This window comes from Ruditapes philippinarum, unplaced genomic scaffold, assembly GCF_026571515.1.
Source record: "Ruditapes philippinarum isolate M1 unplaced genomic scaffold, ASM2657151v2 ctg2666_1_1_1_1, whole genome shotgun sequence".
Lineage (NCBI taxonomy): Eukaryota > Metazoa > Mollusca > Bivalvia > Venerida > Veneridae > Ruditapes > Ruditapes philippinarum.
Window position 1 is genome coordinate 1 of NW_026851569.1, and position 106,233 is coordinate 106,233.

Sequence of the window (106,233 nt, forward strand, 5' to 3'; positions counted from 1 at the left end):
TTTTTTTTCTGGTTACCCACTATGGTAAGGTAAAAAATTTTTGGTTGCTTTTAGTATCTAAAACTTTTTTTGTTGCTATTTCAGATCATTTCAAGGGGCAGATAAGTGCTACAAACCTTTTCTTGTATTATAGGTTATTTCTCTGATATTGTCTTTGTCATAATACAAAATTTATGGTATTTCTTTAACACTATTCCCGTCTTTCATTTATTTTTCAAAGAAAATTAAAATATTCGCAAAACTTTCAGTAAAAAAAGATTATATTTAAAAAAAATCTACTCATTACCCATCCTTGAAAATAAATACAATTCACCTAAAGTAAATAAAAAAATACATTCTGACGTTACAGGGGTAATTTCAGTGAACCAGGCATACACGTACACCCAGTTGTCACTGGTAACGCAGTGATATTTTATACCATGTGATGCAAAACATATCGCTGTTATGTCGATCATTTAAAACCAATGCTTATTGTATTCTAAACAACATACCGGTTTCACATATTAAACCTGTGTATCCTGGTTGACAATGACAGAACCAGATGCCGCCGGATACCATACACACACCATCGTTTCTGCACGGAATCGTGTCACATATTGCTGAAATAAAGACAAGCCAATGAAGTTCAATTATCAAAAACCAGCAAAAGAAAACAAAACATGCACATGCAAAAACAAAAGATGCAATTTCGTCTTCAATAAAATTCTACGGCATGTATAACTTTTTCAGAATTATCTTTTTACTTAATGTCAGGTTTTCAAAGTTCATTTACAATCACATTGTAACGTGGAGTTATATTAGTCATAGGTTGGCAACATTGATTTAATTTATGTGTAATCAATGGGAAGTTTTGATAAAAACCCTACTCACGTGTCTCGCAGTGATACCCTGTGTATATAGCAGGACACTCGCACTTGTACCCAATAATTCTAGCTGCGCATGTTCCACCATTATAACAAATGCATCCGTCAAGATCTATTTGCATGAATTTGCATGAAAGACAAGATCGCTTATTATTAGTTCAACGCGTTTTTCGTCACAAAATCAACATCACATACACTTGGTAAAAAGTGAACTGAATCACAACAACAAGCATGACAGATAATTTATAGTTTTAACTAATTTAAAGGCTTTAAAAGCGTTTCTTTTGTTATTCCGATATGTTATTCATATCAAACAATTATATGAATTACAAATCAGAAGAACAGAAGGAAAATAGATAGCTATCGTACAACAAAAATAAATATTTTCTGAAAGGAGCACTTTTGCTGCCTCATGTCAGTACATGACAAAAACAAAGTGCTTTACCCACCTTCGCATGCTGACATTGTGATCGGTCCCTCTAGACTTTGAAGTGAAGTATAGCTGATCGTGTTGAAATAGTACGATGGATTTGTTGCCGCACCTTGTAATTCTTCAACGTTTACACCTGACCCAACACCAGCTGTATAGATGGTTATGCCCATGTTCTTAAGCCTTAGTGCAGCAACAATACTCTCATGTATATTACTTGAACTACCTTGAATATAATGTGTTTTACGTACTGTACAATGTCGTGAAGTGACATTACATATCTACATCGAAAGGATCCAATTAACATGAAAATGAAATGGTAAAATAACGCGTTTGTTTGGGTTTTACGTCATCCAAACACAGTATAAGTCATTTGGCGACATTCCAGCTTTACTGGTGAAGGAAGACCTCATGTGCCCTTCCGTACATCATTTCAGGCACGAACTGGCACCTGAGTAGAACCACCGACGTTCCGTAAGCTAGTTGGATAGTTTCCTCACATGAAAGATTCAAAAGTCTCTGTCGGGATTCGAACCAACAGCGGTTTGGCGCAAGTGGGTTGAATTCAACGACCTTAATCACTCGGCCACGGGCGCCCCAACAACGTGTTTAACAACTCAACATTAAGACACCGCATATTTTACTACAAATAACTTAAAAGGTTTAAATAGGATTTCTCTGTAAAACATATGAATAAATTTTATGTAATAAAATATATATAAAAATTAAGGAGAAACGGCAATCCGTTTTACCATCTGTCATAAGAATAAATATCCCAGTGACATACTTTCTGCGACCTGGACTTGAATTCTGAAACATTTGAGCTGCAGTGTCAAAGGCGGCTGGAATATTCGTATCTCCATCTGGATACCTAAAAACAACAACTACCACAACAACAAAACAAATAAAAACACCGAGGGCACCACAAAGGCGATTATCTATGAATTAATATTTATACATGGTAAAATACACCTGATGAATTTTAATTTTGCGTGAATAATCAAAACTAATGTTTCAATTAGGCTGGAGATTAGTACTGACCAAAGGGGGCATGATTATTGCAAGCTGTCATTTTTGTCCATGTACAAGTTGTTAGTTTCTTTCTACCGAACTTCTAACATCAGGAAACCTGATACCTTTTAGTTCTTTGAATAATTTTATTTAATGAAAATTAATGTGCGTGTATAATACATGAAATAAATAATATAGTTTGATAACTATCAGAAACCGAATTTCTTACATGCACAATATCTCATTTTTAAAGTAACCCTGTTTGATGTTATAAAATCACAAATAAATATTTACCGCGTTAAGTGTCGACAAGAGCTTGCACCATGCAAATTTCAAATAACTTGTAGTAATAATTGATTGTTTTTAGAATGAACTGTCTCAAAAATGAAGTAATACTTAGTAAAACGAATATTCGTTCATAGGTTAGACCTATATCTTTAATTCATGTGAACTTAATATAAATATTTGGAAAAGGTAATCAAATGCAATGCGCTATAAGTGTAAATGTAACCTAACCCGTTAACAAAGAATGCAGCTACTGCTTATTTAGTACAACAACAATATATTTTTGACAGGGTGTTTTCCACAGGTGTTAATTACCGATAATTTAATCATCAACGACACGCGACTGATATGTTTTGGCATGCGTATTCGATCAAGAGATTAAAAGGAACACATATTGACTTTAAGATATTTAAAACAAAGATTTGTTCATAATTACGTTTGTTGAAAATAGTGCTTTTGAAGCCTTTTGAGGCAATACTTTATTAAAATTATGAGCGAAAAAAATGCGTATATAAAATACGAGATTTTTACAATTTAAAAAGGAATTTTAAAATTAACTTAACTTTTTATGTTAAAGTTACAATAAAAGAAATAGATGAGACTATATTATATTTTTTCAGTCTATACAACTACAATATTACATACCATCATATAGATTGTTGATGTTAAATATGATTTTCGAAATACATAAAGTCGAAAACATGAAAGAATCACAACCATTTAATCATTGATCGATTGATTGGTTTTTTGGTTAATTTTTCATAATGTAAATGTATAATTCAATATATTACATTAATTAAGAATACATGTATAAATATTCATCGCCAATTTAACATAAATGTGTTTCACACGGAAACAATAAACTAAATCTTTGCAAATTATACATTGTAGATATGAATAAACACGCAATGTACAAATAGCGCATTATTATTATTATAATTCCTTCACATTTGTCTGGATCCTTATTTAATATAAATCATGTCTCAGCTTTAAAAAATATATACAATTTATATATTTACTGCTATGTAATAAACATTAAATTAATTAAAAACACCGTTAACTTTTTGCTTTTTCCCTTTTTCAAAATGTTGCCGGATCTTAAAATGAAAATAATTAAAATACTTGCCTTAACTTATTTCTCAAAATATCTAACTGGCCTTCTAAAGTACAAAATTGATAAAGGGGTCGAAATGTCTTACCCACTAGGGGTCGAAAAGTCATGTAAAAATGGGTCTAAGAGTCAAGAGGGTCTAGAAGTCATCTTAATATCCTAAGGGGTCGAGAAGTCAAGGGGTCTAGTGTAATTTTCCTCATACAACACTAAATTATTATTTGACCAATGGGACCATAATTGACCAATGGACATGATTCATACCAGTTTTGTAATGGTTAAAAAGGCAACGCTTTATGCTAAATATCAAATCTTTAAACATCATAATTTAACACAATGAAACGTAAATGTGTTTTCCCATATAAGTCTATGTAAATCAAGTAATCACCGGGTGGGGTTAATTTTTAGCGCAGGTAAGCCAAACATGTGTTCTGCAAATTGTCTTACCATAAGCAATATGTCCGCCAAAAAGTTCTTATTTCTTTTTATAGGTTCAAAAGTTAAATAGCGGACACGAAATTTTGTAAATGAGATACGGACGACCTGATCATGAACGGCCTACCATTAGGTCCCGCATCACCTTCTTAATCATAAATCAGTATATAAACATAAAAATGAGTTTAAGGATAGAATTTTGAAACATCAGTAAATATGTTCATACGGCAAAATCATGGAACCTCCGGGTGACGTTTTTATGTCGTTCCTTGACAAGCAGTGTTTGGTCTCCAAGTAGTTTTATCAACTTTATTTATATTCATTTTATTATTAATTCAAACTAAAGTTGTAAACTGTCGATTCATATGGAAAAAATGTGATACATTTTTTTTTCACTCACAACGATTGTATGTTTACATTATAACATTCTTAATTTTAAAAATAATATGACCCACCCTTTTTAAGTAAAAGACAATATTATTCAAACTTGTTTCATATTAACTGTGTTCTTAAAACTGCTCTCTTCAATTCTGCCGCTCCTTGGTATGTATTTAAGTCAAATTCTTTCCAAGAAGCATTGTTGAAAATAATCAGTGCAACTTGTGTGGCCGAAGAACCTATAGGGAAGGCGTCAACAAGCTGTGACACAAAGTTCAGAGAGTAAGTAAACTGTGAGACACCAACACTTCCAGAGCCATCAAGAGCAAATATGATGTCTGCTTGCCTTGCGTCGTGACACTCTAATACAAACAAAACAGAAAACATATATGGTGGCACATACTTCTAAAATAAAGTTTGGTCCGAGATTTCGACTAGAGAATGAAAGGGTTTAATTTGTTACGTCTTACAATCGCTTATATCAATAGAAAAAACTCCGGTCAGCAAGTTTTGTTTCTATCCACTGCTGTTTTATTACTAATTGTTAATCATTATTGTGTACATACGAACCAAAGATGTTAACAAAACAAAGACCGGGTGAATTGAAAATATATAAGATCGAATAACCAGCTCTTTGCACTTTACAAAAATAAAAAGTCGTTTGCTTTCTTGAAAAGTCGAAAACATAAATGTTTATCGAAAACACCATTTTAAAAGAATTTACCTAGATTTGTTACAATTTTAGTAGAGCAAAACAAAACGGTAAAATTGAAAATGTTGCAAGTTAGGTTTGATTTTACCCTTAACTTAAATCCTATAGTGAAATCAGTAGAGAAAAATAATAGCTGTAATCCGAAATAAATCTTATCCCACACACTTTTTGTATGCGCTAAGGTTAACAAAAATCAATTTCATGTCTCTAAAAATCTAAAAAAAAACAAAAAAAAAAAAAAAAAAAAAAAAAAACAACAACAATAAGACAATAAGACAGTTGGGAGCGTTTTTAATGATAATGGAGAAAACAGTGGAACCATAACATATGGAAGCAGTTACCCGACATATGTTAAGAATAATAAAGATAACTGTGTTTTTGATAAATTTACCGTCATAAAATCAAATTAACTTATTCGCAAGTGATTTGTAGAATTTAGTTAAAAAAACTGGAAGAATATAAAAGCAAGGCAAAGAGAAACCCGTATATCGTCAACATATTTAAATAAATTTATACGATATATAGATTAAAAATCCTAACTGAAAAATAAATATCAATCATTAAATTGATCAATACATATCTAAATGTATAATGTAAAGTATTTCACATCGTAAAGAATTATACAGATAGCAAAATAGATACAATATCATTGGATAAGATGGCTTGAATAAGATATACAAATCTTTTTTATTATCGAGCATTAATATCTTATAAATTTATTGAATAAGAATTGATTTGTTAAATCATTAAATAATTATCTACAGTAATTTCTTAGCAGAAGGTTTAACATATCAATAGCCACCATATTGTACATTTATACATGTATAAACATGAATGAAATAAAACATAGTCCTTCTTCTAAAGAATATGACATCAGACGTAAATAATTGAATACTTGTAGCTTTTTATCTTCAGGAAGTTTTAATTGGATTGTGTATGAATCAATAACATTAAGAGTCATCAGAAATTTAAAGAAAAAATAACAATGAAAACTTCTACTTTTATAATAAAAGCATCTATATCATGGAACGATAGTTTTAATACTAATTCATTTACTATGTTAAGGTAAGAGTTGAGTAACATTATTATATCTTGCAAGACATTGGCGTCCTTTCATTGTATTTCATGCATGAGCCGCGTTGAAATGACGTATTTATGACGTTATTTAGAATGAAAATATGTGCCAAGGATGACGTCATTTCGCCGTTATTAAAAAGATATTAAAATGCAGTATTATGTCTTTAATTTTATCGTGAGGTTCTTAAATTCAGTAGAAAATATATAAGTAGTAATTTTGCACTTAATGTCTTGAAGAACGCACTTATTTTAAAAGTCGTTCGTTATCCTGTAAATCTTTGACATGAATATTCATGAAAAATATTTTATAACTAGTTTTCGTAAAAATCGTCAGTAAGTCATATTATTTGTGAGAAATATTGCTAGAAGCATTTTCTGTCCTCCACCGAATAAGACAACTAGTTTAATTAATTCATTTTAAAAATTTAAAATTGATACATCGTTTTGCGAACGTTCTACTTATACAAATATCCTCAAAAGAATCCTTAAGCATATTTACATGAATTAAAAAACAATTTGTCAATACGTGCAAACATATCTACTCACCATTTGCGTTAGTTGTCACGTTAAAACAAAAATACACATTGATAACCAAAAGAAGCCTAATTCTTAAATCCATTTGAATTTTGGTAATTTATAGATTTACATAAATATTTAAGTAAGTTTTATACAAAAATGAAGACTACGCTCATCATCGTTAAATATCGGAAATATCTTTACTTAGTATAGATCTTTACTCGCACTGATTTATAGTCCCAATAATATTATAATAAATTTAAACGATATATAGATTCAAAACCCTAATTGAAAAATAAATATCAATCATTTAATTGATCAATATATATCTAAATGTATAATGTAAAGTATTTCACATCGTGATGAATTATACAGATAGCAAAATAAATACAATATCATTGGATAAGATAGGTTGATTAGATATACAAATCTTTTGAAAAAATTTATTATCGATCATTGAATAAGAATTGATTTTTTTAATGATAAACACTTTAAATGACACATTTCAGAAGAAACAATGTCAGTTATTTCTTAATAGGAAGGTAAATATAATAGGAATCACCTGATTGAGCATATTTCAACAAGTAAACAAGGAAATATATAAAAACATTAAGGTCAGGTAGAACATAGTAAGTAGCCCTTGTAAATTAATATAAATGAAATAAGAGGTAAATCATTAAATAATTATCTACATTTATTTCTTAGCAGGAGGTTTAACATATCAATAGCCACTATTTTGTACATTTATACATGTATAAACATGAATGAAATAAAACATAGTCCTTCTTCTAAAGAATATGACATCAGACGTAAATAATTGAATACTTGTAGCTTTTTATCTTCAGGAAGTTTTAATTGGATTGTGTATGAATTAATAACATTATGAGCCATCAGAAAAAATAACAATGAAAACTTCTATTTTTATAATAAAATAATCGATATCATGGAACGATAGTACATGATCTTATCTTGCAAGATATTGGCGTCCTTTTACTGTATTTCATGTATGAGCCGCGTTGAAATGACGTATATATGACGTTATTTAGAATGAAAATATATGCCAAGGATTACGTCATTTCGCCGTTATGAATGAAGTTGTAATTTAATATGATATTGTTAGGAATAAGCTATAGATGAAATGAATTCAAATAACAGCAACATATGACAGATATTTATATTCTTGAATATAAGACTGGTGTTTCCGTTAGTTTTTACCCATGACGGAACTTTCACTTTTAAAGTAATAACTTTAATTTATTCTAGTGCGATATTATTTTTATTGTAAATGATATTTTTAACAATACCAATTTGCTCAAAATAACCAATATGTACAAGTAGTAAAAACATTTGCCAGTGGTTTCAGCAGGAAGTAAAACGTAACAAGTGCCCCTAGATTGAACTTAAAATATCAAACATTAAACAGAACACAGCTTACTTACAAACTGATATTAATAGAACAGAACAGAAAATTTATGCAAATATGGAAAAAGTGTTAAGTGGAAAGCAACATCTTAATCATAGAATAAATAATTCAAAACTCGAATTGATTTTAGCTTCCCCAGTTTCTGAAAGTTATGTTTAAGCACAGAGTCGGTGGCAAATATTGTTCATCTACCTCTTTTACAGCTTATACCAATCTCATTAACGTCATATCCTTACTGTTCCTCCATTACCCTTTGCTTAGATTAATGGAGAGAAAACGATGCGATTGTAGATATACCCATTTGAATTATAGTTCATGATGATAATGACTTTAATTTATTCTAAAGTAATAACTTTAATTTAGTCTAATGCGATATTATTTTTACTGTAAATGTTATTATTTACTATACAAATTTGTTCAAAACAACCAACATGTACAAGTAGTAAAAGTATTTGCCAGCGATTTCAGCAGGAAGTAAAACGTAACAAGTGCCCCCCCATACTGAACTTATTTAAACTAGTTTAAAATATCAAACATTAAACAGAACAAAGCTTACTTACAAAACTGATATAAATAGAACAGAACAGAAAATTTATTCAAATATGGAAAAAGTGTAAAGCGGAAAGCAACATCTTAATTACAGAATAAATAATTCAAGACTTGAATTGATTTAAGCTTCCCGAGTTTATGAAAGATATGTTAAAGCACAGAGTCGGTGGCAAATATTGTTCATCTACTACTTTTACAGCCTATACCAATCTCATTAACGTCATATCCTTACTGTTTCTCCGTTACCCTTTGCGCTTAGAATAATGGAGAGAAAACGATGATCTGATTTAAATGAGATTGTAGATATACCAATTTTAGAACAACAGTGAATTATAGTTTATTTGTGCACATATGCAATTGCCATATCAAAATATATAATCTTCATTGTTTGAAAGAAAATTTCATATATCATATATAAGCAGATCAAAAAGTAAGTGTCACTTTTGTAATTAATTCATTTTACATATTTAAAATTGATACATCGTTTTGCAATCAACCTTGCCGAACGTTCTACTTATACAAATATCCTCAATAGAATCCTTAAGCATATTTACATGAATTAAAAAATAATTAGTCAATACGTGCAAACAAATTTACTCACCATTTGCGTTAGTTGTCAAATGAAAACAAAAATACACTTTGATGACCAAAAGAAGCCTAATTCTTAAATCCATTTGAATTTTGTTAATTTATAAATTTACAGAAATATTTAAGTAAGTTTTATACAAAAATGAAGACTACGCTCATCGTTGTTAAATGTCGGAAATATCTTTACTTAGTATAGATCTTTACTCGCACTGATTTATAGTCCCAATAATATTTTAACAAATTTATACAATATATAGATAAAAAAAACCCTTACTGAAAAAAAAAATATTAATCATTAAATTGATCAATACATATCTAAATGTATAATGTAAAGTATTTCACATCGTGATGAATTATACAGATAGCAAAATAAATACAATATCATTGGATAAGATGGGTTGATTAGATATACAAATCTTTTGAAAAAAATTATTATCGATCATTGAATAAGAATTGATTTCTTAATGATAAATACTATATATGAAACATTTCAGAAGAAATAGTGTCAGTTATTTCTTAATAGGAAGGTAAATATAATAGGAATCACCTGATTGAGCATATTTCAACAAATAAACAAGGAAATATATAAATACATTAAGGTCAGGTAGAACATAGTAAGTAGCCCTTGTAAATTAATATAAATGAAATAAGAGGTAAATCATTAAATACTTATCTAGAGTTATTTTTAGTAGGAGGTTAAACATATCAATAACCACCATATTGTATATTTATACATGTATATGTGTAAGTTTTAATTAGATTGTGTATGAATTAATAACATACAGAGTCATCAGAAATCTAAAGAAAAAAAGCAATGAAAACTTCTATTTTTATAATAAAATCATTGATATCATGGAACGATAGTACATGATCACAAGTTTTAATACTAATTCACTTACTATGATAAGGTAAGAGTTGTCTACCATTTTCAGTAACATTATTATATCTTGCAAGACATTGGCGTCCTTTTACTGTATTTCATGCATGAGCCGCGTTGAAATGACGTATTTATGACGTGATTTAGTATGAAAATATGTGCCAAGGATGACGTCATTTCACCGTTATGAATGAAGTTGTAATTTAATATGATATTGTTAGGAATTAGTTGTGGATGAAATGAATTCAGATGACAGCAACATATGACAGATATTAATATTCTTGGATGTAAGACTGGTGTTTCCGTTAGTTTTACCCATGATGGAACTTTCATCTAGGGGCTTTCAGATGAGTTGCGTGCAAAACTTAATTAGGCGTCAGATTAGCCTCATCGGGACGGCTATTCCCATGCGAACCGCAACACATGACATATATTGTTAATGCGAAACATTCATTTTACTGACCAAGTGGTTATGAGCAAAAGTTTTAATTTACAAGTATTTTCTTATTAAGTTAGAAGTTTTATGTTATGATCTCAGTACGTGAATTTTTCAAATGTATTTCTATCTATCTAAAGCCAATTGGAAATCAGGCGTCATTTTAAAGAAAATAACACGCGCTTTTATCTCTTGATATCAACTTTATCAAGAAACAGTAATCAAGCTGATATTTCCGGATATGATTTAAAAGATATTAAAATGCAGTATCATGTTCTTGATTTTTTCGTGAGGTTCTTAAATTCAGTACAAAGTACATCAGTAGTAATTTTGCACTTATTGTCTTAAAATACGCACTTATTTTAAAAGTCGTTGGTTATTCTGTAAATTTTTGACATTAATATTCATGAAAAATATTTTATAACTAGTTTTCGTAAAAATAGATGTCAGTTAGTCTTATTAATTGTGAGAAATATTGCTAGAAGCATTTTCTGTCCTCCACCATACATTTTTGATCGAAAAAGACAACTAGTTTTCGCTATGCTTTCGAAAGGGAAAGTTAATTAATATTTTCTTACCCTAAGTTTTTAACCTTAAACATGCACAAAGATAAATAAACATTAAAAGATAGATAGTAAGTACCATTGTTAGTTTCAAAATAAACAAATATGAATCTACACATCTCTTTATCTCTTCACATTTTACTGTAAATGGAAATAAAATATCTTAAACCGTCAGTGGTAATGCAAATGATTTATTTGTATGTGAGGTCACATTATCATGTAGCGTTTAAATGTATGATCATAACCATTGTTCAAGTGTAAAAAGACCTTGATTGTATTGCATTTGAAATTTGCATTTAAAGGTAAACCATTTTCTTATTTCATAAAAGAATCAATGACTTACTTAAGTGTATGTAAATCAATCACTTCTTATTTCTTAATTCTTTAGGCGTGGCTCAAACCTACAGCGGTGAGATGCAGGAAGTTTGCGGTCAACAGCCTTAGCCTTTCGGTCATGGACGCCCTCACCTTCTCTTTGCTGTTGAGCTAAGCTGTAAATGTAGCTTAAAACAGAACTCAGGTTATTTCAGTACTTAGGACATACAACTTTGAATTGCCATAAAAAATCATATATGATGATAATAACATTAGTTTATTCTAAAGTAATAACTTTAAACAATTTTAAAGTAATATAAATTGTGCGATAGAATTTTCGTATTGTAAAATATATTGTTTACTACATGAATTTGCTCAAAACAACCAAAATGTACAAGTAGTAAAACATTTGCCAGCGATTTCAGCAGGAAGTAAAACGTACAAGTGCCCTCATATTAAACTTATTAAAACTAATTTAAAATATCAAACATAAACAGAACCCAGCTTACTTACAAACATATTAATAGAACATAAGAGAACAGAAAATTTATTCAAATCTGGAAAAGTGTGATCCTTCGGAAACATTAATACAACAAATTACATGAAAATTGCCGATTCGGTATGATAGAGTCTGTACATGAGGTATAATGAAAAAATGCAACATTTCTCACGCCCCTACCCTAGCATCGGCTTGAGCGGAACTCAATTTTCAACGAGCGGTACTCAATTTTCAACACTTAAAAGGGTCGGAATCAATGATCCCGAAAACCACAAAAATATAACAACACTGAAGTGAAGTACGGGGTAACTTTTTATAGCTGCCAAAGACTTGTACATGGTACATCATAAATAGAGTAAATGGTTATTCATTAAATATTAATTAACAATACTCTCTTAACGTTCAGGAAGATAAAAAAAAACATAACGAGCTTGATTTATCATTTTTTATGCCATTCTTCCTGGTGCAATCAAATCAGTTACCATCTCTATATGTGTCTTGGTCAGAAAGGTTTAAAAGTGCAGTCTGCAATTCTTATGTAATTTTGTTGTGATTAATGTTTCCGAGCGATCACTTTGTTTCCAAATGGGAATGTGAATTTCCATATCAATCATTATTTCTTTCAAGTCAACCCAAATAAATCTATAAAAAATAATACTAATAATAATACGTAAAAGATCTACCTAAATTCGACTTCAAATAATTTGCTTGAATATAAAAAAAGCAATGTCATTCTTGCATGTACTTGAATCAAACTAGGAAGTACTCGTCAATGTATATTATGACTATCATAAAATCGACACTTAAAATTTGTGATTCTTGTTTAACAAATCAATCAGTCATATATAAAAGTCGTTCTTGAAAATGATCTTCATTTTTGTAAATTGAAATTTCGTACTAAGAAATATGTCCATAACCGTTTGAGTATCAATTATGGAAGTGGTAACTATAAATATGTAAAATTACTGTTGAAGTGATTTAGAAAAAATAGAAACATTATATCTTTTATTTTAATATCTTACAGAAAATTCTTTATTCATTATATCAGAAAATTAATGCTACGATGGTAAACATATTGTTATACATGTATAATTATGTAAAAATAATAAAGAAGATCAACAAAGAAAGGCGACGTTCATTGAACGCAACCCCACACGACCCAGCAAGAAGAATCAAAGGCAAGGAGCCTAGGAGTACTCCAAACATAAACAGGACAGGGCGCAAGGCAGAGCACGGACAAGCCAATCTCTAAAATGATACATAAAAAATAAGAAAATGTCTTTGTTTCCCAGTTGTTTTGATATTTAATTCTTGTTCAATATCCGAAATTTTCGCATTTCTATTATGTAGCTTAAAATCAAGAGCCAGATAGAAATTTGGTTTCATCTGATATTATGCTTCTGTCATTTTGATAATCAGTTTTACAAGGCTGTGTTAATGTGAGCTAATACCTTTATATACTTATATGCATCAAACATAAGTAAATCTACGTTTGTAAAATAAACTTAGGAGTTTACTACTTCACAACAGCAGGTGTCAAGTGCTGTGTGGCAGCTGGAAAAAGTTGTCCCGTACTTAACTTCAGTGTTGTTATATTTGTCTGGTCCTTCGGGATCATTGATACCAGCACTATTAAGTGTTGATAATTGAGTACCGCTCAAGCAGGTGCTAGGGGCGTGAGGGATGTTGCACTTTACATTATCCCTCATGTACAGACTAAATCAAACCGAATCTACAGTTTTGTTGTGATTAATGCTTCCGAGGGATCACCTAGTTTCCGGATTTTTATACATCACAACAGCAGGTGTCAAGTGCTGTGTGGCAGCTGTAAAAAGTTGCCCCGTACTTCACGTCAGTGTTGTTATATTTTTCTGGTCCTTCGGGATCATTGATACCAGCACTATTAAGTGTTGACAATTGAGAACCGCTCAAGCCGGTGCTAGGGGCGTGAGGGATGTTGCAATTTACATTATCCTTCATGTTCAGACTCAATCAAACCGAGTTTGCAGTTCTCTTGTAATTTTGTTGTGATTAATGCTTCCGAGGGATCACTTTGTTTCCGGATTTTTAGGAGATTTCTTTTTAATTAAATACAAAAACAATCAAATTCAACTAAATGCTGGAGTCGTGTAATTATCGCCCGCGTTGATTAGCAGATCCGGCGTTATTAAAACACGGTATGGGGTATTGCCATTAGAAAGACATGTAAGGTCTTTTAGTTACTCGAAAACAAAGTATATACCATTTTATTTCAAAATAAATTCCGCATATAATGGTATAACTTATGTGGAAATTCTTTTATTTTCTAATATATTAAAGTGATTTAAAAGTTATGTATAGCAGCGATTTTTATATGACAACCTTAGTTATGAATAAGCATGATTCTGTTCTATAAATACTTAGGCCGCGAGCGACTTTCAAGGAATAAATTGAATAAAACCACTATAGTTTTAAATGTGCTTTATATAGAGGATATTGAATGAGTGTAGGTTTAATACTAAATTTATTGAACGAGTTGAATAAAATCATATTATGCAACCCTTTGGCGAGCATAATATTGTTTTATTCAACGAGTTCAATAAATTTAGTATTGAATCTACACGAATATAATATTCTATTTATCACATATATAAAATAAGAACGGTAAACTCTTATCAAGAGTCATTTTTCTTTGACGCGCCTATAGTGTAACGCTAACATTAGCGCGCTTTAATTAACTCTTTGTTTATAGTGCAAATGACGTGACGTCAAAGTGTTATTACACTAGTGTAATATCGTCTAGTGTAATATCGTTTTTATTAAATGGCTTTATTACACTACTGCGCCGCGGTTAATGTGATAATGTCCTATGCGGCATTTTTACAGAATTTCACCGGTTGTTTTGTATCATGCCACTTCCATCAAATGTGTCATACTTTCTGTACTGTCTTATACAAAAAATGAAAAATAGGGTCAAAAGAAATTTTTCGTACGTTATCCTTAAAAATAAAAGTCTGTTTCATCTACAGTATTAATACTTTCACTTTCATAATAAATGTTTGTCACTTGCAACTATTTATTGCTGTCATTAACATAATTATCTCCAACAGAGCATGCAAAGCACTAAATATTTAGTTTTATTGCAGACCTGCAAATAATATAAACAAACCTATCCAAATGTGGAAAGAATCACAGTTTTTTGTATGACAATTTCTTGAAAAAAATGTAATGACATACAAACATGGAAGGTAAATGTACAAATATTCAATTCCGAAATAGAATTGTTAAATTCCATTTATGAATTATCATTGTACAATAAAACACGAAGGAATCTTGTCAGTCATTACAATATTTGCCAAAACATAAAATCAATTAAAATTGTACCAGTATCTACAGTATATGTCAGAGATATGCCACAAAACAATTGTAGGTGAAAAGCACAATAAAACACTATACTAAAGCAATCATATCTAAAATGTTCGCTTTAGACATAAACATAAACAAAATGTCACAATAATACATTGCTGAATTATTTTATGTACATAATCATGTATAATACTGCTAATAGAATAACATTTGAAACTTATCTCCGGGGTGAATCATAAGATAGAAGCAACAACAAATTGAATAGCGCTTATGTCAATTATTTAAAAAATAAATCACGAATAAACAAAAGAAACATGAACCTGGAATATTGACTGCGCCGGTATAATTGACAAGGGTAACACCAAAGCAACATCTTAATTACACAATGAATAATTCAAAACTTGAAATGTATTTAGCTTCCCAAGCGAATATAATATATACAATATGTACAAGAGATCGTGACACATACAAATGCTACATACTGTAAATTAGTGCTTTGGAAAAATAGACGCGGAAAACCCAGACATTTGTTAAAGATACATGATTAATAAGATATAATATATTTCTATACACCATCAAGAAAGTCGTTTGAAAGGTCACAAGAGTTGAAAAAGAACTCTGTAGTTAGAGCATCTAATATTTTAATAGTTGAATCATCGTAGACGGAGAAAACCAGCGCGGGGTCACCAACAATATTCTGTAGATTACTTATGTCTGCACCTTCTCCTAAAGCGATGGAATATATTGACCTGCCCTTTTCAACCATCCTGTCCAGTACAGCTCTCATCTCATCAGTGACGTGGTCATGACCATCGGATAAAACAATAACTATTTCTCTACTCCCAGATTCTCTGGTTGTATTGAAAATATGTTTGTCAGTGTAGTTTAATGCTTCAAGCAGCTTTGATTTATCACATGAATTTGATTTCGATAGACAATATCCATCGGACTGTACAAGTTTTTGAATCGAGAATAGGAACACTTGTTTTGTTTCTTCATCATTTAAACCTCTGTATAACTGAGCATCGGCTTCCACACCATATGTTACTAAAGCAATTCTCACGGTGTTATTTTCAGTTTCCATTTGTGATGTCTTGTCAGTAAGATATGTTATTGCATTTAAACCAGTTTGGAAATCATTAGCCGACATTTTGTCGGACATGTCTAATAAGAAAACAATGTCCGATGATGTCTTCCATGAACATTCTGAAATGTATATTTGGAATCAAGTGGTTTATTGATAAAATAAGATAAATGTTTTAAAGAAGTTCAATAAAAAATATATCAGTTATAATCTTTTCCCCAAATATGTTTATTTTACAGTTATCACATGCCTGTGCCGCTTTTGCGACTCCTTAAAAATAGTATTGCACGGCCCTGAATATATTTTGACGTGATGTCATTTGCGTTTTACTAAACATAACGTAAAGACGCGTTCAAAGTTAGCGTTATACTATAGGCGCGTCAATGAAAACTGATTCCTTTTCACTTAACAGTATTTATTTTAGGTATTAGATAATTTGAATACTATATTCATTACTGAATTGTTTGAACTCGTTTAATAAAGAAATATCAAGCTCGCCAAAGACTAACATAATATAATTTTATTCAACTCGTTCAATAAATTCTATATTGAATCTACACCCATTCAATATCCTTTTACATTGCAATTTAATTGTTCTACCTACCGTCACATGTTAGGTGGACCAGTTCTTTTATCACGGTGTACAATGCATCAAAGTTTTGCACAGAATAAACAAACTGACGTCCAGTATTTTCCGTAGATGCTATATTTATCAGTTCTTGATGAGATACTTCTTTGCCTATTCCTGAAGGATATAATAGGAAATGGCACCATTGCTATGAAATACATCTTAACATTGCGTCTAAAATAATTTAATCAGCTAAACAACTGGCAGCTTTTAAATCGTACGTCAGGATGGATAACTTATAAATTGTGGCATAAATACATTTTAAAATCTAAAAAGGTATTGCATGTTTATGGTACATATGATTGTGCTTACATTTACTTGCAATATTTTTACTGTACTTGAAATTGTTAAAAACTAATCATGTTATGTTACGTAAAATTTCGTGATTGTTTTAAGTCATTACGTATGGTATATATGTTTTTCAATTTTTGATCGGATCTTATTTGTATACCGATAGCTATAACGTGGTTTATTGTCGTTTTCAATCTTCGAGCCGCTTCTGCAGTAGCCCTTCTATTGGTGGACATACCATCAGTTAAGACAAAAGCGTAACGTTTTGCGACATGATCAAATGGTCTTTTCCTTGAAGTACTGTCAAAAATTTCTTTTGCCTTTTCAAGACCTTTGTTTGTAAATGTTGCTCCTGGTCTGTATTTAATTTGTCGTATCGCATCTTTTAATGTAATATTATCAGTATATTGTCCTAGTGAAATTTCAGTTACTGCTTCAAAAGAATAGGTGACAACAGCCACTTGTAGATTTCTCTCTCCAATGACAATTCTGTCAATAAACTTATTGATAAATTCTAGTTGTTTTCCAAATTCTTCTTTTGTTTGGCTTGCCGACGAGTCGAGCACAAAGACAAGATCAGCTACTGAAGGCTGACATATCCCTGAAAGAATACGTAAATATTAACTTTCATGAGATCTTTGTTAGATTAAGCAATATCTTTTGTTCATAAACAGTGACAGAAGTAATTATAATTTTGTTAACTCTTAAATCATTTAAATTATTCATTTTAGCAACGTGATGATATAAATTTAACAATCGCATATGCCAATGCGTTGTGAAACAAATTTGTCAAATATTATATAATATGTTATGATAAACTGCACACGATGGCTATTTGCTATACCTGTTTCACATAAAATGCCGTAATATTTAGGTGGACAATCACAGGAGAAAGCGTTTACCCAATCACGACACGTGGCTCCATTCTGGCACGGTGAATCCTGACATTCATCAATATCTTTAAATAAACAAGAAAATGATTCAATTTGAAACGAAATGATCTTCTTTTTATTTTTTTAATCCTCTTTTAATTAACTTGTAAAGTCCAACTTTATTCCCAAATTTGTATTATGCAATGCCAATATATGTATAATGACTTTTAGTCTTTTCTGGTTACCACTATTGGTAAGGCAAAAAATTTGGTTGCTTTTAGTATCTAAAACATTTTGTGTGTGTGTTATTTCAGATCATTTCAAGGGCAGAAAAATGCTACCAACCTTATCTGGTATTACAGGGTTATATCTCTGATATTGTCCTAGGTCATAATACAAAATTTCATGGTATTTCTTAAACATTTCTATTCCCGTCTTTCAGTTTATTTTCAAAGAAAATTAAATATTCGCAAAACTTTCAGAAAAAAGATATTTAAAAAAAATCTACTCATTACCAATCCTTGAAAATAAATACAATACACCTAAGTAAATAAAGAACTACATTCTGACGTTACAGGGGTAATTTCAGTGAACCAGGCATACACGTACACCCAATTGTCACATGTAACGCTGCAGTGACATTTTATACCATGTGATGCAACACATATCGCTGTTATGTCGATCATTTAAAACCAATGCTTATTGTATTTTAAACAACATACCGGTCTCACACACTAAACCTGTGTATCCTGGTTGACAATGACAGGACCAGTTGCCGCCAGATACCATACACACACCACCGTTTCTGCACGAAACTGCGTCACAAATTGCTCAAATAAAGATGTTCAATTGTCAAAAAACAAGCAAAGAAAACAAAACATTCACATGCAAAAACAAAATTCTACGGAATGTATAACTTTTTCAGAATAATCGTTTTACTTAAGGTAAGCTTTTTCAAAGTTCATTCACACTAATATTGTAACGTGGAGTTATATAAGTCGCAGGTTGGCAACATTGATTTAATTTATGTGTTATCAACGGGAAGTTTTGATAAAGACCCTACTCACGTGTCTCGCAATGATACCCTGTGTATATAGCAGGACACTCACACTTGTTCCCAATAATTCTAGCTGTGCATGTTCCACCATTATAACAAAAGCATCCGTCAAGATCTTTTTGCAAGCAAATAAGAAGATCGTTCATTATCAGTTCAACGCGTTTTTCGTCACAAAATCAACATTACATACACTTGATAAAAAGTGAACTGAATCACAACAATTCATAGTTTTAACCAATTTAAATGCTATAAAAGCGTTTCTTTTGTCATTCCGATATGTTATTCATATCAAACAATGATATGAATTATAAATCGGAATAACAAAAGAAAAATAAATAGCTATCGTACAACAAACAATAAATCTTTTCTGAAAGGAGAACTCATGTCAGTTCTTGACAGCAACAAAGCGCTTTGCTCACCTTCACAGGCTGACATTGTGATCGGTCCAGCCAGATTTTGAAGGGAGTCATAGCTGATAGTGTTGAAATAATACGAAGGATTTGATGCCGCACCTTGTAATTCTTCAACGTTAACACCTGACCCAACACCAGCTGTATATATGAATATGCCCATGATCTTTAGCGTTAGTGCAGCAAAAATACTCTCCTGTATATTATCTATTGAACGACCTTTAATATAATGTAGTTTTACATACAACGTCATGAAGTGACATTACATATGTACATAGAAAAGATCCAATAAATATGGAAACGAAATACAAAAAACAAAAAGAAAAAAAAAACAAAAACGCGTTTAAAAACTCAACATTAAGACAGTCGAATTTTATATATGTATATAATAATGCTTCTAAAGCAATTTTCTAACATCGACTATTATGTAAAATATGCACTCAAAATATTTGTTCACATTATATGTAATCATTAAAATATATCTTATTGCAAAAATTGACTCAGACTTTACATTAAATAAATTTCTAATATCCCCCTCTATGAGCATGAAATAAAAATACTGTAATATCTTTACAAATAATGCTTTTTTGAACTTAAAATATTAATAAATCTTCATATGAGCATTATATTTATGATATAAAACCATAATAAAATTGAGTTACAGGATCTTTTAGGATAAATAGAATATGTCTGTAAAACAAATTAATAAATTTTATTTAATTAGAAAAAGATATAAAAATTGGAATAACGGAAATCCGTCTTACCATCTGTCAAAAGAATAAATATCCCAGTGGCACTCTCTCTGCGACCTGGACTTGAAGTCTGAAACATTTGTGCTGCAGTGTAAAAGGCAGCTGGAATATGCGTACCTCCACCCGGATACCTAAAGTAAATTAAAACAGAAGCAGTACTAAGGCGTGGTTACATACGCTCCAATTTTTAATTGTTTGAGTAATCTTATATAAGCTTTCAATAAGGCTAGAGACTCTATTAACTGAAAAATATTTAAATCTTAATTATGATACTATGTAAACACCAAAATGGAGGCATTTTTAATCCGAAGTGCATGATTGATTAAACATTTATTGACGTCTGCCAAATATAGAGGAATAGTATTTATCCACAAAAAATAAGATATGAGTTTCTACCTAAAGCTTAGATACATTTATTTTGCATGTAGCATCAAATTGTAGATTCTACAAAAATTATATTAACCATGACCATCAGGTTAAAATTGACCCTATCCCTAGAGTCACTTGCTTTATGTATAAACTTTTTCTTTTGTTATTCCGATTTGTAATTCATATCATTGTTTGATATGAATAACATATCGCAATGACAAAAGAAACGCTTTTATAGCCTTAAAATTGGGTTTTGTAGTATTTAAATGTGTTTCCCTGGATAACTATAAGTTTATATAAAACAATTACTTCCGGGGTGAACCTATTCACCCAAGGGGAATAATTAATGTCAGTTTTTTTTCAGAAGTTCACACGGTAATGCTACATGCTAAATATCTTAGCTCTTGGCATTGTGGTTTCATAAAGAAACTGTTTTCTCATACAAGAATATATCAATTAAGTAACCACAGGGCTGGGGACCAATATTGACTAAAAAGGACATGATTAAAAGTTTTGTGTAGACCAAAAAGGCAGTACTACATGTCAAATATCTTAACTCGAGGAATTATAGTTTCACTAGAATAAGATTTAGATATATATTTCCAAAATTGACCCAAGGGGCATGAATAATACCCGTTATTTTGCAGTATACAAAGTGATGTTGCGTGCCAAATATCTAAGTTCTGGGTATGGTAGTTTCACACTTTAAGTCTCAAATGTATTTTTCTATAGTTTATATAAATAATATTAGACTAAAATGTGTTTTCTTATACAAGATTATATCCATTTAATGATCATTGGGGCTGGGACAATATTGAACCAAGGAGCATGATTCATATCATTATTGTAAAATAGAAAAAAGAAAATTTTAGTAGCTAAATATCCAAGCTCTACACATAATTGTTTTAAACAATGAATCTTAAAATATATAAAAGTAATACCCAGGCCAATTTTGATTGCAAGAAATCCGAACCTAAGTTCTGCCCATCGTCTCGTTATAAGTAATATTTCTTCCTAAGGGTTTTTAATCTATTTCAATCAGTTCAAAGGATACAGAGCGAATACGTAATATTGAAATTGACGGACGACCTGATCATAAACAGCAGTTGCATTTTGTATAAAAAAAACCATTTAATCTCTTCTTAATGAAAACTCATAATGTTGACATAAAAATAAGTTTTATGTCATAGTTTTGAGACATCACTTATGTGTTCATACGACAAATTCATGGAACCTCCAGGTGACATTTTCATGTCGATCTTTGACAAGCAGTGTTTCCGTCTTCATATAGTATTATCAACTTTATTTATATTCATCGATTTTTTTTCAAATTTAAGTTGCAGTTGATAATTATTATATAGTGTTCATTTTTTACTCACATCGATTAAATGTTTACATTAAAAAATACACTTACTTTTATAAATAATATGACTTTTTTCAAGTACAAAAAGTATTATATAAGTAAAGCGTGTTTCATATTTACTCTGTCCTTAAAATTGCTCTTTTCAATTCTTCCACTCCATGGTATGTATTTAAGTCAAATTCTTTCGAAGCAGAACTGTCGAAAATAATCAGTGCAACTTGTGTGGCCGAAAGACCTATAGGAAAGGCGTCAACAAGCTGTGAAACAAAGTTCAGAGAGTACTTAAACGCTGAGGCACCAACACTTCCAGAACCATCAAGAGCAAATATGATGTCTGCTTGCTTTGCGTCGTGACATTCTAAAACAAACAAAATAGAAGACATATATGGTGGCACATACTTCTAAAATAAAGTTTGGGCCGAGAGGACTAGAGAATGAAATGGTTCAATTTGTTACGTCTTACAACCACTTATATCAATAGAAAAAACTCTATCCACTGTTTTTATATTACAAATTGTTATTCATTATTGTGTTCATACGAACCAAAAATTTTAACAAAACAAAGACCGGGTGAATTGAAAATATATAAGATCGAATAAACAGCTCTTTGCACTTTACAAAAATAAAAAGTCGTTTGCTTTCTTGAAAAGTCGGAAACATAAATGTTTATCGAGAACACCATTTTAAAATAATTTTCCTAGATTGGTTACAATTTTAATAGAGCAAAACAGAACGGTAAAATTGAAAATGTTGCAAGTTAGGTTTGATATTACCCTTAGGATATATTACCTTCACGTTTTTAAATAACTTTTTTAATTTTATCAAAATTTTGCTTAAGCAAGTGCTAGGGTGCGTGAACGGTAATTTGCATTTTACAGTACCGTCCATGAACAGGCTCAATCAAACCGAGCCTGTAACATTTTCAGTTTTGTTGTTCTGGATTCTTAATTTCTCTATTTGTTCAGTTTTTATGGTTTAGGGCACATGCATTGTTTTCGTTGAGGACCATGCGCCTCGTATAGTTCGAACGTGTCTAATTGAAGGTTTTATGATAACCGCCGTATGAACATATTTTCGGATGTTTCGAAATTCTAAACTTTACCATTTTCATAATTAAATATTTAATTTTCCAGGAGCCGGTGCGAGGTGGCGTGGTTTGCAGTTCCGGGACGTTCAAGTGCCTTTTATTAACAGGTTTACTCAAACCAAACCTGTAACATTTAGTTTTAAAGCGTTTAGTTCCACTCTATAAATATAAAAAAAACATTTTTACAAAGCATTAAAGACAAAATGACTCTACTTACCCTGTGCGAAAGTTTTAATCTGAAACGCGTGCACATATATACGAATATCGAAAAATAGAACTTAAATCCCATAGTGAAATCAGTAGAGAAAAATAAACGCTGTAATCCGAAAAAAAATTGTCCAACACTTTTTTATGCTAAAGTAAACAAAAATCAATTTCCTGCCTCTAAATGAGACAAATAAACAAGCAAACAAACAAACGACTGTTTGGAGCGTTTTAATGATAACGGAGAAAACAGTCGAACCATAACAAGAAGTCGTTACCAGTAATATGTAAAGAATAATCAAGATAACTGTGTTTTTTATAAAATTACCGTCATAAAAAACAAATTAACTTATTCGCAAGTGATTTGTAGAATTAAGTTAAAAAAAACTGGGAGAATATAAAAGCAAAGCAAACGGGATACCCGTATATCGGCAACATATTTTAATAAATTTATAGGATATATAGATTCTAAACCATAACTGAAAAATAAATATTAATCTTAAAATTTATCAATACATATCTAAATGTATAATGTAAAGTATTTCACATCATGGTGAATGATACAGATAGCAAAATAAATACAATGTCATTGGATAAGATGGCTTGAATAAGATATACAAATCTTTTGAAAAAATTTATTATCGATCATTGAATAAGAATTGATTGTTTTAATGATAAATACTTTAAATGACACATTTCAGAAGAAACAAAGTCAGTTATTTCTTAATAGGAAGGTAAATATAATAGGAATCACCTGATTGAGCATATTTCAACAAGTAAACAAGGAAATATATAAATACATTAAGGTCAGGTAGAACATAGTAAGTGACCCTTGTAAATTAATATAAATGAACTAAAAGGTAAATCATTAAATAATTATCCTCAGTTATTTCTTAGCAGGAGGTTTAACATATCAATAGCCAACATATTGTACATTTATACATTTATAAACATGAATTTACATTTATCATGAAATAACACATAGTCCTTCGTCTAAAGAGTATGACATCAGACGTAAATAATTGAATACTTGTAGCTTTTTATCTTCAGGAAGTTTTAATTGGATTGTGTATGAATTAATAACATTAAGAGTCATCAGAAAAATAACAATCAAAAATTCTATTTTTATAATAAGATAATCGATATCATGGAACGATAGTACATGATCTTAAGTTTTAATACTAATTCATTTACTATGATAAGGTAAGAGTTGTCTACCATTTTCAATCACATTATTATATCTTGCAAGACATTGGCGTCCTTTATTGTATTTCATGCATGAGCCGCGTTGAAGTGATGTATTTATGACGTTATTTAGAATGAAAATATGTGAAAGGATGATGTCATTTCGCCGTTATGAATGAAGTTGTAATTTAATATGATATTGTTAGGAATTAGTTATGGATGAAATGAATTAAAGTAACAGCAACATATGACAGATATTATATTCTTGAATATAAGACTGGTGTTTCCGTTAGTTTTACCCATGACGGAACTTTCATCTGGGGGCGTGCAAAACTTAGGCGTCAGATTAGCTTCATCGCGCAACATATGACAGATATTGTTAATGCGTAACATTCGTTTCACTGACCAAGCGGTTATGAGCAAAAGTTTTTAATTTACAAGTATTTTCTTATTTAGTTAGAAGTTTTATGTTAGTTTAATCTCAGTACGTAATTTTTTTAAATGTATTTCTATCTATCTAAAGCCAATTGGAAATCAGGCGTCATTTTAAAGAAAATAACACGCGCTTCTATCTCTTGATATGACCTTTAACAAGAAACAGTAATAAAGCTGATATTGCCGGATCTGATTAAAAAGATATTAAAATGCAGTATCATGTTCTTGATTTTTTTCGTGAGGTTCTTAAATTCAGTAGAAAATACATAAGTAGTAATTTTGCACTTAATGTCTTGAAGAACGCACTTATTTTAAAAGTCGTTCGTTATCCTGTAAATCTTTGACATGAATATTCATGAAAAATATTTTATAACTAGTTTTTGTAAAAATAGATGTCAGTAAGTCACATTATTTGTGAGAAATATTGCTAGAAGCATTTTCTGTCCTCCATCATACACTTATGATCGAATAAGAAAACGAACTAAAAACAAGTAGTTTTCGCCATGCTTTCGAGAGGAAAATTAATTAACATTTTCTTTCCCTCTCCGAAAGTTTTTTTTTCTTAAACACGCACAAAGATAAATAAACATTTAAAGCTAAGCATTTAATTCCATTGTTAGATGCAAAATAAACAAATATGAATCTACACCTCTTTTTATTTCTTCACATTTTACTGTAAATGGAAATAAAATATCTTAAACCGTCAGTGGTAATGCAAATGATTATGTGAGATCACATTATCATGTAGCGTTGAAATGTATGAGTATATCAATCGTTCAAGTGTTAAAAGATCTTGATTGTATTGCATTTGAAATTAGCATTTAAAGGTTAATCATTTTTTCTTATTTCAAACAAGAATCAATGACTTACTTAGTAATCAATCACTTTTTATTTCTTAATTATTTGGGCGCGGCTTGAACCTACAGCGGTTAGATGCTGTTGATTTTTCGGTCAACGGCTTTAACCTATGGGTCATGGACACCCCAACCTCCTATTTGCTTTTGAGCTAATCTTTACGTGTAGCTTGAAACAGAACTCAGGTTATTTCAGTACTAAGGACATAAAACTTTAAATTGCCTTAAAAAATCATATATGATGATAATGACTTTAGTTTATTCTAAAGTATTAACTTTAATTTATTGTAGTGCGATATTATTTTTATTGTAAATGATATTATTTACTATACCAATTTGCTCAAAACAACCAACATGTACAAGTAGTAAAAATATTTGCCAGCGATTTCAGCAGGAAGTGAACCGTAACAAGTGCCCCCATACTGAACTTATTTAAACTAATTTAAAATATCAAACATTAAACAGAACACAGCTTACTTACAAAACTGATATAAATATAACAGAACAGAAAATTTATTCAAATATGGAAAAAGTGAAAAGCAGAAAGCAACATCTTAATTACAGAATAAATAATTCAAAACTTGAATTGATTTTAGCTTCCCCAGTTTCTGAAAGATATGTTAAAGCACAGAGTCGGTGGCAAATATTGTTCATCTACTACTTTTACAGCCTATACCAATCTCATTAACGTCATATCATTACTGTTCCTCCATTACCCTTTGCTTAGATAAGAGAAAACGATGATCTGATTTAAATGAGATTGTAGATATACCCATTTGAGAACAACAGTGAATTATAGTTCATTTGTGCACATATGAAATTGTCATATCAAAATGTATAATCTTCAATGTTTGAAAGAAAAAATCATATATCATATATAAGCAGATCAAAAAGTAAGTCCAAGAAAAGTAAGTCACTTTTGTAATTAATTCATTTTACATATTTAAAATTGATACATCGTTTTGCAATCAACCTTGCCGAACGTTCTACTTATACAAATATCCGCAATAGAATCCTTAAGCATAACATGAATTAAAAAAATAATTTGTCAATACGTGCAAACATATCTACTCACCATTTGCGTAAGTTGTCAAATGAAAACAAAAATACACATTGATGACCAAAAGAAGCCTAATTCTTAAATCCATTTGAATTTTGTTAATTTAATAAGTATTTAAGTAACTTTTACACAAAAATGAAGGCCACGTTCATCGTTGTTAAATATCGGAAATAACTTTACTTAGTATAGATCTTTACTCGCACTGATTTATAGTCTAACTATATTTATGATAAAGATTTAAAGCAGAATATTTGTTATTGACAAATGTTATGGGATAAGAATAAAAAGGTATGCAGTCTAAATCATAAATTCACATTTTGTTCACATGCAGTTTATAATAAGAGGTTGTTAAATCTGATAATAACTTTAAATAAATAAATCCGAATGTGATGTAAATATTGATGTTTACACTATTCCCGAGATTTATGATATATACGATATCCTGCTGAAACTTATTATCCACTTTGTCGATTAGAAATTCATAGCTGAACTCGAATATGGCATCAAATCACAAGTTAATGAAAATATGCTCTACAAAATTGTGCCTTGATTGATTGACATTACAACCAATGTAATTAAAGTTAATGAATTCACGTTTAGAAACCGTGATCTGTTTAATGTACTCGTGTGCTCGTCAATTGTAAGTCAATGCTATGGCGGCTGATTTCTGCCATTTCCTGTCTTCGCCCCCCAAAGTCGAAGGCGAAGACAAGGTAATATGCTCACTCATCGTGTTTTCACCTTCGACTTTTTAGGGCGTCGACACGAAGACACGATATATCGGCCAATTATCATATTTTCGCCTTTCGCCTTTTGAGGTGAAGACACGACGACACGACAAATATAGGGCGCCGATACTACACAGAAGAAGATGTCGTGTCTTTGCCTATTAAAAATCGTTATTTCACTTAAAACCCGTCGAAGGCGAAGACACGATAACTTAGCATATTATCGTGTCTTCGTATCTTCGCCTTAAGACACACAATGAAAGAAATCAGCCGCCATACTATTCACTCGGGGTGAGATCTAGCAAAGCAAATAAAGATTCATATTAAGACATCATTATGTAAACAATTTATACCTTATAAAAAGGTTGTCGAGTCATCGGCTCTTAAATAACAACCAGCTTTTTATGAGCGATCTTAAAATTGATCGTACAAAATGCATTATTTTGCACATAAAGAAATTTATCGCCTGATAAATTATGGTTGGATAAGAAGACTTGAATAATATATATTAATTTTTTGAACATAACGCTAAAATCCGCTATTCCTTTCATATCTGTTTACATTAACATTGAAATATAGGGGTGTCGATAATTTCTATATAAAAGCATACGACTTATCGCCCAAAATTTTAACAACCTAAACCGTTACATATTCAGAATTTAAAAGCGTAATAGCGTTGTTGTAGAGTGATTTTCTTCGTAAGTGTAGAGACTCTTGTTTGAATACATGAAAAGGCATATTCAATCTTACATTATTTTTTGTTTTAGATACATTGTAACTATTTGGAATTTCAAACAATAAAATAAGAACCAATATTATATATCATTTTATAGTAAACTATTATGTTAAGTATAATGATGAATATTTTTTGTTTGCTTTACCTTCTACCGAATAATTAAAATGAAACAACCTCATGAAAAAAGTTTATAAAAGAGAAAATGAACAATCACGTGTAAAAAACTATTAAGAAAATTTGGAAAGTAAAAATCATACTAAAAATGTGCTCGATTGCAGATTCAAACACAAAATAGAACAATTTTAACCTTGAAAGCTCTTACCAATTCGCTTCTCGGGTTTATGTGTATATACCAACTTTTATTCCGTTTAATTGCATTAAAAAGCAAAATATACTCATTATATAATTTGCAAAACATTTATATCATAATGGTACCACCAAGTAATAAAAACGTTATCGTGTTCGACTTATATTTGGTTAATCTTTGATACTTTTTCGTAAACAATCTTTAGAAAAGACTATTAACTAATGTATTTTTCATAGGAAGTAAAAAGATATTTAATTCAGTGTAGCTTTAATGAACCTATTTTATTTTAGTTAATTGATCGATGGCATATCTTTACATGAAGTAGTAAACAGTTGATATAAAATGAAATCTGAGATGAGTTATTGTAATACAAGTTCATGTAATTAAAAGAATTGCTATGTTAGGTTAAATGTATATTATATATAACACGAATGATTTCAGTTACTTAAATTATAAATTTCTGTCGTTAGGTTTGTAAAGTACAAATGAATTCTGTATTTCAATATCAGAAAGCGTTCTTTCATTCATTACAAGTATATTGTATTTCAATTAGGAAGTAAATGGATTGATTAAATAAAACTTCAATTTTCATTAATTCTTTGATGTTTACACAACTGATTTAATTTTAATGCAATAATAATATCGGGTCCATGACATGGTAAATAACCATTTCCAAAACTCACTTCCGCTACAGCAATAATTATTCCCCTTGTAACACTTTAAAATTCCTTCTAACCCAACTTTCAGTTCATCGAATAAGTAGTCACACAGATGATAAAATCTCTCAACCGATTAAAAAATATATTTTGCAGCATGCTGTGTACTAGTAATATAAACTGTTTCAATCGTAAAATATCACTAATCGGATCTCATTTCGGTTCTGGATGTGTCTATTTTATCAAAGCCCTCACAGTGAATATTTTCTAAAGGTCTAAAGGGAGGTGAAGGAGAGAGGAGAGTGTGTGTGGTGTGAATCAGGAAAAAAACAGCAACATTGTCTGATGATGTAAGGCTTTAGAAATAACATTTCAAATCACAAATTACTTTTTTATGACCCAGTGTTTCCCATTCGGGACATATTACCATTTTCCTAAATAAGCTTTTTCTCTGTTCAAACTCTGATACCATATTACTCTGCTTATTCATCATATTAATCAACTGTATAAATGCAGTATTAAAGAAGGCTTACCATATTTAAAGTCATTTGGATCACGTTAATTGATTGTAGGATGAAGTGATTAATTTACACACGTACAAGTTTGTAATTATATAAGGATTTGTATGTAATTATAAGTCTTGAATAAAGTAAACATAAATATCCAAAATATATTATTTGATGAAAAAAAAGCCCTTCTGAGTCTGACAACTCGGTGTCATATATTATAAATGAGCAAAATGTAAATAATGTTTATGTATAACCATCAAAGTAGCTTTTGGCATTAAAAAGTCAGGGAAATAACACATTTTTTAATCTCCTTAGCAGGAGACGCCCCTCTCAAAATCATCTATTTGCAGGTAAGCTGTACAAGTTACCCCTCAAGATTTAGAAAGCTCAAGATGCCCTTATATAGTTTCTTTTTCAACAGATGTCTTTGATTTTAACTTTAAAAAGCTGAAAACTCTGTCAATTACATTTCATATTCAAATTTTATGCAGCAGTTCATAATTACATATAACATCAAAATGAAACAATACAATGAAATAATGTTGATACATGCTCTACATACAATGAAAAAGATGCTCTCGACTGGCTAGAGTGTGTCCATAACATTCCATTAATTATGTGCCAAACCAAATTATTCAGTGGTCAGTCAAATGTGAGTAATGACAGGCAAACAGATGTGTTCTTTTTTGAAAACTAAAGATATTTCTCAGCTTTCTTATAAAATTTGGTAAACTGGAACATAACATAATTGAACAAGCTACCTTTGACTAAATAAATGGTCGTATGATTTATGTACAAATGACAGTCGATTGATTGATAAGTTTTGTATTTCAATCGTATATTAATGGCATTACCATTTAAAATTCCATTAGTAACTTTTCATAATATTATTTTAAGACTATATAAATACAAAAAGAATGTTAAAATCGCATGCTATTTGCTTTATATTTTTATTTACATCATTCACTACATAGAAAAAAAGACCCTTTCCCAATGATCAACATAAAATATTGTGGTGCATGTGGCTGATTGGAAGAACATATGCAACTGTTCTTATTCGGCTGTGCAGCAGTAAATTCTTATATGATTTTGAATAAGACGCGTGATTTCCTGTTGAATGACATGATTTGTTTTCCGAGTCGTGCATAAAAAACACAAGTACATAAAAACATTAACGTATACCAGCTTTACACTTCATGACAAATTTTAAATTTCTGACTTTGTTGAAGAATATTTTTATTTACATTTTCTTCAATTGGAAAGACACTGTTGTCTTATGTCCGTATATTGCACTGTCATTAAACATCTCAATTTTTCAATATATCCATTTGTTGACTTTTAGAAGGAAACAAGTTCTTTTCAAAGAAATTTATCTTTTAAAATTTGTATTTTTCTTTTGAGATGATTGAGATGGTGCTATGCGGACATAATTCTAGTTTCAAAAACTTTAATACCCGCTTTTTAATATAGTAGAGCGCGGTCACAGTGCGAGTACTTAATTCTAGTATGGACGTTATGGAAGTTACGTGTCGTAACGCATCCCCTTTAATATCAGCAACTGTGCAGATCCAGGGCTGGGTATCCTACAAAATGTAAACAAACGCCGCCATCTTGGAACGAAAAAAGATATGTTTTCGTTTATTACTCTTTTGTTGGATGTATGTATGTAGTTAATGCTTAATGGGCACAAAATTCAGCTTTCGCTGTCGAGTACGGACCCCGGACATGTCACCAGTCATGCCCTTAAAGAGTTAATTTTGAAGCACAAATTGGTGATAATTTACCTCCATGCAATTTCTACGGAGTATTAGCCACATATATGAATTTTAAGCCAAAGTAGGTCACTGCGCGGAGGCCAATGAGAACCTAAATGTACAGTAACCTGTGACAATATGAAAGGGTAGCCCTGAAAAGGGCTGTTGGTGCCAGCAAAAGGCCTGCCTTACAAGCCGTCTATCTGTACTAGGGGCTCACGCAACCTAGCACACCATCCTCGTCGTCTCAGCCTACTTTGTAGGGCCATTCCCCTCGGCATTAGTCAGGATACCGGCAGCTGGTCCGCAGTTGTTGTCGAAGTAGTGATCCCGTTGTTACAGCCTACGGGGGGGCTTCTATTTAGTTGAGTTGTGTTTGCTACCAGCCAAGCTGTTAATCTTCTGCCGATGCCCTTTGCCTTCTCAGCAACGTGCACGCTCCGAGGGGAAGTGAGAAGTCTTTTGTTGGAAACCAGATATATATAAACAAAAGGACCTTTTCTCCTTATAACTACACTTCAGTACATGGACACGAGGAAACATTTATACAAAAAATAGATTTAAGAGTAATGAATTATGAAATTTATTTATCATTTATGTTGTGGGTGAAGAGAAGAACCAACTATTAAATTAACTTCAGTAAAATTCAATTTTCAAGAAAAATTCAAATTTCAAAGGGAGATAATTCTAAACACCATACCACAAACAATGTGGGTGATAATGAAAAACATATGTACATGTTTTTGAACTTTGAAGTAATCTCAATAAATATATTGAGAAAAATAACACTGTAAGGAAAAATGTTAAGTTCAAAGACGGTTGGTGGTGGGGGAGGGGGAGAGGTTCATTCTATAAAATTAAAATGAATCCTTTACACAATAGAAAATTATTAGTATTTAAATACACATAAACTTTATCTACAAATCTATACACGGACGTGAGGTTAGTTGGACAGCTCACCATATACTTCGAATAGTGCAGATACAAATAAAACCAAAAGTAAAACTATGGTTCATGAAAAATGCACTTCCTCTCACATATTACTGTGTGAAATTTAAATTCAATTCCATCCATACTTATTAAGTCATTTTCCGGACACATTGCTGTCAACATTTGATAGTTCGTAAAACAAATCTATGAACTTGTCGATGCACAACTGAATTATTCCTAAACCATTGAAACTTTTAAAAGTATTTATTATCCTGTTGAAGAACCAGATGGGAATCCGAGCTTTATTTAAATATCAATCTGGCGTTGATGTGTGGCTTCTTTGTATCCTCCTGTTATAAGTGTGGCTTAAATTCTGTGATATCTGATAAATGAATAACCAAGATTCAAATTTGTTAGACAAAATGATTTATTTTGTGAAAGTGAAAAAATAAGATGGATAGTCCTTTCCAATTACAATACGATTTATAACAAGTTATAATAATATTGCAATATTTTAACTTAAAATACATACTTTGGGGTATTTAATTATAGTTTATTGGCATATAAACGGCATATACAAAATACCTTTGGCCATTTACAACATAAAAAGATGGCTATGATATCACAATTTACATAGCGCAAATACATTAATACTTGTAAGTTAACATACTCGTAGGTTTGTATCAAATCCTCCACTTGCTATTTCAAGAAGATTTACAAAAAAAGCTTAAAGCAAAACAAATAGATCTATATTCATTAGTAAACATATCTAATATTCAAACTCAGAATTAAATTGTTTAGTAGTATAACTTGGACTAATTCATTATTGTATCATTCCATACTTATAAGTACTGATCGTTCATTCTTTACTTTAATATTGGCGAAAAAATTATATCAAGGTTTAGTCTATTCCATAAATAACTATATCCAAGGCTATCTAGTTGATGATTTACAGACGATGGACAAGTAGACATAGCATTATGATGTAACAAAATGCATTGTCCAAAAAATAATTGTATGACTACTAGTTTTCCAGGAGTTGTCATTATGTTTTACCCAGTTGTTCAGAGCAAACTTTTTATAAGTAAGGAAAGTGACCAGTCTCTCTCGTCAAGAAAAGCAGCATTGAAAGTCTGAGGACAAGGTCTTGATTGATATTTAGAATATGATAAACAAGATCAACAAGGAAGGGCGGCGTTCAATGAACGCAACCCCCCTTAGAGTCCTTTTAAACTGAATTGCGGCATAATTTAAAAGCCATGACTGATGATTGAATAAAAGCATTTGTCACCTTGGGTTGAATATCTAAAACCAACTATATTAAATTTTAACTAACGTCTAAAATTTTAATTACGGAACAATAACTAAATAACTAAGACAACAATATCTAGTTCCTAATTCTATACATTATCCTCGGACAAACTAATTTTGTTAAACAAGAGAAAGGTTCAAAGATCTCAGATATTTAAAATATAGTATTATAATGAACAATATATGACATAATATGTAAAATATCAAAAGTGTGCACATTATAAAATCAAAACATATTAAAGAGAATAAAGTTAACAAGAAGGCCATGATGATCCTGAGTCGCTCACCAGAAACAACTGTTTTTCAGAGTTGGTAATTATTTTCAAAATAAACTTGCCAAAAGGCAAGTCAAGCTCACTTTTAACTTGCCCCTCTAGTTATATTCTTTCACAACACTGATTGTTTCTTTTCTTCTTCATAATAAACAATATGGCTAAGATGGCCCTAGATCCCAACATTTCATTGTTCACTATATACATTGAACATTTTGTCCTAATATTTTGGAAATGTTTTGTTAAAAATATTAATGTTGCAAGTGTGTTCCTATGACACTTTGTAGAATAAAAGCAGAATCAATGACCAATAGAGCAGGATTAATTTTGATGAGACAATCTTTTATAACTTTTGTGAATGAATACACAAAATATGTATAATATGTAAGGTGTAGATGTTTGAAGTTTACAGTTTTGGACAACAGATTTTTATACATTCTATATGTTAACATAACTGTACCTCAAACAAATGACAAAAGGTCAAACAATGTAAAAATATCAATAGAAGGCAAGCTGATATCAAAATTCATTCGATTCAGTATCAGAAATAACACTCTTTGTCTAAATTACAAGTCTGTATGTCAATAAACAAGAAAGTAGGTCAAATAATATCAAAAATGTCGAAAGTAGGTCAGCTAATATCAAAATTCAATTCAGCACCAGACATTACACCCTAGGTCCCAATTTCATGTCTGTGCTAAAAAAGCAAGAAAGTAGGTCAAATGATATAAAAAAAATATCATAAGTAGGTCAGCTGCTATCAAAATTCAATTCAATAACTGTACTAAAAATGACAATAGGTCAAACAATGTAAAAATATCAATAGAAGGCAAGCTGATATCAAAATTCGATTCAGCATCAGAAAGTCCACCCGGGTCCAAATTTAGAGTCTGTAAATCACAAAAATGGGTCAAGTAGTATAAAAAATATCAGAAGTAGGTCAGCTGATATCAAAACTAAAATTGGCACAAAATACACCCTAGTTAACATTTCCAGTATGTATGTCAAAAAACAAGAAAGTAGGTCAAATGCTGTAAAAATATCAGAAGTTGGTCAAATAATATAAAAATTCCATTTGGCACATGGTTCAAATTGTCCAAATTTCAAACCTGTATGTCAAAAAAAGTAGGTCAAGTGTATCAAAGATATAAAAAGTAGGTCAACTGATATCAAATTTGGATTCAGCATCAGAAAATACCCCCGTGTCCAAATTTAAAGTATGTATGTCAAAAAAAGAAAGTAGTTAGAATGGTGTCAAAAATATCAAAAGTAGGTCAGCTGATTTCAACATAAAAAATTTCACCCTTCGTCCAAATTTCAAGTCTCACTGACTGTATGTCAAAAAACATGAAATAAGGTAAAATGATATAAAAAATATCAAAAGTATATCATATTATATCAAAATTCAATATGGCATCAGAAATTACACCCATGGTCTAAATTTTAAGTATGTACGTCAAAATACAAGAAAGTAGGTCAACTGATATCTATTATATCAGAAGCAGGTCAGTTGATATCAAAACTCAATACGGCATCAGAAATGACACCCCAGGTCCAATTTTAAATTATTTATGTCAAAAAAAACAAGAAAGTAGGTCAAATGTTGTCAATAATATCAAAAGTAGGTCAGCTGATATCAAAATTCAATTCAACATCAGAAATGACACCCTGGTCCAAATTTGAAGTCTGTACATAAATGACAACAAAGTAGGTCAAGTGACATAAAAAATATCAAAAGTAGGCCAGTTGATATAAAAATTCAATTCAGGATCAGAAATTAAACCCCTTGTTCAAATTTCAAGTAGGTGCATCAAAAAACAAGAAACTAGGTCAAGCGATATCATTTATATCAAAAGTAGTCTTTTGATGTCTTTATTCCAAATTTCAAGTCTGTATATCAAAAAACAAGAAGGTAGGTGATATGGTTTCAAAAACATCAATAACAGCTCAACTGATTATAAAATTCAATTATGCACATGAAACATCAGGTTAAACAAGTGTGTCCCAAAATTTCTTGAAATGTGCTTTCTCAAAGTTTGAAACCAATTCAACAAAAATTGAAAAAAATACAACAATTTTAACAAATTCAATAAAATAAATTAAGCACACAAACTCATCCTTGTTGGTTAGGTACAGAAAACAAATGTAATCTTTCTTTAAGCCTAATTATATTTCCTAGGAAAATTACTGTACACTTGCCTACAATTTACTAAACAATTAAACTTTGCCATAGCGCATGTCTAGTGAGGTTTTGGGTCAGGGTCTTATTTAAGCATGTCAAATGAAAAACAATGTGCATATACATGTATTTTAACTGTTCAGATACAAAGCACATAGTGTAATTATTGATTCAATGTTAAGTATTCTTACTTAACAAAAAAATTAAGCATTTATTGTAATACATATCTGTATATTATCTTTTCAATAAAGAATTAAACATTTACGATTTAAAATCATCATTATAACGTTTTAAAAGTTACAGGGTGTTGTTAATCATAATGTCTTTATAATGTGCTGAAGATATTATTCCCAGCTATTGAATCTTTTTTTATATAAAAATTGCATAGCATGTTCACATGTATGAAAGACATTCCAAGATAAGTTGTTTGTCTTTCATTAAAGATATACTTTGCTCATCCTTGAGTTAGTATTTAAATCACAGAAACTTATTGAAATCTATTAAATTCTTACTGAATATGTCAAGTGTGAATAAAAGAATGAATAAACTATGTATGGGAAGCTGGTCAAGTAAAAAGTTGGTCTTAAAAATCTGACACTATATATTTATATTGTGATCACCTATAGTGTATACAATTTTAAACATTAATTACATGCTTTTCGATGGTTTATAGAAATATATCAGTGATTTAAAACTGGTAATTTCACTGTTTGAAACAGTGAAATTACCACTTTGATAATTTCACTTTTTTGAGTTTAAGCCCATTACGTTGTTTCAGTGAAATGCCAGCGTGCACAGTACTGGGTACCAACTTAATGATGTGACGTCGTAAATGACGTCAAGTTGTATTATTATTTGGCGCGCTTTTAATTCAATGTTAGGTTTTATGTCTTTTTAAAACGTTTCTTTGCATATAATAAAAAGAAAATTTGTTTAGTTTAGTGTAAGATCAAAATATATTTCACCTTGTGAACACCAAAAGTTCATATTTCACTCGTGGCTGCGCCACTCGTGAAATATACCTTTTGGTGCTCACTCGGTGAAAAATATTCCGATCTTACACTGAACTAAACAAATATCCTCTATATCTTCTTTGTTTTTAAGTCAAAACATGTTCATTTTATATTTACAATAAAATTGTACAGCAATTATCAATATTTTCATCATATTTGAGAATGCCATGGCCTGTGGCATTTTAGCTTTAGCAGCCCCTCAAAGGGGCCAATCATATAAATATCAGCAAATTTGATAAAAGACTACATAAAATGCTAAAGACAAAGTTTGATGATCATCCATCATTTACTGCAGTACAAGATGATATTTAAAGGTTTTTCTATTTTTAGCTCTAGAGGCACTAAAAAGGGGTCAATCAAATTAATACGAGCAAAGTTGATAAAAGACTACATAAAATGCTACAGACAAGTTTGGTGATCATCCATCATTTACTTCAGTACAAGATGATGTTTAATTTTTTTTTCTATTTTTAGCTCGAGAGACCATAAAAAGGGACCAATCAAATAAATATGAGCAAATTTGATAAAAGACTACCTAAGAATGCTACAGACAAAGTTTTGTGATCATCCATCGATTAGTTATGTAGAAGAAGATGTCTAAAGGTTTTATATTTCTAGCTCTATAGACCCCTAAAACAGGCCAATTGAAATGATATGAGCAAATTAAGGTGTGACTGTCACAAGGATGCTACAGACCCAATTTAAAGTAAATCTGTTCAGCGGTTTAAGAGAAGAAGATGATTGTAAGTCGACGTATGAAGACGGACGACGGACCATCCCCTTTGATACTAATAGCTCACCCTGAACCTTCGGTTCTGGTGAGCTAAAAAGTTAAAACTTTGAATGGAAAAAGGTAAATACAGAAAGCCAACCTAATTTACTTAATGAATTAAGTTCCAAATTTTATATTTCACTCTGGATCACGGCATATAGCATTATCAATTTTACCAGAGCTCAGTGCAGCCAACGCATCATGCATCATTCCTGGGCATGCTGACAAGTAGTTAACCAGTACTAGTTACCTCCATCTTCGCAAGGAACAGATAACTTTGTACATGCCAGAACAGAGGAACAGTGCGAATGAATGCTGTAAAATCATGATCAGTCCAACGCTCTACCTACTGAGCTAACCTGACGGCTAAAAGATTTACATTTGAAAATCAAAAATTCTTTAATCTGTAATAGAATATGACTTCACAAGATATCAATTTTACACATTTGAAAAGGAAATAAATCAAATATTTAGTTTTGGGTCATTTATGACTTGACCTTGAAGGTTAACTTATTGAATTTTTACTAACTTTTGCTTCCGAAGAGTAGCATGGTAATTAACAAATGGATTAACTTCATCCTTCAACATTTGAACAAGGCCTTCAAAAAGGCTGAAATGACCATACTGATCGTTTATGTCAAATTATTGAATTTTGGTTAAATTGTTATGATTTTGTTAAATATATACATACGGATTTGATTTATCATTGGACCAGACAAGATTTGCTATTAAACAAACATTAAATAATGTACAGTAAATTTCACTTTGACCTTCAATTGATGTCAAGTTAATGAAATTCTCCTTTTTATCCCTATAGCTTTGACATTTAGACTATGTGAACTGTTTTAAGATGTACAATTGAACTTTGATATCAAAGCTGACCTAAATAATTGACAAAGTGACCTACTTACTTGCCCTTAGATTTACAGCTATGGAATTTGAACCATGTGCACAATTTTAGATGTAGAACTGAACTTTGATATCACCTGACCTAGATAATTTGACGAAATAATATACTTTTTTGGCCTTTGATGATTTGGACCATGTGCACAGTTTCAGATATTTAACAAGCAATTATCATAGTATTGCAAGCAATCCATAAGTCCCCTACCGGTTAGAACCCCAGCAACATTCTGAAGGGCAGTGAGTATTGGCCATTCACTTATGTTTCTTTTTTAAGTAAATTTGTTGAAAAATTTCTTTAAAAGTGATCACAGGAAACAGTTTTTATGTATTTTTAAACATCCCTGTTATCAAAATATAACATTTTTAAAAGCAAATTTTTTAAAAAGGAGATAACTCTTGAAATAAAGATGCAAGATGTCATACATGATGTGAGTGTAACAAAGAACAATTAGTAATGAAGGTATGAATAATGAATGTTTATTTTGATTTTGAAGTAAATGAAAGTTAAAAGAACGAATAAGAAAAATTAAAAGTTTAAGGAGGAGATAATTCTGGAAAAATGGATGCTAGATTTATAAACCTTGTCATATTATTATGATGTGGGAGTTTGAAGAAAATCCTATCATGATTGGAGAAGTTGGAGTAAAAATTACCAATTTCTCGAAAAAAAGTCTAAGTTCAAAAGGGGCATGATTCTGGAAATAGTCTTGCTAGAGTATTGAACTTTCTCACAAATGTTGAGTGATAATAAGAAACATATATATGAAGTTTGAAGTAGATACATTCAGAAAAAAAGAAGTTATTAAAAAAAACAATATTTTTTTCATGAAAATTTTAAGTTCAAGGGAAGTAATTCTGATAAATTTTGTGCTGCAGTTTAAATCTTTGTCACATATGATGTGGTTGATGACTAGCAACTTATATTTAAAGTTTAAAGATATTACGTTAAGAAATAAAGAACTTATAGTGAAAAAACTTAAAAACTAGAATCAGAAATCTTGAAATTCAGTCTATTTGTTGCCATAGCAACCAGAATTTTCAACATAGGAAGATAAGAAAAGAATGTGCATAATTCCCAGACTGCCATCTACCCATATGTCAAGTTTCATAAAAATATTTTCATAACTTTTTGCGTTATCACTGGATCCATGTTATGTGTAAAATTTGCCATATTATCAGTCTATTTGTTGCCATAGCAACCAGAATTTTCAGCAAAGGAAAAAAAGAAAAAGACGTGCATAATCTTCATACTGCCATCTATCCATATATCAAGTTTCATAAAAATATTTTCAGTCCTTTTTGCGTTATCGCGGGATCCAGGTTATGTGTAAAATTTGCCATATTTTCAGTCTATTTGTTGCCATATCAACCAGAATTTTCAACATAGGAAGAAAAGAAAAAGACGTGCATAATCTCCATACTGCCATCTATCCATATATCAAGTTTCATAAAATATTTTCAGTACTTTTTGCGTTATCGCGAGATCCAGTTTTGAGGACGGACGGACTGACTGACTGACGGACAGACGGACTGACGGACGGACGGACAGACAGACGGACGTAGGGTAAACCTTAAGTCCCCTCCGGTAAACCGGTAGGGGACTAATTAAACTTTGATATCAGCTGACTTAGATTTTTACTAAGTGAACTAATTTCTTATCCTCTGATGTGATGTGACAGCTATGAAAATCAGACCATGACCACAGTTTTAGATGTATGATTGAACTTTGTATCAGATGATCAAGATAGTTTATAGAAGTGACCTACTTTCTTGCCGTTGATTACAGCTATGAAATTAAGAGCATGTGTACAGTTTGATGCAAAATTGATCAATGAACATTATTGAAAAGATTAATACTTTGACAAAACAACAAGTGTGACTTGATATAATGAAATTAAAGAAAAAAAACTTTTTTCGTTTTTATCTTGTTTAAAATTTGTTTCAACCTTTTTTTTGATTTTAGAAAAAGTAAAAATAATCGAGCGTTGCCCCGGCTCAGCAGTGGCTCTTGAATAAGGCCACATTCCTATTTAAAAAAACACACAACAAAACACAAAAAACAGCCAAAATAAATTAAGGCTTCAACCTCTGAAAAAAATTAACAGTTTGGACTGGTTAAGCAGAATGTAAATTATATAAAATTCAAACGCACACATGCGCGCACACAAACACACACATACACACCAAAAAGTACAGTACAAAGGCTATATTGGTTTTAGAAATAAAAAAAACATGTTCTTTCTCTTCTTCTAAAAAGCATTAGATGAAGTCTTTAAAGAACGTCTCATCATAACAGACCTACATTTTCTTAATTAATGCTTTGAGCACTGAAAGTGACCACGAGTGGAAGTCTTTGAAGCCAGGCCTGCATCACCCTTTCTAAGGTGTCACAGTCGTCGTATGGTTGATCCTGTCTGAATGTTTCTTTCTGTATTTTGACATCGTGCGTTCTCTGATCAACTGAAAATTGAAAAAGGTAACCGTAAATGCAAAACATTACAGGAATAACATAAGAAATATTATGAGATTAATATGCAGTTTATGAATAAAGTACAATATCATCCACATGACAGGCAGTAAAATCTATTTATTCTCTTAGTAACTTAGTAAATAATATTATGTATAACATCAATGAGTCTTACTAAATGCAACATTGTATATAGCATACCTATAATAATGTTTTTGAAATAACTGATTGACATCTTTAACCTTATATTTCTGCGTCTTTAGCAAAGACAAGTGGTGATTCAGAAGTGATTTTATTTCACTAAAATATCAAAGGTCTCGTGCAATGTTATCGATTTAAAAGTTTAAATATAACACTATCGATGCATGATGTTTTATGTAAAGCTATTGTATACCGGTGGTAGACTTATAGCAGTTTTTAGGGCTTTTATTTGAACAAACTTGGAAGACACCTATAAGAAGATGTTTCATGATGTACACACTTATAAAGAAAAACAATGATCTGCCCTCCCCTTACCCCGGCAGGGTCAATTTTAACCAAGGGCTTTTAATTGAACAAACTTGGTAGACACCCATAAGAAGATGTTCCATGCTAAACATCTAAGCTGTAGCTCATTGGGTTTTAAAAAAAAATTTTTTTTAGGTTTTTACTATACACATAGTTTAACAAAAACAATGACACCCCTAGGGCGGGGCCAGTTTTGACCCCAGGGCTTTTATTTGAACAAACTTTGTAGACACTTACTAGAACATGTTTCATGCTTAATATCTAATCTCTAGCTATTTGTTTTTTTTTCAAAGATGTTTTTTTAAGTTTTTCCTATACACATATAAGGAAAATCAATGACCCCCGGGGCAGGGCCAATTTTGACCCCAGGGCTTTTATTTGAACAAACTTTGTAGACACTCACTAGAAGATGTTTCATGCTTAATATCTTAACTCTAAATATTTAGGTTTAGTCAAAGAATACTTCTTAAATTTTTGCTATACACATTTATAAGGAAAATCAATGACCCCCAGGGCGGGGCCAATTTTGACCCCAGGACTCTTATTTGAACAAACTTGGTAGACACCCATTAGAACATGTTTCATGCTAATTATCTTAGCTCTAGCTCTTTGAGTTCCTTAAAAGAAGATTTTTTAAGTGTTTACTATATACATATTGGGAAAATCAACGACCCCCTGGGGCGGGGCAAATTTTGACTCCAGGGCTTTTATTTGAACAAACTTGGTAGACACCCATTAGAACATGTTTCATGCTAAATATCTTAGCTCTAGCTCTTTGAGTTTTTTAAGAGAAGATTTTTTAAATTGTTACTTTATACATATAGGGAAAATCAATGACCCCCTGGGGCGGGGCAAATTTTGACCCCAGGGCTTTTATTTGAACAAACTTGGTAGACACTCATTAGAAGATGTTTCATGCTAAATATCTTAGCTCTAGCTCTTTTGGTTCTTTAAAAGAAGATTTTTTGAAGTTTTACTATATGCATATAGAGAAAATCAATGACCCCCTGGGGCGGGGCCAATTTTGACCCCAGGGCTTTTATTTGAACAAACTTGGTAGACACTCACTAGTAGATGTTTCATGCCAAATATCTAAGCTCTAGCTCTTTGGGTTTTTTAAAAGAAGATAATTAAAGTTTTTTCCTTCGGTTGCCATGGCAACCAGAGTTCTGCATGGAATTAAATTCTTTGAGCAATTTTTAAAGGTGACCACCAAAGGAACATTCCTGTGAAGTTTGGATGAAATTGGCTTAGTGGTTTATGAGGAGATGTCATTTAAAGTAAAAGTTTACGGACGGACGGACGCCGGACGAAAAGCGATCACAAAACGTAACCCTGTCACTTTGTGACAGGTGAGCTAAAAATGGGTAGAGTTATTATTCTTGTGCACAGCATTCCTCCTTAATAAGATCTATCCACCTTTGAAGTTTCATGTTGACATCTCAAAGACATTTTGAGTTATGCTCCGCTCAGGTGAAAAATTAAGTATGAGAAATAACAAAGGGCAATAACTCAAAAATTATGAAGTGTAGACTTATCATTCTTGTGCACTGCACACCTCCTGAGTGAGACTATTCACCCGTGAAGTTTCTTGTTGATATCTCAGAGGATTTTTAAGTTATGCTCTGGACAAAAATTAAGTTTGAATAATAATTGAAAAATTATGCAGGGAAGAGTTATCATTTCTGTGCATTTAACTCCTTAATATGATCTATCAACCTATTAAGTTTCAAGTTGATACCTCTAACACTTTTTGAGATAAGCTCCAGACAAAAAGTATGAAAAAATAACAAAGGGCAATAACTCAAACATTATAATGGGTAGAGTTATTATTCTTGAGCACAGCATTCCTCCTCAATAAGATCTATCCACCTATGAGGTTTTATGTTGACATCTCAAAAACTTTTTGAGTTATGCTCCACTCAAGTAAAAAAAAATAAGTATGAAAAATAACAAAGGGCAATAACTCAAAAATAATGAAGGGTAGAGTTATCATTTTTATGCATTGCACACCTCCTGGATAAGAGCTATCCACCCATGAAGTTTCATGTTGATATCTCAAAGGCTTTTTAAGTAATGCTCTGGACAAAAATTAAGTTTGAAAAATATCAAAGGGCAATAACTGAAAAATTATGTAGGGTAGAGTTATCATTCTTGAGCACTGCATTTCTCCTATCCACCCATGAATTTTCAAGTTGATACATCAAATACATTTTGAGATATGCTCCGGACAAAAAATGTCGGACGGAAGGACGGACGGATGGACGGAAGGAGACTATTCCTGCATCCCGCGCCGCCTTTCGGCGGGATAATTAGGCAAGGCAGAGTTACCGGTCTTTTGCTCTGCACATATACCCAATGAGAACTATGTACCTGAAAACTGTGTTGTTAATATCTCTTATATTTCAGAGTTATGTCCCCGACAAAGCTTAAAGTGTAAAAATGAACAAAGGAAGTAACTCCAAAATTAGGTACGACAGAGTAACGGTTTTTTTGCACTGCACTTGTACTCAAGGAGAGCTATCTTCTGTCTTGTTCATACCTCTAGTTTCAGAGTTTTGCCCAGGACAAGAAAATGGGACAGACGGACAACTGAATCTTGATATAGGGCCATTTCTATTGTTATTTTCTTTTGTTTAATAGAGAGGCCATTGGCCCCTTCCATATTACGGAATGAACTCTATTGTTCACTTTTGTTTTGTTTTCAGTCAGATGGCCCTCTTACCCTATTAGGTAGTGCAGACATCCGGACGGACGGACAAAGTGGCGACTATATGCTCTCCCTTCGGGGAGGTAAAAATCATTCAAGCGAAAACTGGAGTAATATGCACAAGTATTGAGCTACAAATCAATCCTCTAAAGTTTCCTTCAAATTGCATTAGTGATGTCAGATACGGAGCTCCTAAAGTGACATTTTTCACACCTTTTCCCCGGAACTTAATTCGTTTTTACAAAATAATAACTCGTAAATTCAAAATATTAATTCGTTATTACGAAATATTTATTCGTTTTTACGAAATATTTGTTCATTTTTACTTAATAATAATTCGTAATTACAAAATATTAATTTATTTTTTCGTTATTTTGTATTTACTTATTATTTTTTCGTAAAAACGAAATAACGAAAAAAAACAACAAATTAATATTTATAATTACGAAATATTAATTCGTAATTACGAAATATTAATTCGATTTTAGGAAATATTTATTTGTTTTTACGAAATAATAATTTGTAATGACGAAATATTAATTTGTTTTTTCGTTATTTCGTATTTACGAATTACTATTTCGTAATTACGAATAAATGTTTCGTAAAAACGAATTAAATGCCTGGAAAAAAGTGTGGAAAATGTCACCATAGGGGCTTCGTATTTAGATGAGTAGTCCGGGCATCTTTAATTACACATTTTTTTATATAAGTTAGAACGCGACATTTTGCGAACTTTCAAGTAACGTTTTGAAAATTGGCATACAAAAAATAGACCACATTTCTGATTAGATTCCGTTAATTTTATTCCAATCATTTTAGCCAATTTTTGTACAAACGACGTCAAAGTGGACCATCAAAGCCCGTTTTTTTAACATGATGTTGTGTTTCCTTGGCGACTGTTAGTGGTACCACATAGGTGGACAAATATCTTAAATGCTATAGCATTCGACTGAAATTATTTATTCCTTTAAGCTGAAAAAAGTATCGTTTTACGCCTAAAAATGTTTGAAAAAGTAAAAGAAAGTTGTCAATTTTGTGTAAAATTTGACAAACAGTTTAGCCTTAATTTTCGGCTTTAAAGACGAATTAAAATTTCCTCAAATAAATGTTTGATTTTTTTTAAAATTTATACTCAGACTAAATGACTAAAAGAATAGGGAGTCACCGTCTCATTTTCTTCTTTACAGGTGATTTTATTTGTCGAAAGGTTTTGTAAATGGAATAAAACAGATTAGACTATCATTTCTTTCCTCTTGTAGCAAGTGGGTAATTTTGAAGTACTTCTTCATGTATCTTTATTCTCTGTCCGTATTTGCAAGAATACAAAATTTTACATTTTGGTAATAACTGCCCTTATAATTTAAAAAATTCGTATTATAGTAAAGTACGGACTTCATACAAAGTTCCTATATGTAACGAGTGTACGGATCACAGTATAAATTAGTCATATTCGTGTTGACTGATATACATTTCCGTACATCTACGTATTTCAAATTTCACTTATATTTTTACCTATATATCTATGATATACGTAATTCCGTACCCATTAATGAATCCATATATTTTCCACAGTGGTTATAATGGCACTGTTTACATGGGGATTTTGACACAGGGGGATCTTTTTAATAACAAACAAAATAACAAACGCCCCGTGATAGCATGACTTTTATCCTAAGGGGTGGGATGTATCGAAAAAAATTAGTCCGGATAACCCCTGTGTACCCTTTTGATATATGGGCAATTACTTGTACATCAAATTGACCTAAGTATTTCATTTCAATAATGGTGTAATTAAGCATTAAGTGACCTTAAGGTATATCAAAACAATGATCCTTTTAATCGTTACCCTTACTAAGTTTTCCATATCATAATCGGCTTTAATCTTAAGTATATGAGACATTCAAAATGAACTGAATTTATGATGATTATCTTACTTATGTTGATAATTCATGTTTCTGGTATTTAAGTTAAGTTTATATTCATCAAATGCTAGCCCTAATTTATTGAAACTGTAGCAATTTTTTATTTCCTTATGTGTATAAAGTGAAGAGAAACTTTACCTCCGAAAGCCTCAAAAAGTCTTTCCTTTACTTCATCAAAGTGTTTAAGATACCCGAGTGGCAGACGTGCATCTGTTTTATCATCTTTTGACGTAAATCTTATTTCTACTACTTCATCTGTGAAAAAAGCTATATTTTCCCCAACACCTTTGCCTTGCCAATGTGGTTTAGGTGCCTTTCGTTGTAAGTGCTTGTTAACGTAATCAAACAAATCAAAGACAGAGATGTATTCTGTTTTCGGCTTCCAATAGTCGACACAATGCTGACAGTCCTTGGAACATTTTCTTTCTTCTGATCTAGCTTTCAGTCCTTGAATAACATACTTTGTAAACCAGCTGCCTTCTTTTTTTAGAACTGCCGCATCTTTATCACTGCATGCATTTATCTGAATAAACATTCTATCTGTAAATTTTACCATTGGAGGAAAACAACGATCGAGGAAAATAATCAGTTGATTAATTCTATTCAATTTGTCTAACTCCTTTTGAAAGTCATCCGCTGATATATACTCTTTCTGCCCAAGATGAAACATGTTCCCTTCAACAGAGCTTTCCCCATGACATGAGAAGTATATCAATAATGTATTGATCTCCTCATCCTTATTGAAGGCAGCAAGATGCTTTTGAATTTGCTTCCATGCTGACATTTTTTCTATATTGTTTTCACTGGGTAAAACCGTCTTCACATTTTGCTGTCTACAATTAAAAAAAATAATATTTTATTACTTTATTTTAAACAAAAAAAATTATTAGATAAAAAGTTAAGTACAAAAAACTTTAAAAGTTACCTTATGCCAATAATGCGTGGTGCCTGTGACGTAACTAATCTCTCCAACTCTAGTATTTCTCTCTTCATTACTGCAGCATTATCCGGACTTTCATCATCACCAGCAACAAGTAATGCTCCCCAATTACAGCCTTAAAACAAGGAAAGAGGTAAATAAAATAATTAATTTAATCTTACATATATTTCTTTTATTCTTTTACTTTTGGATGTGCTTCATAAGCAAGTATTGTCAGGGCAAATGTATCATTGATTTAAGTACATGTACAATTACCAGTAATATGATATGTATGTTGAATTCGAAAATAATAAGAAAATAATAACTACAAATAATTTTTTAGTTCAACTACTTCCGTCGTAATACGTGCAGACATATATCTTTTGATTATTTTAAGTGTATAAATATTTTCAAAGTAGAACTAGAAATGTGCCCATAGGACACGGGTGCCCCCACACTTCACGTTATGTCGATCTTATGACTCTTTGTCATGTGCCACAAGTTGAAAACAAAAAAAATCTTTTACTAAATAAATGGCAAGAACTTTACAAATACTGAATAAATCCACATGCGAACCTCAAGGTGCATAAGTACAAATGCTGACCAACATTCTAATTAACTTTCAGGCCTAGAGGTCAAATACTTTTTGAGCTATGCATGAACAAGTTGAAAATTGCAAATTTATACTAAGTCAAGGGCAATAACTCTAACAAAACTGAAAAAAAATCCACATGCAAAATCTCAGGTGCATAGCTTCACAGTGATGTTGATCAAAATATTCCTATAAAGTTGGTTGATTCTAACTCAAGCACTCAAGGAACAAATAACACAACATAATGAAATGGTTTTTACTAAGTTAAGGGCAATAACTGTATAAATACTGGATAAACCCATTAGCGAAACTAAAGATGCACAACTGCACATGCTGAAAAATATTCCTGTTAAGTTTCATGACGCTACGTTAAATACATTTTGAGCTTTGCACGACACAAATTGGAAATTGAAATTTTCACACTAAGTCAAGGGCAATAACTCTAACAAAACATGTAAATTTACAAGAAAAACGCTAGGTGCACAACTACACATGCTGATCAATATTCGTGTTAAGTTTCATGACTCTAAGTAAAATACATTTTGAGCTACTAACACACAAATTAACAAATTGCAAATTTTCACTCAGTCAAGGGCAATTTCTCTAACAGAACATATAAATTCCCAAGCAAAACCAAGGTGCAAAACTTCACATGCTGATCAACATTCCTGTAAAGTTTCATGACACTATGTCAAATACTTTTGTGCTCTGTGGTGCACATGTTGAAAATTGCAAATTTTTACTAAGTCAGGGACAATTACACTACATACTCTACAAATACTAAATATATCCACACTAAAATGCCCAGGTGCACAACTTCACATGCTGACCAACATTCCTGTAAAGTTTCATGACTTAACGTCAAATACTTTTTGACTTACGTGCGACACAAATTATTGAAAAATGTAATTTTTTACTAAATCAATGGCAATAACTCTACAAAAACTTAATATATCCACTGGAAAATAACAAGGTGCATAATTACACATGCTGATCAACATTCCTGTAAAGTTTCATGACCCTAGGTCGAATACATTTTGAGCTACATGCGACACAAGTTAAAAATTGCAAATTTTTACTTAGTCAAGGACAATAAGTCTAAAAATACTGAATAAATCCACACGAAAATACCAGGTGCACAACTACACATGCTGATGAAAATTCCTTAAAGTTTCATGACTCTAGGTCAAATACTTTTTGAGCTACATGCGACAGAAAATGAAAAGGGAAGGACGGACGGACTAGGGTAAATCTAAATGCCCCGCCCCCTAAAGTGGGGGCACAAAAACCGGGAACCTGGCCCCGTGTTCACATAGACTTAAGGATCAGGATCAATATCAGGATAAAATTTAAAAACTCTCATATTAATATTTTTCATTTTTTATCCTCATAGATTAAATATCTAATATTAATTTGATAAAACTGGAGGTGCAGTAGCAAATTAATGAAAGTTTAGAATAAATTTATTATTATTTTAATAAGATACAGGCATTCTACAGTTGATCCAAATATTGATATTGATCCTAAAATTGATCCTTATTTTGATCCGATATTTTGTTATTTGTTTTGTTACATGTATTTGTTAATTTTATCCCAAAATAGTTTGATTTCTTTGTAAATCAGCAATTTTAGACATTTTTAAATATTAACTATCAATTCTAGCAAACCATAATTAATTATAGAACATAAAACAATGAAAATAAAATCAGGATCACTTGATCCTGATCCTGATCTTTTCTTTGTGAACACGGGGCCTGCTGTAAGGAACACCCATTTCCCTGTCTCAATGGTAACTTTACAGGGATTAAAGCAATCGCTATTCAAACTTAAGAATGTTCAGTAAAGATGATCTTCACCATGAGCAATGTTAAATAACAGTGTATAAATATGCAATTTTGATATGATTAAATTTAAGAAACAATACAATTATACCTATCGCACTTTTCAATTTTGCACCACAATAGCAGGTTATTGGATTGAGAAAAATATTTTTTTCACAAGCCATGCACACTTGTATCCTTTGACGGCAGTTGTCATAATCATTTGTCAAGGATGATTTTTCAGTTGAAACTGCAACAATGTATAATTATGGGGATAAATGAAAAACGTCGTGAAAAAAGAGTTCGAAAAATAAGTAGATTACATGTATATTTAAAATAAAGATGTGCGTTTTTTAGATATAATTTCATTCAAAAATATATATGCATGTAGGTCCGTGCTTTGAACCAAAGAGAACCTCATAACCGATAACGTAAAGCTAGCATACGTTATTCATGCTTTTACATGGTAAAACCGGTAGTTGTAGTTGCTTTCTGAGGCCATGTATTTTGCTCCTCTCAGCGTGGAAAAACTGATATCAAGTGATCAATTTTGAAATGCAGCTCTTTAGAAAAATTAGATATTAAATATGCATAAACAATATGAAAATATCTTAACACGACTGGCTTTTGTGTGACTAAAACCTGATACAGGCTTTGGGTAAATGTAAGCATGATGAAACCTATTTTTTTTAAATATCTCCAAAACATGAATTCAAATCATTCATTTATCACATGAAATTGTAGTCTTAAGATATTACTATCACAAATCAACTATAGAAACAAGTAATACAATTCAACTTAGTTTGTTTAATAACGAATTACCGATTGGATTAATGATACATTGATGACATGTACTTTCCCCTCTATTTTCAAATATATCACAACTGAATTCCGAAAACATGACCTGAAAGGAACATAAACATGACAGTCATGAAACTCTTCTGTTTGCGCATAATATTAGATAAATTACTTTATAGAATACAAATGGTTTTATATCATATATTCAACACAGTATGATATCAAAAAATAAATAGAATCTTTACTACTTATACATGCCCCTTACCCTCGAAAATGTCAATAAACACAACTGTTACAAGACAAAAAAATATAAAAACTAAATCTTAAACTGATATCACAAAGTTCATATTTGTATCTGAAATAGTCCATGTGTAAATACATTACTGGTTGCTATTGCTAAGTGAAAACAATGGTTCAAAAAGATGTGTACTAATAAGGAAAATCAATAACCCCCGGGGAGGGGCTAATTTTGACCCCGGGGATTTTATTTGAAGAAACTTGGTAGACACTTACAAGAAAATGTTTCATGCTAAATATTTAAGCTGTAGCTATTTGGGTTTTTAAAAAGAAGATTTTTACAGTTTTTACTATATGCATGTAAGGAAAATCAATGACACTCCGGTTTGTGCCAATTTTGACCTCCGGGGTTTTATTTGAACAAACATGGTAGACACACACTAAAAGATGATTGTGCTAAATATCTAAGCTCTTTGGGTCTTTTTTAAAGAAGATTTTTTTAAAGTTTTTACTATAAACATATAAGGAAAATTAATGACACACGGGGCGGGACCAATTTTTACCATAGGGCTTTTATTTGAAAAAACTTGGTAGACAATCACAAGAAAATGTTTCATGCTAAATATCTAACACCGTGTATATGCAGTAATGTCGGAATGCGAAAATAAGTGCAATAAGTAACGCAGAATTGTGCAATAAATGGCGGATACCTGACAGGATTTCCAACGCAGTAAAAAAAAAACTGGCCAATATATTTTTTCATTTAACCTAACTGAAAAAATCAGTAGCCACAAACTGCAAAGACATCACTCTTAATCACATATCAAGATTATTTCCATGAAATTGTTTACTTTTCAAGATCATTCGTGAAAATGATGGCTTTACCACCGTTTTGAGCGAGATTTTGGCTTTTTGTCAGCTCTTATAAGTACAACAATGCATATTATACTGTATAATTTCGACTTCCGGTAGGCAAGTGACATAAACCTAACTTATTGTGATATAGAAAAATTGAAATTAATGATAAAACTGTGATTCAAGCCGTTTTTATGAGGTTACGCCGATGAACGTGAATTGTGCTTCACGGTAACGCCAGATTTTTTTTTTCTTATATGGTACAGAATTATTACACAGGTTTTACGCCTTTTTCCGGCGAATATTATCAAGTTTTTTGAGACCTTTAGTCAACGTATTTTCTTCGTAACTTATTAAAAATATATGATAATTAGATCCTGACAAACATTCAACATTTTGATTGCATATTGTAACTTAGTACAATTAGACAATTGTTTCCTGAAATACAATTATTATTTGTGAACATGCTGCCCACGTCTGATCTTGTTAGAAAATAAGAACAATAAACTTAGTTTGCAAATAGATTGAATATAAATATAATAGAAAACAATCAAGAAAAAATAGAAAACAATCAAGCGAAGAAGTGTCTGTATATTTTATGCCTGAAATAATGCACCAGTAAAGCTTGTAAGTCTCCATATGTCCTTTATTGTGTTGGCTTGAAGTGAAACCCATCCAAAACAATTTTTTGGCTGAAGCAATTGCCTGGTGACACTTCTGTGAAAATGTGAAAAAATTATTTAATTTATTTTTTCCCTGATAAAAGGAAGTAATTTGTATTTAAAAGATATTTTACTTAGAAACAATAATGCCCAAAACTTGTAAAAGCATAACCTCATTGTCCTCTGCTAAAGTTAAATAAATTATAACCCTTGGGCTACTCTTAGGGTTTCGTATTATATGTTAACTTGTATGGGAAAAACATATGAATCTACCGTAAGAGTTTATGCTAGGCATTACTATAGACGTTTACAAAACTAGCAGGAGTAATGACCTAAAAGCTCAAATTGTACAAATACATTAAATATCTAATAGCAATCTCTCATACATTGAATAAACTGTTCCAAGTTCACAGCTGAGCAAAACCATTTCATAAATTTACCAGGTAAAAGGTGGCATAGACTAAAGATAGGTTGAATATATTTTGGTTACTTACTCAATGTACATGTATATGGAGAGCTTCTAGAGATGTGTTTGTGGAAGATTTCATCTATCCATGTCATGAAGGTCTTAAAGTGCACTTCTTCATGTCAAATAATTAATAAAGGGTGAGAACAATGAATAATTTAACAAAGCCCATTTTCATAAATACCATCTCATTAGGTATTGAGAAATTGCTACCCTGTTGCTACCCCATTGTTTCCTTGAGTAAGAAAATTTTCAAGCATTGCTTCATACTCACTTCAATAAAGACTTAGGAAGCTTATAGCCCTGTGGTTTCAGGGACAGATTCGAGACTGTGTTTTTTTTACTACGCAAACTAAAATAAATTCTGTATAAAATGAAGTTTCCCCAAAATATATATTTGAAAAGTGTTGATACTCGCTTATTAATGGCGTTAAACCTGTGTAACAGTTCAGTACCATATATGAAAAAAAATCACATTTTCCGGCGTTACCGCAAATCACTATTCACGTACATCGGCGTTACCTCATAAAAACGACTTAAATCCCATTTCATCTTCTATATCACCTGAATTTTAGCAACTGTCACTTGCCTACTTGTAATCGAAATTATACCGTATAATATACATTGTTGTACTTATAAGAGTCGACAAAAAGCCAAAATCTCGCTCAAAACAATAGTCAAGTCATCATTTTCACGAATGATCGTGAAAAGAAAACAATTTCGTGGAAATAATCTTGATAAGGGATAAAAAGTAATGTCTTTGCAGCATTTTTTTTCAGTTCAGTTAAATAAAAAATATATTGGCCAGTTTACTTACCGCTTTGGAAATCCTGTCAGGTATCCGCCATTTATTGTACAATTCTGCGTTACTTATTGCAAGAATTGTGCGTTATTTTCACATTCCGGCGTTACTGGATACACATGGATATACACAGTGTCTAAGCTCTAGCTCTCTTGATTTTTAAAAAGATGACTTTTTTGTTTTTACTATATACATATAATGAAAATCAGTGACCCCCTGGAGCGGGGCCAATTTTGACCCAAGGGCTTTTAATTGTACAAACTTGGTAGACACTTACTAGAAGATGTTTCATGTTTAATATCTGAGCTCTAGCTATTTAGGTTTTTTAAAAGAAGATTTTTTAAGATTTACTGTATACAAATAAGGAAAATCAATGACCCCCTGGGACGGGGCCAATATTGACCCATGGGGTTTTATTTGAACGAACTTGGTAGACACACACTAAAAAGTGTTTCATGCTTAATATATAAGCTCTAGCTCTTTGTATTTTTAAAAAGAAGATTTTTTTTGCTTTTACTGTATACATATAAGGAAAATCAATGACCACCTGGGGCAAGGCCAATTTTGACCATAAGGTTTTAATTTAAATAAACTTGGTTAACACTGACTAGGCGATGTTTCATGCTCTAGCTCTTTCGGTTTAAAAAAAAAGATTTTTTATTTTTTTTTCTTTCGGTTACCATGGCAACCAGGGTTCTGCATGGAATTATATTTTTTGAACATTTTTTTAAAGTTGACTACCAAAGGAACATTCCCGTGAAGTTTGGATGAAATTGGCCAAGCGGTTTATGAGGAGATTTTGTTTATAGTAAAAGTTAACAGACGACGCCGGACGAAAAGCGATCACAAAAGCTTACCATGTTACTTTGTGACAGGTGAGCTAAAACACATAACAAGAGCACCGCTAGGCGGAGCATTATATGCCCGAAAGTGATTTTTTTAAGTAAAGATGAAGCATTTGTAAGACATGGGAGTAAAATAAAGTATTACCTCCTTCAAATAACTATCCTCCTTTGAAGTTTCAATATTGTGGTCCAAATGGAACTTTAAGTTATGCCCCAGAAACTGTTTTCAATTCTAAGGTCATAGTGACCTTGACCTTTGACCTTGTGACCCCAAAATCATTAGGGGTTTTCTACCCAATATGGACAATCATCCTATGAAGTTTAAACACAGTAGGCCAAATGATACTTAAGTTATGTTCCGAAAACTGTTTTCAGTTTTAAGGTAATAGTGACCTTGACCTTGTGACCCCAAAATCAATAGGGGTCTTCTACCCAATATGGACAATCATCCTATGAAGTTTAAACACTGTGGGCCAAATAGAACTTAAGTTATGCTCCGGAAACTGTTTTCAGTTCTAAGGTAATAGTGACCTTGACCTTGTGACCCCAAAATCAATAGGGGTCTTCTACCCAATATGGACAATCATCCTTTGAAGTTTAAACACTGTGGGCAAAATAGAACTTAAGTTATGCTCCGGAAACTGTTTTCAGTTCTAAGGTAATAGTGACCTTGACCTTGTGACCCCAAAATCAATAGGAGTCTTCTACCCAATATGGACAATCATCCTATGAAGTTTGAACACTGTGGCCCAAATGGAACTTAAGTTATGCTCCGGAAACTGTTTTCAATTCTAAGGTCATAGTGACCTTGACCTTTGACCTTGAGACCCCAAATTCAATAGCGGTCTTCTACCCAATATGAACAATCATCCTATGAAGTTTGAACACTGTGGGCCAAATGGAACTTAAGTTATGCTCCGGAAACTGTTTTCAGTTTAAAGGTCATAGTGACCTTGACCTTTGACCTTGTGACCCCAAAATCAATAGGGGTCTTCTATCCAATATGGACAATCATCCTATGAAGTTTCAATATTGTGGGCCAAATGGAACTTAAGTTATGCTCCGGAAACTGTTGTCAGTTTTAAGGTCATAGTGACCTTGACCTTTGACCTTATGACCCCAAAATCAATAGGGGTCTTCTACCCAATATGGACAATCATCCTATGAAGTTTGAATATTGTGGGCCAAATGGAACTTAAGTTATGCTCCGGAAACCAAATTGGTAACGGACGGACGGACAGACGGACGGACGCCAGGGGGTATAACATAATATGTCCGAAATTCTTTCGGGCATATAAAAACAATGGATATTAAAGGCCGTCCTTAAAGGGTATCCAGTTCTTAAAGCTTCATAATCAAATAAATGCTTTTCGGGATTATCTGAATTTGATTGAAATTTGCTACACTTATCTGATAATAAAATTGATAGATATACCCGTAATGTATCAACCACATTTGATTTAAAATCTTCGATTTTCCATGCAACATCTTCCTTCAAGCACTTCTGTGACAATTCTTTTAACTTGTCTCTTGTTTCCTTACATTTCCAAACATTTTTCTGCAATAGAGTAAAAGAAAATTAAACTGTCTTAATATAAATGTTTGTGAGCATGAACTTTCAAACAATTTTAAACCCTCATGGGTCTTTACTTTCCATACCACCTGCTCCAAATCCTCTGCCTTCCCTATCCCGACAGAATAAAATTGAATGTATAATTTAATGCAATCATTCTTATGACTTCAGATTTTACATCAATGGCACCAATGATGCAGTTAATTCTTTCACAACATTGCAGCACATGCTAGCTTTCATTCCTTTTTTAAAACATTTTCAAACCCTGTATATTTATGTAATTTTATTATAAAATCATAAACTCTGAGAAATGCAAATACAGTTAAAGCCAATTTCTAGAAAAATTCTTTTGAAACTTCTGGAAAAGTATTGTTTCAGCGTTCATGTCTATTAATGCAGAACAAAACAATGTTTACTTTTGAATTTATTGGTGAATATTTTTGCATATGACTACGAAGTAACATTTATGCTATTTTATATCAAGAATCGACATACATTTTATTTGCTCATGCATAGTTCTTGGCATATTATAAGTCATAAAATACAATTCTGATAAAGTTGCTGAATGAAAATAAATGTGCAAAAAAAGTAGTCTTATCTATGTTGTCGAAAAAAGAACGTAAAATGAAATATATCAAAATAATTTAAAGGGCATTGAAAATGTAATATCCGGTTGAATTACTTACATCCAGTCTTTTCTCAATCTGATCATTGTCCATTTTCTTTAAGAAATGATTTTTTTCACCTTCTGGTCCCAGGCTAGTCAACATTTCCCGAATAACTTGAAAGAAAAAACAACAAATACAGACGGGTGTAAAAAAATAAAAATAGTATGCAGGTTTCAAAATATATAACATTCAATGCAATTAATTAAAGTTGAGCTTCTCAGCCTATGTTGGGACAATGCATTTGTGTCCGTTTTTGATTTTTTTATAAAACTTTTTAATACATATTGTATCATATGTCAGCGACCTATTCATTGGAAATTTGTATTGGGGGGGGGGGGAAGAGAGATAACTAGAGATTTGGGGGAAAATATGCAGCACACCAGTGTAAAGAAACAAGTAATAGCAGCTTAAACATGAACATATTCAGATTTATAATAAAATTTTCACCAAAAGTATCCGAATTCTACTAAATTGATTAAGTGACAATCATGGATGTTAACTTGCTCATAGACTGTTTTCAACTTTCTGGGGTTAACATATTTTAGCCGCAGGGAAAACTATTGTATTGTTTGACTATGACAAAAAAGACAAAAAACATTGAAACACTCGGGTATCTGATTTCTAGCTAGGGACTTCTTTCCACTAGTTCAAAATTATCATCTTTCTATCACTTATTTTGATAAAAGAAGAAATATTTTTAACCTAGACTTTGGTTATAAAAATTAGAGATAAGACCTTAAAACTAGCGCATTGTACATTTAATTGTCTAATTATTCGGCTGCAAAGCAGCTGAGTCTTATATGATTTTGAAAAAGACGCATGATTTACAGCGGAATGACATAATTTTATTTTACAAATCGTCAATAAAAATACAAGTACATGACTTGTACATAAATTCATTCACGAACATCAGCTTTACACTTCATGGCAAATATTTTATTCCTGGCTTTAATGCTAAACATTTTTATTTACATTTCTTCAAATGGAAAGTCAATGTTTTCTTATCTCCGTATACAAATAATAGACTGTGCAACTGTCTGTAGTTTATCAAGATTTTAATATCGTTGAACCAGGCTAAAATTCAATCATGCGTAAACACGTTGTCTCAGTTGAAAGTGTAACTGTTTCGAATTTGGACAAAACGCATCGGTGTAAGAGCTGTTGCAAAAAAGCACTATCATAAAATATCTCAATTTTTTAATCCATTTGCTGACTTTCAAAAACTAGGAAACGAGTTTATTTTGAAGAAAATTATCTTTAAAGTTTTGTATTTTTCTTTTGAGATGATTTGCATAGTACTTTGCGGACAAAGTTCTGGTTTAAAAACTTAAATAGCCATCTTTTATATCGTAAAGAGAGGTCATATGTGTGCTGTTTTAATTAACGTTCAAGGCATACCCGTCCTGTCACAGTATAAAACGAGTACTTCTAGTACGGACGCAATGAAATTTTCGTGGCAAAACGCTTCCCCTTTACTTTCAAAAACTGCGCGTATCTAAACAGACATTCGTCTAGGTAGGATTCTTAAGGTATATAGTGCACAGCTGACCATTCCTTCCTGGCAGCCATTTTACACATACGTAAACCAGTGTAATGCATTAATATTCAAAGAGAACACAAAATTCGCAACAGCTGTATATGGACTGTCCACATTTGAAATGTGATTTATATTACTTAATTAAGATAGAACATTTTACTCAAAGCAATCAGTAAACTATGGTATAGGATATATAACGATCATGTGTCGATGATGTCATAAGCAGATTGACATCATAGCAATATTCTCACTACAACAATGTTTGTCCAATTTCATTGAAAGTTAAGAACACATTTTAAATTTCGATGCCTATAAATGTTTTACCATGCAAAGATAACTCATTTTATTTTCAATTATTGAAAGAAAGATGAGTTACATGCGTATCAGATGCATTATGTAAACAAAATATAATTGTAAAACTATGCCAATTATGCCGAAATATAACAAATTATGACCAATTGATTAAAAGTAAGTTGCATAAGTTGTGAAACTTACTGACTCCAAAGTTATAATAATCAAAATAGTCTTCATCACATCCAGTCCCTACTTTAGGATGATCATAATGTTTTCTTCCTCCCAAGGTCGACATATCGTCATCCTTTTCTCTGGCCAATCCGAAGTCAGCAAGGCGGGCATTTAGATATTTATCTAGCACAACATTTTTAGACGCAATGTCTTTATGAAGAATTGGACCTCTGCATAATATATAAAAAATACTCGTTAATAAAAATTCTAGAATATAGCTACATATTTGCCTACAGAAAATTTGAATTAATACAACAAGTGGAAAAGTAGACAGAATGGATACACTAATGGGGCATTGAGCCCAAATTAAACCTTAATGAAATACAAAAATGCATTTTAAAAGCCAGTTGACATATACTGATTTGATTCTAAAATATTCAAGAAGTATTTGTGGAAACAAATGAGATGACCCATATTCAAACCTGACCTAGAAATCATCAAAACAACTATCTAGACAAATTTCCAGAATATTTGGATCAAAACTGCAGCCTTTAGACTGTTAACAACCTTTATCTGTTTTTAGCCCCTGTGACCTAGTTTTTTTAATTCGAGATGACCCATCTTATAACTTGACCTAGAAATCATCAAAACAACCTTCCTTACAAACTTCAAGAATATTTGAATGTCAACTGCAACCACTAAAGTGTGAGCAAGATTTTTCCTTTTTTAGCTCCAGTGATCTGGTTTTTGACCAGAGATGACCCATATTCAAACTTGACCTAGAAATCATCCAAACAACCTTCCTGACAAATTTACAGAATATTATATCTAAGCTCTGCGGAGATATTTTAAGTTTTTACTATATACATATAAGGAAAACTAATGACCCCACTGGGCGGGGCCAATTTGATCCTAGGGCTTTTATTTGAAGAACATTGGTAGGCACCCTACAGAAAATGTTTCATGCCAAATATCTAAGCTCTAGCTCTTTACGTTTTTTAAAAGAACATATTTTAAGTTTTTACTATATACATATAAGGAAAATTTATGACCACCCCCGGGCGGGGCCAATTTTGACCCCAGGGCTTTTATTTGAACAAACTTGGTAGACATTCACTAGAAGATGTTTAATGTCAAATATCTAAGCTCTAGCTCTTTGCGTGTATTTTAAGTTTTTACTATGTACATATAAGGAAAATTAATGACCCCCCGGGGCGGGGCCAATTTTGATCCCAGGACTTCCATTTGTTCAAACATGGTAGACACTCACCAGAAAATGTTTCATGCCAAATATCTAAGCTCTAGCTCTTTGGGGTATTTAAAAAACAATTTTTTACGGTTTTTTCTTTTGGTTGCCATGGCAACCAGAGTTCTGCATTGAATATAATTCTTTGAACAATTTTCAAAGGTGACCAACAAAGGAACAATTCTGTGAAGTTTGGATGAAAATGGCTTAGCGGTTTATTAATAGTAAAATTTTACGGACGGACGGACGCCGGACGAAAAGAGGTCATATAAACTCACTAGGTCACTTTCGACAGGTGAGCTAAAATACAACAAAACAAGAGCCACCGCCGGGCGGGGGCAACGCTCGACTTTTTACTTTTTCTAAACGCAAACATAGAAAGGTTTGAACATATATTGATGTTTCCTTTTTATAAATTTAGTTGGTGACAGACTAGTTGTCACATTAGTTTTGTTTATATATTTTGTATATATATGAATAGAAACATTAAGCATATTTCTAAAAATAGCAACAGTACGCAATGTCTAAAAATAGCAACAATGACGCAATTTCTAAAAATAGCAACAATGACGCAATTTCTGAAAATAGAAAAAATGACGCAATTTCTAAAAATAGAAAAAATGACACAATTTCTAAAAATAGAAAAAAATGACGCAATTTCTAAAAATAGAAACAATGACGCAATTTCTAAAAATAGAAGAAAAAAATGACGCAATTTCTAAAAATAGAAACAATGACGCAATTTCTAAAAATAGAAAAAAATGACACAATTACTAAAAATAGCAACAATGACGCAATTTCTAAAAATATAAAAAATGACGCAATTTCTAAAAATAGAAAAAAATGACGCAATTTCTAAAAATAGCAACAATGACACAATTTCTAAAAATAGAAAAAATGACGCAATTTCTAAAAATAGAAACAATGACGCAATTTCTAAAAATAGAACAAAAATGAAGCAATTTCTAAAAATAGAACAAAATGACGCAATTTCTAAAAATAGCAACAATGATGCAATTTCTAAAAATAGAAAGAAATGACGCAAATTCTAAAAATAGAAACAATGATGCAATTTCTAAAAATAGAAAGAAATGACGCAATTTCTAAAAATAGAAACAATGACGCAATTTCTAAAAATAGAAAAAAAATGACGCAATTGCTAAAAATAGAAAAACATGACGCAATTTCTAAAAATAGCAACAATGACGCAATTTCTAAAAATAGAAAGAAATGACGCAAATTCTAAAAATAGAAAAAATGACGCAATTTCTAAAAATAGAAAAAAAATGACGCAATCTCTAAAAATAGAAAAACATGACGCAATTTCTAAAAATAAAAAAATGACGCAATTTCTAAAAATAGAAACAATGACGCAATTTCTAAAAATAGAAAAAATGACGCAATTTTTAAAAATAGAAAAAAATGACGCAATTTCTAAAAATAGAAAAAACTGACGCCATTTCTAAAAATAGAAAAACATGATGCAATTTCTAAAAATAGAAAAAAAATGACGCAATTTCTAAAAATAGAAAAACATGACGCAATTTCTAAAAATAGAAAAAATGACGCAATTTCTAAAAATAGAAGAAAAAAATGACGCAATTTCTAAAAATAGAAACAATGAAGCAATTTCCAAAAATAGAAAAAAATGACGCAATTTCTAAAAATAGCAACAATGACCCAATTTCTAAAAATAGAAAAAATGACGCAAATTCTAAAAATAGAAAAAAAATGACGCAATTTCTAAAAATAGCAACAATGACACAATTTCTAAAAATAGAAAAAATGACGCAATTTCTAAAAATAGAAAAAAATGACGCAATTTCTAAAAATAGAACAAAAATGAAGCAATTTCTAAAAATAGAAAAAATGACGCAATTTCTAAAAATAGCAACAATGACGCAATTTCTAAAAATAGAAAGAAATGACGCAAATTCTAAAAATAGAAACAATGACGCAATTTCTAAAAATAGAAAGAAATGACGCAATTTCTAAAAATAGAAACAATGACGCAATTTCTAAAAATAGAAAAAAAATGACGCAATTTCTAAAAATAGAAAAACATGACGCAATTTCTAAAAATAGCAACAATGACGCAATTTCTAAAAATAGAAAAAAATGACGCAATTTCTAAAAATAGAAAAAATGACGCAATTTCTAAAAATAGAAAAAAATGACGCAATTTCTAAAAATAGAAAAACATGACGCAATTTCTAAAAATAAAAAAATGACGCAATTTCTAAAAATAGAAACAATGACGCAATTTCTAAAAATAGAAAAAATGACGCAATTTCTAAAAATAGAAAAAATGACGCAATTTCTAAAAATAGAAAAAACTGACGCAATTTCTAAAAATAGAAAAACATGATGCAATTTCTAAAAATAGGAAAAAAATGACGCAATTTCTAAAAATAGAAAAACATGACGCAATTTCTAAAAATAGAAAAAATGACGCAATTTCTAAAAATAGAAACAATGACGCAATTTCTAAAAATAGAACAAAAATGACGCAATTTCTAAAAATAGAAAAAAATGACGCAATTTCTAAAAATAGCAACAATGACGCAATTTCTAAAAATAGAAAAAAATGACGCAATTATATACATGTATATATATGTATATATATCTGATATATATATATATATTTGATATATATATATCTATATATGTATATATATATATATATACATGCATATATATATATTTATATATATATATACCTGCATATATGTATATATATACACACACACATTTTTATATATATATATATATATAATACATATACTATACATACACACACACCAATAAATGCACAATCTGAGAAAATTCAGTAATATAACCTTCAAGGTCAAGGTCATTAAAGAGCCCAAGCAAATTTGGGTTTGATAAACAACAAGGTCTGGTCCTTAAGAATGTTCTGTTATAATATGAAGTTTATCCCTTCAAAAATAGCAAAGTTACAGTCAGTTACTGCCAAAACAATGAAAATTTCAATAATTTGACCTTCAAAGGCAATGTCATTAATGAGTGAAGGTCAAGGTCTTTCTGTATATTTTTAACAGTTATCTTTGAAGATTATTTTGTTCAAGTTTGAAGACAATCCATTCAAAAATAACAAAGTTACAGCCAATAATAGCCAAAAAAATGAAAATTTCAATAATTTGACCTTCAAAGTCAAGGTCATTGATGAGTGAATGTCAAGGTCTGACTGGTTATTTTTAAGGGATATCCTTGAAAATTATTATGTTCAAGTTTGAAGACAATCCATTCAAAAATAACAAAGTAACAGCCAATAACAGCATGAACAAGCAAAAATTGGACTTTTAACCTTGAAGGTCAAGGTCATTTATGGATGAAGGTCAAGGTTAGTGTGGTCTACTGAAAGGTCTTGTCCCAAGGGTTGTTGTGGCCAAGTATGAAGACAATACAGCAAGAAATAAAAAAGTTATGATCCAGGTACAAGTTTTCGGACGGCAACGGCAACGGCAACGGAGACGGCAACGGCAACGGCAACGCCGACCTGACTATAACAATACCTCTACTTTTTTTTCAAAAAAAAAAAAGTCGAGCTAAAAACAACATTTTTAGTTATTTTAACCATAATTTGCCGATAGATTTAGGGGCCTAGTATATTTATAATCTTAATTTAGTATTTAAACGGAAGTCAAAATAAATACTATCACATTTTGCTACTTTTATGACAATTCATTTCATATTCATTACAACTTTCTTCAGGTAATAATTGACTAATTCCTTTCCATTTAGTCTATTCCTTCGTAGCCATTTTACGCTTTTTTACCTCACTAACAACACATCACTTCTTCAAGAAGTGTAATAATGTGTATAAAAACTGTGATTTTGCATTAATAGGTCAGGAAAAAGACTGTCATATTTGTCAAAAGGTAATTATTTTTATGGAATACGTAAGCATTTACCTGACGTTTGGAACTTCAGTATGAATATATTCTATCGCTAGTGCAATATGCAGTAAAATCTTCACTCTTGTAGCCTGATTGTTTATGCTGATCTCTTCTGTATTGTTTTTGTTATCTTTCTCTTTTTCACCTCTTTTAATAGCATCATAGAGATCACCGTTTTCACAATAAGGCGTTATAAACCAACATTCTCTGAGGAATGAAAAATAACAAGCAAAGCTTTAAATATGTCATTTTTAGAATATATACTCGGAGGGCCTGTGCAAATTTGTTTGAGAGATCGGTAGTTTGAGCCAACCGAGTTTGAACTATTATTACGTTGAACAAAGGCCTAAAGATTTTCCAGTATACATAGGTCGAATGATAAATACGTCAATAAATTGTTTGTTAGTGCATCTGTTCGTCTAATACGTCATATCAAGAATTATTATCCCAATATTTTCAATTCAGTATTAATAGAACACTGTGTTAATCTATATTCATGCATATTGTAATTGGTTGAGTTCGATTTGGCAATATCAAAATATATTAATATGTTTATTATGGGATGAATTTATTTTAAACAATGAGTAAATAAAATTTAAAAAAACACATCATTTTACAGCAGCATCTTTTTGTAGTCATTTACTAAAATAAACACACACACAAGTATCATTCTATCTATAGATAACACTGTTACAAGTCACGTTACATGAACCACGGTTGTAATTAAAGCCGTCTGGGTAAAAGTCATTCTTTATTGATTTTTGCACATTTCACTTATTTCATGAGTTATTTCTTTCTACTGTTACCATAAATGACAAATAAACAATAACAACAGCTCTTATTTTGTATCAATTTGTCTTGTCACGATCACGAGGTGTAAAAACACATGCCGCCGATTGTCATTTATTGAACATGTCAACCTGCAACTTGTGTTGTATTCTAAGTGTATTTTCACTATATTTCTGCCGGAGGGACCAGAGATCAGGTTCGAGAGTTCAAGTGATCTTTGTTCGAGTGATCAAAGGTAGAACAATATTTATTATACAGGAATTTTGCCGGGACTGAGCGATGAGTTTGACCGAAGGGAGGTATTCGAGCGATCCTCGTTCGAGCGAACGAAGTAAGCTGTAATTTAAGTAGCATTAAAGTTTACATTAAAGTGTAATACTTTGGAAATGTTTTTTGTTGTTGATTGCTTTATACTTAATTTTAAGAACTATTGGCAATTTCACTTTCAATAATAAAGAATGAACTGATGAAAACTTAACAAAAATACAGTAATACTGCAGCTTACTCATTTGACTTTTCAACAACAGCTAACAGCGGCAGTAAAAAAGGGTTCATGAGTCTGGACACAATTTTCTCCTGAAACGAACAGCATTTAATTGGTATTAATATTGTAATGAAAATCAGTAATATTGTATATCAATCATAACAATAGTTAAGTTAAAGAAAAAGAGAAAATACGGAAAAAAATTACAAAAAAACGTATAGGCTTACAGATTTGAACATGGGAAAGCATGGGAAGTTGTTATCGATTTAATAAAATTAAGGCTAGAAGGTGTTGTTACACTAATTAAAACAAAAGCCTGTTGAGTCAGGTGATGATCCCCGAATAGGTTTTGGACACATAACAGTATACAGAGTCATTTAAAGTGTAAAAAAAGGTAAGAGCAAGAACTCCAAAAAAGGGCAAGACAGAGTTATTGTTCTTTTGCACTGCACATCTACCCAATTAGATCGATCTCACTACGAAGTGTCTTGTTCATATATAGTATGCTTTCATAACTATGTCCTGGACAAAGTTGAAAGTGTAAAAATAAACAAAGGTAAATAACTCCAAAATTAAGCAAGGCAGAGTTACTGTTCTTTTGCACTGCACTTCTTTTTAATGAAATCTATCTACCTACAGAGTGTCTTGTTGATACATCTTATAGTTTCAGAGCTAGGTCCCGGACAAAGTTCAAAGTGAAAAAACGAACAAAGGGCAATAATTCCAAAATTAAGCAAAGCAGAGCTTTGGTTCTAATTCGCTGCATTTTTAACAAATGAGATCTATCTACGAATAAAGCTTCATGCTGACATCTCTTATAAATTCAGAGTTATGTTTGTTTTGGGTTTTATTTCACATCGACACAGTATTGGTCATATCGCGACTTTCCAGCTTTACTGGTGGAGGAAGACCTCAAGTGCCCTTCGTCTGCATTATTTTAGGCACGAACGGGCACCTGCGTAGAACCACCGACGTTCCTTAAGCTAGCAGGATAGCTTCCTCACATGAAAGAATCCAAAGTCCCTGTCGGGATTCGAACCCACAGCGGTGAGGGGCAAGTGGTTTGAGGTCAACGACCTTAACCACTCAGCCACGGACGCCCCTAGAGTCATGGTTCTTTTGTATTGCCTTTCTACCCAATGAGTTCTATCTTCCTAAAAAGTTCACGTTGAAATCTCTTTAAGTTTTAGAATTATATACGGACAAAGTTTAAAGTATAAAAATGAACAAACAGCAAAAACTCCAAAATAAGGCAAGACAGAGTTATGGTTCTTGTGCACTGAACATCTACCCATTTAAATCTATCTACCTATAAAGTTTCATGTTCATACCACTTGTACTTTCAGAGTTATGTCCCGGACAAGAAAAGCGAACAGACGGACGGACAAACAAAGAGGCGACTATAAAAAGTACAATTAAACCTTCTTTGCTTGTTATTTGATGACAGACCATGTTTTTCAAATTAGTTTTGATACTGCAATCAATGTATTTTCACAGAAATAGTGAGTTACCCTTCTGATTTGGTTTGCATGTTCCTCTGTTTTTATCTTCTTCACAGCAACAGTAATACCAAATATTTCTTTATTGTCTGTACAAAGAACGTAAGAAATTGTTAAATCCTCATAGAGATTTCATTTAATATATGACTTCATTAGTCAAAAAAAATAAATGAAATACATGACACTGATTTTTACATGCATTTGAATTGTATTTCTTAATGCTTCTATTTGAAATATTTTGAATAAATTAGTGTAATTTTTGACATTGCAGTTTGTTAATATGTTCATCGCCAGTGGTGAGTGTTACAACTCAAATTTCAAGCAAAAATAGGTTACCAATAGTCAAAAATGTATGTTGTGCTTTTAACAACCACTACAAGAGAATGTTGCAACATGTTAAGAATCAAATTCTGTTATAAAACAAGAGGGGCAATATGGCCCTAGATTCAAAATCCTAAGTCACCCCGAGTTAGCTCAGGTGAGCTAAAAAGTTTTAAGTTTCACTTTAAAGAGAATATTTGTTCTGTTTGAGGTTATATGCTGTATTTCACACCAAGAAGTGAAGAAATCCCAATAGTTTTATGAAAGGCACAAACGGCAAGTGAAAACATGAATATTTTCTCACTTCAATGTGTAATATTTAGCATAATCTTGACAAAACAAACACATTTTCTTTTATGCATGATAAATAAAAAGCAGAAAGGTTTGACTGTTTTCTTTAAAGAAAAGCCAACAAACGCACCTAAAGATTATGTACGATATTCAATGGCTGCACGGATGAACATAAAATGTCATCTTTGTGGTGTTACTACAACTATTTTAATGATGTAATGATATAATGATATTTGAAACGACAAAGATGTCGTAAGAAACAAATTTAGTGCAACTTATAATTTTGCTTTCCATTTACAAATTTACGGAATCATACATATTCAAACATACGCAAACATAAAGGTCAGCAAACCTACATCGTGAGTGATATATTTTGAGTGATTTGGATTTTAAGGATTAAACTCAGTGTTTTAACTCGTCAGCATAGAATATACTATGTTACATCCATGGCTGTTTTGGCATATGCTGCTAGTTATAAAGAATCTAAAAAGTTAGTTTACCTAGTATAAAAAAGTAATATTTAACAAGAGCTAAGGGTTGTTGTAATAAAGTATGCAGACAATACATCAAGAACTTAAAAAAGTTATTAACAAGATACAAGTTTGTGGGTGGCAGCGCCAATTTAACTGTAACAATACTCTATTTATTTTGTTAAAAAGTCAAGCTAAAATGAATAAACTATAAATTCTTAATGATTGTTGGTGTTTATATAACAAACTTAAAAGAACAGTGAAAAACAGACGAAAAGCGACAAAATGAAACTGCTGCACGCTCGGTTTGATTAAGCCTGTTCATGGACAGTATTGAACAATTCAAGTTACTTTCCACTCCCTAGCACCGGCTTAGTAAGAAGAACAATAGCACAATTTTGAAATTTTGAAATTAAGAAACATCCGCAGATGCGTTCAAAATTATATGAGGAAGATATAAACGCTGAAATGGCAAACAGGAAATATACTTACTGCTACGGTAAACTGTACCAATTCGACCTTTTCCTATCTCTTTATCTAATGATTTCTCTAACGTTCTTATCTGGTTTCTATCAAGAAGTATCAATCGACCATCAAAAATACAGGAATCCTGTATGTTCCTTTTTGTATCTAAGCAGCAATATGACAAACGTTCATTTAAACATTTCGTTTTAAAGTGTTATGTACTAAGCATGTTTTATTATTATTATTGCACTTAATAGTATTTGATGATTGCATACATAAATCATCTACATTTTAAAAATGAGCTGCAAACATCTGTATTCACTCCATGATAAAATAACATATTTCATAATAATCGGACCTGAAAATTAAAGGTTATTTATGAATCAAGATTGATGTCTATCTCCAGGGACTGTTAAGTTCATTTATAAGCGCAATTAATTCATAAATAACAAAGCTATAGCCACTTTGTATAAGAAAAGGAGAGAAAGAAAAGGAAAGAAATAAAAGTAACTAGAACTGTCGGAGAACAGTAAGGCTCGACTATTCAAAAAAGTTGTCACAAGGGTGTTTTATTGAGTATAATAATGATTACATATGAATACATAAAAATGACCGAAAAGGTGCAAAGGCTTGTTATTTATATTTTTTATCGAGTAAATCACTGCTTTATTATTATTATGAATGCATAAAATTGTCCTAAAAAAAGCACAAACCCTTCAGTAGTTATCGAGATAACAGCTTACAAGCAAAACTTTACCACGAATTTCTAAGTTGAAAAAGGGGAGAACAATTAGCCTAAATGCAAGGTAGAATTATAGATCTTGGTCAGTGACCTACAATTATGACCCTAAATGCATATGTGAAGTTTTAAGTAAATATCTTTAATAGTTATTGAGATATGTAAAACTTGCATGTAAACATTAACCAAGATACTAAGTAGAAAAGGGGAGATAAATCAGCCTAAATACAAGATAGAGTTATGGAACTTGGTCAGTGACATACAATTATGACCCTTCATGCATATGTGAAGTTTAAAATCAAAATATCTGATAGTTATTGAGATGAAGTTTCAAGTTTGTATCTTTAATAGTTTCAGAGATATGCAGAACTTGTATGTTAAACTTAATCAAGAAAAGAAGTTGTTTTTAGTACAAAAGGGAGCAACATTCAGCCAAAATACATGGCAGAGTAATTAATATTGAGATGTGACCTTCAATTTTACCCTAAGTACATGTGTAAAGTTTCAAGTAAATATCTTTGAAGACCTTTAACCTTAAACAAAAATTTTTCAGTTTCAAAGGGGAAAATAATTCTGCAAATATTGCAGGCAGAGTTATGCAACTTTGCATACTGATGTACATTGTTACTATAAAAAAGTATTGTAAGTTCCAATTGAATATCTCAAGCAATAATTGAGATATCTGACTTTACAACAAACTTTAACCAAAATTTCTTGTTAAAAAGGGGCATAATTCTGTAAATATTGTAGGCAGAGTTATCCAACTTGTCAATCTGATGTACATTGTCACTATAAATAAGTTTTGTAAGTTTCAACTGAATATATCAATCAATAATTGAGATGTTTGACTTTACAAACAACTTTAACCAACGCAGACGCCTACGCGGACACGGACGCCGACCCCGGGCAACTACAATAGCTCTCCATATTCTTCGAATAGTTGAGCTAAAAATATCTTCTGGAGCCGATTCGAATAAGAAGGAACTAAATTATGTCAAACAAATTATTAGTGTTATCAAAATAACACGCACATTTTCATTGTGATATGATGGAGGGCCTTCAGTATTGTGCATGGCAACATCGGAATCTGCTTCCAAATATATATTTTTAAATCACGTGCATTCTGAGATATAAAATTTAGGAATATGAAATAATCATACCTTGTGGTGACTGAACCTTGAATGGTTCAGAATAGTTACTGAACTCTCCAGTTCCGGCATTATTGCAGGCTGCTACACGGAACTCATACTCTTTACCCTCTTGCAAACTCGTTGCTGTGAACTCAGTGACTTGGTTGACAGAATAACTTCTTCTGTGTAACAAAATGAACACGATATACATGTATAGTACTGAATTAAATTTAAGGAAATTTGGATATTTAAGACATCCCACCATACACAATTGAATTCTTGTGTAATACATTGTTGTAAAACTTGAGAAAGAACTGTAAGACATCGGGCTCCCCTGCTCTCATTTGTGATTGTTAAACATGAGTTTGAATATTTTATGAATATTTTATGAATTAACAAAAAGAATCATTTCATTCAAATCAAGAGGACGTTGATGGGCCCTTATATCGCTAACCTGAATATAGATGCTCTTACTGACAGGGAACCATTAATATTATTAACTATGAATAAATAAAGTTGCTAAAGAAAATCAATTCGAAGAATAGATAACAATGGTTGCTGTACAAATTGCTATGAACATCAATGGTAGATTATCTGATTGCTTTAGAAAGTGTATGACTGCTGTGGAAATTATTGGATTGGCTGATACCGTACAAAGTCAATATTGCTAAGGAAGTCACCTCAGCTGTCAATACCTGCTATGAAATGTAAATGTTGATATGTAATTTCAATTGTTGCTGTAGAAGTCACTGGTTGCTTTGGAAAATCAGTGATTGCTTTGGAAATTCGATGGTTGCTATAGAAAGTTATTAAGTTATTGGTTGATATTGGTAGACAATGGTTGCTTAGGAAAGTCAATTGATGCCATAGATATCACTTGTTGATAAAGACAGTCAATGAATGCTATGCAAGTAAATGGTTACTATGAAACATGACTGGTTGCTATGGAAGTCATTTGTTGCTTTGAAAGTCACAAATTGTTAAAGAAAATCAATGTTCTGTATGGAAGTCTGTTGCTAAGTAAAGTTTATGATTGCTATGCAAAGTCACATGCTGCTTTGGATGTCACTGGTTGCCTTGGAAATTGGTTGGTTGCTATAGAAAGTTAATGGTTGCTATTGATAGTCAGTGACAATTGGTGCTTTAAAGGTCACTTGTTGCCACGGACAGTTGATGAATGCTTTGGAAGTCAATGGTTATTATAAAACATAAATGGTTGCTATGCAAGCCAATGGTTGCAAAGGACAGCCAATAGTTGCTATGGAAGTCACTAATTGCTAAAGAAAGTCAATGGTCTCTATGGATATTTGTGGTTGCTAAGTAATGTTAATTATTGTGATTGAAGTCACTGGTTGCTATGAAAAGTCAATATTTGCTTTTGAAGTCCCTAGTTGCTATTGAAAGTTGCTTGTTGAAAAGGAAAGTGAAATTTCCTTTTGGGTGTTATTGGTTACTACTGAAAATGAAAGGTTGCTTTGCAAGTAACTGGTAGCTGAGAATGTCAATGGCGGCTATGGACATCATTGGCTGCTAAGGAGAGTCAATGATAGCTAGGGAAAGTCAATTATTGCTGAGGTCACTGGTTCCTAAGAATAACAAGAGCCACCGCTGCCTGACGCTTAAGCTTGGTCATTAATAATAGTGGAGGTCAATTCAGTCTGGTAAATTTAAAAGACTGATTGAAAGGATTGTTGTGTCAACGTATGAAGGCAATCCATTAAGAAAAAAAAATATATGATTCCCCATACATGTATTTGGTTTTAAGAGAATAAATTCAGTTGTTTTGAATATTGATGTTGCACGCAGCACTTTGACCATAAATCTTAAAAGTTAACGAAGGGCAATAAATCAGTCAAAATCAATGTCAGATTTATGGGCCTTGAAAAGTGACACCTGGTTATGATTGCAGGGTCATTAATTGAGTTTCATGTGAAAACCTTCAGTTGTTTTTAATCATACTACAAGGAAAAAAGTTATGCAAAGAATTTTCTATTTTCTCAAAGGGCCACAATTTAGTTAAAATCCATGTCAAAGATACGGTCTTGGAGAGTAACCTCAAACTATGATCTTGATAAAGTTTAATGTAAATACCTATGTCCCCTGAAAATTGAATGTAAAATTAAATCCTTTAGTAGTTTTCATGAATGATGGTGCCACAAGAATTTTAAATTTCAAAAAGGACTTAATTCCGTCAAATCCATCTAGTTTTATTGAGCTTGGATATGGCCCATAAAATTCTGATTCTGAAGTGATCAATTAAGTTTCATATGAATAGCTTCAGTGTAATTAAAGATTGATTTTGAATGCAAAACTTAAACCTTCAACAAGAGCACCACAAAGGCCGGGCAATATACGCCTTAATGTTATTTTGTAATAGAAAATAATCTTTCAAATAGGGTAGAGACCCAATAAAGACCTTCAAAGGTTGGGGCATTTTATACCCTTGGTGCATGATTCAAAAAACTTTTATAGAGGTACACTAGACAATGAACATACCAAATATAGAGGCATAGTATTTATCTACAAAATTGCCTATACCTTAGTCTACACGAGCAATGAATTCCTGGTGTAGGGCCAATTTTAAGCTGAGGGTCATGATTAATATTACTTTTGTAGAAATTAATTCAACATGCCAATTATCTAACCTCTGGGTTGTTTGGTTTCACTTCAATGTGTTAAAATATAAACATGTGACCCTGGGGCGTGCAAATTTGACCCAAGGGGTATGATTTATATCAATTTTGCAGATATTCACAAGGTAATGTTCCATGCTTTATATAATCTCTTGGCATTTCAGTTTCACAAATAAGACTGAAATGTGTTTTCTTAATCAAGACATGCCAAATATAAATATCTTAACTCTATGAATCGTATTTTCGCCAAAATAAGCTGTAAATGTGTTTTCCTACTCAAAATATATTACATAAGTTAATTGAATCATTTTCTTTTAAAAATCGATCTTAACATGTCTTTTTTAAGTTTCAGGGATTTTTATTTCAAACAAGTTGAAGTAATCAAGAAAACTCCCGATCAGTAAAATTGTATTGCATTACATCTGTGTAATATCACTACATTCATTCAAAAATATAAATGATAGAGAAACTATAGCTTTTTATGTAAAACTATTCACTTCAAAGCTGTGTATAAAATCTTGACTTAAACAAATTAATATAGTCTAAAGTCAAAACAACGAAGCAAATTACCATTTATTTAAGATAAAAATATGATAGTCAAAGTAAATGTTAATGTCTTGTATTTTGTGTTACAAATAATCTACTAAAACCTACAGTCAAACTAACCATTTATTTTAAACTAGAACTCACTAAATGTGATTTATACCCCCGCAAGACAGTCAGTGTTTCGGAAATGAGGAAGTTACTATAGTAACAGAATACCTTGCAAAACAATTAGAATAGAGGTATGGTTGTTGGCATTTAAAGATAGTGTTGCATTTCCTTTCAATGTGGTTGACCATTGATGAAGTTTTATTGAATTACTCTGTAATAAGTCCAGATAGAGTTACGCTTCTTGAGCACTGCTCTTCCTCTCATTGTGCTTGACCATTGTATGAAGTTGCATTGAATTCTAAACATTAGTAACCGGACAAGGAAAAGGAACAAAGGGCAATAAATAAAGGGCAATGATTATTATACACTGCACTTCCTCTCATTGCGCTTGACCATTGTATGAAGTTGTATTGATTCCAACTACTAGTTTTCAAGTTATGCACTAAACAAAAAAGTAACAAAGGGCAATAACTGTAATTTGTCCAAATAGAGTTATGTTTATTATGCACGGCACTTCATCTCACTGCCCTTGACCATTGTATGAAAATATGCTCTGGACAAGAAAAAAAGCAATGGAAAAGTAACAAAGGGCAATAACTCTATAGCTACGCTGGACAGAGTTATGGTTCTTGTGCACTGCACTTCCTCTTATTGTGCTTGACCATTGTATGAAGTTGTTTCGAAATTTAAAAAGAACTTTTCAAGTTATGCAACGGACAAGGAAAAGTATCAAAGGACAATAACTCTGTAATTTGTCAAAATGGTGTTATGGTTCAAGTTATGCTCCGGACAAGGAAAAATAACTCAGGGCAACAACTCTGTAATTAGTGAAGCTGTAGTTATGGTTCTTGTGCACTGCACTTCCTTTTAATGTGCTTGACGATTGTATGAAGTTGACTTGAATTCCAACTAGTAGTTTTCAAGTTATGCTCCAGACATTGAAAAGAAACAAAGGGCAATTACTCTGTAATTAGTCAAGATGGAGTTATGATTTTTGTGCATTGCACCTCCTCTCAATGTGCTTGATCATTTTATGAAGTTGTATTGAATTCCAACCATAAGTCTTCAAGTTATGCTCCATACAAAAACCAATGGAAAAGTAACAAAAGGCAATATTTCTGTAATTACTTTAGATAGAGTTATGGTTCTTGTGTACTGCACTCAACCTTATTGTGCTTGACCATTGTATAAAGTTATTTTGAATTCCAACTAGTAGGTATCAAGTTATGCTCCGGACAAGGAAAAGTAACAAAGGGCAATAAATATGTAATTAGTCAAGATGGAGTTTTATGGTTCTTATGCACTGCACTTCCTCTCAATGTGCTTGACCATTGTATGAAGTTATATTGAATTACAACAATTAGTCTTCAAGTTATGGTCCCGACAAAAGAAAGCAATGGAAACGTTACAAAGGGCAATAACTCTGTAATTACTTCGAATAGAGTTATGGTTCTTGTGCACTGCACTTCCCCTTATTGTGCTTGACCATTGTATAAAGTTGTTTTGAATTCCTACCAAAAGTTTTCAAGTTATGCTCCGGACAAGGAAAAATAACCAAGGGCAACAACTCTGTAATTAGTGAAGCTGTAGTTATGGTTCTTGTGCACTGCACTTCCTCCCAATGTGCTTGACCATTGTATGACGTTATACTGAATTCCAACCATAAGTCTTCAAGTTATGCTCCGGACAAGGAAAATGCAACGGACGCCTGGATCGACTGACCAACCACCGAGTGACCCTTATATACCCCCACACACTTCGTTTCAGGGGTATAATAAATTATTTTATTAATCAAGTCAAAGTAAAAGTTAATGTTTTGTATTTTGTGCTCTCACTTAAACCCTCATTCCAACTTACGTTTCCCATACATCATCACCCTTCTCTCCCCTCTCCAGGACATATCTAGTGACTGGGCTACCTCCTTCTCTATTGGGTGGTGTCCAAGATAAAGTTATACTGTCCTCTGTTGTTGTCTTACATTTAGGTACACCAGGTGCTCCAGGCTTGTCTAAAATAAAAAACTCAAATATACACACATGGTAAATTTGATGCCCATAAACATTGTTTTAAAACACTCAAATTTATTAACTTAGTGACACCCGGCGCAAAAAGGGCATGATAAATTCAGTTAATCTTTGGTTGACAAAGTGATGTTATATGCCAAATACAAATGTATTAAGCTCTGGGCATTGTAATTTAACACAACAAGTCTCAGATGTGTTTATCATATACATGTTTAAGTCTATATCAATCATGTGACCCCTGGGGACCAATATTGAACCAAAAGACATAAATTATATCAGTTTGGTAAAGGTCAATTAGACATTGCTACATGCTAAATATCTCATCTCTAGACATTGTAGTTTCATAGTTACAATGAAGCTTAAATGTGTTTTCCTATGTAAGTATATAACAGGGCTGAAGGACAGCTAAATAGAAATTCAGTTTTAATTCAGTAAAAATGAACAAAAAGCGATAACTCCAAAATAAGGGTAAGGAGGGTAATGGTTATTCTGCACTGCACTTCTACTCAGTGAGATATATCTAACTACAAAGTTTCAAGTTGATAACTTTTATAGTTCTCAAGTTATGTCCATGACACATTCAAAGTGTAAAAATGAACGAAGGACAATAACTCCAAAATAAGGGTAGGGAGAATTATGGTTCTTTTTCACTGCACTTCTACTGGGTGGGATTATATACCTACAAAGATTTAAGTTGATACCTTTTATAGTTCTGAAGTTATGTCCCGGACAAAGTTCAAAGTGTAAAAAATAAACAAAGGGTAATAACTCCAAAATAAGGCAAGGGAAAAATATGGTTCTTTTGCACTGCACTTTAACTCAATAAGATCTATCAACTTACAAAGTTTTTTGTTTATACCCCTTGTCATTTTAGGGTAATGTCCCGGAGGACAAAGTTCAAAGTGTAAAAATAAACAAAGGGCAATAATTCCAAAATTATGGATGGCAGAGTTATTGCTCTTTTGCACTGAAATTCTTGTCAATGATATCTATCTACCTACAAAGTTTCTCGTAAATATCTTTGTTTTATAGTTATGTCCCGGAAAATTTCAAAGTGTCAAAAAAACTAAGGGCAATCACTCTAAAAATTAGGCAAGGCAGAGTAACGAACCTTTTGCATTGCACTTTTACTCAATGACATCTAACTACTTTCAAAGTTTCATGTTTATACCCCTTGTCGTTTTAGGGTTATGTCCCGGACAAAGTTCTAAGTGTAAAAAAATACAAAGGGCAATAACTCCAAAAAAGGCAAGGCAGAGTTACGGTTCTTTTGCAATGCACTTTTACTTTTACTATTTCTTAATGAGCATTTTGTGAAAAATGGCTGTTTTCATTGAAAAGTCTCCCGTTACAAGTTCAAATTGCTATAAAAATATAAAAACTGCTTCAATACTAATCAAACTTTGTAAAATTGTTGACTGGACCCTTGCCTTTGTAACAACATGCTCAGGCTTAAATTTGCTGTTACAATGGCAACAAGGGGACATCTCAAAATTGCCAAAAATCACTATTTTGCGTTGATTTTTTCCATCAAAATTGATTTCAAAGTGCTGCAACTTCTCAATAGATTGAGATAGAGTCAAATGCTTTTCGGCGTTGGTTACACGTTACCTTATGATCGATCTGGGGTCATTTTTAGCCTCTCTCAAGTCAAAAATTTTCTTGGCGATGAGGGGGACTACCGCCCCCTTCAAACCTCCCAAAAAGGAAGGGGCACATCTCTCTCTGGCAACCCCCTGATGTATCTTTTAATTGGGGTCCGCGCCGAAAAAGGAATCACTTTTTTATCAACATTTCTCAAACGAAAACATGGGTTGGGGGCCCAAACAGGACATTTATTCACTATTTGAGGCCTAAATGAGGGGAAGGGGGGGGGGGTTCGAAAGTGCGTTGTTTCGCGTATATATGAGGTAAAGGGTTAATACGCCTTGACGTTTTAAAGTTATGTCACAGACAAAGTTCAAAAACTAAACAAATAATGTGCAATAACTTTAAAACATTAGGCAAGGAAGAGTTATGTTTTTTTTAGCACTGCACGTTTACTCAATAAGATCTATCTACCTACAAAGTTTCGTGTTAATACCCCTTGTCGTTTGAAAGTTACGTCCCGGATAATGTTCAAAATGTAAAAAAATTGCAATAACTCCAAAATAAGGAAGCGTTATGGTTCTTTTGCTCTTCACTTTTACCCAATAAGATTTCTACCTACAAAGTTTCGTGTTAATACCCCTTGTCTTTTTAGAATTATGTCCCGGACAAAGTTTAAAAATAAACAAAGGGCAATAATTCGAAACTAAGGAAAGGCAGAGTTATGGTTATTTTGCAATGTATTCCTACTCTATAAGATCTATCTACCTACAAAGTTTCCTGTATATAACCCCTTGACGTTTTAAAGTTATGTCTGGCACAAAGTTCAAAGTGTAAAGTAAACGAAGGGCAATAAATAAAACTTAGGAAAGGCAAAGTTTCGGTTATTTTGCAATGCACTAATATACTCAATAAGATCTATTTACCTACAAAGTTTCTTGTATATACCCCTTGATGTTTTAAAGTTATGTCTTGGACAAAGTCCAAAGTGTTAAAGAAAAAAAGGGCAAGAAGTCCAATATTAGGAAAGGCAGAGTGATGGTTCTTTTGCCCTGCACTTCTACTCAATAAATCTATCTACCTACAAAGTTTCTAGTTAATACCCCTTGTCGTTTGAAAACTATGTCCCGGACAAAGTGTAAAAAAGCAAAGGGCAATAATACCAAAGTTAGGCAATAAAAAGTTGCGCTTCTTTAGCACAGTGCTACTATTTAGTGAGAACTATCTACCTAAAAATTTTGAAGTTTATATCTCTTGTAGTTTTAGTGTTATGTCCCGGACATGAAATCTGCAACGGACTGACAGACCAGCTGCTGACTCCAGTATACCCCCTTTAAATTCGTTTGTCAGGGGTTTGATTATAAAATTTAGCATCAGCCAGAAATCGGTTTGGCCTAACTCCACATGCTCTTTACTGGTTACGTTGATCTATTCTAAATTCAAGAATTACTTATAACCTACCACGAAGAAAAACATAAATGCCAGCTGTGTCTGAATCAATCTCATTTCCCACTTTAATTTGTTTTTTTTCTGTGTCACTACGTTCCGCTTTTGGAATTTCCAATTTAGCCAAATCATCATTATTGAAAACTGTTGTCTGTAATCACAATATCCAAAATTATTATCATTGTTATATTTACTGTTTCGTTTAAAGCAATATTACAATTTTTCAATATAAATTGGTGTGAAAATTTTATCTTTTGCTATACAAAATTCAAGTCTGCCTTACTTCTCTCTTTATGTACTAAAGTTACACTATATTGGCTTTGTAACATTTTCAATTGTGCTGTGTTGGAAGTTCTTTTGGCATTTTGTTTTCTCTATTTTTTGGATTTGTTTAATTGCAAATTCTTTGGATCTAAAACCAAATATGACATTTTGAGAATTTGTCAAACTACATTGTATGTATAACGTAGTTGAGAATGAAAAGAAAATTTCTAAATTCTCAAAACACAAGAACCGTTTGAAACGGGTAGGTTTTGCACACAGAAAAGTATGAAAAAATCAACAAAGGGCAAAAACTCCAAAATAAGGTAAAACAGAATTAAGGTTCTTTACACTGAACTTTCTATTCAATGAGATCTATCTACCTATAAAGTTTTGGGTCATATGGGGGTTGCGTTCATTGAACGCCGCCTTTCCTTGTTGATCTTGTTTTTCATATTTTGTGTTGATATCTCTTATAGTTTCAGATTAATGTCTTTGGTAACATTCAAAGTGTAAAAATGAAAAAGGGCAACAACTCAAAAATTAGGCAAGGCTGTGTTTAGGGTATTTAGCACTGCTCTTCTATGCAATGAGATATCTACCTACAAAGTTCCATGTTGATATCTCTTATAGTTTTAGAATAATGTCCCTAACAGAGTTCATGTATAACAAGAGGGCCATGATGGCCCTGAGATCGCTCACCTGTATATAGGCCGCCGGAGCGGGGCCAGTTTAAACCCCAGGGCTTTTATTTGAACAAACTTGGAAGACACCCATTAGAAGATGTTTAATGATGTTAAGTTTTTACTACACACACATTATGAAAAACAATGACCTTCTCAAACGCCCTCCCCCCCCCCGGAAGGGCCAATTTTAACCCAAGGGCTTTTATTTTAACAAACTTGGTAGACACCCATAAGAAGATGTTTCATGCTAAACATCTAAGCTCTAGCTCATTGGGTTTTTAAAAGAAGATTTTTTAAGTTTTTACTATACACATATAGTAAAAAGCAATGACACCCCTGGGGCGGGCCAGTTTTGACCCCAGGGCTTTTATTTGAACAAACTTTGTAGACACTTACTAGAAAACGTTTCATGCTTTATATCTAAACTGTAGCTATTTGGGTTTTTTCAAAGAGGATTTTTAAGTTTTTGCTATACACATATAAGAAAAAATCAATGACCCCTGGGGGGCCAATTTTGACCCAAGGGCTTTTATTTGAACAAACTTTGTAGACACTCACTAGAAGATCTTTCATGCTTAAGATCTAAAATCTAGCTCTTTGAGTTCTTTAAAAGAAGATTTTTAAGTTTTTACTCTATGCATATAGTAAAATAAATGACCCCTGGGGCGGGGCCAATTTTGACCCCAGGGCTTTTATTTGAACAAACTTGGTAGACACTCACTAGAAGATGTTTCATGCTAAATGTCTTAGCTCTAGCTCTATTGGTTCTTTAAAACAAGATTTTTTAAGTTTTCACGATATGCATATAGGGAATATCAATGACCCCCTGGGAAGGCCAATTTTGACCCCAGGGCTTTTATTTGAACAAACTTGGTAGACACTTACTAGAAGATGTTTCATGCTAAATGTCTTCGCTCTAGCTTTTTGGGTTCTTTAAATAAAGATATTTTAAGTTTTTACTATATGCATATTGGGAAAATCAATGACCCCCTGGGGCTGGGCCAATTTTGACCCTAGGGCTTTAATTTGAACAAACTTGGTAGACACTCACTAGAAGATGTTTCATGCCAAATATCTAAGCTCTAGCTCTTTGGGTTCTTTAAAAGGAGATATCTTAAGTTTTTTTCTTTCGGTTGCCATGGAATTAAATTCCTTGACAATTTTTAAAGGTGACCACCAAAGGAACATTCCTGTGAATTTTGGATGAAATTGGCTTAATGGTTTATGAGGAGATGTCATTTAAAGTAAAAGTTTACGGACGGACGGACGCCGGACGAAAAGCGATCACAAAAGCTCACCCTGTCACTTTGTGAGAGGTGAGCTAAAAATGAACAAAGGGCAATAACTCCAAAATATGGCTAGACAGAGTTATGGTTCTTTAGCATTGCACTTCTACACAATAAATCTATCTACCGACAAAGTCTCATGTTGATATCTCTTATAGTTTTTTAGTAATGTCCCGGACAAAGTTCAAGTATAAAAATGAACAAATGGCAAAAACACCAAAATAATGCAAGGCAGAGTTATGGTTCTTTAACAATGCACTTCAACACAATGAAATCTATCTACCTCAAAAGTTTCATGTTGATATCCCTTATAGATTTAGAGAAATGTCCAGGACATAGTTCAAAGTGTAAAAATGAACAAAGGGAAATATTTCCAAAATTAGGCAAGACAGAATTATGGTTCTCTAAGGCAAGACAGAATTATGGTTCTCTAATAATCTACTGCACATCTACTCAATGAGATCTATATACCTACAAAGTTTCACGTTGATACCTCTTGTTGTTTCAAAGTTATGTCCCGGACAAGAATAGCGGACGGACGTCCGTCCGGACGGACAAAGCGGCGACTATATGCTCACCCATCAGGGAGCATAAAAATCTATAACCTTAACATATAACACTTGAGTATGACCAAATTGATTTGATAAGTTCTATACTGTTTAAACAGACCCTGCTACACAGAACACAGAACAAGAGAGAGTACAAATTGATTACTTAATGCAAAACAAAGACACCTCCTCCATTTCAAATGAATTGAAATGAATTTTACATACTCTTCCAATAGGGTTATGTTCATTCACACCAGTCACTGTAGTTTGCCCTACGTTTATCCTCAATGGTACCTGTACCATCAAATTGAATTCATTGCTGGCAGGCAATCTTGTAGGATCAGTCTTCGGGGCCTCTGTATAGTAGAATACATTGTGGTATGATTGCCAACAATAGTAAAGAATAAATTTTATATACTTTGAATTACATATTGAAATAACCAATTTGATGTTAAAAGTCCTATCTAAATAACCTAGAGAGCCATTCTGACCCTGAAATCACTCACCTTGCTACAATTTGCAACAAGGATAGGATAGTTTTACTTAATGTTGTATGCTCTATTAAGTACTATATAAGGATGCTTAACATGTTCCACTCAAGCACTTTGCCTCAAGTTGAATGTGTTTTACTTTTGTTGAGCACCACATGGTATTTAATATTTAATGTGCGGAATAGATATGCTTTTGATATTTAATTTTCGGAAATAAATTAAGTTATGTTTGTGGACAACAAACAACAGACATTTTGATGTACGATTAAACACGTTGTGCTTAGAAGGGTTATAACTTGAAATTACAAACTGAAAACATAAGCATCATATAGTTATAACATTTCACTTATTTGAACCAATAAAGCTTTTTATAACATGCTTTTAAGTGGTTTATAGAAATATATCAGTGTTATAAAACTGGTAATTTCACTGTTTGAAACAGTGAAATTACCACTTTGATAATTTCACTGTTTTGAATTTAAGCCCCTTACGTTGTTTCAGTGAAATACCAGCGTGCACAGTACTGGGTACCAACTAAATGACGTGACGTCGTAAATGACGTCACGTTGTATTATTATTTGGCGCGCTTTTCATTCAGTATTAGGTCTTTTTAAAACGTTTTTTTTTGCATATAATAAAAAGAAAATTTGTTTAATTTAGTGTAAAATCGAAATATATTTCACCTTGTGAACACCAAAAGTTCATATATACCTTTTGGTGCTAACTCGGTGAAATTTATTCCGATCTTACACTGAACTAAACAAAAATTCCTCTATCTCATGCTGATATTATGAAAGGACCTTGTTCTGATTAGAATTTTTGACTCCATTGTTAAATTAGGGACATAAAGTGATTTCTGCATTTAGCATCAGCCAGTTATCAGTTCGGCCTAACAACATGCATATGCTCTATACTGGTTACGTTGATCTATTCTAAACTCAAGAATTACTTATAACCTACCATAAACAAATACATAAATTTCAGCTGTGGCAAAATCAATCTGATTTTCAACTTTAATCTGGTATTTTCCTGTGTCACTACGTTTGGCTCTTGGAATTTCCAATTGTGCCACACCATCATTATTGGATATTTTTGCCTGTAATTACAATATCTAAAATTATTATCAATGTTATATTTACTGTTTAATTTAAAGGCATTGTTATGAGCGTTGTCCAATATATTCATGCACTAGTGGAATATGTTACATGTATATTGCATTAGAACAATAAAAACTACAAAATGTTTTGCATCAATCATTCTTCTATTGACAGTAAAACAAATTATGACATAAAAGGTAAATGCCACTTTACAAACAACATAAAATAAATACAATCACAGCTGCAACGGCGCAAGGTCAACACATGACGTCCGCGTCACTGTCATAATTTTTCATTGTCATACACCTTTTCACAACTTTTTTAAGTATTCCCAATTACATTACAAAGACCCAAAAAAAGGGCGGTGGTAGGATGCTACCGCTTGAATCCATGATCTTCCCAAAAAATTGAAGCTTTGTATATGGAGACCATTTCCCTGGTGCATAAAATCAACACTAAAACCCGGACCCCTCGGCTGCATTTAACAAATCAGGCGTAGCACCTGGAATTACACAAATACTTAAGCCTTAGATTAAAATTTAAAAAACATTTTGTTAAAATATTTTTTAAATTTCTTATTATTTTCAATTGTGCGAAGTGTATACATGTAATAAAAATTAAATATATGATTTCCCTATTTAAAAGAATCACACTGTCTTATCATTAAGTAATACAATAAGTCTTTATCATATTATATAATATTTCTCAGATAATATACTATATACCTTTAAATTATATTCTGCATTCACCATTGTATGTGGAGGTATGTCTTGTCAGCAAACATGTACATCTGCTTCCCAGCTGATATGAAAACGTGAACCTTTACCCACGGAGGCGTGCCCAGTTTTTACCACATCGCTGACAGGCACTTAGTTTCGGGATTGTAAAGGTACTTTTGTGTTGATAGAGCTGAGGAAAACCCAGCCGTCCAAACATATGTACAAACTTGGTGGACTCTTGAACTCTTTGCTCCTGCTCATAAAATTTCAACACATGTGGTATACACCGCGAATGGACCTAAATAATATATTATTAAATAAATATAATCATAGGAAAGAGTATCAGTTGTTTAGCAAACTAAATTATGAACACTTCTTTATATAAAGTTAAGCCGCAATTTTATAGATTTATTGATTTTAAAAAAATGATAACAAAAACAAGATTGCATTTGTAAACAAGAGCCACTGACTTTTAACCTTGAAGGTCAAGGTAATTTATGGATGAAGGTCAAGGTTAGTGTGGTGGTCTACTGCAAGGTCTTGTCCCAAGGGTTTTTGTGGCCAAGTATGAAGACAATACACCAAGAACTAAAAAAGTAATGATCCAGGTACAAGTTTGCGAACGGCACCGGCAACAGCAACGCCGCCGCGACTATAACAATACCTCTAATTTTTTTTTCAAAAAAAAAAAGTCGAGCTTAAAAAGCCATGCAACAGCATAAATACAACACTAAATAGTAATTTAGGGACACAATTTTTTTGTTTCTATATAGATTGCCATAATGCATAGATCACTTACCTATTTGTTATTATCAGATTAGTTACCTTCAGACAATAAGATTTTTAAGTTTTCACTTTATGACATAGTGACTGAAAATCAATTATCCCCAGGGGCGTGGCCAATTTTGACCCCAGGGCTTTAATTTGAATAATCTTGTTAGAGGTTCACTACACAGTGTTAAATGCAAAATGTCTAACCTCTAGAGAAGATGATTTTGTAAAAAGTTTTTACTATAATATACATGTAAGGAAAACCTATGACCCCCGGGGCGGGACTTGTTTTGACACTACAGGCAAAATTTGAACAACTTTGGTAGATAAACTATAGATGATATCATATACCACATATCAAAGCTCTAAGCCTTGTACCTTCAGACCCCCCCGGATGGGCCAATTTTGACCCCAGGGCTTTAATTTGTACAATTTTGCTAGAGATTCACTACACAATGTTTCATGCAAAATATCTAAACTCCAGCCTTTGTGAATGTAGAGGAGATGATTTTTTAAGTTTTTTACTATATTCATATAAGGAAAACCTATGATACCCGGGGTGGGGCTGATTTTGACACCAGAGGCAAAATTGGAACGGACCAATTTTGAACCCAGGGCTATAATTTAAACAATCTTGTAGAGGTCTACAAGACAATGCCTTATGCAAAATATCTAAGCTCTAGGCCTTTTGGGTCTTTACAAGAAGATTTTTTAAATCTATTCTTATAATTCCTTTTGGTTGCCATGGCAACCAGATTTCTGCATTGAATGAAATTCTTTGGACAATTTTGGAAGTCTTTCACCCAAGGATCTATCCTGCCAAGTTTGGTTGAAATTGGACTAGTGGTTTTTCACAAGGAGATTTTTTAAGTTCACTATATAATCTATAGAACACGCACACGCACACGCACACACACACACACACACACACACAGGTGTATCGCTATATGCCACCGCATCGCAGATGCTGCAGTGGCATTATAACGAGCCACTACTACCAATTTATGAACTCTTAATCTTACGAGTTCAATTAATAAAATGATTTTGCATTTTTTATTCTTAAGATACATTACTTATGTATAAAAACTGTTAACCTAGAAAACTTACCTTTGACATATTCGTTTTTCGTGCAATATGTTGTGAACAAATGATTTGCTGACTCTGGTTATGTCTGATAACTTTCTTACGGTGTAACGGCTGTCCCTGGCAAAAGCAACCTTAATTGACGTCACAAGAGCCCACTTTATGGACGAACGGATGTCTACCTGTTCGATTGTCATCGTTTACCGACTCTCGCCCCTCTACAAAGTGTTTCTGCCATTTGAAAACCAGCCTTCGTGACACTGAATTGGCCCCTTTTGCCCTTATAAGTTCTTTGTAGGTATCTGTTGGTGTTTTACCAATACTTGCACAAAAGTTAATGATTGTCCATAATTCCAGATGTTTAGCAACTGACATTTTCACGTAATGACAGTATTATGGACCACACAGAAATGTTTGTTTACGACAGTTACAATAAGGCAAATGAAATCATATTTGCTAGTGACGTCGGCTATACCTACAAACACTTTTCCCTGAATTTTAACATTTATATGTAGCGTTCAAAGGATACTGTGATGCATCAGAGGAAATAACTAACCTAATTTTTTGTCTGGGGCCGGTATTACATTAGTAAGGTAACTGTATGACAATTCGTTTTCACTACACGCCGGTTACACATTTGTTTCTTTTGTTTTCTTATTTGAGACAGATTTCCCCTTCAAATGATATATAATTAATTGTTTTTTTATCAGTAACTCTCACGACTTTAACTGCAGTGCACAAATTTTTTGGACAACCCTCAATATTAAATAGTGTTCGTAATGTAAGATACAAGTCTGCCTATTTTTATTTTCTCTTTTTGTGTACTAAACTTACGCAAGAAGAGCATGATGGCCCTGAGACGCTCACCAGAAACAACTGCTTTTCAGTGTTGGAAATTATCCATTGTCAATATTTTCTTATATTAAAATTGAGCATACAATATGTTTAAACAATAATTTGAAGAAATGCCATGACCTTGGGCATTTAAGCTTTAGCTTAAACAGGGCCGATCAAATCAGTATGAGCAAACTTGATAAAAGAGTACCTGAGAATGCTAAGAAGTTTGGTGATCATTTATCAATTATTTCAGTAGGAAATAATTCAATGTGACCTAACAGTAGACCTTTCAATCTTAAACGGACTTCGTAATACGGAATAAATTGGGGATTTTCTCAAAACATAAATGATAAAAAGATCAATAAAACTGTAATGCATCGGATTTACATGTATATGCTAGTTATAGTATTTCTATCAACCATCAACTCTTTAAAGATGGATACAATGTAACCATAATTTATATGAAGACCCAATAAAAACAAACAAACAAACAAACGTGGCTTATCCATTGGTCATAATAATTCGTGTGATGTTCCATCTATTGCACCAACTGCGTCCCAGTCACCACGTTTACTAAACAATTGATCTATGGTTGGCCAAGTAATATAATTCACATATGATGTGTAGAATGCATGTATAAATGTGCGAATTTCAACATGTACATACGCAGTGCACACATTGACTATGGTGACAAGTGTTACAATTAACGGTTGGGTAACAACATATCCATATTACAAACAATAAAATTATATTACTGAAGACAGTTTGTGGCGACTGTAATTTCTAAGTTTATGATATGTAATAAATCTATAGATTTTTCTGATGCTTTACAAGTTAGATTATAGATATTGTACATGCGAATTTCTAGTACAGAGTCTAGTGTGGACATTATACGGCAAATAAACATGACAATGCACGGATGATATATTCTGAATCATATTACGGGGATTGAACTAAAGCAGGAAAGTGATACTAGTGTTCATTCTGAAAATCTAAATACAATGCAAATAGTATAGTGTTGCAAAGAAAAGTAGCACAATTGCTGTCTAACATAACACAAATTTTAACGACACACGTATAATAGCAATGGACAGGTTTTCACACTCAATGGTATTATTATTGTAAGAAAATCGGCAACATTTGAGGACCTAGGGTTTAAAGTTGCACGCCTCCAGATGAGCCAAAATATTTCAAGAAAATCAATATTGAGAAAAATGCACTAAACTTTTAAGAAAGGTAAAAAAATTCAAGATCCAAGTCTGAAGGCGTGCTGCTTTAATGTTAGCCGGTATTGCATATGTACTATTATTGTATAATTCTAACGCTTGAGAATTTCGTGTAATTTCACACTGAAGCGTCACTACAGTTTATATATACTTTAGTAACAGAGATATTTATACAAACATACATACGACGATGATGTTGGGGGAGGTATTAAAGTTCCACAGCCCGCAAACGGTCTACGTCAGAAAGATATTGGTTTACAACAATAACGATGAGAGAGAGAGAGAGGGCAATTCAAGACCAAGTTCAGCACCCAGTGTCGGCTGTTTCGAATGTTGTGGCAGGTCAACGTAATCGGCCGGTTCATCGCAGGGGGAATAGGCGCTCCCTCGTAAATCAAATATGAGACAAGCAGGCTTTCTACAGTATACCCCCTCCCTCCCGAACTTTGCGCCAGTAGTGATAGCAGTGATGACATTTACCTATAGCCCTCCTTTTACGACACTCAAGACTTGGTCTTTGGTTGAAAAATTAGCACTACAATAAAGTCTATGAATTCAGAAACTTGTTTGTTTTGTCTTTATATAAATTATTGTAAAATTGTCTCCATCTTTTATATGTTGATATGTTAAAATCGCTGCATCAAAGCTTTAGCGTACTGCTCATTCTATCTTATTTCCGCGCATTTATGTTTTGAGAAAACCCCTAAATTATTACGTTTACGAAGTCCGTTTAAGATAGAAAGGTCTAATAATATTTGCTTTGAATCCCTTCAATTGCAAATTCTGAGGATCAATAAACAAAATTGACATTTAGAGCATTTGTCAAACTACATTGTAAGTATAACGTAGTTCAGAATAAAAGAAATTTAATGAATTCTCAAATTTTATTTGTAACTTAATCATACAACACCTGAGAATGACCAAATTGATTCTATAAGCTTTGAACAGATCTGTATACACAGAAACCAGAACTATAGAGAGTACAAGTTGATTACTTGAAGCAAAACAACTCTTCCATTTCAAATGAATTTAAATGATTTTTACTTACTCCTACAATAGGGTTACCATCTTTCAACCACGTCACAGTTGGTGTAGGTGATCCTGATATACCAATGACCAGTTTCATAGGTTCATCAACCATCACACGGACTTCAATTGTTGGTAGGGGCAATGTTTTGTATGATTCAATCTTCGGGCCGAATGGCTTAGAATACAATGTAATTTAATTGTAAATAATAATAAAGAATTAAACTTTTATATACTTTGAAATAACAATTGAAATAACTATTTAATGTAAAAAAAGTCCAATCTTAATAACTTAGGTAGCCATTGTGACCCTTGAAATCACTCACTTGCTACAATTTCGCAACAATGATAGGATACTTTAACTAAATGTTGTATGCTTCTATTAAGTCTAAATATAAGGATGCGTTAACATGTTCCTGTATTAGAACATACTCAAGCACTATACCTCAAGCTGAATGTGTTTTTTTTACATCGCTGTTGAGCACCAAAAGGTATGTAAACGTGTGGAATTTGCCTATGCTCTTGATGTAAATTTTCAGAAATGAAGATAAAGTTATGGGTTTCTCAAAAACAAACAACAGACATTTTGATGAAAGATAAAAGCCCACCATTGAGAATTTTGTGCTAAGAAAGGTTATAACTTGAAAAATACTAACTGAAAACATAATATAGAGGAGCATTAAATTTATTATTTTACCTAAATACCAAAAAAGCTTTATTCATGCTGATATTATGAAAGGACCTTGTTCTGATTAGAAATTTTGACTCCATTTTTAAATTAGGGACATAAAGTGATTGTTGCATGAAAATAATAACATTTAGCATCAGCCAGTAATCTGTTTGGCCTTACTACATGCACATGCTCTCCACTAATGACGTTCATCTATTCTAAATTCATGAATAACTCCATTGTTAAATTAGGGACATAAAGTGATTGTTGCTTGCAATGAAAACAATAACATTAGCCATCAGCCAGTAATCAGTTTGGCCTAACTACAGCACCTACTCTATAATGGTGCCGTTTATCTATTCTCAATTCATGAATTACTTTTAAACCTACCACAAACAATTAACAGAAATGTCAGCTGTGACTGAAATCAATCTCATTATCCACATTAATTTGGTATTTTCCTGCGTCACTACGTTTGGCACTTTGAATTTCCAATTTGGCCACACCATCATTATTGGATTCTGTCGCTGAAATCACAATATCCAAAATCATTATCAATGTTATATACTGTTTAGTTAAAAAGGCAATATTACAATTTTTTAATATAAATTGGGGTTTTAAAACTTTACTTTATGGCTATAATAAGATTCAATCCTGTCTTACTTTTCTCTATCTTTTTTTGTGTATTAAAAACTTGTACTTTATAGCGACTTGGGGGATCTTTCAATTTGGGCAAGTTCTTAGGATCTTAAAAAAAATTGACATTTTCCCAAGCATTTGTAAAAACTTTTTTGTCCCGAAATAACATATTTTGAAAAAATTAAAATAAAATTTTTCCCTAAAACCCTTTTAATTTTTTGTAACCTAACATAAAAACCCTCTTAAAGAATGAAAAAATTGGGATTAAATAAGCTCAAATACTTTTTAAAACCCAAGACCCTAAAGCACATATGCCCAGAGACTATAAAAAGGAGTAAAAGTTGATTCCCTTGATGAAAAACAGAGACACCCCCTTCCCCATTTAAAAATGAATTTACATAAATTTTTAAAACTTACTCCCTAAATGGGGTTTTCCCAAATTTTTTTCAAAAATTGTCAAAAAAAGTTGGGTGTAGGTGATCCTTTGGTTTATACCCAAGGGGGACCAGTTTCAAAAAGGTCACCCCATCACACGGACTTAATTGTTGGAGGGAAATGTTTTTTTTATGACAATTTTTCCCGGGCCTCTGAAGGGAAAAAAGAACCCAATTTGAAATTTTTTAAAATTGTAAAAAATTTAATAAAAAATTTTAAATTTTATATATTTTAAATTAACAATTAAAATAACATTTTTAATGAAAAAAGTCCAATTTTTAAATAATTTAAAGGTGGCCATTTGTGACCCTTTTAAAATAAAACCCCCCCCTTTGCTACAAGGGGGAACAATAAATAGATAAAAAAACCCAAAATTTTTTTTTAAAAGGGTCTTTAAGAAACTAAAAAATTTAAGGATGCTTAACATTTTCCCGGGGTATTAGAACATACTAAAAGGCACTATCCTCAATTTGGGAATTTTTTTTTTTTTACATCTGTTGAGCACCAAAAGGATGTAAACGTGTGGAATTGCCTATGCTCTTGATAGTAAATTTTAAGAATGAAGATAAAGTTTATGTTTACCTCAAAAACAAACAACAGAACAATTTTGAATGGAAAGATAAAAAGCCCACCATTGAGAATTTTGATGCTAAGAAAATGGTTATAACTTGGAAAATACTAAACTGAAAACATAATATAAGAAGCATTAACATTATTATTTACCTAATACAAACAGCTTTTTTCATGCTGCTTTATGAAAAGGACCTTGTTTCTGATTAGAAAATTTTGACTACCATTTTAATTAGGGACATTAAAGGAATTGTTGCATGAAAATGAATACCAATTTAGCATCCAGCCAGTAATCTTGTTTGGCCTTTACTAAATGCACATGCTCTCCACTAATGACGTTCATAAGCTATTCTAAATTCATGAAATAACTCCATTGTTAAATTAGGGACTTAAAGTGATTGTTGCTTGCATGAAAACAATAACATTTAGCGTCAGCAAGTAATCAGTTTGGCCTAACTACATGCACCTGCTCTATAATGGTGCCGTTGATCTATTCTCAATTCATGAATTACTTTTAACCTACCACAAACAATTACAGAAATGTCAGCTGTGACTGAATCAATCTCATTATCCACTTTAATTTGGTATTTTCCTGCGTCACTACGTTTGGCACTTTGAATTTCCAATTTGGCCACACCATCATTATTGGATTCTGTCGCCTGAAATCACAATATCCAAAATCATTATCAATGTTATATACTGTTTAGTTAAAAGGCAATATTACAATTTTTTAATATAAATTGGGGTTAAAACTTTACTTTATGCTATATAAGATTCAAGCCTGTGTTACTTTTCTCTATCTTTTTTGTGTATTAAACTTGTACTTTATTGGACTTTGGATCTGTTCAATTGCAAGTTCTTAGGATCTTAAAACAAAATTGACATTTTCAGCATTTGTCAAACTATGTTGTAAGTATAACATAGTTGAGAATAAAATGAAATTTTCTGAATTCTCAAATTTTGTTTGTAACCTAAACATACAACTCTTGAGAATGACCAAATTGATTCAATAAGCTCTATACTGTTTAAACAGACCCTGATACACATATGCCAGAACTATAGAGAGTAAAAGTTGATTACTTGATGTAAAACAGAGACACTCTTCCATTTCAAATGAATTTAAATGATTTTTACTTACTCCTACAATAGGGTTACCATCTTTCAACCACGTCACAGTTGGTGTAGGTGATCCTGATATACCAATGACCAGTTTCAATAGGTCATCAACCATCACACGGACTTCATTGTTGGTAGGCAATGTTGTATGATCAATCTTCGGGGCCTCTGAATGGTAGAATACAATGTAATTTAATTGTAAATAATAATAAAGAATAAATTTTATATACTTTGAATAACAATTGAAATAACTACTTTAATGTAAAAAGTCCAATCTTAATAACTTAGGTAGCCATTGTGACCCTGAAATCACTCACCTTGCTACAATTTGCAACAATGATAGGATACTTTAACTAAATGTTGTATGCTCTATTAAGTACTATATAAGGATGCTTAACATGTTCCTGTATTAGAACATACTCAAGCACTATACCTCAAGCTGAATGTGTTTTTTACATCTGTTGAGCACCAAAAGGTATGTAACGTGTGGAATTGCTATGCTCTTGATGTAAATTTTCAGAAATGAAGATAAAGTTATGTTTCTCAAAAACAAACAACAGACATTTTGATGAAAGATAAAAGCCCACCATTGAGAATTTTGTGCTAAGAAAGGTTATAACTTGAAAATACTAACTGAAAACATAATATAGAGAAGCATTAAATTATTATTTTACCTAAATACCAAAAAAGCTTTTTTCATGCTGATATTATGAAAGGACCTTGTTCTGATTAGAAATTTTGACTCCATTTTTAAATTAGGGACATAAAGTGATTGTTGCATGAAAATAATAACATTTAGCATCAGCCAGTAATCTGTTTGGCCTTACTACATGCACATGCTCTCCACTAATGACGTTCATCTATTCTAAATTCATGAATAACTCCATTGTTAAATTAGGGACATAAAGTGATTGTTGCTTGCATGAAAACAATAACATTTAGCGTCAGCAAGTAATCAGTTTGGCCTAACTACATGCACCTGCTCTATAATGGTGCCGTTGATCTATTCTCAATTCATGAATTACTTATAACCTACCACAAACAATTACAGAAATGTCAGCTGTGACTGAATCAATCTCATTATCCCCTTTAATTTGGTATTTTCCTGCGTCACTACGTTTAGCACTTTGAATTTCCAATTTGGCCACACCATCATTATTGGATTCTGTCGCCTGAAATCACAATATCCAAAATCATTATCAATGTTATATACTGTTTAGTTAAAAGGCAATATTACAATTTTTTAATATAAATTGGGGTTAAAACTTTACTTTATGCTATATAAGATTCAAGCCTGTCTTGCTTTTCTCTTTCTTTTTTGTGTATTAAACTTGTACTTTATTGGACTTTGGATCTGTTCAATTGCAAGTTCTTAGGATCTTAAAACAAAATTGACATTTTCAGCATTTGTCAAACTATGTTGTAAGTATAACATAGTTGAGAATAAAATGAAATTTTCTGAATTCTCAAATTTTGTTTGTAACCTAAACATACAACTCTTGAGAATGACCAAATTGATTCAATAAGCTCTATACTGTTTAAACAGACCCTGATACACATATGCCAGAACTATAGAGAGTAAAAGTTGATTACTTGATGTAAAACAGAGACACTTCTTCCATTTCAAATGAATTTACATGATTTTTACTTACTCCTACAATAGGGTTATCGTCTTTCAACCATGTCACAGTTGGTGTAGGTGATCCTGATATACCAATGTCCAGTATCAATCGTTCACCAACCTTCACACGGACTTCATTGTTGGTAGGCAAAGTTGTATGATCAATCTTCGGGGCCTCTGAATGGTAGAATACAATGTAATTTGATTGTAAATAATAATAAAGAATAAATTTTATATACTTTGAATAACAATTGAAATAACTACTTTAATGTAAAAAGTCCAATCTTAATAACTTAGGTAGCCATTGTGACCCTGAAATCACTCACCTTGCTACAATTTGCAACAATGATAGGATACTTTAACTAAATGTTGTATGCTCTATTAAGTACTATATAAGGATGCTTAACATGTTCCTGTATTAGAACATACTCAAGCACTATACCTCAAGTTAAATGTTTTTTTTTTACATCTGTTGAGCACCAAAAGGTATGTAACGTGTGGAATTGCTATGCTCTTGATGTAAATTTTCAGAAATGAAGATAAAGTTATGTTTCTCAAAAACAAACAACAGACATTTTGATGAAAGATAAAAGCCAACCATTGAGAATTTTGTGCTAAGAAAGGTTATAACTTGAAAATACTAACTGAAAACATAATATAGAGAAGCATTAAATTATTATTTTACCTAAATACCAAAAAAGTTTTTTTCATGCTGATATTATGAAGGACCTTGTTCTGATTAGAAATTTTGACTCCATTTTTCAATTAGGGACATTAAGTGATTGTTGCATGAAAATAATAACATTTAGCATCAGACAGTAATCTGTTTGGCCTTACTACATGCACATGCTCTCCACTAATGACGTTCATCTATTCTAAATTCATGAATAACTCCATTGTTAAATTAGGGACATAAAGTGATTGTTGCTTGCATGAAAACAATAACATTTAGCATCAGCAAGTAATCAGTTTGGCCTAACTACATGCACCTGTTCTATAATGGTGCCGTTGATCTATTCTCAATTCATGAATTACTTATAACCTACCACAAACAATTACAGAAATGTCAGCTGTGACTGAATCAATCTCATTATCCACTTTAATTTGGTATTTTCCTGCGTCACTACGTTTGGCACTTTGAATTTCCAATTTGGCCACACCATCATTATTGGATTCTGTCGCCTGAAAATCAACAATATCCAAAATCATTATCAATGTTATATACTGTTTAGTTAAAAGGCAATATTACAATTTTTTAATATAAATTGGGGTTAAAACTTTACTTTATGCTATATAAGATTCAAGCCTGTCTTACTTTTCTCTATCTTTTTTGTGTATTAAACTTGTACTTTATTGGACTTTGGATCTGTTTCAATTGCAAGTTCTTAGGATCTTAAAACAAAATTGACATTTTCAGCATTTGTCAAACTATGTTGTAATATAACATAGTTGAGAATAAAATGAAATTTTCTGAATTCTCAAATTTTGTTTGTAACCTAAACATACAACTCTTTGAGAATGACCAAATTGATTCAATAAGATCTATACTGTTTAAACAGACCCTGATACACACACAGATGCCAGAACTATAGAGAGTAAAGTTGATTACTTTATGTAAAACAGAGGCACCTCTTCCATTTCAAATGAATTTACATGATTTTTACTTACTCCTACAATAGGGTTATCGTCTTTCAACCATGTCACAGTTGGTGTAGGTGATCCTGATATACCAATGTCCAGTATCAAATCGTTCACCAACCTTCACAAGGAACTTCATTGTTGGTAGGCAAAGTTGTATGATCAATCTTCGGGGCCTCTGAATGGTAGAATACAATGTAATTTGAAAAGGGGCCAATTGGAATGACATGAGCATATTCAAGTGTGACTGTCACAAGGCTGGTACAGACCAAATTTGAAGTAAATCTTCCCAGTAGTTTCAGAGAAGAAGACGATTGTTGACGCATTATGACGGACGAAGGACCTGGAGCATCCCCCTTTGATACTAATAGCTCACCCTGAGCCTTCAGCTCTGGCGAGCTAAAAATGACACAAATACCCCTCCCTTACCTTTAATAGGTAGTCAAAATAAATGAGCATTATGTAAGTCACAGAGAAACCAATTATGTAATGGTATGTGTAAATGGATAAAGGAAACTCAAGAATAATGGCTTTTATGCAGCAACAACTGGGAAATTGTAAACAAGAGGGCCATGATGGCCCTGAGGTCGCTCACCCGTATATAGCCCCCCCCACACACCCATAAGAAGATGTTTCATGCTAAACATCTAAGCTCTAGCTCACTTAGCTTTTTAAAAGAAGACTTTTTTAAGTTTGTACTATACACATATAGTTAAAAACAATGACACCCCTGGGGCGGGGCCAGTTTTGACCCCAGGGCTTTTATTTGAACAAACTTTGTAGACACTTACTAGAAGATGTTTCATGCTTAATATCTAAACTCTAGCTATTTGGGTTTTTTCAAAGAAGATTTTAAGTTTTTGCTATACACATATAGGGAAAATCAATGACCCCCGGGGCGGGCCAATTTTGACCCCAGGGCTTTTATTTGAACAAACTTACTAGACACTCACTAGAAGATGTTTCATGCTTAATATCTAAACTCTAGCTATTTGGGTTTTTTCAAAGAAGATTTTTTAAGTTTTTGCACATATACACATATAAGGAAAATCAATGACCCCAGGGGCGGGGCCAATTTTGACCCCAGGGCTTTTATTTGAACAAACTTGGCAGACACATAGATGCTAAATATCTTAGCTCTAGCTCTTTGAAATCTTTAAAAGAAGATTTTTTAAGTTTTTACAATATGCATATAGGGAAAATCAATGACCCACTGGGGCGGAGCCAATTTTGACCCCAGGGCTTTTATTTGAACAAACTTGGTAGACACCCATAAGAAGATGTTTCATGCTAATCATCTATGCTCTAGCTCATTGGGCTTTTTAAAAGAAGATTTTTTAAAGTTTTTACTATACACATATAGTTAAAATCAATGACATCCCTGGGGCGGGGCCAGTTTTGACCCCAGGGCTTTTATTTGAACACACTTTGTAGACACTCACTAGAAGATGTTTCATGCTTAATATCTAAACTCTAGCTGTTTGGGTTATTTCAAAGAAGATCTTTTAAGTTTTTGCTATACACATATAAAGAAAATCAATGACCCCCAGGGCGGGGCCAATTTTGACCCAGGGCTTTTATTTGAACAAACACCTATTAGAACATGTTTGATGCTAAATATCTTAGCTCTAGCTCTTTGAGTTCTTTAAAAGAAGATTTTTTAAGTTTTTACTATATGCATATAGGGAAAATCAATGACCCACTGGGGCGGAGCCAATTTTGACGCCAGGGCTTTTATTTGAACAAACTTGGTACACACTCATTAGAACATGTTTCATGATAAATATCTTAGCTCTAACTCTTTGGGTTCTTTTAAAGAAGATTTTTGAAGTTTTTACTATATGCATATAGGGAAAATCAATGACCCCCTGGGGCGGGGCCAATTTTGACCCCATGGCTTTTATTTGAACACACTTTGTAGACACTCACTAGAAGATGTTTCATGCTTAATATCTAAACTCTATCTAAAATCAATGACCCCCTGGGGCGGGGCCAATTTTGACCCCATGGCTTTTATTTGAACAAACTTGGTAGACACTCACTAGAAGATGTTTCATGCCAAATATCTAAGCTCTAGCTCTTAGGGTTTTTTTAAAAGAAGATATTTAAAGTTTTTTCTTTCGGTTGTCATGGCAACCAGAGTTCTGCATGGAATTAAATTCTTTGAACAATTTTTAAATGTGACCACCAAAGGAACATTCCTGTGAAGTTTGGATGAAATTGGCCAAGTCGTTTATGAGGAGATGTCATTTAAAGTAAAAGTTTACGGACGCCGGACGAAAAGCGATCACAAAAGCTCACCCTGTCACTTTGTGACAGGTGAGCTAAAAAGTCATGATGGTCCATATATCGCTCAGCTGTTTATTAAGACTCTAAATTAATATTGTTAGCAATGAATGAAAAGCAGATATATTTTCATAAACTTCATGAACTTAAACTGACATCATAACTTTCATATTTGCACCTGAAATAGTGCAAGTGTTTTTCCATATCAGTGCTTTTTAGCTCGACTATACGAAGTATATGGAGAGCTGTCCTACTCGCCCCGGCGTCGGCGTCCGCGTCCAGATTTTAGATTAAAGTTTTGGTGCAGTAAAATATTTTTCACTATAACTTTGTCATTTCTTAAGGTATCAACTTCAAACTTCAAATATATGTTTCTTATCAGCAACCACATTTTATGTGACAAGGTTCATAACTCTAGCACCAATATTTTCAGATTTATCTCCCCTTGAACTTAGAATTTTCCTTAAAAAATACTATTTTTTACTGATACTTCTTTATTTCTTAAGGGATCAACCTCATACTTCAAATATATGTACCTTATCATCATCACCATCTTATGTGACAAGGTTCATAACTCTAGCACCAATATTTTCAGATTTATCTCCCCTTGAACTTAGAATTTTCCTCAAAAAATAATATTTCTTACTGTTTCTTCTTTATTTCTTAAGGGATCAACCTCATACTTCAAATGTATTTACGTTATCATCATCCCCATCTTATGTGACAAGGTTCATAACTCTAGCACCAATATTTTCAAATTTATCTCCCCTTGAACTTAGAATTTTCCATAAAAAATATTATTTTTTACTGTAACTTATTTATTTCTAAAGGGATCAACTTCATACTTCAAATATATTTACGTTATCATCATCCACATCTTATGTGACAAGGTTCATAACTGTAGCACCAATATTGCAAGAATTATCTCCCCATAAACTTAGATTTATTAACTAGAAAAATGTTATTTTTTATTTTAACTTTTTTACTTTTAAAGGTATCTACCTCAAACTTCAAATACTTATTCCTTATCATCAATTACATTTTATGTGACATTATGTTCATAACTCTTGAAGCAATATTTACAGATTTTTCTCTCTTTGAACTTAGGATTTTCTTTAAGAAATATAATAACTTCTTTACTTTTTAAGGTATCTACTTCAAACTTCAAATATATATTTCTTATCATTACACAAATGTTGTGTGGCAAGATCCATAACTCTAGCATGACTATTTCTAGAATGATTCCCCTTGATCTTGGAATTTATGTTAACAAATGTTATTTTTTTACTATAACTTAATACATAATTATACATAATTGATTTTTCTTTCATAGTTTTGTCCTCCTTACTGTGTCCAGTATTTTATTAGTCGAGCTTCGCTGTCTCCTGTGACAGCTCTTGTTGTATGTACTGTCACCTAGCTTTTGACACCAGATGACCTATATTACAGCTAAAGCTAGATATCATTTAAACAACCTGTCTTACAAAGTTTAAGGATATTTGGTGACAATTTTACACCTATATTGTTTACTAGGTTTTCCCATATTTAGGCTGTGTGACAAATGTTAAACACCACATGAACCATATTAAAACTTGAACTAGAAATCAGACAATCTTTTTTGAAAATTCTAGGATATTTTGGCTGGCTAAAAATGTAGCCTCTAAAGCGAAAACAAGGTTTTTTCCCATATTTGGTCTTTGAGATTTTATTTGACCCCAGATGACCAATGTTACTTTTGCTTGATATTTTGAGCTGAGTTACCTAGTTTTTTTACCCAGAGGACCCATATTAGAACATAAGCTGGAAATTGTCTAAACAAACTTTCTCACCAATTTCCAGGATATTTGGACTAAAACAGTAGTCCATACTGTTAATAAGGTTTATCCATATAAGGGCTGTGTGACCAGGTGACCCATATATGAATTTGAGCTAGAAAGCACTAGGACCCAGTATCTATGGACTGACACAGCCCCTAGAGTGTAAACAAGTTTTTTCCCCATTTTTGGGCTATGTGACCTAGTTTTTAGCCCAAAAAACCCCATATTCAAACTTGAGCTACATATCATCAAAAAAACCTTTTCGTAATTTTTCCGGGATATTTGGACTGATAAAGTAGCCCCTAAAGAGTTAAAAAGAATTTTCAACATTTGGGCTGTGTGACCTTGTTTTTGACCCAAGGTCACACATATTCGGACTTGAGCTAGAAATCATTAAAACCAACCTTTCTGATCAATTTCCTGGATAATTTGACCGAAACAGTAGCATCTATGTCTAAAGAAGGTTTTTCCATGTTTTAACTGTGAGAACTAGTTTTTCACCCCAGGTGACCTAGGTGAACATGAGCTAGAAATCACAAAAGCACTCTTACTGACCAATCTCCAGGATATTTAGACTGAAACAGTAGCCAAGGTTTTTCCATATTTGGGCTATGTGACTTAGTTTTTTCCCAAGGTAACCCTATTCAAATTTGAAATAGAAATCACCAAAATAACCTTTCTGAGCTTTTTCTTAAGGTCTTAAAGACAAAATATGAAGACAACCAATTTATAAATGACAAAGTTATTCATGTTAAAGCAAAATTCAACAACAAATTTAAAATAAATCTGACCTTGAAGGCCAAATTCATTTATCAGTAAAGGTCAAGTTTATCATACTCATATTAACGGTCTTGCCAAAGGGTTGTTCTGTCTAAGCCTGAAGGCAATACATGTATATTAGTAAATCAAAAAATATGAACAACATAAATATTTTCAGACGGCAACCATATTGCCAAAGGCAACAACAATTGCAATGTCAACGACAATCGAAAGAGTTGTTCTTCCAAGTAAGGAGGCAGTCTGATCAAAAATTAAAAATATTTTGACCAACATAAAAGGTTTCGGACAGCAACGGAAACCATATTTGCAAAGGAAACAACAACGGTAACGTCAACAACAATGAGACTGTAGCAAAAGCTTGAACTTTTCAAAATGCCAAGCTAACAATGAATGAATAAAACAAGAGCCACCGCCGGGCGGGGGCAACGCTCGACTTTTAACTTTTTCTAAACGCAAACATAGAAAGGTTTGAACATATCTTAACGTTTCCTTTTTATAAATTTAGTTGGTCTGTCTTGTCACATTAGTTTTGTTTATATATTTTGTATATATATATATAAATATATATATATATATATATATATGAATAGAAACATTACGCAATTTCTAAAAATAGCAACATAACGCAATTTCTAAAAATAGCAACATGACACAATTTCTAAAAATAGCAACATGACGCAATTTCTAAAAATAGAAACAATGACGCAATTTCTATAAATAGCAACAATGACGCAATTTCTAAAAATAGCAACAATGACGCAATTTCTAAAAATAGCAACAATGAAGCAATTTCTATAAATAGAAACAATGACGCAATTTCTAAAAAAAAGAAACAATGACGCAATTTCTAAAAAAAGAAACAATGACACAATTTCTAAAAATAGCAACAATGATGCAGTTTCTATAAATAGAAACAATGACGCAATTTCTAAAAATAGAAACAATGACGCAATTTCTAAAAGATAGCAACAATGACGCAATTTCTATAAAAAGAAACAATGACGCAATTTCTATAAATAGAAAAAAAACGCAATTTCTATAAATAGATACAATGACGCAATTTCTAAAATAGAAACAATGACGCAATTTCTAAAAACAGAAACAATGACGCAATTTCTAACAATAGAAACAATGACGCAATTTCTAAAAATAGAAACAATGACGCAATTTCTATAAATAGAAACAATGACGCAATTTTTAACTAGAAATGTGTCATCATGCCACGGATGCCCCCGCATGCAGCCAAAATTTCAAATGTGATAATATTTAGTTCCAAATTTGTTTGCACAAATTATTTTCTTCATTTTAAGTTCAAAGCCCTTAAAACTTTTCAATGTTAACACAAACCATTTTCATACAATGTTCAAGGCACTGAAATTATTCAGTCTAAACCTTTTGAAAATAGCATATTTCATATTTGTAGCCAAAAAAATGGCTACATACATTTCCACAAAAGTGTAAGTGCTGAAACTACCAGTTCAAAATTTTTCCAACATTCAAGAAAGATAAGTTTGTCCAAAATCATTGAACGTTGACCAAATTCAAACTTAAACTGCTTATTCCTAAGATGTATCTATATTATTTTCAAAGTGAAAGGGACATAACTGTGCCAAAAAATCATCGAACCATGACTAAATTCCAACTTGACCTGCCCATTTCTTTGACATATCCATATGTCAAATTTGAGTTGAATATGTAACACTGTTGGGTAGATAATGAACAGAAACTGTAAATTTCATATTATTTTCAAGTTGAAAGGGGCATTACTCTGCCAAAAATCATTGAAGCATGACCTCATTCGAACTTGGCCTGGGCAGTTCAAAAACATATCCATATGTCAAGTTTGAGTTGAATGTGTTGTACCGTTGGGGAGATAATGAACGGAAACTGAAAATTTCATATTATTTTCAAAGTAAAAGGGGCATAACTCTGCCAATAATCATCGAACCATAACCACATTCGAACTTGACCTGTATTTTCTCATGACATATCCATATGTCAAGTTTGAGTTGAATGTGTTGTACCGTTGGGGAGATAATGAACGGAAACTGAAAATTTCATATTATTTTAACGTAAAAGGGGCATAACTCTGCCAGAAATCATCGAACCATGAACAAATTCGAACTTGGCCTGTATTTTCTCATGACATATCCATATATCAAATTTGAGTTGAATGTGTGCAACCGTTACTAAGATAATGAACGGAAACTGATGATGACGGAATGACAGAATGACAGAAGGACGGAAGGACAGAACAGGGTAACACTATATGCCCCGGCCATTACATGGCGGGGGCATAAAAAACGAAACAATGACGCAATTTCTAAAAATAGAAACAATGACGCAATTTCTAAAAATAGCAACAATGACGCAATTTCTAAAAATAGCAACAATGAGGCATTTTCTATAAATAGCAACAATGACGCAATTTCTATAAATAGCAACAATGACGCAATTTCTTTAAATAGAAACAATGACGCAATTTCTATAAATAGCAACAATGACGCAATTTCTATAAATAGCAACAATTACCCAATTTCTAAAATTAGCAACAATGACGCAATTTCTATAAATAGCAACAATGATACAATTTCTATAAATAAAAAAACGCAATTTCTTGAAATAGAAACAATGACGCAATTTCTATAAATAGAAACAATGACGCATTTTCTATAAATAGCAACAATGACACAATTTCTATAAATAGAAACAATTAGGCAGTTTCTATAAATAGAAACAATGATGCAATTTCTATAAATAGAAACAATGACGCAATTTCTATAAATAGAAACAATGACGCAATTTCTAAAAAAAGAAACAATGACACAATTTCTAAAAATAGAAACAATGACGCAATTTCTTTAAATAGAAACAATGACGCAATTTCTATAAATAGCAACAATGACGCAATTTCTAAAAATTAACATAATGATGCAATTTCTAAAAATAGAAACAATGACGCAATTTCTAAAAATAGAAACAATGACGCAATTTCTAAAAATAGAAACAATGAAGCAATTTCAAAAAATAGCAACAATGACACAATTTCTTTAAATAGAAACAATGACGCAATTCTATAAACAGAAACATTACGCAATTCTTCTTGTTGTTGTTATTGTTGTTGTTGTTGTAAATATATATATATATATATACACACACACACACCAATAAATATATAATTATGGTCATTTCATGCATAAATCTGAGAAAATTCAGTAATTTAACCATCAAGGTCAAGGTCATTAAAGAGCCCAAGCAAATTTGGGTTTGATAAACAACAAGGTCTGGTCCTTAAGAATGTTCTGTTATGATATGAAGTTGATCCCTTCAATAATAGCAAAGTTACAGTCAGTTACCGCTAAAACAATGAAAATTTCAATAATTGACCTTCAAAAACAATGTCATTAATGAGTGAAGGTCAAGGTTCTTTCGGAATATTTTTAACAGTTATCTTTGAAGATTATTATGTTCAAGTTTCAAGACAATCCATTCAAAAATAACAAAGTTACAGCCAATAATAGCCAAAAAAATGAAAATTTCAATAATTTGACCTTCAAAGTCAAGGTCATTTATGAGTGAAGGTCAAGGTCTGTCTAGTTATTTTTAAGGGATATCCCTGAAGATAATTATGTTGAAGTTTGAAGACAATCCATTCAAAAATAACAAAGTTACAGCCAATAATAGCCAAAACAAGAGCTGTCGGTAGGACAGCATGCTCGACTATTCTAAGTGTTTGATATTAAAAGAGCCTTGATAATGTAACATTTTCTAAATTAACAAAAGGGCCAAATTTTTCTTTAAATCCATGTTACGGCTATAGGTCTTCGGGAGAGTCCTATTATGCTCTCAAAGAAGTGCATAAAATTTCAACTTGTTTCAAAGCGAGATGTCAATGGAATAGGAAAATATCTGAGGTGGTATGCAACTTGAACGTAAATTCTTTGTCAGTAATTAGCATTATTATACTCACCATTGTGACAATTTTTGAATAGTCAAGTCAATACTGACTAACCAAAAATTGTCACAAGGGTGTTTTATTGAGTATAATAATGCTAATTTCCTATGAATACATAAAATTGACTGAAAAAGGTACAAAGGCTTGTTATTAAGATGTTTTATCAAGTAAATCACTGCTTTATTATTATGAATGCATAAAAATGTCCCAAAAAGGCACAAACTCTTCAGTAGTTATGGACATAACAGCTTACAAGCAAAACTTTACCAGGAATTTATAAGTTGAAAAAGGGGAGAAAAATCAGCCTAAATGCAAGATAGAATTATGGATCTTGGTCAGTGACCTACAATTATGATTCTAAATGCATATGTGAAGTTTTAAATAAATATTTTTAATAGTTATTGAGATATGTAAAACTTGCATGTAAACATAAACCAAGAGACTAAGTAGAAAAGGGGAGATGAATCAGCCTTAATGCGAGTAGAGTTATGGAACTTGGTCAGTGACATACAACAATTATGACCTCCAATTATGACCCTAAGTACATGTGTAAAGTTTAAAGTAAATATCTTTGAAGACCTTTAACCTTTAACCAAAATTTCTAAGTTTCAAAACAAATAATTCTGCAAATATTGCAGGCAGAGTTATGCGATTTTTGCAAACTGATAAACATTGTTACTATAAATAAGTATTGTAAGGTTAAATTGAAAATCTCAAGCAATAATTGAGATATTTGACTTTACAAAAACTTTAACCAAAATTTCTAAGTTAAAAGGGGCATAATTCTGTCAATATTGTAGGTAGAGTTATCCAACTTGTCAATCTGATGTACCTTGTTACTATAAATAAGTATTGTAAGTTTCAATTGAACATTTCAAGCAATAATTGAGATATTTGAATTTACAAAAAACATAAACCAAAATTTCTAAGTTAAAAAGGGGCATAATTCTGAAAATATTGTAGGTAGAGTTATACAACTTGTCAATCTGATGTACATTGTTACTATAAATAAGTATTGCAAGTTTCAATTGAATATCTCAAGCAATAATTGAGATATTTGACTTTACAAAAAACTTTTACCAAAATTTCTAAGTTAAAAAGGGGCATAATTCTGTCAATATTGTAGGCAGAGTTATCCAACTTGTCAATCTGATGAACATTGTTACTATTAATAAGTATTGCAAGTTTCAATTGAATATCTCAAGCAATAATTGAGATATTTGACTTTACAAAAAACTTTAACCAAAATTTCTAAGTTAAAAAGGGGCATAATTCTGTCAATATTGTAGGTAGAGTTATCCAACTTGTCAATCTGATGTACATTGTTACTATAAATAAGTATTGTAAGTTTCAATTGAATATCTCAAGCAATAATTGAGATATTTGAATTTACAAAAAACTTTAACCAACGCAGACGCCGACGCGGACGCTGACGCCGACGCCGACGCCGGGGCGACTACAATAGCTCTCATATTCTTCGAATAGTCGAGCTAAAAATGAAAATTTCAATATGACCTTCAAAGTCAAGGTCATTTATGAGTGAAGGTGAAGGTCTGGTGGGTTATTTTATAAGGGATATCCTTGAAGATTATTATGTTCAAGTTTGAAGACAATCCATTCAAAAAAAACAAAGTTACAGCCAATAACAGCATGAACAAGCAAAAATTGGACTTTTAACCTTGAAGGTCAAGGTCATTTATGGGATGAAGGTTCAAGGTTAGTGTGGTCTACTGAAAGGGTCTTGTCCCAAGGGTTGTTGTGGCCAAGAATGAAGACAATACACCAAGAAATAAAATAGTTTATGATCCAGGTACAAGTTTGCGCGGATGGCAACGGCAACGCCGACCCGACTATAACAATACCTCTACTTTTTTTCAAAAAAAAAAAAAGTCGAGCTAAAAATGAATAGCCATACCTTTAAAACACGCCAAATGATACGGCCAGAAGAATAGATATTTTCCAAACTGAAAACTATAAATGAATTCTAAATCAATT

At 32.0% G+C, this 106,233-nt stretch overlaps 4 protein-coding genes across 6 annotated transcripts; all 4 read right to left on the bottom strand.

Moving 5' to 3' along the window:
• Nucleotides 1-445: 445 nt before the first annotated feature.
• LOC132747514 (sushi, nidogen and EGF-like domain-containing protein 1) lies at nucleotides 446-2,430 on the bottom strand. Its single transcript, XM_060736953.1, has 4 exons — nucleotides 2,046-2,430; nucleotides 1,313-1,519; nucleotides 871-975; nucleotides 446-599 (listed from the first exon to the last, which is right to left on the bottom strand). Exons 1-4 carry the CDS (start codon nucleotides 2,110-2,112, stop codon nucleotides 469-471), a joined length of 510 nt encoding a protein of 169 aa, XP_060592936.1. The 5' UTR covers nucleotides 2,113-2,430; the 3' UTR covers nucleotides 446-468.
• Nucleotides 2,431-4,621: 2,191 nt separating this feature from the next.
• LOC132747608 (collagen alpha-1(XII) chain-like) lies at nucleotides 4,622-9,637 on the bottom strand. 2 transcript variants are annotated; one of them, XM_060737148.1, is made up of 2 exons: nucleotides 9,392-9,637; nucleotides 4,622-4,875 (listed from the first exon to the last, which is right to left on the bottom strand). In XM_060737148.1, the coding sequence occupies exons 1-2, from the start codon at nucleotides 9,462-9,464 to the stop codon at nucleotides 4,628-4,630; spliced, it is 321 nt and encodes a 106-aa protein (XP_060593131.1). In that variant the 5' UTR covers nucleotides 9,465-9,637; the 3' UTR covers nucleotides 4,622-4,627. The 2 variants fall into 2 exon arrangements, with proteins under 2 accessions (XP_060593131.1, XP_060593048.1); XM_060737065.1 differs by lacking the exon at nucleotides 9,392-9,637 and adding an exon at nucleotides 6,849-7,108.
• Nucleotides 9,638-14,887: 5,250 nt separating this feature from the next.
• On the bottom strand, nucleotides 14,888-27,633 carry LOC132747425 (von Willebrand factor A domain-containing protein 2-like). Its single transcript, XM_060736839.1, has 10 exons — nucleotides 27,080-27,633; nucleotides 22,360-22,597; nucleotides 20,520-20,638; nucleotides 19,765-19,974; nucleotides 19,356-19,460; nucleotides 19,011-19,118; nucleotides 18,261-18,374; nucleotides 17,577-18,017; nucleotides 17,102-17,242; nucleotides 14,888-16,619 (listed from the first exon to the last, which is right to left on the bottom strand). Exons 1-10 carry the CDS (start codon nucleotides 27,150-27,152, stop codon nucleotides 15,979-15,981), a joined length of 2,190 nt encoding a protein of 729 aa, XP_060592822.1. The 5' UTR covers nucleotides 27,153-27,633; the 3' UTR covers nucleotides 14,888-15,978.
• A 5,460-nt stretch (nucleotides 27,634-33,093) lies between these two features.
• On the bottom strand, nucleotides 33,094-95,572 carry LOC132747735 (uncharacterized). Of its 2 annotated transcripts, XM_060737263.1 has the most exons (22): nucleotides 95,431-95,572; nucleotides 94,809-94,944; nucleotides 93,794-93,939; nucleotides 93,178-93,313; nucleotides 92,164-92,309; nucleotides 82,913-83,048; nucleotides 81,687-81,817; nucleotides 78,696-78,831; nucleotides 75,481-75,631; nucleotides 70,367-70,518; nucleotides 68,495-68,632; nucleotides 66,933-67,009; nucleotides 65,443-65,513; nucleotides 64,164-64,355; nucleotides 59,013-59,212; nucleotides 56,999-57,093; nucleotides 56,175-56,297; nucleotides 50,897-50,978; nucleotides 50,187-50,324; nucleotides 47,669-47,798; nucleotides 46,882-47,576; nucleotides 33,094-41,597 (listed from the first exon to the last, which is right to left on the bottom strand). In XM_060737263.1, the coding sequence occupies exons 5-22, from the start codon at nucleotides 92,254-92,256 to the stop codon at nucleotides 41,446-41,448; spliced, it is 2,892 nt and encodes a 963-aa protein (XP_060593246.1). In that variant the 5' UTR covers nucleotides 92,257-92,309; nucleotides 93,178-93,313; nucleotides 93,794-93,939; nucleotides 94,809-94,944; nucleotides 95,431-95,572; the 3' UTR covers nucleotides 33,094-41,445. The 2 variants fall into 2 exon arrangements, with proteins under 2 accessions (XP_060593246.1, XP_060593324.1); XM_060737341.1 differs by lacking the exons at nucleotides 92,164-92,309; nucleotides 93,178-93,313; nucleotides 93,794-93,939; nucleotides 94,809-94,944; nucleotides 95,431-95,572 and adding an exon at nucleotides 88,734-88,833.
• Between the last annotated feature and the right edge of the window lie 10,661 nt (nucleotides 95,573-106,233).

What these genes read in the sequence shown, in the direction of transcription:
- LOC132747735 (XM_060737263.1), bottom strand. Translation starts at nt 92,256, where the DNA reads ATGGTTGATGACCTATTGAAACTGGTCATTGGTATATCAGGATCACCT. An exon ending in AAAATTGAAAAGTGCGATAG is followed by an intron (nt 47,799 to 50,186) that starts GTATAATTGTAT and finishes CCTTGTTTTAAG; the next exon opens with GCTGTAATTGGGGAGCATTA. An exon ending in CCACGCATTATTGGCATAAG is followed by an intron (nt 47,577 to 47,668) that starts GTAACTTTTAAA and finishes TTTTAATTGTAG; the next exon opens with ACAGCAAAATGTGAAGACGG.
- LOC132747514 (XM_060736953.1), bottom strand. Translation starts at nt 2,112, where the DNA reads ATGTTTCAGAATTCAAGTCCAGGTCGCAGAAAGTATGTCACTGGGATA. An exon ending in ATTTATTCTTATGACAGATG is followed by an intron (nt 1,520 to 2,045) that starts GTAAAACGGATT and finishes ATTATATTCAAG; the next exon opens with GTAGTTCAAGTAATATACAT. An exon ending in AGGGTATCACTGCGAGACAC is followed by an intron (nt 600 to 870) that starts GTGAGTAGGGTT and finishes TCTTTATTTCAG; the next exon opens with CAATATGTGACACGATTCCG.
- LOC132747425 (XM_060736839.1), bottom strand. Translation starts at nt 27,152, where the DNA reads ATGGATTTAAGAATTAGGCTTCTTTTGGTCATCAATGTGTATTTTTGT. An exon ending in AGAGCAATTTTAAGGACAGA is followed by an intron (nt 20,639 to 22,359) that starts GTAAATATGAAA and finishes AATTTACTTTAG; the next exon opens with GTATCCGGGTGGAGGTACGC. An exon ending in AGGGTATCATTGCGAGACAC is followed by an intron (nt 19,119 to 19,355) that starts GTGAGTAGGGTC and finishes TCTTTATTTGAG; the next exon opens with CAATTTGTGACGCAGTTTCG.
- LOC132747608 (XM_060737148.1), bottom strand. Translation starts at nt 9,464, where the DNA reads ATGGATTTAAGAATTAGGCTTCTTTTGGTCATCAAAGTGTATTTTTGT. An exon ending in TTTGACAACTAACGCAAATG is followed by an intron (nt 4,876 to 9,391) that starts GTGAGTAAATTT and finishes TGTTTGTATTAG; the next exon opens with AGTGTCACGACGCAAGGCAA.